Source organism: Mya arenaria, chromosome 4 (assembly GCF_026914265.1).
Source record: "Mya arenaria isolate MELC-2E11 chromosome 4, ASM2691426v1".
NCBI lineage: Eukaryota > Metazoa > Mollusca > Bivalvia > Myida > Myidae > Mya > Mya arenaria.
Genome location: NC_069125.1, coordinates 24,765,496 through 24,907,408, shown reverse-complemented (window position 1 = coordinate 24,907,408; position 141,913 = coordinate 24,765,496). Strand labels below are relative to the sequence as shown.

Below are 141,913 nucleotides of genomic sequence, written 5' to 3'. Positions count from 1 at the left end.
CTAAGTTTTATTGTACATGTATTATTGTTTAATGTGTCATATGAATTTGATATTGAGAAAATCACAGCGCTTGAATATAAACTGCTGCAATTACTTCGGTATGCAAGTAATGAGTTTATTAAGCTATTGATATAATATACATTTCTCTGAATTGTTTCAGCCGAATTTCTATTACGATTATCTCGTGACCCAGAAAGTTCTTATTGAAATTCATCAAACGATTTATAGTTGAAAATCTCTGATATTCTATTTAAAACTAAATTCTGAGAAGCGAAGTAATCTTGGTTATTCGCGATTACATCTTCGCGAGAAATCTTTTTTCAGGAATTTCATTCATTTTCTGAGTAGCCAAGACGAAATGCTGCCAAGAAAGTCAAAGTATTTTCGTTGCAAATTATGTTATTCATGTAGACGGTTTTCAATTCCAACAGACGGGAAACTGAAGAATGATTCCGAACATGCAACATTCGTGTGCAAAGTAGCAGCCTCATGTGCTGCTACGAGCACGTTATTTTATCATTCTGTGCCAAGAACGCGAGGAGGATACAACGTGTTGTGACGTGAAAATAAGTTTACAGTATACATACATGCTTTGCAACACGTAAAATTTCGTAAAAAGTACATAAAACATAACGATAAGAATTTTGAATAAACCATTCATTAAAACCTTTCATAATTCACTAATGTTGGCACATCTTTACACAACTTTACGCCTGAGGATTACTTCGTTTGACGTAAATTACCCAAAAGTAATCGTGATTTTGAAAACAGACGTGATGGGTATAACATCTCAGTGCATTTTCTTTCTCCATATTTAAAAGTACATTTCAATAACTCTCCGTTGGGGTCCATGTTTCTTACGTTCGCAAACATATATCTTTAGCAAAATGCTGAGATTTTTAAAAAAAAATCGTGCATTCGTACTTATGTATTTGATAAAATTGACTCAAAAACTTAATTAAGACATATTAAATAGAACCAAAAAGATGATTACTACGAAATAAAAGCGTTTGATATTGTCAAATTCATGCCGCAATATTTCATAATGTGGGGTCATATGGATACATCGCCTATACTGAACATATGTTACGATGTGAAATCAATGGTGTGTTGTCAGTCCATATATCCACTATTTCCATCAATGACATGTCCTTTCCAACTTGAAGATTGTGCTTGGTCAAACTCATTTGTTTTGTCTGCTTAAAATTATTGCTTTCAGGCCAAAGGTTGGATATTTTTCAATGATTGTATATTGCATAATAATTTGATTTACTTGAATGGGAGCGAAAATATTTTTTATGAGTCTTGTCACGCAAAATGAATACAGTATCGATATTAAATGTGCTTATTACACAATCCATAGTATTATAAAAACGACAGTGTAATACCCTAACCACCTTTCCAGTTGGCATCTTATTTAAGTGAATCAAATGCACTGTCAACCGTTAATATCAGAGAGAATATTTTCATAATAATGCAGGCATATAAATTTAACTATATAACGTTTGTCGCGTGCATGATAGCCTTGTGTGTATTTAACTGTTTCGTTGAAATGATTTCATCTCTGATAACCAACATAGTTCAAACAGGCTGTCCACGTTAGCATATCTGTATTCAAAATTAAAACATACATATCAAACATTTCCATAGCTTTGATTCCGTTGTGGTTAATAAAACTTAAATTGTGGTAATAACAGCGAAACTGTCCAACGCATTCACTTAAAATTTGAGACAGGTACATTTGCATGTTTGTATGCGAAAATAAAACATACAAAGTGTTTCCAAAGTTTTGGTTTGGTTGAAGTTCATAAAACCTAAAATGTGGAAAATTATATCGAAACTGTCCAATGCATTCACTCGAAGATGTTTGCAATGACAATATGTTCTCACGTTTGCTAGAGGTGCACGATAAACTCGGGGGAAAAGACGAACATTGGCACTCGGTTGGTGGCTCTTAATTAAAGTAACACGTTTTTCAACGTTTTTCAATGCCGGTGAATACATAGAGTGTGACGTGTTGCATTAAACAAAAGTACTCGTGTATTGTATAGTTCCTAGGATTGCATAATTTTACAGTCCGGACTCTGATGATTTAATGTTGGGCATAGAGCATAAGAAAGGCGCTGTTTATCTACGATTTCCGACTTCATAGCTTAGAGAGTTCATGGCGCCTATATCGAATCGAACCTTGTTAGTTTTGGGATGAAACGTCAGTCAAACTAGGAAAGCAATCTCATGAGCTCGCGTGATGTATTTGACCAACAAATGAAGAGTAGGCGAAGCAAAAATTTCATGGACGATGAACAACCAGAAATCCAAGATAGTGACATTCATGTTCTTTTTTCAAGAATTTTCGCGGATCGTTGTTTTGGAAAGAAATCGAAACGCATTCTATGAAATTATTCTGTATCAAAACCTTATATTTGATAGCGTTTTACTCATCTTGCCTTTCCCAATTTGAAAGACGGCTAGTGTTTTTCCATGCAAATATGTATGCACGACTGGTTGGTTTTTTGAAACGGATTTATACTTTAATTTGAACGGAAGCATATATTTATTGACATTCATAAAACTATGACCTACACAAGACCACAGCGGTATAGATTATTATGTGATTGATAATTATTTCAACCATTTGATTGCATGTGTTTTATCCTGAAAGTATGACACTGCTATTTTACATATAAATTGATTACAATATGTACGTCAAGAGATGTCATTCGGAACACCTCAGTCATTTTCCATCGACAACAACCTCGGATGTATATGGATGGTTTACAATGTTGGAAATACACTTTACTACACTGCAAGTAGATCGCGTAGTAATTTCAATTAAGCAGATAATTTTAATGACTTTACTCTTGGGAATCTGAACTATTCATGCAAGAATACACTTCACTGGCAATCAATTACAAATATATAAGTAATACAAATTACACGTTAAAACCAGTGCCGGAGCCAGACTTAAAAATAAACACCGAGGCAGAACGGTCTAGGGAGGTCCCCACCCCCGGAAAATATGTTTTGCAAGAAGCGATTTCCTGCATTCTGGATTATCTTTGGTGGAATATCTTTTGACATATTTTTAGAAAAAACAAATGTGCATTTAGAAAACAATTACTGACATAGTCATTTGATTGCCAATGCCATGCGATGGTGTCCTGTTTCGTCCCACAACTTAAGAATGTGTTTAGGGTTAACAGAAATGTTGTTCCTGTTGAAGTATGCAAGTGCCAAACCATTCTAAGTCGTGAGGCTGCCATTGATGTCCGACTTCAGGTCTTAAGCCGCCTCAGTGAACTGAAACTCCTTTGACAAGTGCAAGAACCAACAGGCAGACAAATAATTAATTTGAATATTCTTGAAATGTTGGGGAAAAAAGACTTCTTCACATGCAGCTGCACTTTCTTCCAGCGTCATAATTTTGGTACATTTTTTGTTTAGCAAGGTCCATCGCAATACTTCCTGTTTAAAATCTCCAGGATTCAGTTCTTTTTTCAAATATAGACATTCCGCCTCGATGGTTTCTGTTCATTGAGGCAAATGAAGGAAGTCGAAGAGCTATTTTAAGAGCTATAGAAATTGTTATATGCCCAAAAAACACCGAGGCAGCTGCCTCGGTGTGCCTCAGAGTAGCTACGGCACTGAAAACACTACAACTTATTAATGATTATTATTTTTACGAACTACTTCTACCGAAGAGGATGTTTTAGATGAAAATGGGTTAGGTGTTCCGAATGGAGTGGACACATAGATGTGGTGTTGATGCTTACTTTGTTGATTCAAACTGACAGTCATATGACCGATCAATGTCTCGATGAACTAATAGATGGCATGAACGAATAAACTTGTTGGGCAACATGTCTTTTGCGAACTGTTCCATGGTTTGTCTGTCATGATTCAACCACAATTTGGCATCATATTAATCGTGTGTCAAATAACTAAGCATATATATAAGCATAACTTCACTGTTACCGGTACAAGTGCGCGTTTTACCAGTAGTTTTCTGATTTAATGATACATTGATTTTGACAAACCAGTTGGATTTAAAATAAGTATAATTTATATTTATAATTTTAAGTAATAAGTAAATTTTCTTGCTGAATTTTAGAACACTACGAACGAATATACATTGCTTTGCATTTGGCAAAACTCGTTGGGATGATTCAGTGCAAAAAAAGTTGAGAGTCACTATAACGTTGTGCAATTAAATAATATTTTCTTCTCATTTGGTGCAAAGCGGATCTATTGAACCAAGCTTAATATAGTGTGTTGTACAATCAAATCAAATTTAAAAAATGGGCCGTAAGATTTCTTCAAAAGCATTTTAATTGCAGAATATAGATGGTCGCCTTTTATTCAAAGTTTTGCATTAGTTTTGATTTGACTTTCACGGGACAAGCCTAATTAGTTTTTGTTCAAACATGTGCTATCTGCAAAAACTTGGGGAGAAATCTTAAACGCTTAAATCATTATCGTAATAAGTTCTTTCATTTTGACCCCCGTCTTTGATATTATCCAAGTTTCCAATGACAGAAACATGCTCTGAAGGAGACCTTGGGATATTGAATGATGAAATAGATTATGTAAACAGCATTTAATTCATCCATGACATGTCCAGATATTAAAAATTCAAATCTAGCATATTTTTTTCATCATGACGTGATCATATAATTATGGTACTGTTATTTCTAAAATAAATAGCCTGAAGAAGTGTTCATATATGACATTAAGTCTTGAAATCATGTTTTTTAATTACTATTTACCTCGGCTTTTAACATCGTATACATAACATAACATAATATTTATTCAGCATTAAATTACATATCATCTATAGCCAAAATGCAAAACATATATGAAATAAATCATATGAAACAAATCATCGTGAAGAGCAAAGACATAGTCAATAACGAAGTATACTATATATCATATCAATTCTCAACATAATTGGGTTCTGATCGTAACAAAAATGCATGATATAGCTATTTACTAACACAGTGCATAGTTTTTCCGTTGTCTGAGGACAAAAGGGTAATAAATTTTTGTTTTGTTGACCAATGGCAAAAGTATGGTTTAAAGAATTGTTTTCGTAGATTGTGATATTTTGGACATACTAAAAGAAAATGATATTCATTTTCGATGGTATTCATATTACAAAAGGTACATATTCTATCTGTTTTTGGGATGTTATGATGTCTTCCCGTTTCGATTAATAGGTCATGTGAGGAAACTCGAAATTTTGTAAGGGCAATTCTATATTCATTTATGTGTATACTATCTAGATATTTTTCTTGCTTGAGTTCATTTTTATACCAGCGATATGTTTCTAGTCTGTTTGAATCATTAATATCTGTATTCCACGACTGTTTATAAATGTCAATCATTCTTTGTCGTATTATTTCGATCGAAATCGGTTGTATATCTTGATTTAACCATATTTCTGACATTCCAATTTCATCTAATATTTTCTTTATTTGATATGCCCAATTCATTCCACTGTATGTTTTATTGTTGTCAACGTCATTTTTTTTACATTCTATATGTATTTTTGATTAATGATGTATTATTAGATTTTAAAATTCGTATCCAACTCTTAAGCATTCTTATTTTTCGTTCAGTTATCATTGGGTGCCTGCCTAGTTCACCATATAAGGCGGTTAGATTCGTACTTTTCCTGACGTTTAAAACTTTTCTCATGAATTTGCAATGAATTAGTTCAATGTTTTTTGCTGGATGGAATCCAATGATTTCTGAACCATAATTAAGAATTGACCCAATGAGACTGTCAAAAAGATTAGTTTTTTCTTTGATGTTAATGTCTAGTTGATTATAAACGATAAATAAATTATGTAAGGCATAAAGGGAATGTTGTGCAAGGTGTTTCTGTGTCCTATTCCAGTTTCCATTCTTGAACAAGGTTATACCCAAGTATTTAAATGATTCAACAATTTCTAGATTTGTATTATTCATGTTAAAGATATATATACGTGTGGATCCATATAAGAGAAGAAAAACATTGAATCAAAGCATCAATTAAAAGGCGCCGTGAAATAGCTTGTTGTGCAACACGAAATAATATCTAAATATTATAAATTGAGTAATGAGTAAGAAACAAAAACAATAACAATTATTTTGAAGCAAACATGTTAAAGCAAAAATGCATAACAGTCATAATTTCGTTTTCATGCTTTTATACAAACAAAATAAAATTCCGAACAAATTGCGTGCCTTTTTTAAACTTTAATGGAAAGATGCTGTGAACATTAAAACGGTACTGATAGAATTGTTTAACGCTCTGTAAACTTTCATTTAAGGATACCCATTGATTGCCTGTTCAAAAAACAAACATAAACAACTAACATTAAGATGCCATTCACGAGATAGTTATCCATAGATAACTATGCAAGCCAAATAAGAGGCCATGATAGAGAGTAATCCATATATTGCCCTACAAATCCTACAGGTGGTCAAATAAGAGGCCATGATAGAAAGCAATCCATATATTACCCTACAAATTTTACAGGTGGTCAAATAAGAGGCCAATGCAGAACGTTATCCATTTACAACCCTTCACGTTCTACAGGTGGTTAAATAAGAGGCGATAACAGAAAACTATCCTTTTGCAACCCTGTTAGTTCTACTGGTGGATAAAATAAAAAAAGCCAATGAAGAAAGTTCACCATATACAACCCTACACGTTCTACATGCGGTTAAGTAAGAGACAAAGCAGAAAATTATCCATATGCAACCCTGTAAGTTCTGCAGGTAGACAGAATAAAAAGCCATCAAAGAAAGTTCGCCATATACAACCATGCATGTTCTAAAGGTGGACAAATAAGAGACCAAAGCAGAAAATTATCCATATGCAACCATGTAAGTTCTACAGGTAGACAGAATAAAAATCCATCAGAGAAAGTTGGACATATAAAACCATGCATGTTTTAAAGGTGGACAAATAAGAAGCCATAACATAATGTTGTCCATATACAACCATACAAGTTCTTGGTGGACAAAACGAGTGGCTTTACGGAAACGCTATTGTACACAAACCTTCAAGCCCGTTCATGGACATTATCCAGACTACAGTCTTTGAAACCAGTAGTCCGTATAAATATACTACAACCGACAACATATGTCAAATAAGGACTTTAAGACTTCTGTACGCCACTGATATCCCCAAATGTAGAGACGAATATGACAAGACTACTCTTGTTGGACATATTTCCATAGATGCTTCACAGATCGAGTGCTCATAAGCTTCTGATTTTATTAAGTTAGAAAGCCAACTACAAACAGAAACAGATCATTCAGATTCAGTTATAGGGAAAAACACAATGCTTAACAAAACCTTTACGTTTTAATGTCCTGAAGTTGAATCCTATAATGAATAACTCTGCTAAATTTTACTGTTTTGTTTGTATTGTTTAACCTGAATGTCTACTAAATAGTATGACCTTGCGCCCTGGAACATCTTATAAGTCCATTTTTGGAACGGCCTGGTATTCTGTTTAAAAACTTAATTCTGAGCAGTGACGTAATCTTGGTAATTCATGATTACGTCTTAGGGACAAGTTTGACAGATCGCACAATGAGAAGGAAGCTTTATGTCTGGAATTTCTTTCCATTTCTGGGCAGAATGCGAGGTAGAAGCCAAAGTTTATTTTCGTTACAATTTTTGTTTTACTCCTCGTCGGTTTTCACTTCGTAGAGGACGGATGCCCACGAATGATTTGGAACATGCAACATTCGTACAACGCACAGGTTTCCCATATAAAGATAACATTAACAAGAACGGATGAATAGTAAAATGCGTGGGTGGTTGAAAATGTTGCTTTACCTTTATGGCTGAAAAATAGATTCCATTTGTTCAATCAATGAATATATAAATATATAACTGATACCGAATGCCTTCCTTCCAGCAGGCTTGCCCTTAATTGAGAGAGATGACATTATAATCTACAAAAACTTTATGTTTCCCTTTTATAAGCCACATAATCAGGTTGTGTTAAGCTTCAGGGTGCAAAATATATGGCTTTTCTTAGTTGTTTGCCTCTTCATAAGTAATAGAAATTGCATACCTTGGCAGTTGTTAGTGTTCGTCCGTCTGTACATATTTATGTAGGTACGTATGTCAGAACATGCAAAAGTACGTATAGGAACAGATCGACAGTTATACATGTGGCAGTATGTATGAGAGGGAGGCATCCATGTCCTATGGACACTGTTATGTCTATGTGTACGTTGACTAAATAACGAAATGCAGTTTATATTACAGAACTATCTCCGATCCATTTCCGGTGTAGAAATCAATAGTGAGGTTCATTAAATGACACCTAGACCCCTAACCGTTCAGTCCTTTACCTAATCCAGTCCTCTACCTTTACATAATATGATATGTTTGTTGTGCAATTCGGGGATAGTGGTGTCAGTACCTTTGGTTGACCATACGTGTATTTAACAGAGCTCTGCTATTATCATACACAACATGTATAATGTTTCAAAATGATGAGAAATTCTGCAAAACATAAACAACAAAAACATCTTCAACAACAACAATATGTGTTCCATAGATGATTGCAATATAAAGCATAATAACACTGTACAGCATTACTCAGATTAAAAGTTTTTATTATTGCAAATATATACGGGTTAAATATTGTTTGGTGTGCAACAATAATCGGGTTAAAGTTGTTATGGGTTAAGGTTTTGATTGTACAACGAAAGTCGGGTTAAAGTCCAGGTATAAACTATTAAAAATGAACTATTCCAATCGCTTACGCTTTCATACACTATGAAACATTGAGAAGCAATATAATAGCTCGTGGAAAGAACACAAAGCATGAAATAGCACTGTAAATATAGATTTTGAATAAACCATGCATTTAAGATCTCGATCTCAAACATTCATAATTCACTGCAATGTTGGCACCTCTTGCACAAATTTTACGCAGAGGATTCATTTGTTTGACGTAAATTACCAATACGTAATAGTGTTTTTGAAATCTGAAGTGCTGGGTATTACATCTCAATGCGTCTTCTCTTGATCATAAAAACAAAACATTCAACTGCGTTCCTTGAAGTCAGTGTTTCTTACTTACGCATGAATATAACAAGTACCTAGATTTGAAAAATTATACATTCTTAAATACTTATAAGTTAGCATGTTTTTGATAGTATAGACGTAATATGAAAGAGACAAATATAAGATAGTAAGAATAAAATTAGTATTGATAAAAGATTAAAGATGGTGGTATTGTCAATTCCATATCGCAATAATTCATAATGTGGCGTCATTTCGATACATTGATATTTTGGCACATCCTTATTCAGGTTTCGGCGCGCTATCAGTGATGTGCTGTTCTGTTATTCATGAAACAATGTTTTGGGGACGGGCATCTTTCTGTTTATCAAAATCAAAGTGACATGCCTTACAATTGAGAGAGTGGGTGATTGGTCAAACTTACTTTGTCTGTGTAAGAGTACTGGTTGCTGACCAGAGGTTGCATATTTTCCAATCATGGTATATGTTGTAAGAATTTTATTTACTGAACGAGAATAAAGATTATGTTTCATTAGTCTTGCCATGCAAAATGAGAATCTATTTCAAATGTGCTTAGAAGAAAAATATAAAAAAACACATCATAAGCATCGAAAGCATAATATTCATCCTAATTCACCTAACCAGTTTTGCAACAGCACATCCAATATTCAACTTTTGATGAATCAATGTGCGACTGATAACCGTTAATTACATGGTATATTTTCATATACAATAAATCCACTTATTTTAAACTGACTGTACATAAGCATTTTTAATTCGAACATAAAACACACATGCACACATGCGAAGGATTATCTCCACAGCTTTGGTATCGTTGTCGGTGTTGTCGAATAACCAACTTAAATAATAAATGTTGGTAATTACAAAACTGTCCAATTCATTAATTTGAAACTTGGTTCAAATGTTAAAAATGATGTACTTGGCTATCATTACTAAGTCACTTGTGTTCCATGACTAACCTAGCTGGGGGAACGAATTTTGGCACCCAAGTGGACGCTCTTAATTAAAGTAACACGTGTTCGACTTCGGTGGAATGTTGCATTTGCCAAAAGTACTCGTGTATAGGACGGCTCTGATGGAAGTGTTTAATGATATAATACCGTACTGAACAAGGATAAAAATGTCGCTGTATATGAAATATTGGATCGATCTTCGTAGCTAGAAGGAATTCATGCAGTCTATATCGAACAGAACCTTGATCGAGTTTTAATGTAACGTCAAACGGGGAAGAAAGTTATTCCACAAATACCCGTGATTAATTTGACCAACGAATGAAAAGGAGGCGAAACAAAGATTTCAAGGTCAATGGGCAATCAGAAATCCAACACGTTATCATCACTTTCTTCTTGCACGTATTTGATATTTCGCGAATCGCTGTTTCGGAACGAAATCGAAATATATTCTACAGAATAATACTGCACGGTTTACTGGTATTTCACTCATTGCGCTTTTTCAACGACGATAAATTTACAGAACCGGTTGGAGAGATATAAAAATATTTATCTGAAATACGGTTGGAGAGATATAAAAAGATTTATCTGAAATAAAGCACAAGTGTATTGACATAAATAAACTGTGACCTACACAAAACCATAATGGTATATGTTATCAAAAGGTTAATAATCCTTTTTAACCTTTTTATTGCTTAAAAACATGACATTACTATTTTACCTACCCTGTACGTCAAGGGAGAACACTGCGCAGGAGATTTAATATATCTAGCAACAAAAATATACCGAGCGCCGGGATTTATTAATGTTGATAACAGAGTGATTCACCTTCCCGATATGTAAATATTTAAACATACATTTTCTTCCCAAACTATTCTTACCGCGTAAATTTAAAGTAAGTTTCAGATGTTCATTCAAGATATCGTTGAAATATAAGCTGATATGTATTGCTAATAATTCCATCAAAATTACAGCAATGTTAAAGATAGGAGTAACTCCGTAATTGATTACTTCCATGGTTTGTCAACAAAATTTGTATTCAGCTTAATGACCATGTTGGCTGATTTACGTGTGAAGAATGAAATTTATAAAGTCAATAACTGGGCATAAATATGAGCTTACAGTAACGTTGAACAACTCTGTTTGCACAGTTTCTTAAAACAAATCAACTTGTTCATCAAACCAATCGCTGTGTCGTACGCCATTTTGTGTCCTTGCCGACGACGTCCCGTGTTGAAACTCGGCTATTGCCAGCACGTGTGCGCAATTTACCGGAAACTGCCAGATTATGGAGTTTTCATTCGGAGCTTCTCGACTATTTTTATCGAAAACAACCTCGGGTGTATGCCGGTTCATCAGTTGAAGTAGTTCGTATTTTTTTAATTATATCATTTATTAAATGTAGTGTTTTAGAATTGTATTTATTGATCTGAGTTTTAAATTCATTGCCAGTGAAGTGTAGTATTGCAAACCTTATTAAGACTCACAAGAGTTAAATCATAAAGTTTAAATGCTAAATAAAATTACTACGCGATCTACTTACAGCGGACTTAAACGTATCACTTTTTGAGTATGTAAACCGTCCAAATACATCCGAGGTTGTTTTCGATAAAAATGGCCGAGGAGTTCCGATTGAGGAGTTTTGACACACCAGCTGTTGTGCCGATTGTATATATTTGGCAAATCCGGTATTATGGCAAAGAAATTGAGTCCGTATCAATTGATCGATCTTCAACGTAACCTGTAACTATATATGAGGATCAGTAAACTCAATTATTTCGCCAAAATAAGAACACTTGAAATATTAACGAGCACTCCTCCATTTTAAGGCTACATGCTACAGGCCTACATACATAAATACCGAAAATCAATATCAAATATTGTCAGATCTACTTTTCGACATGACATGTTAAAAGAATTTATACGCCGGGGCTACCAAATGGGACTTATGGTGTTATGCGGTTTAAAAATAGTGCGACTTAAAATACCATTTTATTTAAATACGTTTATAAGATTGCTGCGTTGATGTGACCTTCAAAGCAAGCCGAATGATATTTGATAAATCTTGGTGAGGAACTGATGGAAATAGATAAATATAGATAATAACGCAGACAATTTAAATATGTTGACTAAAAGACCCTGCTTAACCTTACTTACTACAAATAGTCAAAACGTCCTCAGCCCATAACGGGTCTCATTTAATTAACTTAACACTAGCAATACACTTGCGAGAAAAGTCTAGTGTATAAAAGTTTTGGATTCTACTTGTATTGCCTGTGAATTGTAAAAAAGTAAAATCACGCTTGTCGCGCCTACATGCTTTCAACGCTTTCAGCTTTCATTAAACAAATATATCAGTTTGCTTTTGGTAAAATTCGTTTAGTTGATTCAATGCCAAAACCCCTGGAGTCATTAGTGTTGTACAATCAAAACAAAATGTTCTCTTTTGGTGAAAAGCGGATCTAGTGAACCAATGCAAATAAAAATACATTTAAGGCGAACAATCAGGTCAAATAAAACAAAAGGGGGCGGTGAGATTCTTTCAAAAGGATTTTAATTGCAAAATATGGATGGTAGCCTTTTAGTCTTTACTGCTTAATTTTAGTTTTAAGTTTACTCGTACGGGACGAGCATAATTAGGTTAATACTTATCCAGATTTTATGTAAACATGCTCTATCAACAAAAACTTCAGCAGTAATCTTGAAGGCTTACATCATAATCGTAATAAATTCAACCTCTGTTTTGCCCCGGTCTTTGATATTTGCCAATTTTTCAGTGACAATAACCTGACATGAACACGTGAAATATATAATTATGGTATTGGTATGTCTTAAGTAAATTGCCTGATGAAATGTTCATACTTGGCATTGGATCCTGAAATCATGTTTTTAATCACTATTTACCTTGTTTTCTTTACATCGTATATACGGCTGGTTCCATATAAAATAGCCCATTTATTTTCCCATTTAAATCTGAAATGAGAACTGCGGAGAAAACATCACTAACTAAAAACAACTTTTGAACAATAAGCCCTGAGCATAGTGATACATTTAACACAACTGAAATTCCACAGGTGGACAAAAAAATAGGTCGTAACTTATAAGAGAATGCTATATGTATAAAACCTTGAGCAAGTTAAACAGATGGACAAAACAGGGGGCCATAAGAGAAAGTTATCCATATACAACGCTGCAATTCTACAGGTGGACACACTAAGAAGCCATACGTGAAAGTTACCCATATACAACCCTGCAATTCTACAGGTGGACAAAATAAGAGGCCATAAGTGAAAAGGTATCCATATACAACCCTGCAATTATACAGGTGGACAAAATAAGAGGCCATTGGTGAAAGTTATTCATGTTTAATCCTACATTTCTACGGGTAGAAATGCCGTGTTTTATGCTCATTTCTTTCGAATTAAACTCGGTATCCTTCATAAGAACCATAGTTTTTGACATTTATTCATCCTTTTGGAATATTTAAGCAATATTATTATTTGTGGTAAATCTTATTTTGGAGTAAGAATGCATCTTTAACAAAACGTATAAGTCTTTGGGTTCTTCTACTGAACTTCACTATTCCCCCTGCATTGTTTCACCCGAAAGACTAATAAACTAAACGCTCACGCCATCCATCAAACGATTTACTGTTGGAAACCTGGTTAAAACTAATTTCTGAACATTGGCGAATTCGTTGTACTAGTAATTCCTGATTACGTTGTCGGCAACAGTTTGACAGATCGCGCAACTAGTTAGAAACTTTTTGTGAGAACTTTCATTTAACTTCTGAGCGGCAGTCTAAATGGAGAACTAATGTGTATTTTTGTTGCAATTTCTGTTTAATAATGTGCGTACGGTTTTCCATACCAAGAGAACGGAATCCAGGGAGTGATTTAGAACATGCAACATTCGTGCATACAGCGAAAAACTCAATCCACCTTCATGGCGAAAATTTTTACAATTTAACATCAATGGATGTAAATGACATATTGTAAGGGTGGTGTAAAGGTTCAATATAAACTCTGTATAACTTTACTTGTATAATAGTGTTATGTCGCTACAACAGTGTGAGACATCTACACATGCTGTTGTCCGTCCGTCTGTATGTATTTTTTCCTGTATATAATATACATATGTAGGGCTCAAAACCAGGAGGGATGGGTGAGGGGAAATCTTAAGAACCAAAATAATATACAACGGTGTTTTACAACGACTGAACTTGACATCTTAAATTGTCATTGCACGAGTCGCAATACTTTATATGGTCTATGATAACATTATTATTTCTATGCAAACATGCATTTTATGTACTATTTCTAAACACGCCTTTATTGTGCGACTAAAGTCGGGTTAAAACTTTGTATTGTAAAACAATAGTCGGATATAGTTTTATCATTCAGCAACAGTTTGGTTAAAGCTTTAATTGTACGGTAGAAGTCGTGTTAAAGCTTGTATTGTAAAAAAATGGTCGGTTAAAGTTCTTATTGCTCAACAATAGTTGGGTAAAAGCATTTAATGAACAGCAGAAGTCGGATTGAAGTTTTTTATTGCTCAATATTAGTTTGGTTTAAGCTTTTAATTTACGGCAGTAGTTGGGTTAAAAATTTTATCGTATAACAATAGTTGGGTTAAATTTGTATTGTTCAACAATAGTTGGGTTAAAACATTTTGCTCGGCAGAAGTCGGGTTAATGCTCTCATTGTGCAACAATCGTCGAGTTAAAGTATTTATTGCTCAACAGTAGGTTAAAGCTTTCATACGACGGCAGAAGTCGGGTTAAAGCTTTTATTTTACAACAAAGGTCGGGTTATAGTTTTTATTGCTCAACAATAGTTAGGTTAAAGCTTTTATTGTACCTCAGTAGTCGGGTTCAAGCTTTTATTGTACCTCAGTAGTCGGGTTCAAGCTTTTATTGTACCTCAGTAGTCGGGTTCAAGCTTTTATTGTACCTCAGTAGTCGGGTTCAAGCTTTTATTGTACCTCAGTAGTCGGGTGAAAGCTTTTATTGCTTAATAATAGTTGGGTTAAAGCTTTCAGTGTACGGCAGGAGTCGAGTTTAAGTTTGTATTGCTCAAAATTAGTTGCGGTGAACCATACATTGTTCGACAGAAGTCGGTTAAAGTTTAATTGTCCATTAATTGTCGGGTTAAATGATACGTTTTATATGGTCAAACATGGAACAATTGAATATCGAGTGAAATGTAAACAAAATGCTTGTTTCAATGACAAAAACATTATCATAAGTTCATTAACTAGTATGGAATTCCGTAAGGGCCATCGTCCGTGCATGTGTTGATCTGAACGCGATATTCGATAGTACGATGATGAAAACGCGAAATCACTAAACTACGATAACGAAAAGGCGATGATACGACAGTACGATGATGATAATACGATATATTATCGTGATTTCGCCATCGCACTGTCACGTTCGACGTTGGATATCGAGCTGGCTCGACAAACGACGTTCGACATTGAATATCGAGATGGCTCGACAAACGACTTTCGACATTGAATATCGAGCTACTTGGAATATCGAGATGGCTCGACAAACGACGTTCGACATTGAATATCGAGCTGGCTCGACAAACGACGTTCGACATTGAATATCGAGCTGCTTGGAATATCGAGATGGCTCGACAGACGACGTCGACATTGGATATCGAGCTGGCTTGACAAACGACGTTCGACATTGAATATCGAGATGGCTCGACAAACGACGTTCGACTTGGAATATCGAGCTGCTGATGGCTCGACAAACGACGTCGACATTGGATATCGAGATGGCTCGACAAACAGCGTTCGACATTGGATATCGAGCTGCTTGGAATATCGAGATGGCTCGACAGACGACGTCGACATTTGAGATCGAGATGGCTCGACAAACGACGTTCGACATTGAATATCGAGCTGCTTGGAATATCGAGATGGCTCGGCGAACGACGTCGACATTGGATAACGAGCTGGCTCGACAAACGACGTTCGACATTGAATATCGAGCTGGCTCAACAAACGACGTTCGACTTGGAATGTCGAGCTGCTTGGAATATCGACATGGCTCGACAAACGACGTCGACGTTGGATATCGAGCTGGCTCGACAAACGACGTTCGACTTGGAATATCGAGCTGCTTGGAATATCGAGATGGCTCGACAAACGACGTCGACGTTGGATATCGAGATGGCTCGGCGAACGACGTCGACATTGGATAACGAGCTGGCTCGACAAACGACGTCGACGTTGGATATCGAGCTGGCTCGACAAACGACGTTCGACTTGGAATATCGAGCTGCTTGGAATATCGAGATGGCTCGACAAACGACGTCGACGTTGGATATCGAGCTGGCTCAACAAACGACGTTCGACTTGGAATGTCGAGCTGCTTGGAATATCGACATGGCTCGACAAACGACGTCGACATTGGATATCGAGCTGGCTCGACAAACGACGTTCGACTTGATATATCGAGATGGCTCGACAAACGACTTTCGACATTGAATATCGAGCTGGCTCGACAAACGACTTTCGACTTGGAATATCGAGATGGCTCGACAAACGACTTTCGACATTGAATATCGAGCTGGCTCGACAAACGACGTTCGACTTGGAATATCGAGCTGGCTCGACAAACGACGTTCGACTTGGAATATCGAGCTGCTTGGAATATCGAGATGGCTCGACAAACGACGTTCGACATTGGACATCGAGATTGCTCGACAAACGACGTTCGACATTGGATATAGATCTGGCTCAAAATTGATATTCGAAATTACGTTCGCCATACCTTTTTGCCAGATATTGAATGTCGAGCTGGCTTGACAAAGTTAACGGCATCCAGCATTGAAAATCCATCAGGCCCAACAAACCGCATTCTAACTTCAATAATTCTGAAAATTCACATTGCTTACATAGTTCATACATGTAGATTCTAAAACCTGGTGAAATAATGTAATTGCTCGTAGAAAGTACATAAAACATAAAAATAGCATGCTAATATAGAATGTTAAATAAATCATTGATTTGAAACTCAAACATTCATAATTCACTGCAATGCTGGCACCTCTTTCATACTCTTTACGCCTGATGATTGCTTCGTTTGACGTAAGTTACCCATAAGTAATCGTGTTTTTGAAAATAAAAGTGCTGGGTAGTACATCTCAGTGCGTTTTCTTTATCCATAAATAAAACTTGAAAGTATGTTTGAATAACATTCTCGTGAGAGTTTATGAAGGGTGTTCATCCATTGTCAATCTTGCTTCACCATAGTCCTCATTAGCGGATCGAGAGGGGGTTGGGGACGTACCCGGCGCGCGCTCTCCTTACATTCGTCCAAATTTACTCTTTATGTCAATATTGGAGAAAAAACACGCTAAAATGCACCATTTCGTACTATAAATTGTTAAAATTTTCATGAAGGGGTACCCCTAAACCCCCTGCCAACATTTTAAACCAAATAAATTCTGGTTCTGAGGGAGGGGCGCAAGTTAAAATGTTACGCACCCAAAATTACGCCCCCTCTAACGTCAAAACCTGGAGCCGCCCCTGGTCCTATTACCATGACTACCAAAGTCAAAGTCTTGAAAGTTGAGTCCGTTTTAACAGAATCAAGAATATGATAGCCCAGCAAACTATTTTTTTATTCTGTAATAATCTCTTTTCAAAGCGTATTTGATACTTTTGTAGAAAAAAATATCTAAAATAGTTTAATAAAATATTTGGTTTTCTTTGAAAAAAAATCAAGTTCAATTCAGTATTATGGCTACACTGATTAGAAACTTAAAGATGCACTCTTACTCCCAAATAAGATGTACCACGATGAAAACAATGGTTCTTATGAAGGATGTCGTATTTAATTTGAACGAAAGGTGCAGAAAACACAGTAGCTCTACCTTATGAGACAATAGTCGAGCACTGTAAATCTTTTAGGACCCGCCAGTCATTAATATATGTGCGATTTCGACTTTTAAATACACGGTCAAAATTTTGTTATCAGTTATTGATAATTTCCACAAATGCATTATTTAATGAGAAGTTAAAGTTTCATACACAATTTATGTTTGCTATACATTTGTATGTATTGATTTTAAATACGAGTGTCACTTTAAAGTTGCGCTCTCACAGATTTACCGGTTTGACAACTTTTTTTATTTTTGTCTTTGAATGAGCCAATTTTTTGAGCGAATATCTGCACACCAGTGATATATGACTGCTGACAAAAGATCAGATAGCAGATTTTCATATTTCCGTTCGAAATAATGTTTTGTGGCTAAAGGCGGTCCTAACGATTTAAGAAAAATGCATAAAACATCAATTTTTGATCATAAATATGAAAACCTGCGATCCGATATTTTGTCAGCAGTCTAATATCACTGGTTTCCAGTGGCTCGTTCCAAGACAAGAAATGAAAACAAAACTTGTCAAAACAGAAAATTTGTGAGAGTGCAGCTGTAAATGTTCACTCAAAATCTATGTCTGTTATTCATGTGTATGTATTGATTTTAAATACGAGTGTCACTTTAAGCAAGTTTTGCTTTAAAATATATTTGTTTTCGAGAAAAACTGTCAAGGTGTGTCAAACAATCATATATGATTGAGAACGGTTTTGTTTTCGGGTAAAACAACATGTTTATTATGATTATTATCAAACCATATTTGGCCAATTGCTCAGAAATGTGAACAAGTTAACAACGTAATCGTTGAGGTCGGCATGAATTGTTTGATGATGAATTCATATATAGAATAAATAAAACAGGTACCGCTGTTATATTTCTCGCAATTCTTGTTTAAAACTACAGATCACAAGCGTATCCAGTAGTAAAGATCTGACAGTTAACAATTGTTAACGTTGTTAACTATGACAGAGTTCTAAACAATCAGCCAAGCGGTAAATTGAAATGGTATATAATGTATGGATGGGAAAAACGAAACATGAATATCCATCATGGCCGCGAAATAGGTACTTGCTAGTTTTCGGTTGAAATATTATGGGGTCTTACATATTGGAAACGATCGCAGCTTTCGAGCGATACCAGAAGCACTTGTGGTTATCTGATGTCATTTTGTCCGATTTTATTATGGATGAAACACCTTAAAGTTTCTTAAGAACCAGACTTGCCTCTTCATGTTTGTCAGATCCGCAAAAAGCCTGTCACTTTCCATCGTATTTGCGTATTTACCTCGCGATATGTAATGAATATGACATCGCAGTGGCCCGTGAACTTTGTTTAAGAATTATCTATACAAAATCATGGGTCTTATGATAATCGTTAGGTTCATACTATATTGATTTCGTTCTAGAAATCAATCTTTAAATTTAAGATAACCTATCCCGGGCCTTTATTACTCTCAGCCGGCTTAAGACCCCGCCAGAGGTTGCCGGGAAGATAGGGCAAGCATAATTGATAAAGTTTGGTCTAATTTGTTAAATTAACAATGACTCAAATCAACCCAAGGTAAAACTTATCAAAAACGAAAAACGTAATATTTGCAAAGAGCTACCTCGCCTAAGCCTCTACGATAGAACAGTATTCCATCGTTTCTTTCAACATGTTGATAACATGTTTTCTCTGATTTTTAGCTCGATATAGATATATAAATATGACGACTTCATCGCTAATATATATGACATCAAAATTAGATTATGATTTTTATGAAAGAGACGATTACTATACGCACGTGTTGTCACGAATAGTCAGTAATCTTATTCATCAAATTCAATAAATGAAATTTCAATCTATGATTTGAAAAACTTGAAAAGGAGCTTTACTCAAAACATCAGCTCAAGCATATAAGAAAAATACAAAACTATACAAAATGAGAAAAGGCCATTCAGACGCTAAAGTTCAGGAAATAAAACAAGCACCAGTGCCACCCCGGGGCGGATAAAAGGACCATTATTCTTTGAATAAGCTAAAAACCTACAAATAAAATATGAGATAAAAGTTTTATTGCTGAGTTCGCCCATGTTCTTAGCGGGTTGCGTCCTTTTGAATGGACAAAATGTAATTAAATTCCCTTAATTCCTTCATGCACCGGAGAGCATCGCTACCGAATGAGTAGAGCTAACGGAAAAATGCTTTTAAAGATTAAACAAGATTTGACTTGACAAATCATTTCATTTTTAGTGTTATTTTAAATAACTTTATATTTTATGACTCGCCTCAAGATTGAACCCGTTAATAGTCTTAGAAACCATCAGACATGCCAGAAACATGTCAGCGTTAGCAGCAGCAGCAGCAACAGCAGCAGGAACAACACCGCCAATTGTGTAGTACAAAACATAAGTATACCATGCGATTAATTATGAATAGATTCCTTTCATAGAATTATACTAACATTGCTGAAATTTAAATTTGGAAGATCTTTTAATGGCTTGAATTCTGTATATTCTGACTATAACTAGGTGATTGTGTATTACACGATTTTAAGAAAGCGCGAAGCAAAACGTAATAGTTCGTTATATGCATTATCAAATATTATAAAATCGGATAGTATAATAGAATAGTTTTTTAGTGTTTTATGCATTTCACCATTTTGGAAATTGAATTTATGTTTAAGCACATTTTATTCGTGAAAATGAATTCCCCAGCTTTTGACAGACCAAATAACCCGATTTGGTGTTCGAAAGTGTTGGATAAGATAAGATAATTGGTCTTAAAAAGATTATTAATAATGCAATGGTTTGCGATTGAATTGGAGTTGTTCCCCTTTGATAAAGTTAACCCACATAAAAATGTGTTTAGTTGTGAAATATTATTCGGTTGAATTTTCTGTTTCAACTTATAAATCGGGGTGAAATAATTTTTGAGGAGTTTTCTTGCATACTGGTTGCAACAAAAGTTCAGAAAATGATAACTTGTATGGGAATTAAACTACAATAATACTCGAAGAAAAATGTTAAAGACTGAATGGAAATGTCATTATAAACATATAAATTAAATTTATCCGTTCTCAGCCGTGTTGCTTTAATAGATCAATAAGAAGCCAGTGTTTATATTACTATTTAGAAATACAAAAGAGCTATTAGACTCTTCTATTCAACAATGTTGCTATTTTTACTACTTCTTCTGAGAAGGCGGGGCTTCAGTACACTTTGTTTACGTATGTAAGAAAAGAGGCGTGATATTCGTATGCTAATTTATACATAAGATATCGTTAGATATGTTTATGTTCTCCGAATGACGTCAGAGGATACCGTTATCGGTTGCTTAGTAACTTTAACTCTGACCAATCGGAGCGAGGAAAGTGCTGTCAATCATACTACGTTCGCGCCTAAGCGGGACGCGCCAAGTGCCCACCCACGAAAACAGAAATAGATGGTTAATTTCTAGTAGTCTTACCCACGTGTGTTTAGATTTTCATTTGTGCTGTGTAGTTGTTAGGTTTAGTGTAGATTCTTAACATTATGAAGATGGAGTCTAATGGACCAAACTCACCTACGAACGGAACGGAGGAAATTCCCAACGATCCAGGGTAAGTCGCGTTTAATTGTCAACGAAATTAGTACTACTCATAGGTTAAATTGAAGATACTTTGATCGTGCCGACTTTGACATTTAGGTCACTGATTTTCGGTTCAAAATGGCTCTTTGTTTTCATGTATATTTTATATTACCGTTGCAGGAAGATGTTTATAGGAGGCTTAAGCTGGCAGACGACTGCAGGTAAAGTGTTACTTTGATTTGCACCTGCCTTACGCGATAATTGCCCGGTATACATGTATTGTTTACATGCGTTAATTAGAGAAAACGCCGCGAGAGTATTCGGATTGTTCGCTTGTTATCGTTGATTTTCTTTTGCCGTACAGTGCTATATGTTACTATTTGTAAGCGGTTAATAACTTTTGCCATCGGTAAATGTTTATAAAATGTTTTTTTTTCTTCTATTTTTCAGAAAAGCTAAAGGAGCATTTTGGAGACTATGGTGAAATTAAAGAAGCTATGGTTATGAAGGATCCTACTACAAAGCGCTCAAGGTGTGTGTTAAAATGCTCATAATATTGTGTGGTTATTATTTTGCAAAATTATGGGAAAATGCACAAAAATGAGGAATTGTGTATTTTTACTATTATGGATATAAGAGTATATTTGAGGGTCACGTAAGTTGTAGAAATAGCATCATAGACTAGATGAAATAGATAAATCAGATGAAGTAGATACTAGCAATGTTAATTGTATAGAAAAAATATAGTCAATTTAAATGTTTAACATGCATGAAATAGCATAGTTAACTATTAACATCATTTCGAATTGGTAGGATATAATGTCAATGCCAAACTAACTTATGAACAAAAAAAAATTTATGGCAATAAAATAATATGCTAATGATTATGAATTTATTCCCCATAAAATTTCTGTTTTCAAACTCCAGAGCTCTAACTCAACAACAAGCTAAAATCAATCCATTTAATGTCTCGGTTGTATGCCCAAGTCCTGTGTCATAAAACCACATTAATGATAGCCTTCATACCCCAATAAATATCCCCTCAATGACTATTTTATCTGACCAGAATGAAAGGCTGAAAAGGCAGTGTAGGACATGGCCAGAGTAACATTATAAAGCCCAGTTTACACATTGCTGTGAAAGGCATTGATTAGCTGCAGTGTAAAAGCAAGTGTTGCCCTCGGGGAATTTCCTCTCAAAAAAGTGTCCAATCTCCTAGCCATGAACTGATAAAATCCTACAATTTTCCCCTGACTTTCTTGCCTTTGCTTTTCTGGTATGTAATTTTGTGATCAATAAGTGTAGCAGGGCCACCAAAAAATGCTGATAACATCAAAAATCTGTCAAATTTGTATGTAAATAATGTAAGTCTGTTTTCACAAGCTTTTTATATAAAAACAGTTGATATTTGCGACTATAGATGCTGTAACCATGATTAAGGGGAATAATAATATAGGCTCCTATAAAAAGGTTTTATGTGAAATTGCTTGTCTAGGAAGTCAGTTGTTTTCCTGGAAGATTGTGCCAGAAATGAAATCTGTTTAAAGTACTGTCAGTTTTCCTGTGGTTTGTTTCATGAATGCCAAGGATTTTGAGTATGATTATCATACGTGCAAAGCTTGGCATTTTCCCCGACCTCTCAAATTTTTGCTGGCGCTAAATTACTATGATGGAGCAGTAAATTTATGTGCTCAGAACAAGCACTAAAGTAAAATACTATTTCAGACAGTATAAAATTACCTCCAAACGATTGTGCGTTTGTTTGTTTGTTTGTTTTAATGATGATGAGGTTCCCCAATTTCCAGTTGCAAAGAAATATATTACTATTCTCACTTTGAAATGAAGTAAAAAACAACACAAGGTATTTTAGTCTTTCACCTTAAAATGATGAAGAAATATCTAATGATGAATATCAGTTTTCACAAATCGATACTGTAATGTAAATTGTCATTACTGATATTGTTAGATGTAAAGCCTGTCCTTATAATTTGTTTTTCTGATCGTGTAAAGACAAAAGCTCACTGTTATAAAAATCAACGATTGTCAGGCACTTTGCATGCTAGCCATGATCACGATCAAAATCGGCTTGATGAAGTCATGAGAAAACATCCATAATAAATGAACTAGGCATATTTACAGTCGTCACCGATACTTTGATGTTTGTTTGTAGGATTTGGCTCACCGGTCACGAAACAAGAAATTTAAATAAGCCCCTGTGAGTTGCACTGTATCGGTTCGATGGCCATTAATGCTGGTCTGCTTGGTACTATTGTGCCTTTAATTGGAGTCGAGACTGATTTACTTGGGGTTTAAGACGAAAATGTTGGGTATTCAGTTACAGATTTTGTACGATTTTATTAGCGGGTATGATGAGTCAGTCCCCTGTATATATATATATTTTGTGCGAAATTTGTTGAAGTGTCAAGGTCATTTAAGGCGCTTAATTAATTTCTTAAGATTATGCAAGAAAAAAGTAATTGCAGAAACAGCGTTTGTAACACACAGTTAACATTGATGATTAAGTGCTGCGTGGCACCAGTTTTATGTTCATGTACCTGGCGGTTTACATTCGTCAGTTATAACTTCTACGAGTTTTTATTCAATTTCATGAAACTTTGCTGCAATGTAAAATTGTGCATTTCTCTATTTATGTGCAAGTGCACTGCTGACTGAAGTAAAGACTTAAACAAGGGCGTACCATCACGAATGTCACTTGAACAGATTTCATCAATCACTTATCAAAAATTGTTTAATGTATGTCTCGAGTGCATATCAATAAGAAAATAATTTTTTTTGCAAAATCTTGATATTTTCTTACAATGAGGAATTGTCACCTCTGATTTATAGCATTTTGCCTGCAAGTGAAATCAAGGTGCAAGGTGTTTTTACCAAAGCATGGCAGATCGCTCCAAATTAAAGAATTGAAGAAAAGACTTTAATTTCAAGTGGAGACGATGTTTGCTTAGTGAGTAAGCTATAACACTAGCACTTGAACATTCCGTCATCACTAGCAAAAAGCCTACCTTACTTTGTGTTTCATGGGTAATCTTATCTGGCAAACCATACCTTTGGAGTCCTTGGCAAATCTTTAATGCTTTTGCTTTCCTTTATCTGATATTTTTTTGGGTATGAAAACAGATCTGATAATTGGATCATGATTATTCACTCAAATCTCACAAACTTTTAAAATGTTGCCATTAATTTTTGTCCTTTCGTGTCAGGCCTTCCGTTGAACCACCCATGTTTATTTCATGAGAATCCGAACAAAAGTACATTGTTATGCTTTAAGAGGTAAAATACCTCTGTATCATGACAGAAAAAGGCAATATACATTCAGTTGGTTTTTATATGAAATTGAAACATATTACTCTTGTTTTATTACGAAATTATAAATATTCAGCATAATTCTTTCAATTGTTGGTATTATTATATGATATCTTTTTGATGGGCCCAGGATCAATTCACATAGTTTGGACTGAATATCGCAACAAACACTTTTTGGGAGGGGGGAAGGTCGGGTTAGGGTATCCTTGAGCTAGTATTCCTAGGTTTGAACATATTCGAAAAACACTTTTAAACAAATCATATTCTTTGGCATAAGTGACTTGATTTTCTATGATAAGAATATGTTTTGCTTCTTGCCATACATGTACATGTATGTCTGGGGTTTGCATGCAATATGGTGGTAATGTTAACGTCCTATAAATATACAGAAGGAACACCCTAAATATTCAAAAGGAATGCTCTAAATATACAGAAGGAATGCCTTAAATATGCAGAAGGAATGCCCTGAATATACATAAGTAACGCCCTAAATATACAGAAGTAACGCCCTAAATATACAGAAGTAACGCCCTAAATATACATAAACGCTCTGAATATACAGACAGAATGCCCTAAATATACAGGAATAACATCAGTCTTTGGAACAACCCTCAAACTGCGCTTTAGGTTTAACTAAGGCCAATTGTTCATCACAGCAATCATGGAAATAGCTTCCACTGTACAAATGTATCATCATGCTCAGTATGTATGTTGAATGTTACATTCATGTTAACAAGTTTCTTTTATGAGAGTCATGTATTAGTTTTCCAAGGCCTTTCATACAGATTGTTCTCTGGTTGAAATGTTTTGTTACTCCCGATCTGGCCAGACACTAATGCTTTTTACTTGCAAGTTCCATGCTTCTCTGACACATACTATAAGTTCATTAGACATTTTGCAGCAGTTATTTTGAGCCTATCAGATATTCCAGGAATGTCTCAAGATGAACCCTGTTTAATATAACATAAAAATTATGAAAACAACAACAACAGCAACAAAAACAATAAATAAAAACATGCAACATCTTTAACTCTTGAGCATGTTACAACAAGTAGCATCTGATTTTCTCATTGCAGAAATAAATAAAAAAAAATTATTTAACAATGTAAGTTCAAAATGTTTCATAAAGCTGCACTTAGGCAGTTTACTGAACAATTGAGATCTGTTATATTGTGAGTTGTCTTATATGATGGAATTTAAGGCACTGATGCCACCATGGGCTGAATCCGAGACCAAAAAAATTAAAGGGTAAAAACTTTCAATTAGTGAGCGTGCAGCTTTAAGCCATAATGGGGGGGGGGGACATACCAAAGAACAAGGCACATTGTATATACATTGTTAAATGGTTGTTTTTATCAGTGTTTTTTTAGCTGTTGAGAATTAAGTGCAGATTGATGTGAATTTTTGCATTCACAAACTAACTGCACAAGAATGCATTTGTTGGGCGATATCGACTATGACGTTTTTCAATTATTTATCAAACGACTAGCTTTTAATGTATTAAAGCCCACTTACTTTGTAGTAATACTTTCGATCATGTCCTTGTTTTAAATTAACCTTTGCCAAGCAACATTGAAGAGTAATGCCCCTTCCTCTTCTGATTTCAAAGCTGAAAATTGATCTTATCATTAGGAAATGTACACAGTCGATCTCGAACGAAACGGTAAATTTCACTCTTAATACGTTGAACAAACAATGTCCATTCTAATTAAAAGCGTGTAAATAGCGATGATAAGATAAAAATATTGAGGGTAGAAAAACGTGTATAATAAATGATTGCGTACATTAAACATTTCATGACAGATTGCTTTGAAAGCATTCAATTTTAGCACCAAATAATGTTATAGAAATTCATGTCTTTATTGATGATTTTAATTGGCATGATTGAATTGTAGGCCTTATTGAAGCAGGCTTCTTTAATGTCATAAATTTAAATACCTTTATGATTGACAAGTCAGCTGTTTGAAAAGTACCGTTTTTACTCTAATAATCTAAAATTTCTTGTAATAATAACAAGATGGAACTAAGTAAAAATTGTAAAAATTTAAACAATTTTTGAAGGTTTTAAAGCTGAGAGAATAATAACACAATTTTTCATATAAAATGCAGAAAGAAGTCAAGTCAGACTTTCCCACCCCCTTGAAACTCCCACACCCCTTTCTCTCTTATTCCAGGCTTTCTGTGGGTTTCATTGCAAATCTTTCAATAGTCCTTTTTTATGTTTTTGAAGCTGTACTTTATTAATTACTGCTGATATCCATCCTTTATAGTAGCAATAGCTCCCAATATCCACCCAGAAAAGTACCAATTACTGCCAATATCCATCCTGAAAATTATTGATTCCTGCCGATATACATCCAGTTGCTGCCGATATCTATCCTGAAAATCATCGATTGCTGCCGATATCTATCCTGAAAATTATTGATTACTGCCAATATCCATCCTGAAAATTATTGATTCCTGCCGATATACATCCAGTTGCTGCCGATATCTATCCTGAAAATCATCGATTGCTGCCGATATCCATCCTGAAAAGTATCGATTGCTGCCAACATCCATCTTTAAAAGCATCAATTGCTGCTGATATCCATTCTTAAAAGTGTGGCTATCTTTTTTTACTTAAATGGTATGGTTCACAAGTCCTGCTGGCATTTAGTACTTTATATTGAAATTTTGCAATGGTTACATATGTATTTTAGAAGCTACATGTAACCATGACCTGGTATTTGGACATATCCTTAAATTGTTCATAATCGGTGATCAGAAATAGCACAAGCCCGAACGTACCACGGGCATGTTAAACTTTTTTCGGTTTTGTTACATGTTTATATATTCAGACTTGTTCAAGAAAATCTTACTATTGTTATGAACATACAGTCATCAGGATTGGCCAATTTTGGTCACTCGCAGCATAATGTCATGAATATTGAATAAGATCATGAAGGATATTCTAAAAATGAACGTATGACACGGAACTTGGTTGAAAGTATACTTCAGAGAATTTTCTTGGTCTTTTAAACCAAGTATGGTAATTGTAAAAGAATGGGCCATAATAGTCCTTACATAAATGATATCAAAGAATGTAAATAATTTTTGAATTCCTTGGTAGAAAGGAGATTCAATAGAGTTGTTTTGCCATTCTTTGTATATACAATATATATGAAAGAATACCTTACTTACAAATATTTGTTTTGGCAAAGGTGATCATAGATTTTTATAGGCGTGCTTTGGAGTTTAAATTAATTCATTTAGCCAGTGACACACATTTCGAACTTTTTTTAAAATGTATTGATGCACTGTTTGCGCAAGAGAAATCCTCAGACAAAAATAACTGGATTTTTTCCGTTTAGTCAGTACTTATCATTTAACAAAGATGCCTATTCAGAAAGTTTGTATTTAAAGAGTGTTAAATTGAATGCCCTTTGAATGCATATGTAAAATTGAATACCCTGTGTATGCATATGTAAAATTGAATGCCCTGTGAATGCATATGTAAAATTGAATGCCCCAGTGTATGCATATGTTACTTTTGTTTATTTTCAGGGGGTTTGGTTTTGTAACCTACAAAGATCCTGTTAGTGTAGACAAATGTTTAGAAAACGGACCTCATATATTGGATGGGAAACAGGTATATATTCAAATCAACTAATCTTTATTAGCTGTGCAGTATGGCGACGCTTTCTAGTGGTATAGGTGTCTGCCTCTAGTGTTATAGGGTTTGGGGGTTTGAACCCCATTAGAGATTCGTTTTCTCGGCCTCTCTGATTAAACACCAGTTCTTGTTTCTACTGAGGAAGCCAATAGATCATAAAAATCTTCTTATATATTGCCTTTGAATTGATCTTATATCATTTAGTACATTGTATTAACTAAACTGTACAAGAAATTAAAATATTATCATCAAATTTGGTAATAAGGGTTGACACATCTTCCTGAAAGTTGCAAGGTTCCAGTCATAAATCTGTACCATGGAATTTATGGTACAGCATGAACTGTAAAATATGTAATTTAAAATGAAATACAATTGCAGTCACTGATTATAATTGTTCTGCTTAAACTAGAAATAGACTGGTTTTATTGGGTTATGATTCATATGGTAAATTTCAGGAAGATTGTTAGACTGAGTAATTGCATATAACAATGTTTTATTTGATTTTGATGTCTGATTGTAACAGCATAATGATATATTTCAGACTATTCACATTTCTACTTCCAAGAAAATGCAAACAATTTCATGCCAGGAGTATGTAACTTTAAGGAAATCTGGACATGTAGAAAATTCTAGTGTTTCATTGTCCAGATGGTTTAAAGATGTTTGTTTGTATTTTGTGGGAAAGTGGGTTGTTGATATTTTATTTCACAGGAATAGTCACTCACTTCCTATTTTTTGGTCTAAATAGGTCCTTAACCCTGTTTTTATGACCCATAGTACTTTAAACCCCAGTAATAATACCAACCAATGTAAATATGTAAATATGCACATGTCGAATGTGATAGGTGATTGTGTACCCTCGACATTTTTACGATGTTTATGGTCATGATAAGACGATCTCTATTCTGTCCTTGATTATCAATAACTGACCTCTAACTTCAGTTATGTATATGAAGCACGAGTTTTTAGCACATAACTGTCAAATATTAGACTTTTCATTGCAGAATTTCATGCTGGTTTCCAGTGGTTTTTGACAGTTTTCAATGTTTATTGCCCCTTTCTATCCAAATATGAACACCCTAGTTTATTAGTTGGGAAGAAGGTCAAACAAGCAATGTATTTGCTGTTGTAAATTACTTATTCTAACTGTTTGTTAGGTTTTTGTTTGGTGAAGTTTGTTTATTGTAATTGATTATGGGTAAAAGTACACACAATTTTTACACCTGTGCAATAGTCTCGAAATATCCATTGAACCAATGCGGATGAAAGGAGTTTGTCCATTATTAACTTTCCAGTTTTCAAATACGCACAGGAAGGGGGGCTAAAGTTTTCTCAAACACCTCATGTTTACTTATTTATTCAATAATATGAAATAACAGTTACATCACAAAGGGTGAAGTTCGATTTTGTATTTACCGATGTTTGCTGACTTCTAAGGGTTAGCGAATACGAAAAGAGGGCGGCACAATCTTTTGTTCTCGTCACCATTCAAGCTTCCATCTACAAACTAAAATATAGAGGCTGCTTTCTAAAAATGTGTCAGTCAATGGCGTGCTAATATTTGCGAGGTATTTAGCATAAAAGCTCTCCCTGTCCATACCAGTTCATGATTCAAACTCGAAAACTTGTTTCTCAAGTTTTTTTCATAAGGCCGTTTGCAATCAGAGTGACAGCTAATGTCATAAAGGAATAAGTAATCACTGGAGTGCAAATATTTTATGCAGCTGACCCATCGTTTTGAGACCTGTAAATCTTGTATTGTACATTGCTATAAGTGATAGATTTCTTACTGCGCTATACGGTATTCTATCACTAATTAGGACTAGTTTTGACGTGGTGAAAGTTTTTCGTTCAAGTTACTGGATTTATTTTGTTTGAACAGGCAGCTTTTCTGAACGGACAAATTGTTTGCATTTTCTTGTTTGGCGAGTTCAGAGTTAGGGTTTAATTGAATTTTATTGAATTTTGTGCTCAGTTTCATAAAATTATCGAAGCATAATGGAAAACTTGTACTACGTTTATCCTCAGGTGGACCCCAAAGTTGCGTTTCCCAGGAAAGCACAGCCAAAGGTAAGTGTTTTCTTCCGTATTATTTTCTATATGTTTAGATATTTTATCACAAAATCATATCTTTTATTGAAACCTTTAAGGTGAAACATTTACATGTACGATTTTTGATGTTTAACATCTGTGTTTATCAATGTTTATATGAACTGTATAATAATATGGTAATGATGATATTATAATACTGGCATTCGCCTTGTACAAAGATTTTATGCTGAAATGCCTTAGGTACAGGTCTTTAAGATCACTACACAAAAGCCTTAAGACTTGTTTATGGCTAATTAATAGAATTGGATATAGACATTACAACCCTTTATTGCATAATAACAGACAACGATGATGGTAAAATTGTATATTTATACATAAATTAATGTATACTCAACTTTACGGTAAGGTGAACTTCAAAAGAAGTCGAATGAATCAGTGCACGTTTTTACATTGAATATTTCTTATGCTTTTCATCCTTTGACAAAAAACATCAGCTCAGCCAAAATGTACATGACTGTGTCAACAGTTTAATGTTTATATTTCTTAAGTCTAAGTCGTTATATTCATGATTTCTTATTTAATCAAGCGAAAATGAGTGTAGACCATCTATTTTCTCACCAAACAAATTGGATACACGATGCGTCACAGTTAAGTTTTTCTATTGTGATGTTAAAGATTTATGATGATATTGAGGTTTTACCAAAAAATATTTTATTTATTTATCTCTTAAATTTTTTTTAATTCTTGGACAGAAGTTTTTTTAAGTTTCAGATCTTATACATTATACATTGCAAATGTTAACAATCGGTTTATTTTGAAGTTCAGAGAATTCATCTTTTTGACATAATCATTTGTAAATGTCTATAATACCTCCAAACTCTTAATGACCAAATATTGAAAGGAATTTTAAGCTTAACAAGAGTAAAAATTTGAGCAATTATGAAAATATTGCATAATGTTGGCTGTAAACATACATGTATGTGTGAGAGTTTCCATTGAGAACAAATAGAGTTTTTATGTTGTAATGTTCCCTTTATGAAAGTTACCATTCATTAAGTTTGTTTTTGTTTCTGCTTAACTTAGTGTTCTGTAACCTCCTATTGTCCTGAGTGACCCTTTGCAAACAGATTAGTTCAGCAGTAAATAATATTTGTGTAGTGGGATTATTTTAAATGCTTTTTGAATAGACATCTAAAATTTAGATGGAAAACACTATTAGTAAAAAGTTTCATCCACATGTAATATTGTTCTTTTAGTCAACATGCCATTTTTAATCCTTTGGACACAAATGTCAAGGTTCTGATGTCAAGGCCGTAAAACATTTTTCCTTTTTGTAAACTTATATATTCTCTTTCATGAAAAGTTTCATGTTTAAAATAATGAGGTTAAAATACTTTTGAAAAAGAATTGAAACAAGTACATTGTGTCAAAAAGTAGAAAACCACCATCACTACATCAACATGCCATAGTTTTCCTTAAACTTAAGCAAAATAATTGTATTACATGTAAATTATATCCTAAAATAGAAATGGTTCTTTCCGAAGCATCATGTGAACTAAGAAATGATGAATGTTCATGGGACTTTCCATGTGATGAATGCTTATAGATGCTAATGCATCATATGGGGTATACGTTTCTGCATTTCCTTGGGGAACGTGCTGTATCGTACATGGCAATCTTTAACTAAAATGTATGATGTTGTTATGTAAAAAAAGCTTTTAATTGCTCCTGCCTTTAAAAGATAATTTTTGCAGAAATTTGATGTCTGATGCTTAATCCCAATTTCATGTTTCTAAGGTGACTTTAAATTAATTGCTAGATTTTCATCCCCAATTTCATTTCATCTGCCCCTTTTAATTTTATTGACTCAAATAAAAATGTTGGACTGAGGTCTGTATTTGAGTTTATTCATACCTGCGGTGTCAATGCATAACATTCTCATGTAAAAAAGGAGAATAATTATGAGCAGCTAGTTATCATGGTTTTTCTAGAAACACATGTATATGGTCGATCCTTTATGCAATTAAAAAATCATGAACACATATTCAATGGCCTTATGCATAGCAAGGGCTCAGAGGATAAAACAGATCCAACAACATATACAAAGTACAAGTGATATACATCTGTATTGCATTATAAGATCTCGAATAAGATATAATTCAAGATTCTTGACAATACTTTGCAGTTGTATGAGAATTGTTAAGATACCTCAGGTGACCTATTCCAGGCAGAGGGAATTCAGTTCCTACAGATCTGAGTGATTCTAAACAAAAGTCAACGTCAGAAAATGCAGGTGCCTCAGGGGATATGAAATGGCTGTGAGGCCACTGTTCGTTATACAATTTTATTGCTACGCACGTCTATATTTTTCTGAAGACGGTACTCTCCGGGAAGAGACACTGGATTTTTATTCCGGACATGACTGCTTTTCCAATATCGTCTCTTGTTTTTCACCCCCGAAAACTCATCTAATGCGGAATTGATTTTTGTCTTCGTGGAAGCTAGGTTCGTAACAAGATGTGACGTTTATAGAATCGAGACTAACATGAATAGAGCCAGCATACTTTCCGCTTTGTGTTCGTATGTTAGAATCCCATTTGTCAAGATTAATTAAATCTTATGGGTTTGCACAGCTAAATTAAATATCATTTTATCAATTTTCCTATAACCAGTCATGGCCTGAATCTCGTGAGCGCAGTGTTTGCTAGTTTTTAGGCTTTAAGGCTTTTGGCTCAGTTTGGGCAATCACGTTATCTCGTGAATTGTGTGACCAAAGGCAGAAATTCCTCCAGAGTTTGGAAGATAGCGGGAAAACAACGGATGTCTTGTATACACAGCTTAAGTGGACACGTTTAATTATAGAGTATGGATTTCGGAGAGATCAATTTCGTTGACATGTGCCTATGTTTGGGGTCAGTCTGAAACCGGCTTAACATCGAACCAAGTGAAATCAGATGCCCCATTATTTGATAGATTATAGTACGTTTGAATCTTGTTTGACAATTTTTCACGCAGTGGAGACTTCGACAACTTTGTTAAATGTACTGCTAGGGTTTTTTGACATTTAGATGATGAATAGATATATAAATAAACAGTTGTTTGATTAAACACAAAAACAGGTTTATGAAAAGAAGTATACAATATAGAATGATGTTAATGACTTTTCTTAGTTCAGTTATGATATGAATGTTGTTTTAAGGATGTTATACACTTCATTTTTTAGGGTATACCTGTCATTTCATTTCGGTCACAATGTATATAAAACAGATGATGTTTATTTTCGTATTAACCTGTACTGGAAATTGACATGATGTGGGTTTATACTGCACGCGATGACAATTGACTCCATCCTTAACAATGCATTGATGAGTCAGTATAATAAAAATTAGATGATGTAATTATGTAAGTTGGATAATGTTTTTGTTCATCAAATATTATTATTTGTCTTTGTAAATTGGCAATGGAATTAAATAAACTTTTTTTGGATGAATTTTTCCTTTGTTGCCTAATGCAAGAACTCACTAACTGCCTTTATTTCTATATGCAGTTATTGAGTTGTTGCACTAGAGTGACAACATATATTTTTATTTTTTTTATCTCCTCATGATCTGATAAAATAACTGTATGGAAAGAGTCTTCATCCTGATTTGAACCCAAAGAAATTGGAAATGGATGTTAAATCTCTCTTTCAAATTTACGAATTTATCAGGCTTAAATTTTCATCTCAACAGCCAAAGCAATTCCTTAAGTGTGTGATAAAGTCCCATCATTGGGATGTTTTTTCTGCGTAAAAATTGGAACAATACTTCACAAAATACGATTAACGATGGTGCAGTGTCTTTCTAAATTTGATTTTCAGCTGCCTTCAATTTTGGAACAAGAAAATGGGGTATTGATTTCTATCTCAGAGACTTTCAGGAGATGTTAAGGAACTATTGAGGGCACATAGAATTTAATCTGATAGACATGTAAGGGCAATAAAATATCTTTGCTATTTGGAGGACCAGTAGGTTTTTTAAGGAAATCTTTTCACACTGATTTGGAGGTCCGTTGGGAATTTCTTTTTCGCCCAGACTTGGGAGATCCATTATTGTTCTCAGACTAAATAATCCAACTGTAATATGTGGGTCCTTTACCGAAAGACTGGTTCCACTACTTTGACCTTATGCATGCAGCTACTGGTGTGAGCTGCAAGTGTTTTCAGACAATTGGATATGCTGGTAAAGACTCCAACTTCCGAATGGGCTAGACCAGGCTTTACAAATCCACTTTAAATTATAACTGATGTGCTCATATATTTTGATCGCTTTCTATGCCCTCCCCAGTTTAATATGACTTCTTCCTGGGCAAAAAAATGAATATAATTAACCTTTTTATTTTGAAAACCTTGGAGGAAAAATTCGGAAAATCAGGTGGGGTGGGGGCTTTTGGTTATGACAAAAGGGTATGGGGGCAATTGATAGTTTTATGATAATGTTAACATAATAATATTAACATGTAGTTCTTTGCATTTTTTATTTTTCATTTTCTCATATTACAGATTTGCAACACAATTTCTATAAGCTCGCTGATACGGTCATATACATTTGAACATGAAAGGATTCAGATACCAAATGCTTAAATTCAACGTATTTGGGTAGTTTACGGTTGATGCTCAGTCTAGTAGGAGCTAACTTGTTCAAAAAGTGACTCGATTATTTAATTTTAAGAGCTTGTTATAACGTGTTTCCATGGCAATGGGCCAAATTGATTTGAGAAAGTTTGTCAATGTTTGTTTGTTTTTGCCGACAGTAAATATGGTAGAAATCGTGTTCAAATATATGAAGCATTGTGGTATATCTAAGTCATATACGTCCAATATTTACTCAAGCTTCCACCATAGTAGGTCTTTAGAATTCATTGTCGATTTTGTATGACTTTGAACTTTATTATTTACACTAGGGGAATTTTTGTTTACTTCTGAAGTAAACCCGGTGCCTTTGATATAAAAATTCTTTATATTACCTTCATAATAGCTCCGTATTTTTATCATAAATTCTTTCAAAAACTGACCTTTTCCTACAAGGGCTGGTTATGAAGTAGTCAAATTGTGCTAATGCTATTACATGTTTTTTTAAAAGGCTTATTTTTACACTTCATAAAATATTTCCACAACACAATAGCATATTAGGTGTCGTTATTTTAAGTGTTTCTTTAAGTTTAAGTGATTGGCCATTCAATGTTGTTTAAAGTACCGAGACAATGTCTTACACATAATTCTTCAAGTCTGTTTGATGCAAGTTCTTAAAATTTACCTTTAAGAAATATTTATCACCTTTTTTAAAATTGTCACCTATGAAACAATTTAAGGCGTTAATTACGTAATATTTTTATGTTATCTTATTATTGATAATTTAATGATAATAATCTTTTATCAACAACATAGATGTTTATATTAAATCTTAATGATACTTATAATTATTATATAACAGGGGAAAATGACAGAATAAACAAAACAATTTCATTCTTTAATTTAAATGCCCATCCATCTATGACAAATTACACCATTTATAAATTTTACTTTTTAAAAGTAGAAAACCGATTTACCCAATGTGCCTATGGGAAAAAGTATACATGGAGCTCACTGAATTAGTTGAAAAATAATAGCTGTTTGCCTGATGTACTGTCAAAATTGCGGAATGCCCGCAAACTGCCATTGTTGTGCAAGGTCAAAGATGGTTTGAAATTAGTCTAAAGTGGTATAATTATATGTTTGTTAAGTTTTGGAAAGTAATTGGCGGTATAGTGTAGACTTGAGATAGCTGGGTGATTCACCGAAAATTATCCTTGTTATGAGAGAAAATTCTTTTTTTGCATTGTTTTCTTTGTTTTTTGACACATAAGAGACAATGCAATAATGGCATTGCTTTTACTAAATTCTTCGCTAATTAACAAAGATTATATATGATTCTTTTTGGTATTTCATTATAAGAGAGACATTTTTCCTGTCTTGTAGTCAGTTCTTATACACAGACGGATTCAAACGGTTTCAATGTGTAGAGAATTCAGGTTTTAGATTTTTATTGTTAGGATTATTTTACAAGAAATATTGAAAAAAAAATGTATCCGTCTCCAAATATGAGTTTTTCATCTCCTTATTCAACAGAGACCATAACGACAACAAAGGTATGGTTTTGTTTTGTTATTTTTAGAAACAAAAACAACTGTCTATTAAATTGATACATGTTAAGAGATAATTTTCATATTTCTCGAATATAATGTGCTTAAAGTTTTACTGAGTGGAACATTTTTATTAAACAAGTAAGTTGAACTTAAAGAACAAACATGTTTGTATTGATTAAAATCTTCTTTTAAATCAGTTTTAAGGCATGGTTATAACACAATCACCTCAGAAAAGCTGCTGATTCTAAAATGCAGATTTATTGTTTTGATAGTGGGGGAAAAGATGGCAGCATCGAGAATTCCATTAATCTCTGGTAGTCTGCTGGAAGTATCTGTGAATGTAATAATATTCCATCTCCAATGTATGATTAATGAAACCTCCATGTTTTTGCCTCGGTGTTTCCGATTCCAGATTTTTGTGGGAGTGTAGGTAACTATCATAAATGTACCGTAATTATAATACTTGATATAGGGTTCTTGCGTGAAATTGAGGGAACATATCCCTTACGATATCCTATCTAAGCACCATGGTGCTTTCAATTTGGGGAAACCAGTACACTTGTACTGTCAATATATAAGCCCTGGAGTTGTTATTTTAGCATCACCTGTCAGATATAGATGGCTCCAAGATATAACAGATGAATGTTGCACATGATTTCTTTGTCTTGAAAAATCTGAGGTTTTTTAGTTTAAATGACGCATCTTTCCCAGTTAGAGAGGTCCCAGCCCCATTCCCTAAACTGTGAGAAAAAAACCCACTGCTATAAAATGATTGATGGTGTGTCAGGTATTGTCACATTATGTACTTACTTAACTAAAGTAATTGAAATGAGATATTTTAGATCCCGCATTTAGTCGATTGACAACCACATTATAAATTCAGAAGCCCTTCATTTATTAAAAATTTATATTATTGTTGGAAGATAAATTACAAGTTTAAAGCATGAGTTATCGAAATTCTGGCCATAAATTACAAGTTTAAAGCATGAGTTATCGAAATTCTGGCCGTATGATTTGTTTTGTATCATTAGTACTGTTGCAATGCATCCTTTGAAATTATAAATAACTTTTTAATACAGTATTAGTTGAGCAGGAAACAATTCTGGACAGAATTAATGAGTTTTCATGAAAAACAACTGAAACAGAAAATTAGTCAAGAATGCCTGGATAACTTTGGAGTGCTTTGCCAGGACTGGTGCTGGAAATTGCGCGATCTTTTACACAGTTTGAGATGAAATGCAGAACAACACAAATCACTGAAAATACCTAAAAACGAAAATGGATGTATCACTTCTGCCATTCTATCTCATTGCTTATAATCAAGGGGACATAAATCTTCAGAGACATACCAGACAGCTGGTGCATGTCCTAGTTGAAGGCTGGCTGATAAGCCATTAGGCTGATAGCCTTCTGTGGCTTGTCTTACAAGATAGTGTCATTGTTGGGCTATGTTCTTAGCTACTGTGCTTCTGCTTCTTATTGTGTCTGCCTGCTTATAATGATTACCTGGCAACTGCTTTCACCATGTATGGTTCTAAAAAGACTGCCAGTTGTCCTGTCAGGTTGCTTTTCATTTCGGTAGATTGTTACTTTGTGTGCTGGGTCTTGTCTTAGCTTCTGTGTGTTAGCCTGAGATTGAACACCTGACAACTGCAGTTTCACTTTTTATGGTTGTCCAAAAAATTCAGTTGTCTTTTCCGGTTGCTTCTGTTTCAGAGGCATTGTTTGCTGCTCTGCAGGATTGGTCTTGTCTTAGATACTGTGTGTAAGCCTGAGATTGAACACCTGGCAACTGGTTTCACCTTGTATGGTTATCCAAAAGTTGTCCGCTTTCATCTGCTGCTTCTGTTTCATTGTCCATGTGCTGATGAGTTTTGCCTTAGATTGGATGTTACTTGTACATTTCAACTATGCATACATATCCTTATTATCATTGAGAAGTTGCTTAGTTCTGTTCTGCTATGTTTTTAGTGTTGTCTTGTGCTTCCTTCCTTCTTGCTGGTTCTCTTCATAATGTCCTTGTTGGCTGTGTCTTGTCTTTAAGCTTAGCTATTTTATTCTTTCTTTGTTTGTACTCGGTATGCTTGACAGCTGTAGTAATTAGTATATATTTCTCTGTCATTTAGTACTCGATCATATCAATAAATATTTCAATACAAACAACAATCTTAGAAGGTGTTACTAAGTGCAGTTCATTATCACTAAATGCATCTTCTGTCACTGCATTGGCATAAACAAGATATATGCTTTCATTAGTATAGGTTGCACTTTCGATCCTTAGATAATCCTTATAGTTTAATTATTAGGACAGCAAGCTAAAAGGTTCTGAGTTCTTCTATATTCAAGGTGTAATAAGAACATTTTCGATTTCAGCCCTCGTTATTTTAATTGCAACTTTTCTTGATCAGCCTTTATCATGTTTACACTGTCATGAAATGGTTTTCCAATGATTTCCTTGAATAGGTTATGAGGATCGCTCTAAAGAAGAAAACAACAACAGCAATGAACAGTTTATAGACTCAAAGAATTCTGGAGTGTCATTTTTATGGGAAACTTGTAAATTTGTAACAGCAAACCTTATCTTAATTTCATTTAACTGTCTGCACTCTGTGCTCCTTGCTGTCAGATTCACAACAGTTTTCTATGCTAAAGGAAAAATTACTTTCAAGGCTTCTGAAATTCGCAGGATTCCAAGACTGGTTGTTTGTTAATTGTAGCCTAACGCTTTCTGCTTAGCAGCTGTCAGAGTTATTGCAACTGCTTTGGAGGATAATTTTTATGACTACACACCATAAACAACAGATGATAATATGTAAATAACTTAATGAACCTGACCCCCAATTTTTTTTCTTTTCTTGACTTCTAATACTGCTAGGTTCCTTGTTTCTTAGCATCTTTTACATGAATAATGTGTGTTTGAATGAAATATCTGAGGTTTGTTTTTATTTAAGTGAATATCTAACTTCTTCGATCGATTGCCTTGTTTCGTATCATAGATGAGAGAACTCGTTACTATGTTGATGTTTTGATTCTAGGAATTCATTTTATTTCTAAGGAATGTTCGTAATTGTAGCACCTGCTAATGAATCACCTGTTATGTCCTTCTGAAGTTCCAAGCAATGTTTGACCTTGTCTTCATTATCAATGAAAACTATTGATCAGCATAGATGTGTAATTGGACTCATTTCTCATCTCAGAGAAGCTTCCAGTAATGACCATACCATTTCTTAGTAATTTCAAACTAATAATGACATTCCAGGAAGAAGGCTCTTTCAGAAGAATGAATATTAAAAAGCAGATGATCTTTTTAAATTTCTAGCGTCTGATCAAATACATAATGAAATATACGTTGTGATTTTTTTTTTATGAATTCATATACGTTGAAACAAAACAGCAGTCTGAGTTAACACTTTTGATGCCCTAATATATAAAATCGGAATTTAAAGAATGTTTGACATACAAAAGGGTACACTGGTGGTAGAAGGAAATCACCAGAAGTCAACAAATCGCTACTGTGTCTTGGCAGGCAACAATGTTGTTATCGATGATTTTATCTTTTCCTTGAACGCTCATTTCCTTATATTAAAGTCGATCAAATATTAACTGATGCTGAGAAGTGCTTTGGAAGTACTGAGCATTATAAGGAAACTGTTGTTGATTTTCTGATAAGAGCTCATTTGCGGTAGATTCAAGGGTTTGTTTTTATTACCATTAAGAATATATTGCACTGTACTTTGGTGTGTTTTTTAGACACTAGGTTTTTCCTCCTTGATGATCAGGATTGGAAGCCAATTTAGCCGTTTATCAGATATTCTGCCTAAGAGATAAGATAAAATTTCATGAAAATCTGATAAAAAAATTACAGCTAGCTTATCACTACCTATCCTTTGCAATTTCTTCCAAGATTGTAAGGATTCTTTGGCACCTGACTGTCCTGATGTGGAGCAACATAAAGTTCATGAGTTTATGCAGTTTGTAAATACAGATGCAGAGGATTGCAGCCAGATGTATATTGCAAAGAAATAAACGAGCTATCAAAGATACAGAGAAGTCCTTTACAATGAGTGAAAGTGAAAACGTTCCAAGTGACATTAAACAAAGAAGCCGACAAAACATCTTCGCTTTCTTCCAACATTTAGAGCAACGTAGATAAAGAAGAAAAGTATTGCAACAGAAGAAAGGGATGGCTTTACTTGTTTGGAAGAGCATTATAACATCCATGGGGATAGTATATACAAAATGGTGTTGTGGTCTCGGGTATTCTCTTGTTGCAAAAAATGAGGTTTCCATATGAAATACATGAACCCTGAAGTCTGTTTATTCCATTATGTGATTAGAAGAAATAACCTGGGAAGCCATCTTTTTTGCAGATATTGAAAGAAATTTGGCTAGGTCAAATTTCAAGAATGTTGCGTTATTCTAGGGCCAAAAAAATAAAATGGTTTGGTTAGGGTTACATCTTATTCAAATACTGGTTGTGTTGGTTATAGGCTTTTTTAAAGCTTTATATAAGTATGTAATAGTCATCATTGATGAAGTGTCAAAGTAATACTCTGTATAAAGCTTTAAAGGTTTTGAACAACAAATTAAAACACACACTTATAAAAATTGTAGGTAGGGTCAGTCAACCCGAACCAAATGAATTTTTTTCTTAGGCCTAGTAAACAGTTTTATATTCGTATAAGTTCTCAACTTTTACCAAATCATTCGGGTATTGCCTTTTCTTTCTCTTACAATATAGTAAAGCTTTATAGACTCAGACCATAAGGCTCTGCATGCAGAGTTCTAGAGAAGATAGTCTTGCTGAAATAAAAAATTCTCATGAATTCAATTTAAATTCTATTTCTTCAGTGTATAATAATAATTTTCAAAACTCTTTAAAGAATAATTTAGCTTTGTTGTGAACTTGATAGTTCAAAACAGGTGTATTCAGAACGTCTTCTTGGAGTCAAAACCACCTTTGTTCTAAAGCAAACAGTCTTTTACTTTGAAATTGCGGATTTTGTTTGACAAATGTTCTGGTCTGAATAGATAATTATTGATACTGGTTCTAGTTTCTAATTTGTTGAATTTTTGTGTCAAAATGAATGCCGCCTTTGTAACTTTCTTCCCACCGTTTCATATCTGAAGTCTAAACAGAAAAGTAAACATGCTTTTGTGCTACGTAGATTGTCCATTGTGTTTCGACATGTTACTTTACAGGGTATGAAAACTGGACCGGTTGCTTTTGACAAATTATCTGTAATCATTAGCGAGTTTTTAGAGGCAAACAGTCATACATTATTTAACAATTGGGGTCGCCTTTGACATAAACTTTCTATGGTAATGTTGTAGTTATGGTACCTTTTAAAATGGTGGACTGAAATCTAGCTTCAAACTTTGAAATTGCCAAGTGATATTGATATAAGACTAGATTACATTGACATCTTAGGTTGAGCAATATTAATTTGAAGGCTATATATTGTCATTATTAGGAAAGCATTAATGTAATATGGATTGAGCTGAAGAATTATACAGTAACTGGATATGCCATCAAGGTTTTTTCTCAGATTTTCAGGGTTATAGGATGGAGCCCTTTAAGCTCATTGCACCCAGTCCTTCCTACCAAAAATACCCCATTTTACTCCTGGATACTTGAAGCCTCATATTAAGACACAAATCTTTATGGGAAAATAATACTATGATTTAGGCATTCACTAGGGGTTACTGACGATCATGTGGTTTCTCTTTGAAGAAAAGGAGCCCTGCAATCTTGCAAGGAGATTGAAATTTCTACAGGTAACTTTAAAACTGAGGAAAGACTAATAAATTAATTGAATGAAAATATTTGTTTAGAGGGAAAATAATCTATATCTTACAGTCTTGTCTGCCATAAAATCCTCAGCCAATTGCACTTCCTTGCAGATGGGCCATAAAAATCTTTTGCCTATGTTTTAAATGTTAAAAAAAAATGTTTGTGTAAATTGAATAAGGATGATTGATTGTTTGTAATTAATAGGGTCTTGGTCTGAACAAATCAAATGTTGATCTGTAAATAGAACGCTGAATTTGATATGACAACATATGCCTGCAAAATTGTCATCCGTTCAATCCGCTGAATAGAATCCTTTTAGAATTCCTGTATTTTTAGTGTCATTTCAGCCAAGTTTGTATTTATCTGTTAGCTTTTTCAAGTATTAAATGTAGCAACTCGATAAAACAACGTTGCATTAGTTATTTAAGAACTTTACACCCACAAATGTAATGTCTTTATGATTATATCACAGCGTAATCGGTATGGAATTTTCATGGATTACTTAATGGTCTGGAATAATTTAATTAAAATCTTAAATTTCAAGTACAAGATAGATAATAAGCAAGGGTTAATTCCCTTGCAAAATTTCACACAGCTTATTTTTTTAAAACTGAGGTCAACTAAAGGGAAGTAATTCTTAAAGTTAATTCCTTTGAAACATTTCACACACCTTTATTTTTTCAAACTGGCTTAAGTCAATTAAAGGGAAGTAATTCTTAAAGAGTTGCCTTAACAATATGGCTCCACATCTATTTGTTCAGGATGTTAGGTGGGGTTTGATATAAGATCATTATTACTTGTACAGAGTTCATTATTCATTGATTACAAACGGTTAACATGCGGTTTACATGCGGAAACCCATCTTACGGCCATCTCATTTGTAATAAACCAATTGATTTTACGCCATTTTGCCCTTTTTTACAGTTCTTAGATTGATCAACCGGTAAGGCAGGTTTTCACAAGAGATGTTTTGTTCTGTATGTTTTTGTTTTCTTGCAACAGCTGTTGGCTGCTGCGTTTACTGCTGGATTTGTTTTGTCTTCCGTTTTTGTTTTAGTTTTGCGTTCTTTAAAAGCAGCATCCACAGATGTTGCTGGGAGTTAATTGTTTTATATTGAAATCAAACATCTGATTACGTTTACTACCTAAACATATGGTTATTCAAATGCTTGATGATCATATATGATAATGAAAGCGATTGAAATGTGTTGACGTAGGAGCATAGTAAATGATTTTGACAGCAATTCATCATTTTTATAAGGAAAATTGCTCTGTTGAGCAAATATTAAAATATTGAAAATGAACAGCAACTTGTTGATTTTCGCATAATTTCAGGTTTATGTGTGAAAACATTTATAGCGCATATTCAAACTCAATACTGTAACCTGATCGAGCCAATTTATGAGTTGATGATCATTTTCGCCCTAACAGTGAAAATGCGGACAGTTTTCCTTGACAAATTGATTGGACGCATTAAGCACTGATTTTGTTCTTTAATATTGATAAGCTTGACGTCTAAACTTGGTTTTCATAGTGTAGTGAATGGTTTGGAAAAAAAATTGTGATTGAACCTTTTTTTAGGGCGATGATACTATCAGTATAGTTCAAGGTCATTTGTAATTTGTACAAACAATAGATATGTCAATAGAGAACGGTTTTAGATTTTCGGTGTTTGATTTTGGTCTTTGACACCTTCAAAGAAGTAATAGATCGGTAATTGTAAATTAATTGACAATTAAATACTACAAGCGCGTTACAAATTCAAATACAATATACAATAATTGATCTTGAATACCTTAAATGGAGAACAATCAACTTTCGCTTTTTATCTACAAAATATCTCAAAAGCCATTAGTAATATATTTAAAGGCGTTTTTTCCCCACATATTGGTTATAGATTACCAAACATTTGGAAATAATTTTAACTTTGTACGATTTGTTTACAGGATTTGGTGAGGAGTCAAGTGCTGCTACAAAATAAATTAACAGACCTCGGTCCGTTGTGTTTCTCACAATTTTTTTTTGAGCTACCATTTTTTCGTTTTTGATCGAATCAACGTTTCATCACTTACAACTCAAGAGTCTTGTTTGGAGTTAAAATTCCGAAGTTCGTCAGAGTTTGGCCCTTAATGTTGTCCAGAAGTTAAGGAATAGCGATGGCTCTATCTTGTTTCCATCATCAAAACTCTTCAGCATTTATCTCAATGGGTATCTGACTCTTGAAAAAATATTTAAGCCCATTTAATCTTAACATTTTGATAATTTTTAGAATCTTTTAAAAATTGGAAAGTTAAGGGTAGATTTCTCAGTGCATTCCCATTTGTATATTTTAATAACAATATTTTGTCTATTTCACCTTGGTTTCAATGTCAATTTTTCTTTTGATTTATTAACATTTTTTACGTTAAATGAAAGATCAAGCTTTTCCTTGACTTCAGTAACTATAAACACTGTAATTAAAATGCAAATGGTTTACACTGTGAGCCTGATTTAGAACGAGTTTAACCCTGACTAAATTTAACTTCATTGATAATTTACATGCATGACAAGCATTGTTATACAACATTTAGGAAACGTGAAATTTCAAATGTTTTACTCAAAATGATGATGCCCGGAAGTAATGAAGCGCATTTAGAGAAAATACGAAATGTTGGCACGAGTTTCAATTAAATATAATATATTATTAATTAAACATCTTGCCATACTCCAAGAATGATCCTGAGGCATTTCAGCATATTTTTCTTTCTTTTTATGAATCAAATTCACATTTTGATGATATTGGGTTCAACTCAAACTTTACTATTATATAATTCTGTTCCATGTCAGATAATACATAAGTTAATAAACACATGATTTCTTTTTCCAGATGGTCACGAAAACCAAAAAGATATTTGTTGGTGGGTTGTCCGCACAGACAACGGTCGAAGACGTGAAAAAGTACTTCTCAACGTTCGGAAAGGTAAGTCAACTCATGAAGTAAGCCATTGGTAGATTTCAGTCATAAGCTTTTAATGTAAGTCATTATTAAAGCCTAAGATGTAAACCATTTTGTTACAGTTATAAGATAAAGATGCAAGTCTTCAAGCTTATACAGTCACACCCCGTTGACTCAAATTCCTCGTTTGCTCAAACTAGATCATCAGTAAAGGACCAATATCTTAATACTGAGGGTAAACAATACCACTTGGCTCAATTTTTCTGAGGCTCGAGGTATTTTTGCCGGTCCCTGGGAGTAAAAGGCAACAGGGTTCGACTGAATTGAAACTTTATAACCCTATTTTAACAGCAAATTTCATTCATTTAAAGAGGAACGTAGCATAGCTCAAACATATATTAAGTGGCTCCCGTTGTACATGTCACAGTGCAGGAAGCAAAAACTTGTCCTTCTCAATATCCTCAAATTCTTGTCATGGTTTATTGATTCCCTCGGAGATACTTTCACTGCTCAGCAAGGAACGAGCAAGTTATGTGACAACAATCCTGCTCTTTCTTAGATGCAACGTTGATTGGCATGTAATCTAATAAGGAAACAATAGATCGCCCAGTTCCGAGCTGAAAATTTAGGCCTGCGGTCACTCACTGTCAGCTTTTGTCGAGAAAATGCTAGCTAGGTGCCATGTATTTTATTAATTTGTGGTGAAATTTACCAAGTCGTGGGTTTGGTCGCCACCATTTCGGCAGGAAAAAAATGCTGAATAATGCCCATAGGAATGTAGGTAACTTTAATCATTCAACTCTTAAAAAAGTGTTGTTTTTGTTCCAGCTTTACTAGTTATTACCATAAAGAACACACACACTTTCATCTTTTAAAATTTCTGGACATATCTAAAATTAAGTTTGTCATAAAAGTCGTTGGGATTTCAAATTTTTGTAAAAATTAGACGTTCAGTTACTTTAATTTGATATCTGTCTATTGAGAAATTCTAATCAATTTTTTGAGTGATAAGCTGTCCTGTCACCATTTACTTTCAAAAATTGATCTTCAATATTTAACATGTTTACTTCAGTAATTTTAAACTTGAGAGAGTTTTTTATGGCAATTTCAAATCACATTTTCCTTCTGCATCTAGGCAAGTTTTCACACGCTCGAGAATAAAACACAAATCCGCTGTAAATAAACCATAACAGGATTTAAAATTTAAATGTATGCATGATATCTTAATAAAAAGAAATATTGCCTCGTTTCATTTTCTGTGTTCGTATTTACACTTCAAGACTTGAATAGTTTCAATCCATCGTTGAGTCTGAAAGGATTTTTAATATTGATTTCTCCATATAAAATTATCCTCAATGAATATTATGATAAATAGATGTCAAAATTTGAAAGTTCAGAAGTCATAACGTGTCTCAAACAGTTTGAAAAATATGATTATCATATGATACGCTTTATAGCTAATTCGGATTCAATACGTTTCTATTACGTATGAGTACCTGATGAATTATAGGTGTATGAGTGAATTGCGCTTTCAATGCAGACTTCATATTTTGTTCATTATAAACCCCTCAAAACCCGCTATATGATTAAATGACAGGATACTCTCATAAAGTTTTGAATTAAATAAAACGCAAGTGACAAGATAACTAGTTGACGGGTCGAAATTCTTTACTGATAAAACTAACGATTTCTGTAAGTTGCCAGTGTGAATGAAAGCAAGTATTGTCCAAATGACATCTGAGCAAAGTGAAGTTCAGTGTATGCTTGTGTCATAAATTTGTTGAGAACATGACTTCTTGGGCAAGTTCCTCTTATTTGTCCCAATTAATACAAATTTATTGCTCGTTGGGCCAAGCCACATGATAAGTCCGTATTTAACAAATTCTTTGTCAGTTAATAATCATATTTAGATACACTGCTTTAACTGTAAGGTTATACAAATGTATAGCACAAGTTAAATACTTGTTTCCAATTTTGTTGTCATAGCCTTCTCAGTTTGGGTGACAAAAATTAGGTCATCTGACGAAAAATACAGAAAAGCTGGCATAGTGCTATAACCTTTACATTATGATTATACTGAAGATATTGAACAATAAAAGCACTATTGTGTAGTATAGCACTTTTGCGAAATCACGTTTAATTTAGTTTTATCTGAATGTTATTAATGCCCTCTTGATCCAAAATTAGTTCAATACCCTCTATTTAAGTGGAATTGCAATGGAAAACTAATTTATTGGAAACCGGTTACGGGCAAAACCAAATGAGGCAGAAATGGAATATATATTTTCAATTACGATTGAGAGTCGTGTCAATACGAAGCATGGTGTAACCTAGGAGATAACGGTGTCTGACCAATCATGCGCGACACATGAAAACGCAATAACATGTTCGCTACCGATGGACTCAGCGTGTGAAAAATGTGTAATTGCACATTTAAGTGGTATCTTTAGAGTAATGACTGTTTCAATATAGATCCCATTAAAAGTGATTTCTAGTTGTACAGGCAATAAAAAACTTTGTTAACATTGATTTCCAATAATGAGTATTTTATAATCGCGAAAGATATAGACATTCTTCGAGGCGACTTTGGCACCTCCATGGGAATAAATTGGAAATGACAAAAGATGTATCGAAGCTTTGAATATTTTTACTTGAATTTTTCTCTCTCTATTTGGCTCCGCGCTTGTACTAAAGCCCACTCATTGAACATAAAACATGTTTTTTCTTGGTCTAACGATTGCAATTCTCTGTATATTTGGTAGTAGACTTCTTTCTGCTGTTATTCCAGACAAATTTTAGTTTCTTCACATATTCAATCGTATATTTTCTGGCTCTGAGACAGAATTATTTAATTAAAGAATAAATTGCAAAGGAATATACCAAATTATCTTGAGAAATCGTTAGATTTAAACAATTCTATGTAAATTTAGGCTATGTTATCTGACATAAGATTGACAAGGACGACTTTTCCGAAAACAAATAAAGCACAAGTTTTACAAAAAAATCTTATTACTGCAAGCAGCAAGGTGTTTGTAAATTAAATCCTTCCCAAAATTACGTTGAATTATTCTGAAGTGCCTGTGGCCATATCAATTCGTAACTGAAGGCTATTTGCCATTTTTGCTGGTAACAAAATCAATCTGTCCAATTATGTACATTTAATTCAAAATTGACAAATAATTGGCCTCGTAAAATGAAACTGTTCTTCAATTCTTTTCTAACTGTTGTTATAAGCATTGGTTTTTCTCCGAAATTCTGTATAATATCAGTTTTATGTAGAAAGTTGTTTTATTCAATTGTCTGGTACCTTGGAAAATTTCTCTCTGTAAGCAGTTTTAGAACTTTAAGTAAAATAACAAAAAAACAAGATTCACCTTAAGTTACACCCTTCCAGAAACACACTCCCATTATTAAAACCCATTGTATATTGTTGTGATATTTCTGGCTATCAACATATTAATCACTCCTTCACATAATTACTCAGAAACGTTTACACCAGCAAAAAATGTAGGTGTTATTTCAAATGCTGTTTTGCAATACTCTAAGCATTTCCATGGCTATTCACACTTTAAAATCCTAGAATATCAGTGCCTAATGGGCAAAAATACTGGGCAAAGATTGTTCTCCTAATCAGGGCAAAATATCAGCAAAGCAAAACAATAATTGATGGGTTTAATTTCAGCCCTAGACCCCTAGATTCCTTTCCAATCGGCTATCTATACAGTTAGGATGATTTTTCACAGAAGATCAATGGAGCGTTCCTTATTGGAGATTGCGGAGTCTAGGATTCTTCCATACATTTCTCAGTAATCAATTTTTACTGAGAAATTTATCAATATAATAATGATTGACTGTTGAAACTCCTGGAGATGTGACACATAATAAATTTTCCCAACGATCAATGAGATAATTTTTTAATTTGCATACATGTCAACACGATTCAACAATTTTGGTAAAAATATGATATTTAAAGTCCTATGGGTATTGTTAATCAAATATGCTTTCAAGAACAGTATCGCAATAATTGATGCATTTAACTTTTCTTGGTAATAAACATAGCAATTAATGTTTTATTAGTTTCACTCCCATGAACATTCATTCATAGTCATAATTCTGGAATCAAAATTTTTATTCTGCCTTAAACAAAACTTTCAACTCGAAATTTTGTTTGACAAAAAGTTCAAGTTTATTTTAATGTTAAAGGCCTGTGAAAATTCAAATAATTTACATGAACCTTACAGCTTCTCGCGTTTTCCTAAAATGTTGAAATTCCATAAACAAAGTTAAGCCATAATTCTATCATGCAAATCCCGTATTGTCAAGCTTATTATATTTTCCGAGAAAAGAATCCCCCATGGGTATATTTCAAACAAGAACAATTATTTGTTCTTTCTGGCAAAATTCCGTATTAAGATGTGAACTCGAAGAAGGAACTTGATTAATTTCAGTTTTAATGTTGATTAGATTGTAAGTAATGTTGTATAACTGGCAGCTTCATTAAGTCTATTGCAGTTTTGTTTTTAAATGAGTCTTGGTTGATTTCATTTGTTTTCTTAAAACACAGACAAGCCTAAGTAAAATCGAAGCCAAACAAGACATTTAAAATTGTCTGTTCTTTGAGGAAACAAAGTTTTTATCAAAGCCTTGGTTTTGTTGTAGGCGTTTAAAAACTTTATCCTTAAGCCATAACTCAATAACTGTTTGAAGATATTCTGAAGAAGCTTTATAAATGTATTGCCCCTTTTTCTGACTAAAACATAACAATAACAACAACAACAACAGCAACAACAGATGATCACTTGAGTGGCAAGTGTTTCAAGAGAGTTACCCTCTGGAATAATGCTACTCCATAAAAAATAATAAAGAGTTTTGATACTTTTGCAATACTAAAATTAAAATTCCGTCTGGATTTTCGTCTTAAATAAGACATTTTGATGACCAATAAAATTTCCAAGGGCCAATTTAAGCCACATTCATTCTAACGTTATTGTTTGTTATGTAGTTATGATATCAAAATAATTTTGTGCATAGTAGTCTAGTTTTATTGCGCTGCTCAATGAAAATATATTGTTTGAGTCATATAACTTAAAATTAATTGAAGTTTTATTGCGGGTTTTCATGTCCATTTGTAATAAATCCGGTACAACTTTTTTATGGGCGATGTTCCATGCATTATGTTGTAAGAAACGAGGAGGTTGACATGCAAACATTGCATTATGAGCCGTATTGTTATTTGTGATACAAGACTATGCTTGAAGTTTAATTTAAGTAAATTATATGTTTGGCTTCATCCGATCAACGAATATTTACGACAATCTTAACATTTTTGCATCAATTTGATTTTAACTCACTTAGTCAAAAAACAGTACAGATTTTTTTTTACGAAACTTACTGATTAATCATTATGAAATACAGCGAAAATGTCTAAAAACTTTTTTTATTCTGTCTTACATAAAATTTCAAGGTTTAAACAGTGTATAAGGAAAATCAACATAAAATGTCAAGCTTAAAACCGTGTGTAAGGAAAATCGTTGCTCGTCTGTTTCTTAACAAATTAAGGCAGCAAGGATCCTTACGATAATTAAGTCATCTGTTACAGTGTCCATTCCTCGTTACAAGAATGCCAGAAAAGCTTGCTGTTATGGTAATTGGGGAATAGATCACCTATTCTTGCCTCAGATTGTGTTTCTAGGAAAAATATCAATACGCGTAGGTTTCATTAAGGAAGAATAGCAATAAAATGACGATTCTTCTCCTTTTTTGTCTGAAATTTTATATAATTTAAGTCTGCTCTTAGGAGAAAATAGGAGCATTTTTTTGGGGAATAAGCAGATAATCTGTATGTATGATTTGTATGGTCATAGATAGACTTAAGCTTATGAATAATTCTTTAAAACAAGCAAATCATAGTTATTGAAAGAATTGATTAAACACTGAACTCGTTTGCAAAAACTCTGGTGAAATTTAGTAAAACAGAATGATCAAGTTTTCCTATGAAAATCAACTGCTAGCGCATGGCTTTAAAAAGCAACAAACACGAAGTCTCGGATGTCGTTCAACCATTCAATTGACCATTAAAGGATTTATATTTCGTCAATAAATATATAACAAATCATGGTTCTATTATGAAATGGATTACTTTGACCACCTCCAACAAACAAACATCTTCTGATCAGCATACTGGTGACCAATTTACCCATCAGTGTCTAGAACCTATATATTTCAAAATGTGTTGAAATTATCTTGGGATGACCTGGAAATTCCTGAAAACAGCAACTTAATTAAATGCAATAGAACAGCATCTTGAGAGTTTGCACCTGTAATTTTCACTTTTCAGCCAGAAACAATTTGTATAAATCTAAAAGTTACCATGTACAGCTTCTGCACATAGTAGATCATAGCTGCATTCCAGTGATTTTTGACTGACGTTTCAGCGTCCTATGATTGCCAACTAATTTTATCACTTTCTCAGCACTATGTTTTACCCGAAACACTTACTCACTTTCATTTGCCCTGCATGCCAGTCTGAAGTATACTGTTTGTTATTGTTCTTCAGTAAGAATAACCTTTTTTGAAAGAATAGAAGCAATGTCAGAACCATTTCTACCTTTTTAGAGCAAACATTTTCAAATATGTTGAAAGTGTCCATAAATGAGAGAAACACCACAAGTTGAGTTAGATTGTAGACACAAACATATTCAAGACACTTCTGATAGTTGAAGGTAATCTCTTTGTAAGAGGTCTTTGAATTACTTTCCATAAAATGTCAAGGATGCAAGATGTCTCACTTTCCATTAGTAATAAGAAATAAGACAGTGAGGAAAAACTAAGTGGGATATAAATTGCGAAAGGCAAGGGAGAATGTCCAGAATGTCTTTTTCAGAATTGAGAAAGTTTAGAGCAATTGATAATCTCATTTGTGGATATCCAGTTTGCACCTGAAAGCAACCATTTTACTAGTGATATAGTGTCAAATAGGAATAATTCTGTCAAAATGATCAGGTAATTAAGACAAACAAACAAGAGCAATAAATGACATTCCAATACATCAACTGTTGTTTCAATACACAATACCAATGATGTACCTGCAGTAACTCCAGTTAATTACCCAATTAGTTCATCATACAGTGTTACCTAATGGTGACATGTGATCTTGTTGTCCACTAATTGACCAGTCCATAACTATGTTAATGACCCACTAGAGAAGCAGGTGTCCAGTAATGATTGACATATCTCTCTTGGATACCACTTTCCTGTTTTGGTGAAAGCGGAAAGGTTCTACCAGTAAGAGGCAGCTAGAACCTTTCCACATTCACACTTCCAAGGATACGGGTGTTCTGCGCTGCATATGATATGCAAGGATAGCCAGCCCACCATTGCTTCTAATGTCTGCACATTCCACAGCAAATGCATAAAAGAGGCTAAAGTGTCATGTCATCAGTTACACAATGCCATCCAAGGTGTCTGACAGTGCTGCAACCCGCTCTGGTATTCACCTCTTGCCAAGTAGAATGTCAGCAATTGTAGAATACCAATGGCTGGTTTAGAAAACGGAAGTCTTGAACAGTCAGTTTTCCAGCATAGGGGCAGATTTCGAAGGGAAGACGCTTTAATTACGTAAAATAAATCGGGATGAGATTGGGAGTTTTGTCTCGAAAGAAGAATAATACCAAATATATACAAACTGTTCCTGAAGTGATACATTTGATACATTTGAAACAGTATACAATGTTATGTTGCCTTTGGGAAAACACATGGAGACATACTAAAGAAACTACATGATCAATAGTCTGAATCGCTCAGCATTGCATCAATTGCGGGCATGATTTTGTAGCACTGATACTCTTTTCTCAGCTTTTTCTTTTTAACAGAAGCAATTGGCAGTTGTTTTATGTAGTATAAGTACTAATTAATTGCTCCTGCACAAAGGTATGCTAAAGAGAAAAAGGAAAAAGCCTTTGTCAAAGAAATTAGGATAATTGCTGCTATGCAAACGTGCAAGCTGCCCTACCACAAACTGCTCCAGTTCACTACTGGATGGCATCTCAAAAGAGGATTTATGGTGAGAACAATCTCTATAATGTTTCCCCAAGTACTGGCACACAACTGTTTATGAATGCTGATACATGTCAGAACCAGTTTGGTTGGGGAGTTCGAAGAGGATTCAAAAAGTCAGTGGATTTGGGGATGGCTGTCACCCAGAAAATGGATTAATCTGACCTCTTATGCCACTTTATCTACCAAACTTTCCCCTCCTAATTGAAAAGTGCAGAAAGCACAAACTAACTGGATCTCCAAACTTGAAGAGTATTTAATGATGCATTTACCACAAAACCCAGGAAATACTGTTTTCAGCCGACAGAGGTCATAGTTTATTGTTTTCCCAGAGAGAAATATATTCTAAGATGCATTTCTTCCAAAGGTTAAGCCTGGCTGAACCAAGAAGTTTCCACAAAAACAGCAAAAACACTTAACTAAACACAAGGTTCATGTGGCAGACTTGTCACACTAAAATATACATGAACACACTTAAACATAGATGTCAGCGCAGCCATTTCATTCCCTGAGCCCTAAGGTGAGGTCACATGTGTTATGTACAAACTGTTGATGCATAGTGTATTGACAACAACCTGTCACAGATGATCAGGCAAGATAACCGAAATCAGCCAGATATCACTGATAATGTCACCGGGACAAACTAGCTACTTACTGACCACCGCTATTTAGTGACCAGTGGTGATAGCCATCAGATAAGATGGTCCTGACCTTATCTAGTTCATTAACTAACCCTGATAAGTCTTGTTATCCTTTCAGATTACAAATAACTATGGCACATTTAAAGACTTGCCAACTGCAACTTTTAATCTATGCCATATTTAAGTAGACTTTATGGTCAGTAAATCTCTTTGACAGTTATTGTCAACTGCCATTATCATATAGATTGGTAAACTGGAATGGTTCACCTGAAGATTAGACTGCCAGTGCCAGAACATACTCACCTTCTGGGCATACAAACAAATGTGCCTCACATGGTGTTTACATATAACTTGGTTTAGATTCAGATCTGTTTAATTAAGCTTGTTTATTTCTCTGGCCAGATGTAGGATTCTGTTTACATTTTATTCAGGAAAAGTGAAATTCATCAGCTTGCTGATGAAATACATGTATCCTCAATTAATTATGAATTAATTAGACCCGAGGTTTGCACGATTCCATGGATTTTCCATTCATAGACAGCAGACACCCATTATCTCTAATGCATGTTACACAAACTCAGATTGAAGTATCATGTACTTTGGTTCCGGTTTACCCTTTCATGCTAGACAAAGAGTCACTTGGCTGTTTCTTACATATGAGCAAGTTGTTATCTTTACTTCTACATAGGTCTTAAAAATCACCAAGGGTTGAATACCCTGCTCTATGTTCTGCTAAGGATCTTGGTTTCTAATCTCATTGACTTTTCATTAACAATTTACAGGATTGTTGAAATCCTGTGGGTCCCCCTGGAGCTAGATTGCTCCCTGACCTCAGATTTTCTCTGAAATACTTGCCTGGTTTTAATGTTAACACTGGCTTCTTGGAGTTTTCTGCCTTTTTAATTCAGGCTTCCAGCGAGGTAGCAAAGTCTGTTTTAAGCCTCTAGATGTGTTTTACTCATATTGCCAAACCATTAAGTACACAAGGCTAATATTTCATACATATTGAGCCAAAAAAACTGAAAGAAATATGTTTTGGCAACAGCACTACATATGATAAAAGCAAAGAATGCTTCCTACACAAAAGTGTCACTTATTAAGATTTGTTGTCCTGATAAAAGAAATTAATGTTGTCCAGTATAGTTCACTTCACCCAGCAGGATAAAGGGATCTAAAGGGAGCACCCTGGGATGTTTATGCTCAACCAATTAATCTGAGACACAAATCATAACAGTGTCAACAGGAAGATATACCCAGGAGATTGGAATCAGGAACTGCCATTGATTTTATGATATTGATGCACACAAGAAAATTACATCATCTACAATGCACACAAACTTTTTGGGAGATGTTTGGCAGGTGACTTTAATATTGATGTGCATTGAAAAAAAATTGAACCTCTGTATTAGTACATTGCTAAGCATTAGTCAGCTGTTTGTGTTGTATAAAAGTTACATTTCTTTATCAAAATTGTGTCATTCTTTGTTAAGATTTTCAGAGATATCTGGCCAATTTATATCTGGAGGTCAAACCTTAAATCCCATTTTAAGAACATTAGAAACAGTTTATATTGAATGTCTCTATCCACTGATAACATTCTGACATTTGATATAAATCTATTTAAGCTGTAGATAGACTTTGTTTGTTATTCTTGATAAATGACCATGGTTTGATAAAGATAACATTTCAGCCATTTTGACCAGGTCTCTTGTAAATAAGGGAGAAAACTTCACATTCATGAAGTGGTCAGTAACTGGTCAGTTACCAATCTTTCTTGACAACTTTGAAATGCAGCTGGCTGGTCTGTTCAGTGCTTCACCTCCTTTGACAGCCATACTAAAATGGGGGTCAAAAGTGTCCCCAGAACCCATAGTAGGAATGATAAATTTGCAGCCCATCAGCTGCCTCAATCACATCCCTGAAAATATAATGCCATTATAGATGGCTCCAAAAGTAGAGGCCATTTTGGCACCACAAGCTTAGGACAAAATAAGATTTTCCTTAGATATTAGATATTATATCTCACAAAATACTTAGTCAAATCCCGAAACACTTTGGAATAAAGAGAGGAGAAGAATAAGTGCTTGAATCAATGCAGTTTGAAGTGGCGTATGATTGCTGTGCACTTCCACTCCGATTAAAGGAAAGGGAGTCGTAATGACGGGAAATAATTACTGTAATGACCGATCTTTTCTCTAGTAATACAGACTATATGTTAATACAATCGCTACTACAAAAATTAATGCTACTGTGTTGCCAGAGACAGGAATTCCATGTATTACATGTATGAAATTGCGTGTTATGTGTAATACGCTTCCATTTCTTAAATGTAAATATGCATTATGCAAGAGGATGAATTTCATTGGATGTTTCGTATATAATGTCTAGAATAAAACAATGCATCCTATAACTCTTAATTGGATGATATTTGTTCAAGAAAGAGGAAGAGTAGAGATTGAGAGACGAGACGTCTCGGGTTAGCAGAAGATTTATGAAAGCCTGATTTCTATTATAGAAATGGCCATTTCTTCGATCAACGCTTGTCTCGCCTGTTTTTTCAGAGACATTGTGATACAGATTAATCTTGAAGAACCACAACTGCTATTTATCGAAGTTAATCCAATTTTCCTGCATTGTCTTAAATCAACCCACAGTTTTCCACGTGTTCTATGGGGATGTATGCGAAATTTATTGATGACTTTCTGTAATAAATAGAAATGTATGTGGGTCCCCTGAATGCAAAATCGTAATCAAAATTTCTGTATAGTCTTTATGTATGCATTCAATAAGGCAACGAAACTGCATAATAGAGTTTATGGATTTTCGGATGAGTTATTTGAATGTAAAGAAGCATTCAATCCATACTGAAGATGTTATTGGGTTTAGGAATTAATCTTGGCTCTCGGAATTAATATCCATAAATGGAGCGCGTTGTTACCTTAAATATATGATATTAACGTGTGTAAATGCTAATCTTTGTGGCATAAAAAATGTATCAGCTTCGTCACTTAGGGTAGACAAGTATCATAAGACTCATAAACAAAAATCTTAATTAACGCCTATCATTCGTGAAAGTTGTGAAATTCCCTAAATGGTGGTATTGATGCCTTTTATAGGGAGGAAAATGGTACCGGTGGCGGCAATGCATGAAATATCACTGTGGTGCTAACACCATGAAATATTGATGAGAAGTCATCATGGGTTTAGAAGGTTCTGTAATGAAACTGTTCATCATTTATTCAGGCATGTTGGCATTCTCTTATAACTATATGGGATTTGTTGGGACACCACATAGCCTGCATCATGCCATACTGTGTTTACTTACAGAATAAACAGCACTGCTTCGGAGTTTTTTGTCTGACTTTATTGTGTTGCTTTGCTATGAAACTCAAAGTCTTAAACTTACACACATTGGAAACCTCAGTGACCCCTTTTTGACCCTTTACCTGGGAACCCTTTTGAAAAGCTTAATTGCACTATTGTTATTGCTGATCAAAGCTTTGAAAAATGTTTAAGTGTCTGAAAAGGCCATGAACTCACCTCAAAAAGTATGTTCAGTTGCCATAGTTACCTGAGTGTTAATATTATTTTGATATTGAATATTACAAATCCCTGATTTCCCATGTTTGTATTAACAGGCTAAATATTTGTTGTTGGATCAAAAGGGCCCTTTCCTCTCAGTTGCACCCTGGTGATGTTAGATTGGCATAAAATGACCCCCATTCTTTTGGGTTGGACCTGTTACTTAAGATTGGCATAAAATGGCCCCATTCCTTTGTGATGACCTATTTGTTTGGGTAGGATCCATTTCTTTGGGGTTGGACCCATTTCTTAGGGTGGGATCCATTCCTTTGTTAGGACCCTTGCGTTCGCCTTGTTCCTTTGGGTTTGGAAGCATTACCTTGGGTTATTCATTAAGCATATTAGGTTACAACATCATCCTCCTGTCCATATTTTGTAATTGCAACATTAAGTGACTAAAAAATCACTCATTTTTGGGTCATAACAAGTTTCAAAAACTTAATTAAAGCGTCAATGATTCTGTCATTGACGAAATAGAAAATTAGTGGCCTGTCAAGCAGTGAAGTACACATGAACTTGGACTGTCATCTTCAAAAGGTTCTAGCACAGGTTAATAATCCTTTTATTAGCTAGCTGAACTTGTTATTTGAAAAATGGATTTTTTATTGGCACTTGTAAATTTTTGGAAAAAAATAACGGCTCATTTTGGCGAATGCAATTGATGCAATCAAGAAATTGCAGCTGCTTATTTATTTTTGCTTATGAAAAGTCTTGCTGGTGCTATTTAAAGAACACACAGAATTAAATTAATTTAAGGACAATTATGTTGATCAAATAGTCCCCTTGTACATTTTTTATAAATGTTAATACAGTAAATGATATAAATCAAATAAAAAAAATGATCAATTATATTTCAGAAATAAATATTAATTAAGGCATCGATGGAATAGCATAGCTTCTTTGAGAGTTTTTCGTCCCGGTATTCAGCAATTAATATGCATAAAAGAGAGAGTTCTCCTAATAAAAATGACACCCAATTTATTATATTCACCAGTTTGCCTGTCATAATTACAAAAGCAATAGTTACATTCCGTATTGATTTCAATAGTTGACTGCTCACCCATGCTGTTCGATTTAATTGGTGCGAATATTGCGTCAATCTTTCTGTATCGACAGAGCAGAATCTAAAGTGCTATGTTTAGATGTGGTGCAGTTTTTAACGCCATATTAAATATGCATGACAAAGAGTACGTTTGCCTAGCCTAAAAACAGCATCATTTACACCGTTATCAGTCATTAACTATTTACTAGTTACACGGTTTTAACGGCAACGATTTTGTTCTTACTCTATAAAGGATGATTCCAGCCTCTCTTTAAGATCATTAGTTATGACTTGTCTCTAAAGATCGCTGACCGGGAATGATATAATAAAAAATTCATCAATAAATTTCCCAAACTCATTCTTCGAGATGATGAACATGACATATTCATAGTACTGGTGTCACTTTGAATAAGGATGACATTAAATAAAGTAAATTATGAAAACATATTTCTTATTCATAGTCAACATCAAAGGCTATATATATATACGCAGTTGAAGCCCTCATTAGGAGTGGACATTAAAACTAAATGTTCATTTTTCATGACATTGCTTGCGTGTTTATTTTTAGGCGTGTTGACGTTGTTGAGTCGTTCAGATTTCAAAATATCTTGCTTCCATTAGTGATTTTAATATTTAAAATAAATAAAACTTAAAGTAGTTAACACAATTTATTTTTTTTAGCGTGCTTTCTGATTTATAGTACTTGAGAATGGTCTTAAATATATTTAATATACTTATAAAAATATTTATATGCACAATTAAACGCAAAGAAGGGAGTTTAGATAACAGTTTTTTTGGTTAACGTTTTGATTCAAATAATGATATGCACTCCTCGTAATGTTTTTAACGACAAGCCTCGAAAGTAAAAGCCTTTCTGGATAGCACAGCAGGTATTCTCAATCTCCTATTGATTGAATTGCAGATATTGAAGTGCTGTAGATAAAAATTGATGGGTCAAAGTATTTGTGGACTCATTCGGTGTCACCAATTATCAACCTGGTGTGAAAATCATTATCATGCTTGTCACTAAAGCTGGCATATACCCTTGACAGCTGTAAATTTAATGATAAATCTGTGAATAAAAACATGTTTTCTAAGAAATTGTGTGCGTTATCTGGAAGACAGTTTACGTGTTTAATCAAGGTGTATTGGGATAGAACCAACCTTATGAGGTGTGATTTGATTACGTTTTGGCTGTAAAACCAACAAGGAAAATGTTTCTTGTGAAGATCAAACATTCAATGTACGGCCCTGCAAAAAGATGTTTAAAAATAATATCAAAGTATGAAATATCTCCATAATGTATTTCTCCTGAAGACATAATTATATCATTATCTTTAAAGCTTTTATTCAACTAATCAGTAATGTATACATCTGTATTACTATCAATCATGTTGTATTTTTCTGCACATGTTTATATACCTAAAAAACTATGCCTAACTGTATGTTGGGCAGAGGCTTTTATAATCTGTAAAACACATTACGCTTCTGTAACTGTCACAACACATCTTTCTTGGAGGCAAAATAGCGTGTAAATGCTACCCATGTGACTGGAAGTATTTTATCTGTCTGACGTTTTATCAGACAATGTGTTTATTGCAAAACACGTTTCCAGATCATTTACATAATTTGATCATACTATTTACTATCATATTTAGCTTGTATATTTTTTAGAAAAAAACACAACAACAACAAAACCATTCATGTAATTACGGAATTATAATCACATCAGAATATAAAAAAGTAAGAATTTGTTTTCTGATAGAGAGAGGACTGAATTATAGGTTACAACTTGTCATAACTATTATTTATTATTTATTTAAGACACGCGATTTTTGTTTGATATAAAAAAAATGTTTTCATTTTAGGACAACTGTACTCGGCTGAAAAAATCAAAACAATGCGATCCTGTCTTATATTATGATCTAGAAGTCTGCATGTAGGCTTGTCAGTTTTTCAGCAAATTTTGACATCTGACGAGCATTTTTCTTTTCGGGTCGCTGCCTAACAATTGAGGAATTGTAAAAATGTTTACACAGTTTACTATTTTCAAAAGCTCATTGTTTTAGTTTTGTTAAGTTTGACTAGAGCATGTCTGAACGCAGAGTAACATTTTTTTATTCGTCAATTTAATAAACATCAACACACAGACATTGCATGATACGGATAGATCAGAGCTAATGCACAGGTCAAAGACTATTCATTGTACGCTTATGAGTCGGGTATTGAGGTAATCAAGTACATCAGCTAGGCTTCGGCAGTCGCATAATACTGCACATTTTGACAGTCTTGAAATTATTTACAGTTCGAAAGAAGATATCAGATATATTCATCTCCTGATAGTCAACTGTAGTTAATTATAATTTGATAATTTTTTGTGTTGATGATTTTAAAAAATGCACCAAACATGCACAAACCAAGCTAAGTTAACTTAATTTTTTGCATAAATTTACATATTTTTCCAAGTTTTTTTATTATTGGCAAAGTAGATTTATAAAGAGGATAAAAAATCTTGTTTAACAATGTCATTAATATTTTTATTATTTTACTAAAGCCAATTTAATCACTAAAATTAGAAATAAATATCTTAAACCTCTGATTATAATAAGGAAACAAAATACAATTTTCCTGTTTGATAGGAGGATTCATAAATTTCTATAAGAAATTTCATTTCATTGTGTTGAGTCTATAATTAATACCTTTGAACTGGAATCGACTAACGTTACAATATTTCGTTACCAGTTTGTAACAGGAAAGTGACAATGCCTTAGTGTTATTATGTATCATGTTTCTATCGCCATGTCATTAGTATAATGTTTAATACGCATAACAGGATTTTTGGGGGAGCAAAATTACGTTATTTAAAAATAATTACTTAAATTATACAATTGAAATAATGCCACCATTTTTAAGCTAATCTGTTATAGGGAAAAACTTTAAGGAACGTCAAAGTGAAATTGGTGTTGTCTGCGCCATCACTGTGGAGAAACTTAAACCTTGGTCATAACTCAAGCAGTAAAAGATATTCATATAAAACTTGGTACTGATGTTGCCGAAAACCTGATGCACGAATGTGTAGCAAGGGGCATAACTCTAGTTTTACAAATACTTAGTTATGTCCCTTGTTTAAAAAACAACAACAACACGAACATGATATACAACGTTTTCGTTCGCTTGGTAGCGCTCATGTTTAAAAAGTTTTGTGGTTTAAATGCTGGACAAGTTTTGTCAATATATATTCAAATATTTTATCTTCATTAGATTCATGCTGATCAAGATTCAAGATGCTTCAATGTTGAAGGTTGTTGTTATTGTTCATTTTCCTCAAGTAGATTTTCCTTAACAGCAAAATGGGGGTCAATGTTAATATGGCATCTAATCTAGAGTTTGATGTATATTGGACATTAATAAAGAGATGGTATACCGAAATGACATAGAATTACCCAAAACTGGATTCATGTCTTAGATCAACTCAAAAAAATGCTGTCATGTCTGACAGACACAAATCAGATTTACAGCTATTCTCTGATTGGTCAGTTTTGATTTTCCTCAATTTTCATAAAAGATGTCAATTTTGTAAGAAATCTTGTAACTTCAAATGCAATTCCTGACATTCATATTGGTTCCACCTTTGCCCCAGAATATTTGTTTGCAGTATCCCAGCCAAAATGAATTTTATGAACAGAGGTTTTTTTGCAATAGAAATTTGACTGTCAGGTAGCCATTAAAATATGTGTTGGAAGACTGGGGGCATTATAAATGACATTACTGTTGGGTAAAATAAAAGTTCAAAATTTTAAACATCATGTATGTCAGAATGTCAATATTTAAGTAATTTTAATACCATAATTTATACAAAACAAAAAGTGATGAATTTCATTAAGCAAATTAATGTTTATTTATTTTATGTCTTTCTTATATGTAAAATAATTTTTAGCCATGACGGATAAAAGTATTGAAGTCAAAGGAGCTTAATAATTGATAGCATTGTCATTCAGTTTATTGAATTATCCTATAATTAACATATATAAATCATTAAAGTGTGTGCATTCACCATATATTATATTCATGAATTCAAGGCTGGGTCAAAAATCTATGGCGCTTATTATTCAAATGAAAGTCTGTTCAGGCAAAAAATTAATTGAAAACATTTATTTTTAAGTCTTTAAATAATGGTAAAACTGTATTATTAAACAAGCCATTAAGATTTATACACCCCCGAGCCAATAGCATGACTAATGTCATTTAAATTAGAATTTAAACTGATTTAATTGCAAAATTCTCGGCAAAACATGAACAAAAGTGTAGGAATTAGCATATTTTGATCAAGGAAAGGTTAAAAGCATTAATAAAATACAATTTTAAAGAATTTATTTGTTTGTTTATTTTTCATGTTAAAGAGAAAAAACCGTGTTAGGAGTACAATTTTAACAGAAAAACTCAGACCATTAGATTTGCCATTACATTTATTAAGAAGATAAAATGTGGTTTGAATACATTGCCAGTCGTCTGAGACAAGTTGTTTTATACATGAAAGGAATGAATAATTAATAAGTATCATTTTCAAACCAAAACACAGATGTCCCGTAAGTGCTGTGGTTAACAAACTTGCATCTCATCAAGTAGTCACAGGTTCGATTTCCGGCCTGTGCATATGCGAGTCTGGTTTGTGGTCAGCCGAGCCATACATTATAAGTGGGTCAAGTTCTCCAGGTACTCTGGTTTCTCCCCTCATCACAATATCACACGATTGCGCAATATATTGCCAATGAGGTTCAGACTAAGCATAAGTTTATGTAACGATCTTCAAAAGCATCAGAATATATAATTTTTAATTTTAACACAATCACTTGAGCAAAAAACAAATAAAAAAGAACGGTAGGAAAAAAAAACAATGTCAAAATAAATGAACAAAGTTGAGACTTGCTTGGCATTCAGTTGACATGTTAGTTAGAAGGTTGACGGAAAAGAAATGATACAATCATGGTTATGTCTTAACATCTTTTGTTCTCTTGGCATTAAGAGATTTGTCTCTGATAACTCTGTCCACCCTGCCTTATTACGAATAATGACAAATAATGTCGTAAAGCGATGGGGTTAAGATTCTTTAATCAAATTGCAATCTCATCTAAATGTGTAATCGTTATTTGTCAGCGAGCTTTGTTGTAATGTTATGCTATAAAACAATGAAAAGAAATAAAGAAAAGACCACGCATAAGTAATAGAAGATGATCATTTGAGTGTCAAGCTTGTGTTTTATGGGTTAAATTGATGTAAGACATTCAACGTTGAGCAGAAACTAATGTTATGTTAAGATTTTACATGATACATATACTTTGAAGATCGCACTGATGCAGTTGTATCATACCAATGCTATGTCCCTCTCGATTTTACATGGTCATGTTCGTACGTTGGAGATCGCATTGACATTCAAGTAGTTATTTTATAGCTATGCTATGTCCCTCTGTGATGTAAAAATCCTGCAAGCCTAAACAATGGTTATTCTTTGTATTTTGTATATTCTTTGAATGTTTTTATCTGAAATAATATGTATATTTCATTATATCTTTCAGATTGAGGATGCCATGTTGATGTTCGACAAAACTACAAACCGGCACAGAGGTATATTACATATAGACACGAACATAGTATGTAATTTGTCGGGTTAAAATGCCTAAAGGTTCCAAGCTATATTAAACCAAAGAAAGTTTTGGTACTTTCTGGCATTTTTAAACCCCACGAATTACCATCAAGGTCAATGATTAGTTATAAAACTGTATAGGGTTATAATTAGACTGACACTGAGTCTTCAGACATCATAAAGGTCATGAAATATGAGAGTACCAGGTTTTACTTAGCTGAAAAATTATTTAAGGACAGTTTTAAGACATCATTTAGAATAAATGATTAGTTGTGAAACTATCAGATTGTATATAGTGTTAAATGTGCATCAGGGGGTGTTAAATGTGCATCAGGGGGTGTTAAATGTGCATCAGGGGGTGTTAAATGTGCATCAGGGGGTGTTAAAGTATTTCTCTATAATCTTTTAAGTCTGCTAATGGCACATCATCTAGATACTACCAGTATCAGGACTGCCACTCCACCCTTAATTTAAGGCTTATATATTGATAGTTGGAGAAACTATCATAAGCGTCATTCATTATATCTTAATGCATTACTTGAAAATTTCTTTTGAGGTTTAAAGCGCAGAATGAAAAATTTATTAATAGTTCAATCAAACTTGGTATTAAAAACCGGGAATTATTTTGATCTGAACAAAATATCGATCATTTAAAGTTGTATAAAGATAAAAATAAAAAAAAAGATGTAATAACGTTTTTAAAGCTCATTAGTCTGCTGCCAAGTTAAACAAAACATCTCACTAAATTATTCCCTTTATCAAATCCTGGAATGACTTTGCCATTGTAAACTATTCAGGTGAAAATTTATGATATATTTGCAGGAAAAATGATTGAGATTTAATTATTTATGATTTATGCATTTGCTGTTTTTTATGAATTTATATTTATTTGATTTTGAACTGTTTTATTTCTTTATGAATATGATATGTTTGTGTATTATTTATACAGTAGCAAATGACTTCGGTACAGCTAGATTTCTACCAAACACGGACTGCTGCTGATGATGTTAGAATTTATTTTTTTTCAAAAGACTACATTAAAAAGACTACGTTTACGAGGACACGTTAAGAAATAATAATATACTGTTCTGTGTAAGAAAATTGACAGCAAGCAACTACTAATTAAATCTTAGATATTAATGTACCATTTCATACTTGTCAGATCTTACTTCATTTAAGTGTATCCTCTATCAAATTGCCTTTTTACTTAATGACGTTGTAATGTCAGACAGGACTATCTTGAATTATAACACAAGAGTCTCGTACAGATTTCAAGAAGTGACATTTTGGTGTAAAGTTGTAAATATTCACTTCAAGATTTTTGTGATGTATTATTTCAGGGGAAAATGATGTTGAGCAAAAAGTGTTTAATGATGTCATTATAGCTAAATAAATTATGTCATAGCATTATAAACAAATCTTGTTAGGGTGAACTACTGTTTGAAATCAAAGTAAGTTAATTAACACTCTTTACAAAGTTAATGGTTCGAAATGATGAAAGAAATAGTAAAAAATTGCTTGATTTTTATCAGAAAATTAACAACAAACATTTATTTATCTTATTTCAGTTATGAAAATAATTGCTTACGAAACCCAGGCTGATATATGAGTTTTAACGCTATTTGAGTCATTTCTACATTCAAGGAATATAACACTATAATAAAATAGCGAGGAAACTTGAATATATTTGTGGACGATGACTGAAAAGTTAATTTGTGTGAGAAATGCTCATATCAGCCATATAATATCTGATTGAAAGGATGGAGACAAGATGGGAGTTTATATATATAACTATAAACCAAATTTTTCATCATCTTCATTTTCAGCAAAATATATTCTTTCGAAAGTTCTTAACATATAAATTGCTACCAGCACAAATCTTTCTTCCGAAAACTGTATTAGCAAGTTGCGAAAATCTAATTCCCGGGCTCATGTCAAAACATATCTGTCAGAAAAGTCCGTAGTAAAGAATAGGGAAACTCTGCGATTGATTTTGGCTTGATGAATTAAAATGTTCCGTATAGAATAGGGACGGAATTTCTCAGCTTTGCCTTGAAAAGAAGTTCCTGTGCATATGAAATTGTTAGCGCTCTAAATCAATTCTGTCTGAAAATTCTGCATCTTAAGATAGATTGATCTCATTTAGGTTTTCTTGTCTATATTCTAGAGAGATAGAAAGGACGGCAGGAGTTGTTTTTTCTTCCCCAGATTTATTACAACGTTTGATTGAAATCAGTGGGCATTGAGCCCAAACCTTTGATTTTTGGTTATTTATCAAACTGCTGGAATAGGTTGAGCTATTTTTAGATTGTCTGTTTTTCAAAGAAAGAAAAAATAGCCAACTGTTTTCATTGCTACAGCAGACTGGCTGTCTTGCCTAAACATACTCATATATCTTAGGTGATAACTAAAGAGTTTTAGCTCAAAGACCAAGAGCAGCTTTTTTGATAGCATCCTAAAGCTAATTCTGCCCTCATGGAGAGCTGCAAGTCTTCCCTTCTGCCTTCATAGATTCAAATGCTTCAGAGAATCAAATATTTCTCTTGCTTTGATTTAAACTTATAATGTATGATTATTTAATATATACAAAGTTTAAGCATATGGACAGTTGATCCTTATAAGTATTACTTTAAATTAACACAATTTCTAATATTTCCTGTCAAATACGTAATGTTCATTCTAAGCAGCCTGTTACAATGTGTCATTTTCAACCTTAGAACTCTTTCCCTCCTGCAACACCCAATCAGTCTAAAACCCTTTTTATGTATTACAAGACCCTTAACTCTGGATCAAATTTTATTGAGTTTTGTGCCTTGATTAACTGAGAGAATTAACAATAACAAACAAACATTGGCACCTACTTCAACATTCTTCTTTTAAGAAGTTTTCTATGCTTTGTTTCATTGACTTTTGTTGTCCGTTTCTTGCATTTAAATGAAAAAAATACATTCATAATAAAAATGCTTTCCTGAGTTGATGGATGGCTCAAGCTGCCAATGTTTCTCAAAATTATGTTCCTTGAAATTAAAATCATTGCATTATGTCAGGAGTAAAACTGATCAGCTGACTGCTAAATTGTGGCTTTAAAAAAGATATTACTTGTTTGGGATTTTTTTGGAGCCATAAAACGTTCAGACTCAACTTTTTCTAAGACATCAAAGATGTCAGTTTGCGGGTTTCTGTAATGTGATTTTCTATGTACACAATAATAAAAGCCGACATGAGACCATGTCTGTAACTACATTTAAGGGCTTCCTTATTAGTAAATGTGTTTATGCTACAGACCAAATTTCGTTTTCCTAAAATCATGGAGATTCTTTGGAAAAATGTAACATGATTAAGGCATACATACTCTTAAGCATCAAAGTCACTGGTAGAATTCTGTTTGGTTCCATTGATGAAATGACAGTTCAATTTAATAAACGATCCTGTTTAAACTGGTTTTGTTTAAAAAAAAAATGTTGAAATACTTGTAATCATATGAAGCACGTAATCTTGCCTTACTTTTAAAGTATCAATTAAAGGACTTACCAGGTTCTTTAAAATTTTAGAGTTGATTGGAAAATATTATTCTGTTAATTTTTTGCCTTTCTTTTAGTGTTGAAGAGTCACCTAATACCAAAAAATGTGTGGTTGTGTGGGATTTGAAATCGGTTTTTTTGTAAAACCAGGTCTGATCCTCTTGAACAAACTTCCCCTTCCCCTTAGAATTAATTGGTATTTTAGGATTCCGTTAATTGCCATGGATCTTAAAATCTTTCCTTCTCTGGCCTTTCCTTTCTCTCGTTTTTAAGGAAGGGTTTTTGAAAAGAAGCTGGTTTGCACATCTGCGGTTACATAAACTCGAGTTAAGATGGAATTCTTTTTTTGGCAAACATTAAAAGGACCCTCAATACCACTTTGACGTTATCTTGTAACAGCTTACTTTAAATAGTATTACATTAATGGACAATGTTTCTGGCAGTAATGTGATAGAATATCATTATGTTGTACTGTACGTTACTATAAATTAACGTACATTGCAAACTTCTAGTTCTGATTTCAGTTGTTTTGTTCATTAAGTTACTGACAAATTAATTAATTAAACTTGACATTGGTTCCTTCGATATTTCTATAACTTTTCATAAAGGCCCAGTTAAAGCAGTCTTGGAGGTTTTATTATAGAAAGGAATGGCCCTGAGGTTATAAACGAATACACTGCTAGGAAACGCACCCCTTCTTTGACGCCAGTGCAATTAGCAGGAGATGCACATCAGGGGATTGTCATGCCAAACATCTTTAAACTTAGGCCTGAAAAAAGTCAAAACAAACAGTTTGATTTTTCGTTAAAATGTTATTGTCTTGAAGGTCACATACAGCTTTGTCATCAGTATGAGGGGATGTTTTCTTGGCAGACCTCTTGTTGTTAATATAAGAGATGTGGTTTGATCGCTTATCTGACATCAACACTGACTTAGATCTCTTGGAAAAACAGGCTCCCGTTATCCCGCTGTCATCATAAAGGCAGATGAGCACTTTTTATGATGAGATGGTTAAAAAAAGCTGTTAAATGTTACACCTGGTTCAGTCATATAATCATAAAGTGCCACAAATAATGGGCAAGGTGCATTGACCTTTCTTGAACTTGTGCTGCACTTGGTTGGTAAGAAACAATTTATTGAGATATTATTAAAATCTGTTTTAAAATTTCCCATAACCTCTTGTTCTTGTTGTGTTGATGTGGATGAAACAAGTTGGTGAATTTTTTTACCATCCCATTCTAAACTGAATAAACCCAAAGAAAGAAAAAGCCACAAGAAAATTAATAGCCTCTAAGCATGCATTACTTAGGAAATGCAGCTTTTAGGTAGGGACAGGCAGATTTCAAGATCCATGGCAGTAATTGTTGTCTCTGAAGAAATCCACAGAATCGGAAAGAAACTGTATATTTTGCTTTCCTGGTGGAATCGTGACAGGTCCCATCTAGGTCTCGATTTGTTCTGGCTTAAGGAAATTTTATGGAAACTGATGTGATTGTTCCTCATTTATAACAATAAATAAAAAATCTGTATGACAGAAATATTGTTTACCTACTATTATGTATTTGAAATTGCGGCGGATAATGGGAATTGCTATGACGTTGTCAGTTGAATCTCGCGTGCTGCGTAGCATTGTAAAAATTAGGTGGTTGGATTGGATACAGACAAGAATCATGTTTGCCACTTTATAGGAATTTCAATCAGCCTGGGTGTCTAATATTATCTGACAGAAAATCAATGGATTCTTTGATAGCTGTTACAAATCTAACATCTTCAGAAAAAGTTCCTATGGATTACATACAATCAAGTTTTTGGTTGCCATGGTAACATAAATTTGGAGAAGGAAGTGAAATCTGTCTTATCGGCATCGATTTGGGCCAAAAATCACAGAAAGTCTGACAGGCATTAGAAATGAAAGAAAGTGATTTTCATGAAATATGCAGCATAATCAACTATTATTTTTGGCTCTGGCATTTATTCAATGGGATTTTTTTTATTGTGGTATTTTTTAACCTTGTTACATTGAGGAAATTGAATGCTCTAGTTTGATTCGTGTGTAAAATAATTTTAAACGAGGCCTTAATTGTAATGAATGGCATTGATTAAAATGAGATGAACACCTAAAATACATAAATTTACTTTGCATCAATGTGCTACATATACAGATCCGCATTGTATTTATGTTACTTTATAACTTAATTCATTGAAAAATCATGTTTATTGAGCTTTTTCTTGTTAGGAATTATGTAAATGCATTTAAATATATAATTTGGTTTCAGATGACGGTTTGCAAACAAGAAATATATTTATGAGTCTTGATATGTTTCGTCAATCAGTCTGTAAAACTGTGTGACAGAAAATATTCATAACAGTTCAGAATTGTAATTGCCATCTCTTTTATATGCGAGCAAAATGTGGAAAATACGAATTCGCCAGATATGGTAGGGTATTACTGAAAAGAATTGCCACTTATGGGAAACAATTGTTTAATTTCGACTCGAGTGCCGAGTATTAATAGAGAAAATCAATTGTGCTTGAGTTATAACTCTTCAGTTCTACTTCAGATCCGTGCGAAATCGCTTCATGTGACAGAGCGTCTCTTTATAGACCAAAACTGAACAATTCCTGTCCTGATGATAGATTGATGGGTCTTATGCACCCTTGCTTTTGAGACAAAAATCAACATATTGATTCATAATTTATGTCACATTCCCAGTTTTATTATGACAGGCAAAAATTAAATTTACATCGCCAGATAATAAGTTTTAATCATTTTGATGAAGTGCATGACATTGAAACATTCTGAGAGTAAGAAAAAAGAAGATGGCATCATGGCGTTGTTGATTCTAAATCTTTAGTAACGATATGGCTAATTTAGGTAGGAATCTCATTAAATGTCAATTTTGACAGCGTAATGATGGAACTTGATGGAGTTTTAGAGTTGATAATGGCTTTTATGTTGTATGTTTGGCTTGCATGCTTCTCCGACCTTTCTGTAGTAACTGGTTAAACATGTGTGCCTCGATTTCCAATCAAATCGTTGTACCTTGTATTTCCATCATTTAACATTTAACTTATTATATACTACGATATTTTCATGTTTCCTTAATGCATTGTTAATGATGTTGTTATCGTCATGCGAAATCTTTCAACCATAACTTGTAAACAAACTATATGAAAGGTATAAAATCATAACTTGCTTTTCGTTATCACCATGACAATGACGAAGCAAATGTATAAAAAGTCCCATAACTCTGGTAAAACAATTGTTGAGTTATGCCCTTCTAAATTAACTCAGAAAAATGGATATGCATGATGTCACCTTCTTACAGCGCTCATGTTGCTTAATAATAATGACATTAAGGTATTCCATGAACAATAATCCCTGATGTGAAATGTTCATGCCTGATGCCCATGTTGCTTTAATAACAACATTAAGGTATCCCACGAACAATAATATGAAATATTAATGCCTGCGCATGGTGTCCTTGTTGCCACATGTTTTTGTCTGTTTTGTTTTGTCGGTCATATATTTTAGATGTTTAAGTAATCAGTAAGCAACTGATCACTTTTCGACTGATACCAAATCAAAATTTTACATTACGGTCAGTGGCATATCAAAAGGAAAAACTTACTGAACAATGGGAACCTTAATATTGGCAGTCGATCAGTTTGATACAATGCACTTATTGTCTGCATATGGGTAAATATCTTGTTTCATTCTAATTACTATTATTATGCAATTCTTTTACTATTAACCTATTTACAAAATGTTCCACCTATTGATCTGCCAAATTGTTTCACTTTAATAGTGAAATATTCCAAATGGCAAAGGATTTTTTTGGTCGTTCATCTAGGATGATTTTCAAGAATGTTAAAACAATTAATATCGAAGTTTGGGAAATTGTTGAGTTCTGAGAATTTTCGGATTTTTTCCTGTACTTTTCTGTAAGACTCCCCTGAAGATTTCCTGTTGTTTTTTCAATTAATTGTAAAACTTCAAGACTTCTGCTCCGTCTTAATGTTCCAGGGATATCTTATCTTGCTTGAATAAGCGAATGTACCGAGATCTTTTTCCACTGTCTGCGCTTCAGCTGTAAGTTTGGCAATCCCATATGCTTGCTTGACAAATGATTTGGCACTTCTTGTTCCCTTCCAGAAAACAAAGGTTTGCAAAGATATAGAAATTTTTAGACATTATACTTTCAAGTTATTTCTGCTTCTATAGCTGTTGAAGCTGATACAAATCAGGGTTGAGTCCATTTTGTGAGAAGAAACGGAGGAAGGCTTAGGCCTTAAAAAAATATATTTGGTTGGGTTTTTTTACCTGTTTTTGAAAAGGATGTAACCTTAACCATTTTATTTTTTTATATTATTTTTTTGACCTAAGAACAAATTCATACCTAGTTGAAATTTAAGAATTTTTGATAAAATGGTACCTTTTGAGGTGTTTAAAAAAACAACTCCTGGTCGCACTGGCTTGAATTCATCACCTTTTGGTTGTAAGCCGATATATAATCACTGTTGAGTCCATTTATCAGATAGGAACTAGAAGTTAACTGAGGGCCGAGTGTTTTTATCAAGAATGTTGAAACTTAGAAGCAAATTTATACACCTAGTTGAAAATACCAGAACCTCCAATGTATATATATTTTGACTGTTGGTCAGTCTAAAAGAACCACTCCTTCTGGTCGAAGGCTTGAACCAATAACCTCTTGGGTGAGGGGCGGACACTTAATGCCTGGACCACACTTACCTGCAGATTTATATCTGTCTTCTTTAAAACATTTCATATCAACTGATGCAATTAATGTTATCTGTTAAATGTTATTCCTAATGCTGAACGCATATGCCTATAATTTTTGTGAAAGATCATGCAGTAGATCATTTTTTATAGCATTTTTTGAGCTCACGTTTTTCAGTAGCTCTTTACATTTTCAGGAATTGTGGAAACACAACACTCATTAGAAGGTGTGCATATTTTATGGCATAGGTTGACGCCCTTCCTAGTAGTGGAAGCTATTTTGGACGGCAATGAAATTAAGGCTACACACACCCATCTGATCGAGAAAAGGTGTTTAACATTTTCCAACTGTGTCTGAGATCATGGGAATGCCATATGGCTTATCAGAGATTTTTGAAGTAGAAATGTAAACATTAATAATTAATATACTGTTCACAGTAGTTGCATTATGGGAGCAAGTGAGGTAATGGTTGGTGCTTTATAATTACTATATATATATATATTTGTTTGTTCACCCGTTTTCGAACGAAAAGGTTTTTCGTAGCCCTAAGGTGTCCATATGGCTAGCGGTGTTCCGTTTAAACTTAAACAGGGCCATAACTCGAAAAACCATTCAAATTATTTAAATGAAACTTTTTACACACATTGGCAGCTCCAATTTCATGTTTATATCAAGGCCCATAACTCTAGCTTTGATAAATTATGAAGAAAAACCAAGAGAATGTACCCCTATGGCGATTTAAAGGGGCTCGACACAGAGAAAACATATACGAGTCTACGCCCATGCCTCTGCCAATGGGATTAATGGCAGGATTCGTTTTGAACCATTTAAGGTATCTCACGAAAACAACTGCCATATTTCAATTTAGTCATTAATTAATTTATTAAGTGTGCGCATATGATTTAGAAGCTAAATGCACATGCACACTGGCTATAGTATAGAGGCACTTTGTTCTAAACACTAAGAAAGCTTGAATTTCTTTTGGTTTTCTAAACAATATGTCGGTCAACTTCTTTGTGTAGAATACCAAATATAATTCCTAATTATTACTTAGTGAAAACATGCCCTTGTCGGTTGAAAACCAGAGAGAAGCACACATAATGGAATCAAGAAAATACGTAACCAGCTAAGTCTGCATGCGTAAATGACAGGGAATATAACATATAACAATTTTGCTAGAATGCAAAATACGAAAATAATTGTCATTGTATAATTGGGTGCATTTAGAGATGTTTGTGGTTCTGACAAAAAACGAAGCAAGATCTGTAGACGAATGTCTTTGAGTATTGTGTAATGATGCCATAAAGTGAGCATTTCGATCATTGTTAGTATTCTCTTTTAAACATATCAAGGCTTTGATGTTGTAGGATTTTCATAGAATTGTTTGTTGCTGAATGTTCCATTAAGATTGAGTTACATGGTCTGAGCTATCATGTCTAATAATAAAGTCTTTGAATTCATTTTGATATATGAGTGTTATAAAGTATAATTCAACCAATGCTTGAATGTAAATTGCATATCAAATAATACATTTCCCTTATAAAGCTATTTCCAAATGTGAAATTCTTTCATCAAAACATATAATTGTTTTGCCTTCTTGTGTTCAATTATGGACGAGAAACCTAATTATGAAATCGAGAAGGAAAACTTTTAATTTGGATTGGGGAAGAATGAGAACTTGAGCATCCTGTGGAAAGCTTTGTCAGGTGCAATACTGCAAAACATTGAACCTGGGAGTTTCTTGTAATTGGCGAAAATGAAGCATATTGATGTGTTATAAGCAGGTGCTTACATTTTACTCTCTGATGTCTTGAATTATGGCTGTTTTAAGTTGAAAAAGGATGCGGAGGCTGATTTACCTCTTTCTGGAATGAAATATTAATGCTTATCACTTCGAATGTTTAAAATATGGAGAACTGCACGATGCCTGGCCCAATTGCCAGACGCCCACAGTAAAAGAATTCTGTAATAGCAAGGAAAAATATACGCGCGTGAGCACAAAAACAAAGCTGCATAAAGTTATGAGTTGGTCGGAGAATTTTATGATTCATTGTCTCTGATGCTAATATTAATATGCTATGATTAATGTCATGGGGAGAAAATAATAACAAAAGTGTACAGTTCATTGTAACAATTGTACCTGATCAGGAAAGAGGTCCATGAAACTTGTGCAGAACGTTGAATAACAAAGCTTAGAATTAACGCAAACAGCTGTGTTTTTTCAATGGAGTGTATTCATACACCTAGATAAAAAAATAAGTACAACATAAGCCATCGCTCATCAGGGATTTCTAGATTTATAATTGCCATAGAAACAGCACAGTTCATAATCCGGGAAATCAATTTTTTTTATCTGTGCACTGATATACAGCAGTTCTCCATGGCACAATTAAGGGTCGTTTTCATCGTTTTTTATCAGCTTCCAGTGCAATAATCTTAGGTAGTTTCCAGATCGTCCATAAACTGTCAGGCTACCTACTGGCTTGTGTAGCTTCCGATTTCTTGCAAAAAAAACCCGGAGAAATATATTGGGAAAGATGATAAATGGCTTGTTAGATACCAAACCATATATTTTCAGACCTACAGGACCAGTTTCAAGTTATCCTTGATGAAGATTTTGATTCATTAGCACATGGTTATGCTTGATTTGTAAGAAATGACCAATGATTAAGCCGATGTGGTGTTGACAATAATTTGAGGGAGACAAGTTAATAGCTTGATACTGCGGAGTTATTCCACGCTTTATGGGCTAGTTTGGCCCTTCTCCGCTAGTTACGCTTGTTAGGCAGTAATTTCCTGATGAGAATTTACACCTAAACACTATTTCTGTCAATCAGGTAGGATGTATAAACTTTTTAATGAGAAAACAGGCCAAGGAATTGACATCATCTCATTTCCGCAGGCACGCTTTTGAAGCTCCACGTTGACAGGAATGCTGCACAATGGAGTGACTATTGATTCCGCGGCTCCCTAATATTCATTTCATTTTGCTAGAAGTCTCGTCCAACTCAATTATTTGTTGTTACTGAAGCAGATCAGATTTTTTTATGAAAGATGTTATATCTAGTTTCGAAACGAAAATGAGCTATTGACTTTTGATCAAGGCATCAGAAAAATGTGATTTTCATATAGAGGTCAATGAGAAATGGTCCTGTATGGCACCATCAAAATTGAGAGATATCGATGTTCCTCTATTTCCAAGATTTGTTATTGCTAAAAATGGGAGACTAGCATTTTATTGCATGATTATAATACGGCTATCAAAACAAATAAATCACATTCAGATTTCTCTCTGATGCACAGCGTGATTTTCATATATAAAGGTCAATGAGAAATGGTCCTATTTGGCTCCAGGAACTCGGGAGATATCGATAAAGTAAATTGTTCCTTTTCCCCCTGTCAAACTAATTATAAAATGGAAACATTGCCAAATTTAAGTTCCTAGTTCTTAATCTCTAACACTGTCGTCAACAAAGTCGATAATTAACACTGGAAGAAATAATTTGGTTTTGAAATTAACATTAGCATCTTCAGTTTAAAAAATAAAGGGCGAACGATATTGATGTGGTACAAGAAATTGGGCAGAAGACAATAACAAACACATTACCAATTCCATTATTAAGTTACTACACATCTTAACGGTGTTCTGGCGACATTAGAAATTAAATTATTGCCAATTTCAACATCTTATACGCGGTAACGTTCAATTTTCAAGAAAGAACAATTCTCTTTGCCAAAATGGCGCATGATTTAGCACAGAGGAGGCAGAAATCGATGGGTCAAAATATATTTGTTTTCTTTTGGGGAAATAAACAAATGTCTTGTGTAGTGAACCAAAAAAATAAAAAATAAATGAAGGATTGTAATGCCTCAGTGAGAAATGAGCAAGGTATATCACTCAGGTTAAAACTGTTGTTAAGTTAAATCCCCTTGGTCAAATTGGAAATCAGACATTCGTTTGCATTGAACTGCTTGCACTGCTCCACTTGCATGTCCTTTTGTTATGAGCGAAGGGTGGACTAAATATAACCGCAAGGCACTTTCTAATCAGTCTTCGGAATTGATTTCGGTTTTAATGGTGGGATATTTCTGCAAATTTGTCGTTATAAACTGCAAGTGCAGTAGTGCCTGGAAAATCAATGATTTGTTTAGGACGTTTAATGTTTTATTGGGGTTATCTACGCACTGATTGTACCAATTAGCAATTAAATTGGAAAGGCATTTGGTTCAGCCAATTCCATTACTGGCTTCAAATGCATTGAAGATCTGCCTGATATGATGATATTTAAGGCCTCTTCAAAAAATTGGTTTGTTTAGCGTCATCCTTTCCAAAAACAGTAAGGTTAGGTTGGCTTTTTTATTGATTTTTTACAAGGCACCTATTTGGTAGGTAGGGTTAGGTAACCCGAACCAAATGTAGTTTATTTTTAGGCCTAAAGGGAAAACAAAACAAAACAAAAACAAAATATTAATGGGTGGGCAGTTAAAAGATGATGAAAGTGATATTCAATGAAATATGACTAGCGGTGGTGGGTTGATATGAAAATGAATTATAGGTGTTTAATCATGGGTGAAAGACCTTGGCCTTTATAATCACAGCAATAACCTTTTTGTGTTGTTAATGTTGTCTAAAAAGGTTTTTGATTAATTCTGTGATGTCATTATCTCAATAATTGTTCAGTAAACATATAATTATCATTGAAAGTTATATATGGTATAAAAATGAATTTATGTGTCGATAATAAATAAAATACTTTATAGACATGTAAATTTGAATTGAAAAAGTGTTTTCAATTTATGACAAGTATTTTGTAAACCTGAAGAGCTGGGTTTGATTTTCACACCCCATTACCTTGAGGTCTGACTCACAAAGCTATTACAGTGTGTTCTCACCCGTTCTTACATAAAATATTAGACTATGGGTTTTAAGCTTTTAGGAATATATTAATATAAATTTATTCCGAAAATTATTTTGATATTGAAATTGATCATCTTTGAACAGTTTTAAATGAACTAGGGGCATTAACTTGTGAATCGTATTGGTTAACAATTAACAGTAAAAAAGGTTCTAATTTGTTGGTAAATAATCTGGGGGAAAAAGAAATCAACATTAAGAGAATTTCCAGGTATTCTGTAGTTTTGTTTTGTGTTTTTGGTGGGATTTCAGACACTGTCTGTTTGAGTAAGCAGTGAGTTGTAAATTATATGGCCAATTTCCAAGCACTCAGAGTAATCTGTTTAATGAATAAGCCATAATAAGCTTCACATATACCTTCCACATAGTAAGGCAGCATATAGCAGCCATTTTAATCTTCTTCAGCGGCATACTTTCTGAGAGGAGGGCATACTTTCTGAGAGGACATTTCACTGTCTTGGGTGATGATTTCCATATGAAAAAACATTGTTTTTTTTCTGGTTATTTGAAGAAGCTATCATGACACAGCAATAAATGAGAATTAACTCTGAGTTAATACTTACTGATGTTTTGGTACTGATAGCGCAAAACTAGCAAGGTGATGTAATTTGTGCAGAAAGACAAGTGAAATTATTACATCATGACTGTGTTATTGTTAAATTATAAAACAGAAAAGTACTGTATTATAAAACAAAAAAGTGTGAAAAAATTGAAACAAACAACACTTCAAAACATTCTCAAAACAAACATATTCAGTATTTTTTGTGTGTTTTGGTGGTATTTGAATCAGTGTCTGTTTGAGCCACAGTGAGTTGTGGATTATATGGCCAATTTCCTAGCACTTAAAAAAATGTTTTTGCAGAATAAGCCATAATTAACTGCAAATTCACTATTCTTTCCTCATAGTTGGGCGGCACATAGCAGCCATTTCATTATTCTTCTGGCATAGTTTCTGTGAGGAAGTTACACTCACTATCTCTGATGTTGATTCTCGTGTAAAAAAACAACCTTGTTTGTTTTTCTCAGGTTGACTGTGAAGTAGATATCATGACGCAGTAATTATTAAGGATAATTATCTAGGAGCGAAATAGGTACTCCTGTTCGTACTTTATGGCGCAAAACTAGCAAGGCAACGTCATCTGTGAATTAAGCTGTAAATTCCAGAATGTCTAAAAATAGATTCCAGTAATTGGCATTGAAATATAGAAGGTAAAATGTTGTGAAATATTTCAGGAATAGTAAAGTAGTATTAAGTAGAATTGAATGGTGGGATTAGGAAGCGAAATTACTGGGAAAAGATTATGAAAAGTCTTTATATTATGTTCAAGGTAAACTATTATGTCTGAGGTTGAGGTATGGGTTGGATCTGCTTATGCTTGCATGAGTATCTTCAGCTCTCGAAATCTTTGGCTCTTGGAATTCCCGGGTTTCTTTAAATGAAGTCCTGTTTCGTTAATGCTCTACCTGGGGGCTTGACCATTTCGTCCTAGTTATTGGTCCAGAACTAGTTGTCAATTTGTGTGGAAATTACATCTTTTTATGCCTCTCTTGCAGTCCTGAGGCGAACGCTTCCAAAGCAATGTTCCATTTATATTCATAGATGCTAGCTTCCATCACAAAACTAGCTGAATATTAAACATTTGTTGTCAGACTGAATGGATGGTCATGTTTTTGTTCAATTCCTTGATGCAAATTACTTTTGTCACCTCTTCTCTTGGAAAAGATAATTAAAAGCTGGGAAGTGTGAAAATTCGTTAGCAAAATAAAGTTCTGGCAAAGTCACGATCTGACAATTGTTTACTTTGTTTGTTAGTTTACTTTATGTTGAATATTAAAGCTGAATTCCTGAATAATCCATGCGTATTCCTTCATGTGTCGCACCTAAGTAAAATTGTTCTACGAGATTTTATAGTAATTAATGACAATCGTTGTTCGAGTAGCGAAATTGTATTTGTCCCCGTCTCAAAGGACATTTTTTCACTGCTTATCATATTTCAAATACACTCTCCTACCTGAAGTGACATGGTTTTGATTTACACGATTTGTCAACTGTGTATCAGGTTTGTCAAACAAAAACTCAAGTTGCCCAATTAGTGCAACGCTTTTACATGGGTCAAATGTTAATTTATATCAGTGTAGAGCGAAATGACAACGTATTGCAATTAATTGTTCTTTTAAGATCTACTACTTCTAATATATACATGGCTTGAGTTGGCAGCACCTCCCATGATATATATTTATATACATGACTATAGGAGCCGGCACCTCCCATTGTAAATGATAGACATTCACAAATTTGAATACAGTATGCAAATTTCGCATTCGTACAGTAAAAGGATTACATTAGTTTAAGTAAACATTCTCTATCTAAGTGTAAGCTGTTTGTAATATATTGTGTCATTAAATTACAGGCAATAAATTGAAATGACTCTGTCTTATGTAATAAAGAAATTTTATCATGATATCAATTGACCTTCATTACAAAATACGAAATATTTTGTTCTTGCAAGGGAGGTTACTACAAAAATCTTTGGATACGGAATGTATTGGCAGTGAGCTCCCTTAGAAGTACATTAAAATATGTATAAAGTTGCTGATGGGAAGCTTGATTGTGGAAAGATTGACTATTTTCTAATTTAAGCTTTTTCTGATTCGTTTTCAGGGTGCCTTACATAGAAGTCCAGATAAAAAATATATTCAATGGTAAAACTAGGGGTTCCATAGTTAGGAATTGAATATAGTGTAGATGCGTCTTAGAATTGTTGATGTTCAGTCAAGGTGCAGACTTTCTGCTTATGTGTGTATAAACATACAACCTTTCTGGCGATTGTACCGTGTATAGGACCATGACCTGTTGTAGCTTTTAAAAACTGTTATGTTCATTTAATATCACTTTCATTAGGATTGGTGAGCATGAGCGTAAAGTCTGTGAAAATAACCCAAATAAAACAAAAAGGAAAAAGTAAAAAACATTAGCTTGAAAATAATAATAACTAAATAAATGATGAAAAATATTTTCCTAGCACAAAAGGAGTTCTTTCGAGTAGCTACGCATTCGTTTATCTACGTAAATCTGTATTTTCGTCCAAGAAAATTTGGCATTATTCTTAAATTGATATGTCTGTTGCAAGACAATATTGTTCACCATCGCTTTTTATTTGTGGGGAGGGAAGTTGTACACAATCATATAACGCCACCAATCCTTATGCATATTTTGTACAGTTCTTATCAAATCTGGTGAGGGTTTAAGTGTTACAATGATAGCTGTGTATTCGATATAATAACTCCACAATAGTTGACAATAATTAATCTGCGCTGTCTAAAGCACCAATATTACTCAATCATGTGTTTAGGCCCTGAACGCATGTGATCTGTAGAGTCTAGCATGTATACGTACTTGGACGAGGTCGCCATTACAAAATAGAGCCCATTTGTATATTGTAGCTTCCATTTCACTGATTTACTATATTCACTCTAAACTATGCATATTCGATTTTGTAAGAAGGAAATATTTGAAACCTGTACATTCTGACGACGCGACTTTTATTCTTTGGTGTAATTGCTTATACGATTTTTGTGGCATTATGTTTTAATATGCCAGATTCAGTTGCCTGTCGGCTTCCATAGACGTTAGTTTTTGTTTCACTGTTTGACGCAGACCTGTAATAAAAGTTGTTATTTTCTATACAGTTGATGAATGCAAAATTGCATTTGCCATAGTTGCCTGTAGCGCAAACTGGTCAACACAAGAGTTAGCCACCTTGAAAGGGATTTTGCACGCTGTTTGTAGAACTTAAGTAGGAATTCTTGGGAATATTTAAAAGTAAATAAAAAATCTCTTTCTAGCTCTTGTGTTAATGCCAGTTATCTAGAAGGCTTTTTGGATGGTTTTGTGCACAAAAAACGTGGATGTAGTTTAGTCCATAATTTTTACTTCGTTAAAAGTCAAGGTCAAGTGCATCTGTTTCAGGCTTAAAAACTCTTCCCTAGCTAACCATAAAATCCACATAAAATTCAATGATGGGGGAAAAACGTAAAAGAATTTCAATTCTCACCTCTTAAAATAAATCACTATCTAAGAAATAATTGAGGAAGACCGAGATCTCCAGATAAACATTTCTTGGGAGAAATCGTAGATTTTGTCCTGGAATCTGTTTCATGTTATTAATATGAATTGAGGTTCCAAACACATTTACAAAAGAAAATTGTAATCGATATCTGTTAATTAGTGCAAAAATCTGTCCAATGTATACTTATTTCTCCCAATTGTTGATAATTATTCTGCTTTTGAAGTCCCCTAATTCTTGTTATGACTAGACTTCCTGGATTATATATACCTAGCATCTCACGTTTTATTTTAGATCTACGGAAACCTAAAAAAGAAAATTGTAATCGATATCTGTTAATTAGTGCAAAAATCTGTCCAATGTATACTTATTTCTCCCAATTATTGATAATTATTCTGCTTTTGAAGTCCCCTGATTCTTGTTACGACTAGACTTCCTGGATTATATATACCTAGCATCTCACGTTTTATTTTAGATCTACGGAAACCTAGCAAACACTAGAAATTATTGGGTCGGGTAGCATATACTTAAGTGTTGTAACTTAACAATTAGAGCAGATGTATAAATTAAGAAAAAAATGCCACAATTTAGAGCTAGTCAGAACAAATTAAGAAAAACAAATATTTGAAACAAGACCAGTTTTTGTAAGGAAGTATGGAGTGGCATTGTAAAATCGTATGATGTTTATTTATTACAATATCTGGCATAAATTCTTGATTTCTTACAGAAACAGGCTATATATCTTTATTACCAAAGTTATAAACGTATTAAAAAAAACAGAAACCCTATACCTGGTTGATTTGAAATTATGAATCATTAGTTTTCAGGAGTTTATAATCACTTGGCAGCAGACATGATGGCTTTGCTAACAAACAACAGAATTCCATGAAAAAGCTTCCAATCAAGTTTAAAGGGGCATAATCGATCATACTGCGTTCTCCATGCTTTTCAATGTAGTATAGTTTTGTATTTGATGCCCTGACTGAGTATCTCATTGATTTGAATTTTTTCCAGACATATGGTAAAAAAGAAAGAAATTTGGTAAAAAAAATGATGTGTATACAAAATGATGGACAGATACCGCCCTTTATAAAAATGATGCTGGAGCTGCACATATTTTCATCATAAATTTAGTTATTTAAGATTATGCCCTTTTAAAAAAAAGTCCTGAATCTTGGAAAAAAATGTTGTTTATTTAAAAAGTGTCAACTTTCAACTTATTTTTGGACCTTATCTATTTGCAGGTTTTGGTTTTGTCACATTCGAAGATGAAGAGACAGTGGAGCGAGTTTGTGAACTACATTTCCATGAGATCAACAAGAAAATGGTTTGATATTTGTTTAGCTAAACTCATTCTTTTTTAGGGAAAAAACTATGTATTGTTATAGCCTTGGTGTTTTTGGCATCATCAGGGTCCTCAGCAAGCACCAATGCAAACCTGGCTGTAACTTCTGATGGGTTTTCATTTTCAATGTATTGATACACATGTTGCCTGAGACAATACACACATTTTAATCAAAGCCCATAATACTCGAGTTATGCTTCCTGTTCAGCTGAAAACAACAACAATAATAAGTGAGTTTCAAAAATGAAATGTAATAATGTATCAAATTTCTTGCAAAGATACTAACAAGAGTTGCTTCACTTAATCCCTTTCTGTTTCCTGGTACCAAGTTGTGTCCTTTCTACTTCCAGCTTAAGTTGGATAATAAATGCTTCAATTGGTCTTCTGTTTAAATAAGTTGTTGTCTATGTCGGACAATCCTTGACAATACTTGCTACCAATTTTCTTATAGTATTGGGGCTAATGTCCCTACACTAGCAATTGTGTGTGCATGAAATGTATTATTATTCAATAAATAAAATCAAGTGATTGGAAAACAAAAATTTGTCCTGCGCTCCATTTGGTGGATGTGAGTGCTAACACTGTAATAATAAATCTTATTGGTCTCCCTCAGGTTGAGTGTAAGAAAGCACAGCCCAAAGAAGTGATGTTGCCGCAGCAGCTAGCCCGTGGTCGTGGCATCGCACGAGGTAAGTCAGCTCCAAAAGTAGTTGGACGGGAAAGAAATAGTTCCTAGATGTGTACAGTTTATGATTATTGTAGCATTTCTTTCATTTATATGCACACATAATGAGGCATGGAAGATGGCTAAGAAATATACCTTTATAAGACAATTATGTTGAATTCCAGTATCCAGAATTTTAAAATTTTGAACCATGCTGAATCAGCATTACTTTGTCGAATATTGGCACAGAATTCGAAGATGCTAAAAATCACCATGCCTCGTTGTATCGTTGCCATATTAAAGCTGTAATCCAATGCATTTGACCTTTTGCAATTCTGTTGCTAGGATACTGCATGTGACTTTAGGGTGAATAGGTCACTTAGAACTCTATGGAAACCAGAGAATTTTTGCACTTTCTGCCTTTGTTCGATTTCAGACGGCCAGAAACTGCTGCTAATTTTTTATGCCTTTGTATAAGAAGACATTCATTAGTCACATTTTATGTATCTATCATTGATATGCATGATAGAAGTGACCTTCATTTTGACTTGGTTTATTGTTAAAGTTAGCAATAAAACCCACGGTGGTGTAGAAACATACTTGAAAATTACTGATAAAAAACATCGATTTTATTTGTTGGATGTTTAAAAATAATTGATAAAAAACATCGGTTTTCTTATTGTGGGAAATAATAACTTAAAAATATTGATTTTTTTATGTTTAAATGTAATTGTTTAAAAAAAATAGAATTTTCTTCGTCAGAAAAGCAAGAGGTCATATCAAATGGGATACTTTTTTGTAGCGTTTTAAATGTTTTATATGTAAAACTAGATGGACGTGTTGCTGTCACTAGCTTTGGTGTCTTTTACACAGAATATAATACCAGTATGTCTAGATAATCATCATATCGTCGACACCCTTGGTACTTGCTCACGCTCTGCAACATTATATAGCGTGGGATGCTTTCATAGTATATTTAACTGGCAAAATTTTGCTTTGTATGCTAAGTAAAAGGATGTGTCTAGAAACTGGGAGTTGGTAGCACTTGTTTCTGTTAGACTACATATTATGTGGAGTAGTAAGTTACAATCCAACCAAAAAATCCTATTCACTCCATAATTTATACTTTATTAAATAATTATTCTTTAAAAAGAAACTTAGCCATTCAAAAAAGTAGCCATTCAATAAACGGTAATTGTGTGATGTTAAAAGTAAGTGTTCTTTGGGTGACGATGATGAGATTTTCTGTACGGTCACAAGTTTTGACGTGTATTATATATATTTATTCAAAAACCATGGGATCAAACAGGTTTGACTCGTATTTTCTTCCATACTATTGTCCTCAACCTAGATGTAATTTATGTATTTAGAGACATGGTTATTTTGATTTTCATTCTTTCTGGATAAACCTTTTGTCTAGGATTGAGACAGATTTAATAAGAAAAAGATGCAAACAAATCCAGAAGGAATAAAAATCAATGGTCATTGTGAAATGGGGAAACACCACAAAAGTAGCTTATGGGAAAAAAAGACAATTTACCCACTGTGGGTCATTTTTGTAAAACTTACTGACTTGTTGTGTATAGGAATGGTAGTGAAAAATTATGCCTGAAAGTTCACTTAGATGTTAGTTGGAATATACAGCATAATCGGAACTGATCGATTGTAGATCAGCGCTGCTTTCTCCAATTATTAGTCTTTTTTAAATGAAATTCAATGTGTTTTTCGGCCATTGTTTCATAAAAAATCATTTTCTGAATATTTAAAATAGCTAACAGATTTTGGCATCATTTTAATTAGAAATTCTTCTTTTGACTTCTTTTTTGTTCTTCATTAAGTAGTAACATTTTAGCAGAATAAAACTGCTGATTTTGCAGAAATTGGAGAGAGTGGTTTTGTGTGTGTTTCCCCACAAAGTGTTTATGACATGAGAAATAATGCTTCACATCAATTTGGACCAACAATGCATCACTATTTAGGACAAACTGTATATGTGAAAAACTTTTCCTTTTATTTAATGATTCCATGCCCATTTCAACAAGCGACCTAAATCTCCTGGTCAAACGGGAATACTTTGAAAGCTTTGCTAGAAGTCTCGTAATATCAGAAATCGGCAGCAATTCAAGCTGTAAATCTAACTTGGCATTATTTCTCATGTAACAACTTGTGTGAGCTTATTATTCTGCGCCACTAAACATATTTTTTCCCTTTTTCTAATCTCCGTAGTTACCGAAGAAGGTGAAATTATCTGGGAACCTCTCCCAAACGACATGGTTATGCCTGAACTATGTAAGTGCACCAGCTCATCTTTTCTACATGCGACGGTTTTCCACCAACTTTTCCCGTATTTTTTCGTATAGCATATTATATTTAGGCGTTTACTTTTTCCTTATCTTTTTGCTTATAGAGTATATTGTATTTCAACTCACCATGTCGAAAAAGTTTTTTGCCTTAAATTTTTATTCAAATTATAACTCTTTTTTTACTTTTAACAATAAATAATGAAATCTTAATAAAAATGGAACATTTATTACATTTCCTATAGATTTATATTTAATTTTTTTAAATCTCTCGTTCTGTTCTTTATTTAGCTGTAGAGCATAATAGATTAGATCCCAACCTCCTTCTAGCAACTGTAGTTCTATATCAGAAATGAATGTCTACATCTATTCATAATATGTTATTCAATGGATATGTAATAAAAATGATATTTTTAGTGTTTTCTGAATGTTGGAATTGTTATTGCCCACAGACCTTAAAATTTAAGGCCCATAAAATCGTCAAAAGTTTATTATTACATATTCCAATCAGTGGCATCAATATTTTTCTGATGTAAATTGTTGTCTGAGGAGTCATAAAAAACTCATATTCTCCATGAAAATAGCTTCAATCAGATTAGGAATAATAAAACTCTCAACAAAATGAATAAATTTGAGAGATTGTTGAGATTTTTTGCTGTGCCATGGCCTGTTGTGTTTTTTTTTCAAAATGCATAAAGATACTTTTTGACACACGCTTATCTACAAAGAAATTTTGATTTCCAACTTCTGATAAAAAGCACATCATTTCCATGTTCTATATTAGGTTTGAAGTAGAAAAAATGGTCCTCGAGTTTATTTACCTGGACTTCCTAAGCAAATATTTTATAAATAGGCCTTAATTTCAATTGAAATTGAATGCACTTTACAAATATATAAGTGCATATGTGCATTTGCAATAAATCTTGGTGAACGGCTGTCGCTGATACCTGTACACGTGTTTAATGGACCTAATCATTAAACTTTCTTTAAAGCTAGCTAATGTTCATAATTATCACCTGTAGGTGCCATGCTTAATGTTTATTTTTCAATCATTTTGCGTCTGATTTTAATTTTTTTATGATTTTGATGTTCACTTCTTTTAAATACTGCAAACGAGCTGTTTTTAAAGCATGGCAGGTTTTATGGGAGTCATTCAAATGTATGTGATTTCAGTGGAAGATGCGTCATTACCATCTGATATGTTTTATCATTAAATAATTATCTCCCCTTATCACTCTTTCCTTCCATCTATGAACATCACTTCTTGCCTCCCTCTGAGCGAGTCTTACATTAAACACCTATCACGAAATCTCTGGAATGTTTTATATGTTTTAAATAGTTCTACCACAATCTTATTTTACTTATTCTGTTGCCAAACTTTGGAAATTTTCTGTGATAACAGGAAACATGATGTACATATCATAAAGATTATTGGTTTGTAAAAAAACCTCGTGTGTTTCATACAACTTATTGAAATAAGCCCATCAATATGTTAAAAACCATACTCTCTGTCCAGGTATTTTTTCTTGGCAGATTTAATCTACAATTTTAACAGTATGTAATTCGACAATCATCGGTTTCCAAAGTGGCAAATCATAAAACAGATATAAGTACTGAAATAATTGCCTTAAAATATGCTTCATATCTGTAATAACTATCAACCGTTATCAGAACACTGTTGTGATGATAAATTGTCTTTTGAACTGTACTGGGAACGAAGTCAGTAACCAGAAAATTGCCGCTGTGTCAGATGCTGAATGTTTGTTTTAAAGTTTATTACTGATATTTTGTGTGCTAAGTTAATAGGCACTTTGAAAATTGCTCATCTATTTATCATTTCGTTTAACTGATAGGATATTTTCCCTGCGGAGTTCAAGAGTATAATATGCATACTTGGCATCAAATGCACTTGTTAGCAACCAAGCAAAGAAATAAAATTGCAGAATTTAGAATCTGTATTTGTGTTCCTGCTGTTAACATACGTATGTACCACTTCTGCATGATGGTTGCGCACTTAATTGGAGTCGTTTGATTATTTACTTTTCACAGCTGGTGTTGACGTACAGAAAATGATCTTTTAATGTTTTTTCCGGAAAGAAAAATAATTTACCTGCTTCTTTCTCCCCCCCCTTCACGTTATAATAATAACTGCCAAAATTATCTTATACAGTCGTATCAAAACACACTAAGATGAGTTTACTATAGATCTGATTTTGCCAAAAACAACTGTGATTGAAGCTATTTTGGAGGATAATGAAAAAGACATTAGAATAAAGTCTATCAGTAACTTCAAATGATTCTCTACGATCCTGACATTCAAAAAACTTTAATATTGAGCAATAAATAAAAGATGTATGCTGCTATAAATGTTCTATAAAAAGAAAAAAAAATTAAGATTCTACCTGACTAAATGTTATGTTAAAAGAAGCTTTGTTTGTAAAGAACATGTTGAGGAAGAGCCAGCCTAAAATGTTATTAAAATGATAATGGTCTTCATGTTGGCATCCAATTTAAGAAGCAGAGTTCATACCATTATGTATATTGCAGGCTTGGTGCCAACTCCCATGCCACAATATCAGCATGCTTACGGTCGAGGACTGCAGCCAGCCTTCGCCCCTGCCGGCTACTACTACCCAGGTATGGAAATCTTAGATCTTGGTCAGTGGTACCCATTTTAAATCCATGCTTCACTCCACACAGCCAGACAACAAGGTCACACCTGGTGAACACCTGACAGGAAGTGGGTGGAGCCTAGAATGATGGAGTCATGTGACACCAGTGACACTTGATTGACAGCTGACAAGAGTCCATTAATGGGCACATTTTGACAGTGGGCGTGACTTTGTGTGACTTTACTGTCCAATAGAAATTTGGGCAGTTTGAATCCTAATTAATTTTGATGATATTCTGTGATTTAAGGGTAAAATGCAGTGGTTATGAAGACAAATTGTGTTCAGTGCTAAGTAATGTAACTGGTACTTCTTACCATTGTGAAAGTTGAATATGTGTGACATTTTTCTCGAACATACACACTTTGTTAATCACCATATTTGTTTTTAATAACGAAACATCTTTGTGGACAGTGTTCCTAAAATTTGCATTAAAACATTTTTTTTAAAGACATGAAATGCCATAATTTCATGAATATATTAAGCATTTGCTTAAAGACAAATCTGAAGTTTAAAGCTTACAAATTACCGCATGCATTGTCATTCTTCAAATATTTCTTTTCTATTTTGGAATTGGAAAGATACTGTTAACAATTGCCAAAAAATACTCAGGGTTAGAGCTTCAGTAAATTTTTGGAGCATTTTTGCAATGATATGCCCACAGATGATTAAAATGGCTTTTGATGTTAACTTAAACAAAAACAATAACAAATCATATCTAGAGGAAGACTTTGTTATCAATGAATGTACATGTATGTGTCTGCAGAAAGATATGGATGATAATTGTTGGAACCCTGTAAATATTGATATGTAATTTATTTATTATTATTTATTTCCAAATTTTCTTTACTCTTGATATTTATTTGTGACATTTTTGTTTGAAATTTAAGTTTGCTGTCATTTTTCCCTGTTTGAGTGTGACTGACGGAATCTATATTTATTATCATTTGTACATTTTGTGATGATCATGTTTGTTTTTATTCAATTTAAAGTTAATACATTTCTTTACTTAGGTTGAATATTTCTTAATATGTTATGTGGTTGCTATAAGAAAATATACATTTTACATTTAAGCCAGTTATTTTCAGATAATGATTTAAATCCAAAAAGGGAAGTAGGAATTCAAATGATGACATGACTATTTATGTTTGATATTTGCTTCATCAAATTTAGCTGATACAAAATGAATGATCTCATAAAATTCGGATTCTTCAAGGTTAAAGGCAGAAAAATCTTCTGTTAAAAAAATCTGCTAGAAAATTACATTTAAATACAATTAAAGGAATATTTTATGTAAATTTTGAAATTAAAGTTAAATTCAGCTGTTTAAGTGTTTAAACTTTGTAAAAAGCAATAAACAGTTAATTTCAGCAGTAAAATGTTCAATTTGCTAAGAAGTACAAATTTGAATAAAATATATTCTTAATATGTTCTCTTGTAAGCGTCAGAAGTCCCTTTCAAACATTGTAAATATTCATACAATATCCATAAAAACATAAAAATATGCAATGTGTTTTTGTATTGTTCATTTGATGTTGTCGTGTTGAAATTTGGCCAGAGTAAACATTGCAAAAAATTATATATAATGTTATTTTCACATCAGCATTAATATGTCTTATGCAAACTTACGACGTAATTATTTGGAAGTGAAATAACTTAATTACAAAGATTAAGATGAAAAGCATTTGTACTTTAGTCTTAAATGTTTTCAATAAGAACAATTTTTGTAAGAAAATATCACGCAAAAGTATAAAATATTTGGCAATATAATATTTTGAGTTTTGGAATCTTTTATATCGCGACTTGATTTTTTTTAGACTGTCAATCAAGGCTTATCATTAGCTATGCAGTATTTTAATATAAACACATTTTTATACATTTATTGATAAGCTAATCAATGATGGCATTTAAATTGTTGTATTGTTATGGTATATATGGGTTGTTTTACCCCAAGAGTTTGTTAATTAAATATTGTATTATGACTATGTAAGAATCTTACCAATGTATCACATATGTTGAATATTTTCAGTATTGTAATGCCATTCATGTTAAAACGGGCATCTCATTTACAATAAAATTATTGATTTGATATTTTTTGTTCAATTTTAGTGCGTCTACAGTGATATGATTAATATATGATTTATCAAATCTTGCAATTAAAAGAAGAAAGTAAAAAAGTATTTGGAAAAAGTTGGCAGGCAATCTAGACTGTTATATTAACATTTAAGCAAATTCTTAGTGTAGCTTTATGTATTAAGACACCAATTAGCAGAAGATTTACCTGAAACATGTTTCCATTTTTAAACGCATTTATTTAGCAGCATTAAATTGTTTGCGATTGAGTTTTGGTTTTGTATTAAATGCATTCTTTTCCAAATAGACTGTATGTATGTAGAAAAATTGTGCATAATTTTGTTAATTTATTTTTGGTTTGATTTTTGTGTGTCAAAGTTACTGATATTAAAATTGCCTGCATTTTGTATGTTTGATGTGAGATGCTTCAATGATGGTTGGCTTTACCATTCAGAAAACAATTAATATTCTAGAGGGTAGATATTTTTTACACACATATAACTGTAGCATATGTACGTTTTATGTTTTCGAACATTGGACATTAGAAATGTATATATAATCCAAGCCAGAAAACTTACACCAATAACATTTTGTTTACTGTCTAATTTATATTGTATGATTTCGTTCCTTATCTTAATTTCTTACAACTAAATACTTTATATACATCAAACACAAGATTTTAGGGATCTGTAATATTTCTCACAGCTACTCAAAATTGTTAAACACTAGGGGTCTATTCCCTGATTAACCAGGAGAAATTTTATACCTTTTCATAGGAGATTTTCAACAATTGTGCTACACTGTTGAAATCTCATCTACATATAGGTATGAAATAAGTCGTAGAAGTCTTACTCGAATCGCTCGCCCCTAGTTCTGGTTTTACCCCATCCAGCAGACTCGGACAAGATTCAAATGACAGTTCAAACCTGTCTTTAAAATCAAGCGTTATATAGAGTTAACTTCTGTGTTATTGGTGAAAGTATGAATGGCTAGAAAGCTTGTAGTGTGTTCTGTTGCAATTATTTACAAACTCTTGAATGTTTTAATGGCAGAAAAAAGTAGTTTGTCCCCCCACAAAACTAATCATGATTACTAATTTACTGGAAGATCGGCTTTCCACCCTGTTTAACTGTTTATTTTGTTTGTTTATAGATAGCAATATCAATTAGGTTCTATGTTATTATTCCTTGGCAGACTTTTGGCAGACTTTTCATAAGACAGATTTTCATAGTTTACACAAAGTGGATACACTTTTGACCTAAAGCAACAAGTTTCTTGTAATTCGGTTAACGGTTGAACATGTATTTTGAAGTACAACAATTTTATGGCTAAATGATTACATTAACCATACTTAAAAAAAAAAGAATAAACTTAGAATGGAAAAAAATTATGAAGTCGCGTGCATATTGCCAAAACGTAATTGAGTATTTATGAATAAGAAATATACGTCATAGTTGCTTTGTTCAAAGTTAATGAAAGATTACCTAGACATGATGTTTTAGGTTGTACTGACGTACGTAATCTTTACACGAGATCTGACACAGTTCTCTATTTCTCTCTATTAGCTGGCCTGGGTTCGGCAACTGCGTCAATCAGTCTAAGCCCTGTTCAAAATGCAGCCCTGGCCCTGGGCTCGCGGGCAACAGCTCTGTCACGCATGCCGGGTAAGCGCTGGTGACTCTTGTATCCATGTGTTGACGTGGTCTGTGTGAAAACTTTGTCTAAATTGGTGCTTTCCCGTCTGACCTTTATTCAATATCTTCAATCACAGTGATTTTTTTTCTTGCTTGAAGACTATTTTTAAATAGATTGTTTGAATTTATGTGATTCATTCAAAATTGCAAAAATTATGCCTGCAAAATAATTGAATCAAGGCTGCTAAATATGCATTGTGCAAGAGTACATGTGTAAATTGGTAGTTTTTTTTATATATATATTTAAAAGTCCTGACGATTACAAAAACAATAATTTGATCAGTTGCTTTAACAATCCTTGTCATCGGATTTAGACTAACTTACTCATTGCAATACGAGAGCATTTAGAAAATTTAGCAAACCCAAGATGGGAGGGAGGTTCAAAATGCTGCCATCACTTTTCTGGCCGTGTTTTCTCTTGTAATACATCAAATCGTAGATGTGACACTTGTTTCTCAATCTGTCTGGCTTTCACTACTTATAGAAATAATACTCAATTACTTTTCTCCGCAGTGGTTGCTTTTTCGAAGCTGTTGTTTGAAAATAGGCACATGACTTAACATTTTGGGGGGTGAAATTGAGGAAGTTTGAAGTGATTTCAGAAATATACAGACATAGATCATTGATATTTTCATTCCTTATAATGTACTGTAACAGTCAGGGTTAATGTTTGATTTATTTTTAGAAGTATTTTATATTGTACTACATGTATCCATATAGATGAATATTCACTGCTTTACACGTATATTTAGCTGATGAACATGTATTTTTATTGTTTTGTATGTACCATTTTAGATTGTGTTACAACTTGTAGAGATTTTACCAATGCCACAACATACTAAAATTATTTTGTGCTATGAATGATTGGCTATTGTTTGTGGCATTAATTTCATCATGTTCTATAACCTGATGATTCAGCGCATGTTTTTCTGTTATTGCTGTGAACTGGTCAGTATTACAATGAATGAATGATGTCCGAAAGAAAAAATGGAATTAATTATCTAAATTTAAAAAACAGCAACATGCTATTCAAAAAATGTGATTTAAAATGCTTATAATTGAAACAATATGGTCAACACGTGCCAAAAATAGAACAATATGGTTCACATATTCTATAAAAAGAACGATATGGTTCACCTATTCTATAAATAGAACAATATGGTTAACTTATTCTTTAAATAGAACAATATGGATAACATATGCTATAAATATAACAATATGGTTTACAAATTTGCTATAAATAGTATGATATGGTTAACATTTGCTATAAAAATGGTAAATGGCTACAGTTATTGCTCTGCATGTCTTGGGTAGAAAAATCGCACACTTGTTCCGACTTGTTGGCTTGTAGTTATGTAGTTTGCCATGACATGTTAGTTATTCATTTTTTTATGCATGTCTTGTTCAATTGTGTTCTCTAATTTTTCTTTAGTGAAATGAAACATGGAGAATTCATCCACTGAAACTTTTTTTTTTACATTTTTTTTTAAATAGTCAATTTTGTGCTAAATTTACCTTCAAAAAGTAGTGTGTAGATTATAGATCACTAGTATCTAGTTATTTACTATACAGAAGCTAGCTTTGCTTGTCTGCCAACAAATCTTGTTCCTAACTACTTTGATAGTTACCTAAAACTTAAAAAAAAAAATAACGGTTAAGTTCTCTCAAGAGCCAAATTTAGTGGGAGAAAAACAAAAGACAGTCTGTTCAAACCAAAGAAACATAAGATAATAGGTGTGTGCGCTATCCTCCGACATCAGAGCAATAACTAGGGAAGCCATTCTGCAGTAAATAATCTAAATATAGATTCAAGTTCACAGAAAATTTGGAAAAGTTCTGTTAGTATTACGATGCTAACGAATCGAAATATTGTGTCTCGCAGGCTTCCCTGGTTACGGCTTGATTCCTAATGAAAGACATCAGTCCCCAACTGCTCTGTATAACTTTGCCGATGTGACCACTGGCGTTCCCACTATCGCCAGAAGCGAGCCGTCCCCAATGCCGGTGACTAGCTCTCCGCTACAACGATGCAATGACACCCAGGCACTGCTAACGGCCCAATCCCAGGCCCATGCTCTTGTTAACGCGCAAAGATCAGGTATGTTATGTAAAGCGATTCAAAGTGTTCTCAGTCCAGGGCGAGTTATCAAGGATAGTTTAGTTCATTAAATAATTTCACTTAAATAACTATTTACGTTTTGCTCAAGTTGGAGATTTAAAAAAAAAAAATCATTTAATTTCAGTTTAAGGTACAGTTAATGTTCATATACAAATACATGTATTGTTTATGTAACAGGGTTTACTATTTTGCATTGTATGATAATTTCATTCACTTTGACCAGTTTTAGACTTCATGTCTTTTGACCATGTCTATTGGGCATAGGGTTTTCCCCCCAATTTTGGTCACGTGATCAATCAGCTGTTCGGAACAACTACTTTTATAAGGCATTCCCTGTCCTTAGTATTTTTTATTATGTTATGAATCTCCCATTCTCCCATGATTTCGATGACAAAAAATGCTTTTGAACATTTCATTATTTGTATCACCAAGTCTCCATTTCTCCTCTGCAGTGAAAACTAATCAAATTTAGCCTTACAAAATAATAAATCTATGTATAGATTTGTATTCACTCATTCAGTGCAGAATTTGCTTAGAAGTAGCAGAAATGTTTGTCTTGAGATTTGTTTACGAGAAAAATAACTTTTCGTCCCAAAACAACAACTTCAAATATCTTTAAACAGATAGACTTTGAATTTAAATCGATGAACAGATAGTCTTTGAATTTATTTTTAGAAAATGAGCTACATGTCGCATTCATGTATGAAGACAAACATTTCTCGAATAAAACACTAGTTTTTACATGCTATTTAGTATTAGCTTGAAAATGGTAGAGCCAATCAGACTTGTATTTTTTTAGGCACTCGTCACAGATTTCAAAGAACATGACATTTATATAGAAAAATGGCTGAGTTTCTATTCAGCCAGAAGCTGCAGACCTACATGATATTCCTTTTAAGCTGATCCATTTTACAAAGTCACGATGATGGGGGCCATCCAGAATAATTTCACAGCTACCTTCTATATTATCTTGTATTTTTTACTTGACAAATCATCACAACAATATTCTACCCCCTTAACTTGCAAACTGACATAATCCTTATTTCCTTGCAGCCATGACGCTGGCCTCGCTCCAGCAAGCTCCGCAAGCTACCTCCCCGATCCAGAGCCGCCAGATGATGGGCGCGAGCAGCCCCGGACCCCTGGATCAGCTGATGTCCATGCAGGATCATCTCTCGTACCTGCAAGCTACGAGCCCGCAGCCCGCAGGCTTCTCTGGACTAAACTTCGGCAGGGTAGGCAATAAATTACTGTATGGGTAGGGTTCTCCATGTGTCCATCATTTATGATTATGAGTTGTTGGGCTTTTACTCACCATGGGTATGTTTGTTTTTAATATTTTGGGGCATAAAAAATGACAACATTCTATATGGGTTGGCTGACAAAAAAATGTGTGGAACATAATTTAAACATTTATTATATTATATTAGTAGAAATGAACTAAATTTGTTGTCTATTTGTTAAGAGAACTTTCAACTCTTTAATTTGAAAAGACAATAATACAAAAATGCAGCAAAAAAATTCCATTTAAGTGCTCTCTTGTCAGACATTTTTGTCAAGCAATTTTTTGTAATTATCTTAAGCATGTTCCATCTTCCCACACATAAACCACAGTGGCTGTGAATGAGAATGTCCTGTATCTAATTACTTGTGAAATAACATTTCAGTGTGAATATCATCCTGGTATTTTGACAATGCTTTGTTTCTTTGAACTCTGACAAAATTGAATTATATAATATTGAGAAAAGTTTTTTTAACTGTTTTTTGCCAATTACCTGACACAAATAGTGAGCCTAACATAAATCAAATACTAAAAATGCCCCAACTTCTAAATTAATGGCATATTACTTTTCTTCTTCAGCCAACGCAGCTGGTGAGCTTCCAGAACGGATACCACTAGAGGAAGCACTGCATTTAGACAGGTATGTATATCATGGCAGTGCTTGATGATGTATTATCATGAGGGGTCTTTATGTTGGGTCACGTTATATCCTGATATCTTGTATGTCGGGCGTCATTCTATCCTGATATGCTTAATGCTGGGTGCCATTCTATCCTGATATGCTTAATGCTGGGTGCCATTCTATCCTGATATGCTTAATGCTGGGTGCCATTCTATCCTGATATGCTTAATGCTGGGTGCCATTCTATCCTGATATGCTTAATGCTGGGTGCCATTCTATCCTGATATGCTTAATGCTGGGTGCCATTCTATCCTGATATCTTTCAATGTTTGGGGCCATTCTATCCTGATATGCTTAATGCTGGGTGCCATTTTATCCTGATATCTTTAATGTTTGGGGTCATTCTATCCTGATATTCTAAATGGTGGGCGCCATTTTATCCTGATATCTTTAATGTTTGGGGTCATTCTATCCTGATATCCTTAAGGTAGGATGCCATTCTAACCTGATATCCTTAATGTTGGGTGACATTATAACCATCTTTTTTGCCCTATTTAATTGACAAGTATGTCCAAATTGCTTTTCCAGATATGTATATTGATTGTGTTTTATTTTTAGGCTGCACACTGTACCAGAGGGTAGAGAAGGGAATACGACTTGCTTACATCGTGTCCCCAATGCCAGAAAATGGAAAATACATGGTGATCTCCCCTATACCAGAAAATAGAACAGCCTGATCTTAGATTGGAAAGTAGATGGAAAGTTACCATGTTTACACATGATGTGTATACAATTAATTGAGTGTACTACATGACTTGACCAATGAGTCTCATTATTGAACGTTATGTGTACTGTATCATATTATTATTCAGCCACCATTTTGTGGTGATTTGTTATTGACTTATTGCATATAACTTGACTCTTGTTCTTTAGTATGGTTTGTTTCCAAAAAGTTGTACTAAATATAGTCGACAGAGAAAGTGTGATTTCTTGGTTGTGAATGTTTTGAAGGGAGGGTTTTGAAGGTTTTAGTATGAATGCTGTTTTTGATTAATGGTAATTACCCTGGTGATATGTGTTTAACGGCATGAACTATATTACCACATGACATGAACATGACAGGAAATGACTTGTTGAAATATTTTTGTTTGTGATTTTTATCAATTTTATTTTTTAACTGGTATGATACTTATATTTTTGACCACTTTTTCTCAAGTATTGTTATATTTTTGAAACTTTAAAAGCTTTTATGTAGCATAAGTAGGTTTATTTTCCATCTCAAAGTTCATTCAAGTGATTGTAAACTGATACAAATGGCTTCCCTCAGGACGAAAATGTACTTCCAATTTTGGTTACGTTGTCAGAAATTTTTTCGACAACAGTGAAAGTTTAAAGCAATAACTTTGTATATACATGTATCTAAACCACATGTATACTTATAAACTGCTGACTCACTTGATGAACTTTGTGATGAATATTTTCTTTTATTTTAGCTGTATATAGATAGTCATGTAGGACCAATTTCGTTTTTTTTCTTATATTTTATCAAAGAAAGGGCTGTACTTTTTTGGAAATATATTTTATGTTTTATTCAACCATTATGCAAGCTTTTTTATTTTAGACGCTATGTGATACAGTCCCTTATGCCATTGTCATGTTACCTCCTTTTTTCGGATGAGTCCCAGGAAAGATATTTTGAAATGTGTAACTGTTGAGTGCTTCCCCTTGGAATGTTAAAAGGGAGGTAACTTCACTGATAAATCATACTTCCATATATCATGATGTACCGTGCATCTTTTTTCCCCATTAAGATTGACTGTGTATTTTTCCATTTCATATATTTTTCATCCATCTTCATCATTGGTATATATACTTTTTAAACTAGTGTTCCTACAATATGTTCATAGCCGACGGAAATGGTTCCAAAATGATAGTAAATGGAAAAAATATATGTTAAATATTTGGGCATTCTTTCAATGTTTTAGAAATGGTTGTATCTAAATGTGATTATTTTATAATCTGTAAGTGTTTCTGGGGGGAAATGGAATCATTTCATGGTTTGGCATTCAAAAGCCTAGTCTTTGGAGAGAGCATTTATTCTTCTGAACTCATCACAGACTTTCGATAGTGCTGCGTAAACATCTAACTGTTGTAAAACAAGAGGTGCTAAAAAACACATTGTGCAAAAATTTAGAATTAGAAACATACAGTCTTGATGTATTGATGTGGTGTTTTAACAGTTAAGGAGTGGAAACGAGAAGGTTCTAACTGCTTTGTTTTGTAATAACACTTAAAACCTTTTCGCTTTTATGCCCTTGCAATGTATTCACTCACAAGTTTTATAGAATAGGTTAACACGATCTTTCTAAATGGCATTTGTTTATGTTTAGAGTAGGATCATTTTTCGTTAAAAAATGAAAGGAGTGCTAATCTGATCCAACTACGCATCACTTTATGAGACATCTATTTTTCAATAATTTTAAATCAAATTACGGCACATTTTTGATACGCAATTATGTAATTAACTGTTGTAGCTACCACTTTACAATACAATTACCATAATTCTTAAAATAAATTTATGCATCCATTATGAATATAAATTTGATACTTGAATTTATTTCTGTGAAAGGCCATATGATCAAATATATAAATTGATATTTCTATGTTGACCATTATTTGGGTGTTAGTAGCTCTTGTCTTTATTTAAATACATATGAAGATTATGTTTCCAGCTGAACAGTGTTGAATTCTTATGGAAAATGATTGGACAATGAATCTAAATTTATCGTTTATAGAATGTGTGTTTTCAATGATAAAATTTCCTGAATGGTTTTTTATCACAACGTGTTAGTTTGTTTGTTAGTGCACACTCGCTCTGGTTTAATATAAGACCTTTACAGATATTGCCAATTTTAATGAAATTATTGGTCGAGTTATATCCATTAAAACTTGTTTATGAAGCAACTAAAAACAAAATTTTGTGCGTTTTGGATGAACTGCTGTATATGACTTTGAGGTAAACATGGTATATTAAAATAACCTGTCTTGACATCATTCTATATTTTCCATGTCATTTGATCAATTTTCATTCGCCAACTATTTATTGATATGCATGTATTCCTTAAACCATTTTCTCATTTTCATGATATTTTTTTTTTAGATTTTTAAACTTATTTATTTGTGCGTTTTTAAGGAGATGAAATCGGGTATTTTAATGTTAATATATCAGCAATAACCATATAGTGTATAATTAGACCCTTGTTATATAGACACATTATTTAGTTTTAGTGGATCAGAACGTGTTGCTGGAATTTACCCCACCCACTTAAAACGATGTGTTCAAATTTAGTGAAAATAGGAAAAGTTGTTAAATTCAAATGTGTTCTCTTATGATATTTGTTTGTTATTTGGGAGAAACTCTGTGTTTAATAGTATAAGCAGAATATCGTATATGTAGTCTCTTGCTGAATATCTACGTTATCCAGTAAATGAGTAGCAGAAATTTTAACCATTATTCATTATTAGTTTCTAAAACAGTCCTAATTGGTCATTTATTTAGCCTGTGTTTTTGGAAAGTAAATTAATATTTAGTGTTTGGTACATTTGTGCAGAAATCATCATTTCGGCCTTTTTGTTTTGATTTGTGTGGTTTTGCTTTTACAACATAGTTTTGGGTCCATATTCAATACATACTGAGATTTAACTTAAATTTAAGACCAGAATCTAAGTGTTTTGATTGGACAGTAAAAAAGTCAACAAATAGACTCAATATAATCCCTGAGCCATGTCTACAAATAAAGATAAGAATAATATTGAATATGGACCCTGGGGTGGTATTCAATGTTCAACTTAAGTTAATCTTATGGTCATACATCATTGACTTCTTTCACTCTATTGCTCAGATATTAATAAGTAATCCGATTAGCTACATCGTTCTTAGATCCAATTAAGACAAATATTGAATACCAGCCCTGGACTTAAAAAGAAATCGAAAAAGAAAAGAAAAATGTGGAAAAGAAAAGAAAAATAATTATTGTCTTGATCTGTGAGGATGTACCTTCAAATTAATGTTTTGTGAAAAGCAATAAAATAGTGTTCAAACTATTTGTTCTAACATTTGGGCTAGATTTTAATATAGGTTGTTTGCCTAACAAAACTTGTGGGTGGGGTAAGTTTACTCCAACATGTTAATAGGGTAGCATACAGCTGAATTCACCAAAAAAATAACTTTACACCGTCTTTGCTTTTGTGTTATATTTGTTAATAGTTGTTATCAATATTCTGTTACCTTTATAAAATAACTAGGACAAATTCAAATGCGATGCATCATTGTATATTGAATGTTCAATTTAATATTCTAATGTTTTAAGTGTGAGTAAAGACTTATCAATGGTAGAAGACAATATATTGTTATAAAGTTGAAAAAATTATGACTGTTATTATGTGGACATAAAATTTAATGTAATAGGGTCTATGGTGAAAATTTCTATTAAATGGCATGTTAAAGTTTATGCACTTTAATTATACTGTTGAATGCTGGCGGATCACTCTCTTCATTACATCTGGCATGTAAATAAAGATTTACAGCTCTATCTGGTAAATGGACGTATTCTCTGTTCTTGTTATTTTATAACATTATTTTTGAATGTTTAAACTTGAAGTCAGGAAAGAAGGGGTACGATAAAAGTTACGAAAAAAGTTGTTAAAAAAATAGAATCTTTTTCTTTCTTTTTTAACTTACATAATTAAAAAAATGTTTTTTATAAAACTGAAACAAAAAGCTAATATTTTTCATTATTGCCCTCTTTCCTGTTTTGAAGGAAATTTACATATATAAATGATCTGAGACATTGATATTTTGTTGATGTTACTTATGTGATGTGATTATTGTGTAGAGTGTTTCATGGTTAACCTCCATTAAAGATTTTAATGGGATGGCTCCTATGTATTTGGATAAAAACTTGCGTACAAATTTGATATTTGTACATGTTTAGATGTTTGGCTTTTTTCGAAAAAGGGAAGAAAAACAACGTTTGATTCCAAAGTCTGGTTGGTGTATATAGTTTGTTTTGTGTTTTTGAATCACTCTTACATTTCCCAAAGCAACTTACCAAATATGGAGTGCTAATTGTTGATAAACACTTACTTTTAAAAAGACTGTTATTACACTAATTTACAATTCATTTGTTCGCAATTTCAGCATGTGCTTTTGCATATTTTTTACGCAAATATATAACGAAAATACACTTCAGCAAGCTTTATAATTTACATGTATTTTTATCCACCCCACCCTCTTAAATTACTGACACCATTGTATTTTTAATATGTATATTAACATTTTCGTTTTAAAGTAAATGTCTCATTGCTGTAAATTACGAGATAATTGTATAATTGTTCATTCGTATTTTTTTTTTTGTAAGGTGAACATATCAATGTGTATTCTCGCCACAGGTTTCCAAGAATGTTATGTACTTGTAGTTTAGCATAGCAAATTAAGAGCAACTTTAAATATTAAAAAAAGAGTCTTTTTTTTGTATCACTGACTTAGGGTAAAACACGACAGTGTTTGTTGGTTGTACAACAAATTAGTGTAGAGAGCACTGTTCTTGTTTTTACTGTTATGGTTAAACTTGTCAATAAAAAGGAACATATTTGGAATTGATTTTTACTAACAGAAATCAAAACAGATTCAAATTTCCATGTGACATTTACAAACAAACAAAAAATCCAAAATTAGATCAGTCCTTAATGATTTAAAGGGGCAAATGCAAATCATAAAAAACATCTTTAATTTTAATGCATTATTATGCAAATCCATTATTTAAGAAGCAAAAAAATGATAAGCGATATTTTGGCGATTTTTTAACTGCGAAATTTTTGGCCAAGTAACCATTAATTAAAAAAACACATTCATAATAACTTAAAATATATTTTAACTCCACACTTATCATATGCTTTTGGGGGTTTAAGTCAAGTGAGTTAAACATAACAATGCATTAAAATAAATAAATATATTTGCATCACCTATATTGTGCCCGGCTGTTATATCTTGAATGTTGTTCCTAATTTGCCTTCTGTGTTTGTGAGCTATCTACTTAGTATTAATTAACATCAGCTATTCCATAGAGCTTATCAAATTATATCCAAATTATTCGTAGATTTATAGTTATTAATGCATTTAGATCTAGAGCTTACTTATCGAATGCAAGATTTGTAAATAATTCTAAAGTCTAAATTATTTTTGTAAATAATTTATTTATTTAAATTGTTTTTTATATCCACATTTGAATTTATTATCGGTTATTTCTTGGAAACTTGTGGCTATCATCTCATTTTATATAGATAATTGTAAATGTTATATAAAATTACCAGAAATGCAGTTGTTTTAATACTTCAAAGGTGATAACTTATTGTTTTAGACTAGCAATAATAAGTTTCCACATGCTATATATATACATACATATATATCGTAGCATGCATATGCAAAAACCAGTATGTTATTTTTTTAGTAGACTAGGATAAGAAATGGTGTAAATTGGAACACAGCAAATCTTTTAAACGATACCTTGGACTATTAGTCCTGGAAGACGAGCATTGTCAGGCATTTACAGTAGTAGAGAGAAAATGGCGGTCAGCTAGTTCCTATTTTCACCAATTCTTTTTATGTTAAGACGCCATGGATAGTAACATTTTCTCATGTGCCAAAGTGTCCATGGTGATATATATACGTGTATTGCATTGATCACGTGATATCCAAAATCACGTGGTCATGTAGTCATGTGATAATTCAGGTAAGAACAAATTAACCAATAGCTGACGTTCTGTGTTTGAAATCGTTGTATAGCATTTTATAAGAATTCGTCAGTATATAGCTGATCTCATTAGAGATAACATATTGCTTCTGTGTGCAGTGTAATTGCGCACTATTTCAAACTTAACGTTCTATCAAAGAAACGAAATTTGTGTATCAGTGTTATACAAAGCTTGTACGTTTACACTTTACAGGAATACTTGTCTCAACGTATAGAAACCGTAATTTGTTAACTGGGTTACATGTTATTGTACATTTTCAATAATTTTACTCTGAATAAAACGTTTGAACTGGTCGATGAGTTTTGGTTATACTGATGATTTATTTTAGCTCGCATGTGAAATTTCCTGAGCTTGAACCAGTGCTGGTTCTTTTTAGAGGCCATATGAAAGTACTGAACCCTCAACTGCTTGGGTGAGAGGCAGTTACCAAATACCATTAGATTACTCTTACTTCTGTAAGTAATTTGCTATTCGTTAAAATATGTCTTCTTGAAACATTGGATGTATTACGGGAGCACTCTCGATGGACGGTTTGATGGTGAGCATGAAGTTGGCTGAAAGAAGAATTGACCAACAAATCGAACCACATGTTTAGCAGTTTACCTCCTGAAGAAGTCTGTCCGTCTCCGGGACTGTCCTTCTTGTGCATTAATTATAATCATAATAATAATAATAACAAGAAATGTTGTTTTACAAAATGCCTCCTTCGAAAACTGATGTCTGCTTAGTTAAAGAGCGATAATACTGATGGAGAGTGTAATAACTTTTCATCACTACCTAGCTTTGTTCCAAGTTTCTTGCAAGGTTCACATCATCACAGCGCTATATGTTTCAAGCTCAAATCAAATTATTCAAGAAGTGTCTGGCCAAAGTTTGAATTATAAAAAGAAATGAACAAGGGAAGAAAATTTTGATAAATTTCTTTAAGTAGGTTTTGAACAAGTGTCATGGCAAATGCTTAATAAAGAAAATGAACAAGGGGAGATAACTGCAATAATGTGCCCCAGAATTATAAATCTTTGTTGCCCAGCTTCACATTATCACCTATCTATGTTCCATTTTCAATTTTTATGCTTTTTTTTATGTATATTGCTTTGCACATGTCGGTCAGTCGGTCGGTAGGTCGGTCCGTTGGTAGACCAAAGCTTGTCCCAGTGATAACTCAACAATTCCTGGACCTATGGTCATCAAACTTGACATGAAGTTTGGGACTGACCAGTAAATGACCCCTATTGATTTTAGGGTCAAAGGTCGAGGTCACAGTGACCCTAAATGCCAAATGGTCCGAGTGATAACTTGACAATGCCTGCACCCATGGCCCTCAAACTTGACTTGGAGGTTGGGCCTGACCAGTGGACGACCCTTTTAGATTTAAGGGGTCATTAGGTCAAAGGTCATGGTCACAGTGACCTAAAATGCTAAAAGGTTATCCTAGTGATAACTCGACAATTGCCTGCACACATGGCCCTCAGACTTGACTTGGAGGTTGGGCCTGAGCAGTAGATGACCCCTATCGATTTTAGAGGACCTTGGTTCATAGGTCAAGGTCACAGTGACCTTGAATGCAAACTCGACAGTTCCTGGACCTTTGGTCATCAAGTTTGACATGAAGTTTTGGGCTGACCAATTAATGACCATTATTGATTTAAGGTGTCATCGGGTTAAAGCTCAAGGTCACAGTTTCAACCAATTGCTGCTTGTAGTGTTTGGGTAAGACCTTGTACAAAGTTTGCATTATAAAAATGAACAAGGGGCGATAACTTTGCAATAAAATGCCCCATACTTAAATTGATTGCAAGGTGCACAAATTCACATCGGTTGACCAATACATTATGCCTACCTTTCAGTCGAAGGGGAGACATAATAATGACAAACACAGTTTACCTTCCAAGCAAGGCCCGATATGACAAAACATTGGAGTCATTTCTCAGTTTCAATCTTTACTCATTTTACAATAGAACTGCATAACATGATTCAACATTTTATACGTTTTTTAAAGAACATAGATTATACTGATAAAAAAATCAATATATTATATAAAAAAATCTTCAGCAAAAATTGTACTTTCAAGAGTCAATTTTAACATAATTTTTGCTCTTGAAAATAGTTTCGTTAGACTACTGAGCCATGATGTTCATCAATATTATTCACAAGAGAATTCGCTTTTAAAAATAGTCAACCATCATGTCGTTATGTAGAGTGAAACATATTCATGAGTAGAAGTTATTTTTTGGGCCGGGACCGGTATTGGTCATAGGCATGCTTTAAAGAAATATATATATATAAGAAAGGACATGACTTAACTTGCTTTATAAATATACCAGGCCTCTTGTTAGAGATAAGTATTATTTAAGCAAATTGGCAAACATTGCGATGAGATGAAACATTTGATTTTAAATGTTATTCAAAGTATATATACAGAGAAATTACATGTATAATCTATAATTTTTCTTCATTTTCTGGAAGTAACAGATTGCCGATTAATGAATAATTACAGTTACATGTGCGTTCCTTAGGCGCAACTGACATCAATATTATATCGACCGCCATGATTTCTACAACATACGTATATCTGACGCCGGCTTGTCTTGCGCATGCGCCATAACTATGTGGAGCCTCTGGTTTCAATCGTAACAACTCGGCCATCTCCGGTAAGCTTCGCAATTCCTGTTGGATACTGGCCGAGGTGTTCCGTTTGCTCTGGTTTGCAACTTCGATTGATGCTCGGTCACCAGGTATCAGTTCACCACGGTATTCAAAAACATTGGGCATTGTGGGCGTTAAATGCACTTCATTTATTGTAGCGTTCAGATTGGTGCAGTCTCCATGGCTGCTTTAAAGAGGATTCATGTAGATCAAATCCAGGGCTCGTCGAATTAAAATAATGGCATAGTGCGACAGGGTTGCGGGGGTAGCGCTTTGAGCAGGTCAAAGACGTACTGGTGTTTTTCAGTAAACGAAATAACTGTGTAAGGTTAAGGATATTATGTCTGGTTTTGACCAGGTTTTAGAGTTTAAAAACAGCTTATGTCCAAGTTTGTTTGGTCCCAGATGCTCCCGCGCAAAGTTTAGAGGTTCTCACCAACTGTTGAGGCAATTTTGTAAAAGGGAATTACCATGCTACCAAAAAGGACCTGCGAATTGATTCCCCCCCCCCCCCCACCCCTCGGTAACTCTGCAAATCTTGGTATACCGGCTAATCACGTTTCCTGGGATTGGACTTTCGTATGCGGTCAGGTATTATTGTTATTATTCCGTTCAAACTATAAATACTGGAGAGCGTTATAGTTTACCAGGGGTATCCGACGATGGGATAAATACCGACGTACTGATGTCACCACGGATCAAGGTAAGTATCGTTTGCATTTTATTTCGAAAGGGGGATGCGGGCGGGGGGGGGAGTTAACAATAAATGTATGATTCGAGGAATATAATATATCAGCATCTGTGAGTTACGCGGTACATACCAAGATCTGCGTAAAAAAACGTAACACCAAGCTATTTGATGTTCTTGTTGATGATGTTGTTGAGCTGTAATACTATATATATGATCTTGAGTAGATTATTTGCTAATAATCACTGTACGGTCGCTCTTGTTAGTGAACTGTATTGTGGTGTATCCGTGCAGCAACGCAGAGCATACAGTGCAAGCGGGAACAAAATTGCATACAGTTAGCATGCTGATGGGTAAAAATAGACCATTGTCTGAATTTCTTTAAGTCTTTATTTCGAGTTTCAAATACAAGTTCCAGCAAATCAAAAAATATAAGCAAAGATATTTAAAATAATACAATTCCTGTTTGAACAATAATATTGCATTAAAGGTTTATGCCAAAAGGTACACATATAATAGAATTATATATTTGTTGTTGTTATTGTTGTTGTTGTTGTTGTAGTTAATGTTGTTTTTGTTTCGTGAATATTCATATGTGCTGTTTATTTTAAAGAAAGGAAATCAAGGTAGGATCAAATACAGGCAAACAAAAGAAAAGTAAAAGTTCAATTGCACTTGATGACACCTGAAGACTTTGTCCTTGCCGCAATCAATCTGATCCGCCCACACACGTGCCTTAAATAGAGAAAGATACCGTTAATAAAATCGCTGCCAACCATTATGGTGGCATACTTCTGCCACCAGATAACCATTTAACTAACTAGTTAATTAAGAGGTTAACTAGTTACGTACCATAGACTTTTAAGACGATAATTATTAATTGATTACCTCAAAGTTATAGCACTTGAACTGACAACAATGTATATACTATAGTGCGATTACAAGTATAAGACGATGTTTTCTTGCAATTCTGTTGCTTTTAGTTCCAATGTTAAGCAGTTATCTGCGTCTAGAAAGGTGATTTTTATATTTTGTATTTATACTATCAATATCTATTACAATGTTTTGACAATGCGATATTTGTCTGCGTTTATTGCTTGTACATAATTGTGGAAGGATCAAAATCTTTCTTAAAGCTAGACCTAAGTGGGTCATGTGTGAGTTTTTTCACCAATCATAACAAAGAACAATCATTTCGTACATGAAACGTATGCTTACTTTTCCCATAGTTGAAATTGAAAAACCATTGAAACCGGTCGTCCCCGAACTCAACATCCGCAGCCTCAAGGTCTTCCAATACCATGCTCCATTTCAGTTTGTCAAGTGTTTGCGGTACGGACAGTCCTATCTCCGTATCTTCTGGCTTGCACTTTTGTGGTACTGGTAGGCCATCATTATTATAACATCGTAGCACCAATGTGTAGCTATCTACGTCTGACGACCAGTAGATAACTGTTCGAGCTGTAACAACAAAATTATCATTATACTTTATGTTACGCAAAGTATCGTGCACCTTATCAACTAGCGTTTCGTGTGCTTTATCAACTAGCGTATCATGCGCCTTATCAACTAGCGTATCGTGCATCTTTTTAACTAGCGTATCATGCGTCCTATCAACTAGCGTATCATGCGCCTTATCAACTAGCGTATCGTGCATCCTATCAACTAGCGTATCATGCGCCTTATCAACTTGCGTATCGTGCGCCTTATCAACTAGCGTATCGTGTGCCTTACCAACTAGCGTATCATGCGCCTTATCAACTAGCGTATCGTGCACCTTATCAACTAGCGTATCATGCGCCTTATCAACTAGCGTATCGTGCGCCTTATCAACTAGTGTATCGTGTACCTTATCAACTAGCGTATCGTGCACCTAATCAACTAGCGTATCGTGCGCCTTATCAACTAGCGTATCGTGCGCTCTATCAACTAGCGTACCATGTGCTCTATCAACTAGCGTATCGTGCGCCTTATCAACTAGCGTATCGTGCGCCTTATCAACTAGCGTACCATGTGCTATATCAACTAGCGTATCATGCGCCTTATCAACTAGCGTATCGTGCGCCTTATCAACTAGCGTATCGCGTGCTTTATCAACTAGCGTATCGTGTGCCTAATCAACTAGCGTATCATGTGCCTTATCAACTAGCATATAATGTGCTCTATCAACTAGGGTATCGTGCGCCTTATCAACTCGCGTATCGTGCGCCTTATCAACTAGCGTAGCATGTGCTCTATCAACTAGCGTATCGTGCACCTTATCAACTAGCGTATCTTGCGCCTTATCAACTAGCGTAGCATGTGCTCTATCAAATAGCGTATCGTGCGCCTTATCGACTAGCGTACCATGTGCTCTATCAACTAGCGTATCGTGCGCCTTATCGACTAGCGTACCATGTGCTTTATCAACTAGCGTATCGTGCGCCTTATCAACTAGCGTACCATGTGCTCTATCAAATAGCGTATCGTGCGCCTTATCGACTAGCGTACCATTCGCTCTATCAACTAGCGTATCGTGCGCCTTATCAACTAGCGTAGCATGTGCTCTATCAAATAGCGTATCGTGCGCCTTATCGACTAGCGTACCATTCGCTCTATCAACTAGCGTATCGTGCGCCTTATCAACTAGCGTACCATGTGCTCTATCAAATAGCGTATCGTGCGCCTTATCAACTAGCGTACCATGTGCTCTATCAACTAGCGTATCGTGCGCCTTATCAACTAGCGTATCGTGCGCCTTATCAACTAGCGTATCGTGCGCCTTATCAAATAGCGTATCGTGCGCCTTATCAACTGGCATTTCGAGTACCGCAACATATGATTTGTGTACAGATAAAAAAAATAACCTTTTAAATTGGATTTTCAATAAGTTACTAGGTGGCAACAAATTCCCAAGTTAAAAAGTGCCAAAATATCGCTATTTTTTAAATCTGGAAACGTTTATCAAGTGCAACCTGAATTATGCCCCTTTAACAGTGTTGTTCTGGGTTTTTTTATTGACAATTGACATCAATCGTCGGTGCGAAATTGTTCATTAATGTACAATCGGCTTAAGCGGTATTCACTATTATACGAATAACAGTTGTACCTCCCCACCCCCCGTAATACAAAGATATAGGTATAATCCGAGCCTGCCGGAATAGGTCGAGTAGGTACGATTGATCCAACGATATGGAACATATTTACAGTGGAAAAAAGTCCACTTACTTCCATTAATCAAATTGAGCACGGTTGAACCATCGTCTACAATATTTGTGAAGTAGTTAGTGATTGTGAGACACTTTCGTAGTGCGACCGAATCTCTGAAATGTAATACATATACAGCGAACATTTTATTATCCGATTCAACAAAAACAATCACAGTGTGTGTATACCACGTGATCAATTGCGTCTTGAATGCTACGTAGAAAGGTAACATTTTGCTTCGAATGAAGACTTTAAACAAAGATAACTTCACTATTTCTTGACCATTTTAAATGAAACATAGCGCAATCTACGCCGCCTACGTACGGAGCCTCAGTCGTCTGTACGGCCGTCTGACGGAGCACTGTCAAAACATTATTTTGGAAACAGGTTTGTCGAAGTGTTTGATGAAACTAATGACCTTGTCAAACTACGGTAATAAAACGAAGGCGTGACTCTTTAAGCGGCATACACTGTCCTTTGTTTCATTTAAAATGATGTAGTTAAAGAAAAGTTATCTTTGTTTTAAGTCTTCATTTTTTCAGCAAAATGTTGCCTTCCGACGTAGCATATATATGACGTAAATTAACACGTGGTATACACACACTGAATCATATTTTCGAAATCTCATAGAGAAGCTCTTGAAGCATATGTTACATGAGCGATATATGTCTAGGACAAAAAATGGAGCCAACAGTTGTGGTCGACTGGCTACGGTAAAACCCTCTTTTCGGAGAAAACTCGGAAAATTCCACCCACTTTCAGCAAGAATTACAGGACCTGTATCACCACTTGATTTCGGGCCTTATCTCCTACAGCTCCCTAACAACGATGTTTAAAAATGATATCAATTAATTTGATTAATTACTATCGACCTTTATATTTGTAAAATCTATCGTTATGTTCTTCGAAGACAGGTGAACATATTTATTTATTGTATAATTCATAACATAAACTTACACAATAAAGCACACTTTCACCATAAACATTTAATTGTACATTTTAAAAATCAATTGAATCGTCGTGAATGTATCGGTTTCCCAAAGCTGAATGCCCTTTCAAATCTGATGTGCACGAATCATTTCTGCGTATAAACGCCACTTAGCTATTATATATATATATTACATACTAATCAAGGATAAGTGTTGTTGTTTTTTATTCCAATTCGTTTTACTCAAACCTAGATCAATTATATTAGTTTGGTATATTTGAAGTTAATCATAGGCTTTTAAAATATAATTGCAAATCAGTACTATACATACGTTCTCATCATAAATATGCTTTTCCTAAACTTAACCAACACTCCAAATTTCGTCAAAAGCCAGGCACTGTTCTCTTTGACAATAAAAAGTAAGGTTTAGAAGATATAAAATAAGATATAAAATAAGGTAAAAAATAATATAAGATAAGATATAAAATAAGAACGTGCCCATACTTTTGTATCAATCCGCGTACTTACACATTCGCGACATCGAAAATCGCGGTTTTCTTGTAGTTGTTTGGGACTCCCAGTTGTTGCAACTTGAACTGGTAGCCTAGAGCAGACGCATAGATTGGCGCACCATTTATGACAGGTACTGCCAAGTAGACTTGACGTTGGTATTTCCCAACAACCTGAAATATTGGTATGAAATATAAAAAAAAGGGTCTGGATCACGTAAACACACGATACGGCCATTACTGGACATTAAATGTTTTGAGATTAAAATTACCAAATAGTGTTTAATTCAGCATCTACCTATGTTTTATTTACATAATTTTAAGTAAGCAAAAAAACCTTTGCGAAAATAAAGTATGTGTATATTATTTACTTTTTGTTATAACAAGGAATATCGTCATCCGTCCAGGCACCCACGGCAAAACGAAAATATGAAATTAGCATTAACCACTCATTACAGTTTTCAAATGTTCCGATCCTAAAACTTGACATTGTTTTCAAATTAAAAGCACTAGCTGAGCTATTTAAACAGATAAAAGAAGTCAATATATTCAAAGCCGATTCTGACGTACATAAAATACTGTTTTAGACTAACCTTGCTGTTGAAGTCAGCGATTGGCATGCCCCCTGGGATATTAATCAGCTTTCCAAAGCATACAAGAGGACAACAGAGCATCAACACACACACACACACAACTACAGCTCTCATTTTGATAACAGAAACAACCGCGAAACAGTGACACGATGATTGTCAATGGAGTCCAAGTAAACTTATACTTATTATCGCCAATGTTATGCACATATGTTGCAACGTGGTTATCATAATTACGGTATCAGACATCTGATGGCAACATAATGTTAAAAGCAATGTACCGATTAACTCCTACCTAAAACTGAAATGTTATGCAAATATTAGAATAACTGCGCAAAGTATGCAAACAGCACATTGGCACAAATGCCATAACAGTTCACACGAGATTTGTACGAGATTCCAGGGTAAAGTGACCAGTTTGAACATTTAACTGGACATCTATATTCACAGCCTCGAATAAAACGTAATGCTCATTGTAGTAGCACAAACTATAAGAGCGATGATATCTAGCAATTTTATTACATTTATATATTGTTTTTATATACACTTTACTGTAGCTGAGAACACACAAAAGATTACTTACTTTTGAAAGAAAAATTGGAACAAAGTTAATTATGAAATTAGTCTTTAGAATAATAGCATTGGGAAGTACTTAAGTGCAATTAAACAATTCCATCATAGCATGAGAACATGTGGACGTGCAAATAAATCATCGTAAAGCATATTCTTAAAGCTGCACTCTCACACAGGGGCCAGAAACATTTGTTTTATTATTTAAGACTATATGTATATATATAGTATATATATATAAGAAAATAATTTGTTCCTGCCCCCTGTGGCACTCTCACAGATTTACCATTTTTACAACTTTTTTATTTTTTGTCTTGGAAATATCAAACTGTTGCGTAAATATCTGCAAACCAATGATATAAGATTGCTGACAAAAAATCAGATCCTGTATTTTCAAATTTTGTTCGAAAATTTGTTTTATGGCTTAAACCGTTACTAACGGTTTAATAAAAATGCATAAAACATCAATTTTTGAACTTAAATATAAAAAACTGCGATCTATTTTTTTCCCAGTCTTATATAACTAGTTTCCATGACTTTTCGCAAAAATTGGCTTGTTCCAAGACAACAAGTAAAAATGTTGTCAAAACCTTCAATCTGTGAGAGTGGAGCTTTAAAATGAGTAAGATATTCATGTTTAGTGCTAAACATTAATCACAAAATAATTGAGAAGTATGCATTTATTATATGTATGCATTGTTTTAATTGAAGAAAGATTTAAAATATATATCTTACTGCTGATCTGCTTAACACGTCATATATTACAATACAGCTGCTCACTATAAACGTACCACTATAATGCATGTACGTATATTAGGTGGGGTTAAATATTATAATGTTCTATCTGTTGCCCACACAACAGCCGTTGCTAAATGTAGTTATTCATAATTATATAAGTGAAGGATGAACATGCAGTCGTCCATATTAAGTATACCCCTTCAAGATGACCTTTCGATGCAGCATTTATTTACTTTGTAAACAAACTCATTACATGTATTGGTACATATTAGGAATAGTACTGTTTAATTAAGTATATGTTTTTCAGTGATTACAGATATTTGTCAGTGATAAAAATGATACTTTAGTTTTTCAAAATAAGATTGTTTACTATTGTGAAATGTCAGCCCGCTCTAACTGCCAAATCAACGACGCCAACGCGTACAGGGCTAGGGCACATCTTCAACTACTGAATACAACGACAGTTTATTCTTTTTTTTATCCCTTTATGGCAAGTAATACACAGTGAAAGTTTTTTTCCCGTGTATATATCGCAAATTTGCAATATAATACACCTCGTGAGCACCAAAAGTAAACTTTAGCTGGAGTTTGTGAACATTGTAGTAATAATAATTTGGATTGCATTAAAATGTACTAGTATACTCACAAAGATGAAATGTGATACACGCACATTAATTCAAAGCAACACATAAACTGATATATATTATTAAGAAGAAATAAAAAATAACTGTATAAGTACTTTACCCTCTTACAAAATGGCTAAGACACCCCGGCTTCTTCCCCCCCCCCCCGCCTTCTGTGCGGTAAGTCCCGGGGTTAACCTCCAACAGCGACATACCGCAGGACGTTGAAAATCTTAGACCGACCACTTCAAAGAACGAAAGGATCTTATTGAAAAGAGCTAGGATAATGCGCCCTGGTTCGCTTGTGTCTCATTCTGTTTCTTCAACAGCTATTATCAGGATTGATTGGAAATTGCGGTCAATTTGAACTCATGTATCTTTTGGCATTTAAATTCACTGTTAGTTGTGATGGCACACGGGTCAAGTCATAAAGCAACCTGACCTGTCATAGTAAACCCTATAAATACAACCAAACAATCTCTGTCTGGTTTCTTTCCGCCATTAAAAATCGAAAAGAAGATAAATCGGGAACGGGACAGGTTTGAGATACAGATGTTGTACGACCACCGAACAAGAATGAACGGAACATATTAAAATAAATAGTGTTCAGCATTCCGTACGAACTATATGACAAGTAGGAATCTTAACTGGTGGTATGTAACCCACTGTTGAAACAAACGTTTATCGTATACGGTTACTTCCCTTACTTTTGAATAACGTATTTTTTTCCGTTCGGAGCTCCTCGGCCATTTTTATCGAAAACAACCTCGGATGTATGCCGGTACATCAGTTGAAGTAGTTCGTAATTTTTTGAATTATATCATTTATTAAATATAGTGTTTTAGAGTTTTATTTAATGCTCTAAGTTTAAATTGATTGCCAGTGAGGTGTATTATTGCAAACATTATTAAGATTCCCAAGAGTTAAGGCGTTAAGTTTAACTGCTAAATAAAATTACGCGATCTACTTGCAGCGGACTTAAACGTACCGCTTTTGAGTATGTAAACCGTCCAAATACATCCGAGGTTGTTTTCGATAAAAATGGCCGAGGAGTTCCGAATGGTATTTTTTCATTTCGCCAAACATCTAAATCACACAGGAAACCTGAATTGAATGTTCATGTAGTTGTAGAATGCACATTGTTGATTTAGATAGTGCTCTTAGCTTGCTTGGTTGTCAACACTCTCTCTCCAAAATTAAATTAAATGTTTTCTCACAACAAAGTATATTCAGTGTGGGCAAACCACGTGGTTTTTGACGTCACATTTTGTTATAACGTGAAGCAAAATACCGCTCAAGTCTGAAATGATTATCTCTGTAAGTTTGTTATTTCCATATCAATTTTTATAAAACCTAGCGGAGGCTAAGCGGAAAAATGTACACTATACTCGGTTATTGAGCGATATGTTGAGCATTTTTTAGTTTTTTCAAAAATCGTGGGCAAATGCTGATAATGTACAAAATATTGTTTGTAACAGCGAAAAGCAAATTACATTTCTGGTCCAAAAAGTTGATTATATATATATATTCACCATGTTTGCCTTAAAACGGAAGTCTCGAAATGCATATTCTATCCCTAGGATATATTCATACCTACAAATGAGGCACACCCTACATAGAAATATTAAATGTTTTTATTTTGTTATGACGTTTTATAATGTTATTTTAAACTTGTGGACCAGCCCAATTGTATATCAATACAATATTATATGTTGCAATATAAGCACATCTTGTGCATATACAATAAAATATGAGTTATCTAAAGTCAAGTGTGTGACTTGCTGTTTTTAAGTCTCTGAAAGTTGTGAATATAGCGCTATGCATGTGACTGTTTTATTCAGTCTGTAACGTTTGTGAATTTAGCCCCATGTAAGTGACTTGCTGTTTTATTCAGTCTGTAACGTTTGTGAATATAGCCCCATGTAATTGACTTGCTGTTTTATTCAGTCTCTAACGTTTGTGAATATAGCCCCATGTAATTGACTTGCTGTTTTATTCAGCCTGTAACGTTTGTGAATATAGCCCCATGTAATTGACTTGCTGTTTTATTCAGTCTGTAACGTTTGTGAATATAGCCCCATGTAATTGACTTGCTGTTTTATTCAGTCTCTAACGTTTGTGAATTTAGCCCCATGTAATTGACTTGCTGTTTTATTCAGTCTGTAACGTTTGTGAATATAGCCCGATGTAATTGACTTGCTGTTTTATTCAGTCTGTAACGTTTGTGAATATAGCCCCATGTAATTGACTTGCTGTTTTATTCAGTCTCTAACGTTTGTGAATTTAGCCCCATGTAATTGACTTGCTGTTTTATTCAGTCTCTAACGTTTGTGAATATAGCCCCATGTAAGTGACTTGCTGTTTTATTCAGTCTCTAACGTTTGTGAATATAGCCCCATGTAATTGACTTGCTGTTTTATTCAGCCTGTAACGCTTGTAAATATAGCCCGATGTAAGTGACTTGCTGTTTTATTCAGTCTGTAACGTTTGTGAATATAGCCCCGTGTAAGTGACTTGCTGTTTTATTCAGTCTCTAACGTTTGTGAATTTAGCCCCATGTAAGTGACTTGCTGTTTTATTGAGTCTCTTACTTTTGTGAATATAGCCCCATGTAATTGACTTGCTGTTTTATTCAGTCTCTAACGTTTGTGAATATAGCCCCATGTAATTGACTTGCTGTTTTATTCAGTCTGTAACGTTTGTGAATATAGCCCCATGTAATTGACTTGCTGTTTTATTCAGTCTGTAACGTTTGTGAATATAGCCCCATGTAATTGACTTGCTGTTTTATTCAGTCTCTAACGTTTGTGAATATAGCCTCATGTAATTGACTTGCTGTTTTATTCAGTCTGTAACGTTTGTGAATATAGCCCGATGTAATTGACTTGCTGTTTTATTCAGTCTGTAACGTTTGTGAATATAGCCCGATGTAATTGACTTGCTGTTTTATTCAGTCTCTAACGTTTGTGAATTTAGCCCCATGTAATTGACTTGCTGTTTTATTCAGTCTGTAACGTTTGTGAATATAGCCCCATGTAATTGACTTGCTGTTTTATTCAGTCTCTAACGTTTGTGAATATAGCCCCATGTAATTGACTTGCTGTTTTATTCAGCCTGTAACGCTTGTAAATATAGCCCGATGTAAGTGACTTGCTGTTTTATTCAGTCTCTTACGTTTGTGAATATAGCCCCATGTAATTGATTTGCTGTTTTATTCAGTCTGTAACGTTTGTGAATATAGCCCCATGTGATTGATTTGCTGTTTTATTCAGTCTCTTACTTTTGTGAATATAGCCCCATGTAATTGACTTGCTGTTTTATTCAGTCTGTAACGTTTGTGAATTTAGCCCCATGTAATTGACTTGCTGTTTTATTCAGTCTCTAACGTTTGTGAATATAGCTCCATGTAAGTGACTTGCTGTTTAATTCAGTCTCTAAAATTTGTGAATATAGTCCTATGCATGTGATTTGCTGCGTTAAACGCTAAACAAAACAACAAAGGGTAAACTTCCACCATTTATTCCAAGGCATATTTTCAACTAACAATATCGCTGAAAATGAAAAACAATAATTGAAGGTCCAATTTCTAATTGGTTTATTCCCGTTTATGAATGAATATTTTGATTTTGGTTACGATTTCCACCACTCCAGCAGTTACCGTTGGAATATCATTCGAAATCCACTTAAAAGCTTGCAGCAAAACTCCTGTAAATGACGTATAACCATCTCCCCAATAAGATGCATCAGCTGGTGCATAAATACGCACCCATACTGAGTTCCCCGGCTGAAGCTCTGTGACTACGGTGATAGACGATTGGGCATGCATCTCATTGTCACCAAGTCCATATGTTTTACCTATCGGTGAGCCATCCTTGACAAGTTCTGTAGATATTTGCACGTTTCTATTTTTGTCAGTTAAGATGGTAATTGAAAAAAGATTCCCTGATTCGAGTTGTAGCCTCCTCCCAGATTTGTCAGGACATTCTCAAAATGGATACGTTGTTGAACGCTAACATGGTTGTGCTCGTAGCCGTTACTTAAGGCGTGGAAGGCGACTACCTCGTTATCCAACACCAATCTCGACATCTTTGTCTTGTGTAGTGGTTTCGATATTCCATCTACAAGCAGATGCATTTCATTTGAAATTAAACCAGAAAACAACAACACAAAATTAGACATACAAAAACCGTGATTTAAAATCTAATTTTCAATTGTGACTTCTTTTTCAGATAATGTTAAATTTCTGCACGGCCTGTTTATCAAATTGTCTTTTCGAAAAAGAGCGGGCGAACGCGAAACCATTGTTCCAATACTAAAAACGCTTATAATAATTATCCTGAACAATTCACCATTCTAAGGATCGATTTAATATACGTGATACAGTCTTTCGAAAGTTCCTACCGACGTTATATAAACATTGTTTGACAATAAAAAGTTGTTTTTGTTTTTTAACGATTTCCTCTTTGCGAATGGATTGTTCGCTAAAAAAATATTTTGATATCACATTGTTTTGTTTTTTAAATATGTGTGGTTAATATGAAGAACGAAATACACATTTAATGTGGCCTAGTGTTACTTGCTCCACATAAAAGTTCTTACCTTTATTGTCGATCAGATCGTCTTCTGCAGATTGTTCTCCCATGTTTTCTACCAACGTTTGCAGTACTGTGGTCTCGTCTACATGTAAAAGTAAAGTCACATTTACACCAGATCCTGCGACTTTTCAGGACTGCGTTCGTAGTTGTAGATTACAAATCATGTGATTTAAAGGCCTGTCACACGACCAAAAATACGGGTAAGATATTGTGTAAGTGAGGCTAGCAGAAAAGTGAATTTTGTAACAAAATATTATCCTGTCTTTGATAATATACTATTATGGTTTGAGTTATATATGGGACGGTAAAACGAAGGAGGTCATGGATTTATTCATGAGCTATGCGTTTAAAATAAAAGCATTCATTTCTTTGTTTTACAATAAACGACTCATGTGTATGCTTTCTTTGAACATTATTGTATTGCGGAATATTATCTATTGTTATCAATAAGGAGTTTTCGTATTGGCCAAGTCATTTGTCCGATGTCAGCAGTATAAGTATATATTCTTATAAATCGTAAAACATAGCGATATTTTGGCGCAATTTAACAGAGGTATTTGTACCCACTTAGCTATTAACTGAAAACCTCATGTATAAAGGGTAATATATTTTAACTGTTCACAAATCAAATGCTTTTTCTTTTGATCATTAATGTCAAATGAGTAAAACATGACAATTCATTAAATTAATGCCGTTTTCATGAGCATCTATCAAGTAAAACCTTTATTGTGACCCTATAATAGGGCAGAGTTATTTGGCCTTTATCCGCAGTATTGACCTTCGCCCTCCAACACTTACTTGGGCCGAGACCAATACTGCTGATCACTTACAAATAAATCTGGCAATATAAAACCAGCTTATAAATAGCAAAGTATTGTATTTTTCAAGTGTATGCCTTCTGGGAGAACTTATACCTTTGCAGCGTTGTTCAGCATTGTTTAGTCTGTCTGTAAGCTCGGATATGTCCCTTTTTTGCCTGTATATTTTATTGGCTTGTTGGAGTATCAAATTGCCCTGTTGTTCTACGGTGTCTCGTAGGATGGAATAAAGTGTCTCGTGTTCACGATCTGCAGATGAACGGAAAAAGTGGGCAGTGTGTCAAACCGCGATTGCTCTTTTTATATTTTTCTTTTTAACGCATATGTTTAGTCAGTATTTTTAACATTCGGTCATTACACTTTACAGGAGTATTAAAAAAATCTCATTAATTTATTGAAAATTATTAACTGTGTGTCTATTTCGGGATAAAATGAACACTTTTTAAAATTGTTAATTCACTTTAATAATGGAGAACATATTGAATTTCACACCCGTATACCTTTTGAACGTTGAAAGGATGGAAACACGAGTTTGTACCTTTTTCTTTTAGAGTTTCGATTTCAATCACAAGCCGTCGTATAATGTCAGTATCGTCGGCCAAAGCATTTGTTAAAACAAATGTTAGTAATATTACAACTAAACACTGGGTCTCCATCTTTGACTCTCTGAGGACGTGGCGGTCACAACAAATCAGAATGTGGGTCACACATACATATTGTGTCGCCCAGGGTCGTAACTAGACCAAATGGAAATTGGGGGCGGAGGGTTAGAGTTTTAAGGTATCGCTGTGCTTCTTGGCTGCATTATCTCTTGACCACACTGCAGTATATAGTCTAAACCCCCGAGAGTGGTTGTGTAACAACGATGACTGACATCAAAACGTTACACAACCGAGAGAAGATGAGAAATAGGCGTCAGCCCAAATTAACGAAGCGGCTGTGGGCGACCGGCCTCTGTTCGCGCGTCACCTCGGTTCGGTTGCAATGAATCGCCCCCCCCCTCCCAAAGAAAGGCTAAGAGCCTCTTTAAGGGGTAAGGGAGCGTACCCCCAATACCATGCTAACTTTCATTAAAGGATAAGATGGAAGAAATTTGCGGCACATCTAAGACATAAGATCATATGTCTTTTAACATAATGTAAAGGACCCGGCCAACATTTAGCTACGCCAGTGGTTTACACAGTTTCTTATCGAACCAAAAGTGAACCCAAGACTATAGGTCATTCATCACAAATATCTGAGTTATCATTCTTTCAAATAAGGTCAGGCATACCAAATTGGTTTATATCGCCATGATCTATTTCAAAGCCTACCTTACAGGCAGGGAAAAAAGACCGAACGTTGATTATATAAAAGAAGCACATTTTCTTTGAGATACATACAACAGGCAGAAAGCCTTCCGGGGTAATACACAGTATGACTCGCATAGTATTATGACAGTGGGTCGTTTTTCTATATTGACAAATAGCCCCAAGTATAGGAAGAAGCCACCACTCATAGAAAAATTTCCCCATGTTTAGAATACTGGCCAAATCGAGTTTCCACCAGCCGCTTATAGTTCTACATAAATTATGACCTTTCATGAAAAAACATTAATATTTAGACAAAAAAAATAAGACCAATGATCACACACGTAAAAAACAAACTGAATCTATAAAATATAATTTGCATGTTAGTATTAGCTTACTGAATATAAAAAATAAACATAGTTATTATATAAATACATGTAAGACAATTAAATGTGTTGTATATGAAACAACATATTCCACAAAATAGGTATTAAAGGAAAAGTATAATACAAATGAAAGCAGTTGGCGAGCTGTGAATAATTGACAACTGTTTTACAAGTTTAAGTATGTATATTATCAAAAAATTAGTCAAAAATAGTAAATACTAATTATTTAATTAAGAAAAGCATCGATAACCTCTCCTTATTACTACTTACTGGCCCGGTTGTTCAAAACTCTCGTTAAATTACTTACGCTTACGCTGACATGTTAGCGTTAACCGTTAGCGTTAACGTTAACTAACGCCATCAGCGTTATCCTGTTGTTCAAAAATCTATAGGCGTAAGCGTTAGCTAACACTGATGTAACGCTTATGTGTTGGCGTTAACACCAGCGTTAAGCTCACTTCCTGTTTGTATTTCCATAATCCTTTACAATTTCTGTGGTCTGATGCGGCGAAATTACAATTAAACTTACCCCGTCCACTTGATGGGTAAATCCACTTAAAATGTTAAACTTGTATAACTAAGTCACAGGCAGTGGTGTATTTCATTATTCATTTCATCACTTTGCTATTTTTTAGTCAATGTTAAATGAATAATGATATAAAAATTAAGGATGTATAACATGATATATATACACTGGTATATCTATATATATTACCAAAATTCTACAACTGCTTCTAAAAATCCGTTGTTGTTTTTTTCATGAATGTCAAGGCCATGTTTTAACCACAACAAAAACAAATGCGGAAAAAATGATTTGAGGTTACATTACACTAAATGAAATATTCATGTTGACTGAACTACTTGCCCTTAACTAGGATATCAGTTGAGCTTTTTTAATACCGTCCTATTATTGATTTTTTTATAATACTAGTATAAGAATCTAGTTAACTTTGCATTGACTTATCAAATGTAAAGTGGATTAATGCTTTAATTTAATCTGCGTGATAAGTATAAACACTTAAATGGTGTTCGATTAAATAGACCAAACAGGGGATATACGTACAGTGCTTTAAGACCAAACTTGTGCACCTATGTGCAATATTTATACCATAAAGGGCAGCTTAAAAAACTTAATTTGTAAAATATGTCAACATTGGAGCAAAAACATGCTTTACATATATAAACAGAACATGATATAAAAATGGGGATCACAACAGAAATGGAACATATTAGGCTTTATTAAGCAGGTATGGGGAGTTTTAACTGGAACCTCCTCAAATATAATTTTGCAATACTTTCATGTTGCATTTTCACAATTATGTTGTTCAAAACTGGTGATTCTAATGCAATATTCATGCTTATTTGTATTTTGATAAGATAAACAGTTAACCTGTTAATTGAAGTGAAACAGGTTGATCCATAAAAGGGGCGATTTATTAGTGGGGTGAAGCGTCCGACCGTTTCTAATTTACCGACTTATCTGTGTCGTAATTTCAAGCGTTCGGATGATGTAAACAGTGGAAGAAAATATTTTTTAATTAGATAAATTGGATTTAAAACTGTACTTGTAGTGGCTTCCTCTATGGAAATAGGAAAGTGAGTGGTCTACCACACTTGTCACATTGACAGTGCATTTGTGGAAGCCCAATCTGTCATCATGGAGATATTTCACCTCAGGGTCATTTATGCAGGTAAATATTCTGCAATTATTTGGTAACCATAATCATTTCATAGCCTGTTTACAATTGCTGATTCAGTTTGGTTCTGTAAATAAATGTGTAAGTAACATAGTAACAGGTACTTAAAAACACTGCGCTTATTGTATCAAATGTGCGACAGGTGGTTGGTGATTTAACTTGCAGTGACCAGTCAGAGGAAAGTATCAAATGTCAGGGACAGTATGGTCGACATATCTAATCAATTCACCACCTCAGAGCCACACTTGCTCGCTCCCGTGCTGACACCGCTCTGACCGTTAAGTCTTGCGTTGAAAGTCTTCGGCAAGCAGCTGGCAGATTTCACAAAAAAGGCAATTATTTGGCCCATTTGCTTTCATTTATTGTTATTGCATGTCAACGTCATATATACAGCAATTGCCTTTCCCAACCCAATAAGAACACCTAATAGAAGTGATTTGTATTAAAATAATGAAAATATTGTGTTAAATAAGGTAAAAAAATGTAAAAATATGCCGATATTTAGGACAAAAAAGACAGAAAATCTTCCCGGTACCAATATACCACTTTTTTGAGGATGCTTTTCAGTAACATCTGGTAAGTATTTTATTCTTGTCTGTTGAATAATGTTTGCAAGAAATGTTAATTAAAACAATACTATATCTAAAATGATTGCATTTCGTTCGTAATATACTTAAATTTTCGGTAATTGCGCATGGTGATAACGTTACGGTAATCTGTCCTCGAATTGTTGTGTAACATTAGCAGACATGATCCACTGCTAACTGTTTTAAGCCTAAACACACCTTTATTAAATCACTGAAAACAAAGACTACGTGTCGGATAAAAACAGTATTGCATGTAACAAGAAATTGGTCATTCCCGATCATAAAGTTTTTTAGGTCTAAAAATGTGATAATGTTACTCAAAATCGATTCTGTCCCATTTTAGCATGACGATAGCACCTTTTCTATTCATGAATAATTTACACCGACTGAGGGTTAACATCCGGGTAGCGATTACTTTTATATTGGACTGGTTCACAGTTGACATTGAAATGATAAAAATAGTGGTGAATACCGTTGATAAAAACTTAATCCAAGTTTGGCTCATTCTGTCCTTCGATGTAACGTTAACATTATGTCACGCTAGCATTAAGACAAGCGCTTAATAAAGCAAGAAAATCGTTGAAATTTGATGATTTTCCCAGAGTCAATTATTCGAACATAACAATGTCGTCTGTAAACTATCGTTTGTAAGTATTCATTCATTAGGTACGTAGTTTATATTGAATTCATACCGCTTTTGTGTTTGATATCGTTATTTATTGGACAGAATTAAGAATTTTTGTGATTATCAATTGACCATGTTTATCAATCATTAATATAGTTTGTTTTATACTGTATCAAGCTCAAACAGTCTGTGGTAGGTCTGTATTTTAATTTGTTGTGAAACATTCTGTCCAACTGCTAATGTGACATACTGCTAATGTTACTCATTCTGTTTTGTGGTAACACTAGCACATACTCGCAATTAGCAATTTATAATATATATGTTTAATATCAAAGGTAATGATAATTGCACCATACTAGAGACATTTATATTACCACAACAAAACATTTATGTTTATAGCTTATCTGATCTGATATAAAAAGAAAACCTATGTTTGCAGAAAACATTTTCTGTCTTGTTGTCCAATTAGGGTTTTTTTCATTAAATTTAGTTGAGAAAAACGAAACAATCTTTATTTTTTGTCTGTACAATCTGTTTTATAGATAAATGAACCATTTAGTGCAAGACAAAATACTTCTTTGGATCAAAATATTAAAAAAAACAAGTTTTTACCGGCAATATTGTAACACTAGCACAAATGGTATGGTGATACAAAATTCTTTTTTTTATAAAAATGCATGAATAAATCATTGCAAATGTTCTAAAATATGATAGATAAGAAATTGCTGTAAAAGATTATGTTGAAATCACAAATCTGCAATAAATTTTAAAAATCAATATTCGCCGGGAACTTTTTGGTCACCAAAACGTGAAATCTGCCAGCTGTACAATTGATTCATTGATATCAAAACAGTAGCGGCATCGCATTTCTAAGTCAACACTTTTCATGTGGATCGAAAGAAATGATTTAATCCTCTCTTTTCTTCTGTTGTTGAGAAAAGCACCAACTGTGTCAGCCATTTTTAACGTCGACTGACTATTTAACGTTGACTCTAACGTTGGTCTAGACCAACGTTAGAAGAGTCGTTAAGTTAACGCCTATTTCATCACCGTCAGGGTAAGTGTTAAGTTTGAACAACTCATTTTTGTCAACGTTAAAGTTGACGTTCATTTTAACGTTGACAGCGTAATATTTAACGATGATAGTTAACGTTAAATCCTTAACGAGAGTTTTGAACAACCGGGCCTCTATGTCCTAATTACGACTAACTATCCCCTAATTACGACTTACTATCTCCTAATTACGGCTTTCTTTCTACTAATTACGACTTTCTAGCTCCTAATTACGACTTACTATCTCCTAATTACGGCTTTCTATCTCCGAATTACGACTTACTATCTCCTAATTACGACTTACTATCTCCTAATTACGACTTACTATCTCCTAATTACGGCTTTCTATCTCCTAATTACGACTTACTATCTCCGAATAAGGAAATATTACCTCCTAATTACGACTTTCTCTCTCTTAATAACGAAATACTTACTCATAATTATGACTTAGCTAATCGTTATAAAGTAAATAGATTAAGTCAACCACAAACAAGTGCAAGTGTGAACTGAACACTCCGATTTTTACAATGGAAGAAGCCATACGCATTTGTTTTTATCTAGGAAGAACTTGATAAAGATCGTCAACTCTGAAACTGTCATCGCATAAGACCTGCTCGCAAAAACATCAGTCCAAGTGGCCGCCCGGTTACAATGAACACGTGTCACGACTTATACGACGCTCAAGATTACCTGTTCGCCGTACCTCGAGCTCAAGTTCACTCATGTTTTGAAGAGTGTGTGCTTTAAAGCAACATTACTTGTGACGCAACCGTTGTTGAAAATTGCACTCTGATTATGGACGACCATGATCTCCAGAGGCCGGACTAAGGTGATTCGGTAGTTATTCTCTACCAAGCACTCCGACGAGAAATTCTCAGTGAACTCAGTCGCACATGAAAAGGATGTTTTCCAATTACAGACCATGTTGAAATTTAGAAAATTTAACTTTTTTGTAGTATATGTTATTTAAATGATTGGTCAGAATATATTTTATAAATTTATCATATATTTATTTCATGTAAGTTGTATTTGTTCTACAAAATCATGTCTGTTTGATATATGCAAGATGTACATGTATTTTTATTAGGTACACATGCATGATGGATCACGCCATTTGCAATAAATATGTGGTTGCTTTATATTTTCAAGGTTTAATGTAAGACCATAAATTAGCACTGAACAATAAAATAAATGCAAAATTGCCTTTCTTTATTCAATAAATCGATTTTCATTTATTTTGAACGTGTAGTTCCCAGCCCAATCTATTTCATATATTCAATAACTGTTGATGGTTTAAATGTCTTATTTTGCATCCTGGACCCGTCTTCACTTACGTTTCAAGTCTGAGTTTAAGACTTAGACTTTAAACTTTTACTCCTCCATAGTGCAAAACATAGAATTTAAATATCTCAAAATGTGCATTTAAATCAGTTCAATAGTTCTTCTGCATGCAGTCATACCTATAAATTTGACCTTTGAAGCTTATCTGTCAACTTAAAAGCTTAAGTCTGTAACTGAAATTTGAGATTTAAATCTGAAAGTTTACTGATGATTTATGAATATTCCTTGAATAATTTAGTAGATTTGAAGCAGACATAAAACTTAATTGGCCTGGAACTTTGACCTCAACCTTTAGGAACCGATTTTGTCACCTATAGCTAAAGACACAATGCACAGTTGTAGACGGTTTCGTGAACAAAATATCTACCAATTAAGACGGCCATTGGATCGCACTTAATAGCATTCACGACTGTTCATCTGGCCTCAATTTCTCGAAACTTTTTGAGCTTAACAGGCTTAAGTCGCTTATTTCAATTAGCCAAAATACAAAGTGAAAATGGATTTTGATAAATGAAAATGGGTTATTCTGATAAATATACAGATTATTCCTAAATAATTTCTAAAAATTCTTGTAAAAGTAAATATAACACATTTTATAGAACAACAAACATAGTGAGATTAGCTTAATCCTGTTATAATGGACCTAAGAAGTTTCGAGAAAATTGGACCTGAAGATCGTGGGTCCAAACCCCAGCCCAGTCCGGCAATAGTCACAGTGATATTATGACTTTTATTTTTGAATATCATTCACCTCGGACCTCTGATTCATGAGAGAACAGTGTCATTCTTCATTGATATGTGTAGAGAAAACATGGTTATGCCTGCAATCAAACAAACCTCTGTATTGGGGAAATACATGGATGCATTGCTTGATGTGGATATGCGACGCGGCATTTAATACACTTGGACAAAAACACTCATATTGTATGTCCTATTTTTTTTTTAAACATACAGTAGGAAGTACGTAAGTAATTAGTATTTACTCTGCTTGTTGGACTTTCCATTATTTATGAAATGGGCGGCAATAAAGAGGCTTTTAAATGAAGAAATGTTCATGTTCTGCTTGTATTTTGGATCATAATGTGAACTTAAATCAGCTGTATTAAAGTTATGTGAGATGGCAGTAGAGCTTTTCCAGCATAGAGCCCACATGTGACTTAAACAGACAGTTTTTTAATACACATTTTTGTGTTATGAAAAGAGAGGTTTAAATAGCGAAAAACATGCACCTTTAACGGGTTATTAATTTGTATCATTTTCGAATGATGAGTTCGTAACACATTGATGTATTATTGCAAATTAGCGTCCTTATTTATACAAACTGTCAATATTACAGTTACAAATGCACTACCATTTATGTAAGCACCATCTATGTTGATGTTTGTTGTTCTTGTGGTTTTTATTTGTTCCCAACATCAATTACATTATTTTTATCATCGAAAATTATCTCCGCCGAGGTTCTTACTCTCGCTGTAAAATACGCTTCGTACATTGTAATGAATAGTAAAAATCTCTAGAAGTCAATGCAAGAAGATAATAGATTCCTCTTTCTGTTTGTCTGTTTGCTAAACCATTTTATTTGCCTTCTGTTTTTACTACTTTTGGATTTATGGTCTTTTAAAACAACTTCATATGTATACCGACATGAATATATCAGCGGATGTCGGCATGAGTTCGTTTTATTGGTATTGCTTGTACTAGGTTCATGTGGGTAATGTACATTCAAAAAAACAACAACAATGGTTTTCGGCTACGCGTTTTAACGTGTTAGAATATGTCAATTTTGGTTTTATGTAAATGCAAAATTCGTTGATATGGGTACTAGCTTGTTGTTTTCATAAGCCATGTGTCAAACAGTGTTTACAGGGATCGATATATTATCTCTGACTGGTTCAATTACGATACTACAATATAAACTGGTCAATAAAACTTGGAATCAATATTTTTGGGCATTCTATTTTAAGCGTTCGATAACGAACCGTGGTGCGTACATTTACGATAATGGCAGATCGTAAAATCTGTCTGCACCCTAGATCGCTTTAAAAAGAACTGGCATTTAAATTGCTAAAAAAAAACACAGACTTCCCTTGTCCGCTCTGTGTTAATTTCACCCAAGTCTGTACCGACTTTGATTTTAATGTTATGTGCATAATTCTTCATTGTCTTGTAACGCGTATGATCGCTTCGTAACGTCTTCTGTTATAGCTCTTGAATTGTCATGTTTTGAATCGACTTTTCTTGTTTGATATGTAAGCTGACTATAGAGATGCATGAAGCTTTTGTGTGTGATGCCCTGTTTCAATGTAGTAAGAAACTTCCATGAAAATATATATATTTTAATAAAACCAATTTTTAAGACAGTTTTTTTTTACCTCATCAATTGTTTGATTACAGTTACATGAAGTGCTTTGAATGTCTTATGTTGGTGAATATGGCCCCATCAATTTGACAGTTCCAACATTAACTCATGATTGACAATTTTATTTCAAGGCTCATTTTCAACTCACAAAACATAACGCATTGAAACCATGAAAAATAAACTTGCATGATATTATTGCAAGGCTCATTTTTCAACTAACAAAGCATTACAAATTGAAACCATGAAATATAAGTTTGCATTATTTTATTTTAAGGTCGATTTGCAACTAGCAAGACATAATAACATTAACCCATGAAGTATTAGCTTGCATACTTTTATTTCAAGGTCCATTTGCAACTAACAAAACAAAAGAACATTACTTCAAACGGATACTTTGATGACTCCATTTAAAATTGATTCATTCCTGTCAATGTTTGTTGATTTTGAATATGTGTTTAACATTATACCACTCCCACAATTATTAAATGGAAAATTGCCATTTGCCATATCTTTTTAAAACCACTAAAACGCCTGTAGCAATACTCCCGTGAACGACGTGTAACCACCTCCCCAATAAGAAGCATCAGCTGGGTAATATACTCGTACCCATATTTCATTGCCTTCTTGCAGTTCTGTTACTACAGTTAGGGACGACTGGGCGTGATCATTGACACCTCCATTGCTATAGGTTCTACCCAAAACTGCTCCGTCCTTCACCATTTCAGTGGTTATTTTCGGATGTCCATTTTTACTACTTAAAATTGTATACGAAAATAGGTAAAGTCCATGTATTGGAGCAATAAATGTTCCATGATTTGCACGAAAGACCCCGCCTAAATTTGTCAGAACATTCTCAAACAAAATAGCTTGATGTATGCCAGCATGAGAGTGCTCTGAGCCGTTACTTAAGGCGTGGAATGCGACAGGTCCGTTTGACATCAATTTTCGGGATACCCTTGCCTTTTGCGATTGGTTAGAGACTTTATCTGCAAAAAAAGTAAACATTTTAGTCAAATGCAATTGTAAAGGTATTCGTGATAGTTATTGTAACCTGAGTACATGTGTAAGGATGAGCTTGGATTGTTGATTATTCAGAACCAATTCCTTACTATTGTGAATGTGTGTGTACACAAAGGTGACATGTGAAGAACAAGCATACACTTGAGAAAAATTGAAGAAAACATGGTACTCCAAACGATTTCTAGGAAAGAATAGCACTTGGAACTATTTTGATGTTTTTCTTCAATGTCTTGTCCTTATAGATTCAAGGATTGGATTATTGGATAATTGGATTTGTTAGCAATGCATAACATTTCTCGTAATATTAAAAAAAGTAAACATAGTATACTTATACCGTACTTGTGCTGTTAAGAAATTCCAAAAACACAACTTAGTAACATAAGTGAATGATGTACATATTTTGAAACCCTTTTTCAAGTCTGTCTTAGTTTTAAATAAGCTCTTCATTAATGCCAGTGTCTGCTGCTACAATCCACGTGGTGAAAAACGATAGAAATACGACAACACAAATGTTGCACTCCATCTTTGTTCTCCTTTAAGAGTACGTGTTTAAACCGTTAATAATACACAGTGTGGGTCGCGCATTTATCTTATCTCGTACTAGTGTCCGAATAATATGGTACAAGTAATTTATAGATTGTGATCATATTAAGCTTTATTAACTTCAAACACTGTTTCAAAATCATTGTATTATAACAGCAATCAGTTATATGCCAGACATATGAAGTTAATTTAACGGATTTACCATTTACTGCATCTATACTTTCAGAAAATACAAAAAGTAAATTTGCGACCGCTCCAATTTCCACCCAAAAAGTCGAAACTATGCAAAAACAACAAGCTTTTTCGTGAAGTAAAGACACGCATAATAAATGTATGTGAGCATTTCCGTGTTGCATCTGTGCTTTTCGTTTATGTGTACAAACGTGAATATGACGTATATTTTACCTGATTGTTTTATAAAACGGACATATTTCTAAAATCGTAGAATTGTTAACAATGTGCGAACACCTTTTTTACATGTCGGATACGTTTTCGAATTGTGCAAACTATGAAGCCAGAAGACTTTCTGTCGATATGGACTTGTGCATAGTTTGATATGTATTAGCATGTTAATCACACTTTGCTGTTTTGGCACATCGTCGGACAATCTAACGCATGCAGATAAAAATGTTAAAAGTACTTACGCAGGTACACATCCGAGCTTACAAGCTTTTCATTCTTTTTGCACACATCAATAAAAGTGGTTGCCGCTGTTGCTAAATTGATGGTGCTGTGGGGTAGCGGTGAAGCCTTTGGGTAGTGATGGCGCTGTATGGTAGTGATAGTGTTGTGGGATAGTGACGGTGGGATAGCGATGGTCCTGTGTGGTAGTGATGTGCTGTGGGATAGTGACGGTGGGATAGCGATGGTCCTGTATGGTAGTGATAGTGCTGCGGGATAGTGACGATGGGATAGCGATGGTCCTGTGTGGTAGTGATATTGCTGTGGGATAGTGACGGTTGGATAGCGATGGTCGTGTGTGGTAGTGATAGCGCTGTGGGATAGTGACGACGATCTGTTATAGTGATAGTGCTGTGGGGTTCTGATGGCGGTGTGGCGTAGTGATAGTGCTGTGGGGTTGTGATGACGGTGTGGCGTAGTGATAGTGCTGTGGGGTTGTGATGGCGGTGTGGCGTAGTGATAGTGCTGTGGGGTTGTGATGGCGGTGTCGCGTAGTGATAGTGCTGTGGGGTTGTGATGGCGCTGTCGCGTAGTGATAGTGCTGTGGGGTTGTGATGGCGGTGTGGCGTAGTGATAGTGCTGTGGGGTTGTGATGGCGGTGTGGCGTAGTGATAGTGCTGTGGGGTTGTGATGGCGGTGTGGCGTAGTGATAGTGCTGTGGGGTTGTGATGGCGGTGTGGCGTAGTGATAGTGCTGTGGGGTTGTGATGGCGGTGTGTCGTAGTGATAGTGCTGTGGGGTTGTAATGGCGGTGTGGCGTAGTGATAGTGCTGTGGGGTTGTGATGGCGGTGTGGCGTAGTGATAGTGCTGTAGGGTAGTGATGGCGCTGTGGGGTAGTAATGGTGCTGTTGGATAGTGATGGCGCTGTGGGGATGTGATGGCGCTGTGGGCTAGTGATCGTGCTGTGGGGTAGTGATGGCGCTGTGGGGTAGTGATGGTGCTGTTGGATAGTGATGGTGCTGTGGGGTTGTGATGGCGCTGTGGGGTAGTGATGGTGCTGTGGGGTAGTGATGGCGCTGTGGGGTAGTGATGGTGCTGTTGGATAGTGATGGCGCTGTGGGGATGTGATGGCGCTGTGGGGTAGTGATGGTGCTGTGGGGAAGTGATGGCGCGGTGGGGTAGTGATGGTGCTGTTGGATAGTGATGGTGCTGTGGGGTTGTGATGGCGCTGTGGGGTAGTTATGGTGCTGTGGGGTTGTGATGGCGGTGTGGCGTAGTGATAGTGCTGTGGGGTAGTGATAGTGCTGTGGGGTTGTGATGGCGGTGTGGCGTAGTGATAGTGCTGTGGGGTTGTGATGGCGGTGTGGCGTAGTGATAGTGCTGTGGGGTTGTGATGGCGGTGTGTCGTAGTGATAGTGCTGTGGGGTTGTGATGGCGGTGTGACGTAGTGATAGTGCTGTGGGGTTGTGATGGCGGTGTGGGGTAGTGATAGTGCTTTGGGGTAGTGATGGCGCTGTGGGATAGTGATGGTGCTGTTGGACAGTGATGGCGCTGTGGAATAGTGATAATGCTGTGGGGTTGTGATGGCGGTGTGGCGTAGTGATAGTGCTGTGGGGTAGTGATGGCGGTATGGCGTAGTGATAGTGCTGTGGGGTCGTGATAGCGCTGTGGGATAGTGATAGTGCTGTGGGGTAGTGATGGCGGTATGGCGTAGTGATAGTGCTGTGGGGTCGTGATAGCGCTGTGGGATAGTGATAGTGCTGTGGGGTAGTGATGGCGGTATGGCGTAGTGATAGTGCTGTGGGGTCGTGATAGCGCTGTGGGATAGTGATGGTGCTGTGGGGTTGTGATGGCGGTGTGGCGTAGTGATAGTGCTGTGGGGTAGTGATGGCGGTGTGGCGTAGTGATATTGCTGTTGGATAGTGGTGGCGGTGTGGCGTAGTCGGCAAGTCTTGGTAAACCGACTTAATCACGTGCCTTCGGGTCGGACATTTCTTTGCGGACACATATTAATAAATAATAACTATTCCATACAAACTATTCTTCATTCTTGTTGAATCAGAGTGCGTTATAGTTTACCGGGGGATTTCCGGCGATGGGATATGATGTTGTGATGGCGGTGTGGCGTAGTGATAGTGCCGTGGGGATATTTACCGACGAACGGATGTCACCACAGATCAAGGTATGTATCTATTGAATTTTGTTTCGAGAGGAGGTGATTGGTGTATGTGTGCTGGAGGTGGGGCACGGGGTGAGGGGATAAACATTTATTTAATGATTTGGGGAGTAGAATATATCACCAAATATGAGAGTAACGTGGTACATACTCAGCTTCTCTTGCAAACGTAACATCAACCTTTTTGATTTTTTTTTCTGTTGATGGATTATTATTAATTTTAATACATATAATCTTTTGTAGATTATGTGCTCGGCACTGTATGTAGAACAGCCCAGTTCAGTTACCGCTTACAGTCTCTCACGTTGGCAAACTGTTTAGTGTGTTTCCCTGTATCATCGCAGAGCATAATCTACAATGGTGGGTACCTATAGTTAGACTGCTGGTAGGTAGACAAAAACCATTGGATTTATTTATGTCTAGCGATTATTTATTTCAAATATAAGGTCTACCACAGAAGATAACATATGCAAACCTATTTTATCGAATACAATTCTCGGTTTTACAATACGATTGCATTAAAAGTTTCTGTATTTCTGTATTAAAGGTAACACTTACGATAACATGATATATTTGTCGTTGTTGTTGTTGTTGTTGTTGTTATTGTTGTTATTGTCGTTGTTTTTGTTTCGTAAATATTCATAAGTGTTGTTTATTTCAAAAAGAGGACATCAAGGTATGCTCAAATAAAGGCAAGCATAAACGGAAAGAAAAAGTTCAATTGTAGTTGATTGACACTTGTCTAGTCGGAAGACTTTGTCCTTGCCGCAATCAATCTGAACCGCCCACATACATGCCTTAAATAGAGAAAGATACCGTTAATAAAATCGCTGCCAACCACAGATATTAAAGACGATAATTTATACCTCAAAGTTTTGGCATTTGAACTGAAACAGATACATAATTAAGAGTGCCTGATATCTAGCATTGGCAAATAGTTGCTAGACATCATCGAACTTGGTCACAATGACTATGGGCAAACTATCTCGAATCAAATGTTGTGGCCCTTGCATTAGTAGTATTTTATACATTATATATTTAACAACGATTGTGAAGGAAGTTATGATAGCTTATACTTAGTCACTCTCGTTGGCACGATGTTGCACGAGAGTGTGATCTTGTGTTGTGGGGAAAACCGGAATACTCGGAGAAAACACACTTGTCCGGCTTGGTGACCTCTTACCAAACTCACATGCGTCCAGGCCGGGAATCAAACCCGGGTCGCCTTGGTGAGAAGCGAGTGCGCTAACCACTGCGCTAACCGGACAACCTAACATTGTGACAGCTTTTTTTTAAATTTTGTTCATGTCACCCTACGATTATGACCTTTAATAACAAAAATAAACAATGACATGTGTCCATTCTCTTACTTTTGCTAAACATGGTCACAATGTTAATGGTCAAAATATATCAGCCTACTTCAATCATAAGCCGAAAGGTCCCAATCACTCTAGAGCTATGGCCCTTTAATTCACAAACATAATCAATGCTGTTGTCTGCTTTTTCACCTTTGTAATTGTTATTATTAATCAACTATTACGTATTTGACGAGATACAGAGATAATTGCTGTACCAACACCAGACAATAGAAGACAATATATGCCAGAACTCGCTCAATATCGACCAAACTCGGCCAATATCAACCAAACTCGTCTAATATGAGTTTCCTCCGTTTTGATTGGCTACAAAACTCGCCTAATATAGGATTTGAGAAATGGGCCATTTTCATTGGCTGTCGAAACTCGCCTAATATGAGAAATATGCTGGAAATTATTTTTAACGGTGGCCATTTTGTTTTCCGTTTTCCGACTGTTTTGAAATTGTTGTGCTTCGTATAACTCTATTTGGAATACTTGAACCTATTGAATGATTGAACCACTGTGTACGGTTTGATAAAACAGTTGTATTTAATCCGTTGGTGGATTTTACGACTATTATGATTTTGTACACCGACAAAATGGACGACAAAGGTGAAACATTTGTCGTTTTAGCAAATGATTTACAAAATTAAGACGAAAAGACATGCTTCCTTATAATGTACAGTGTTTTTTCATAAGTATGTGCAATGTCACTTTAAGGATTCATGTCGAAATCAGCAAAATCAAGTCTAGAAAAGCAGACACCATGAATGAATAAAGGATATTAAAATACGTCTTCAATGTAAACAAAAGGTAAGTGATGAGAATGTGTTTAACCAAAATGGTAATAGTTAATTAATAACATAGTTATTAATTAGGTGATTTCATATTGGTCCAGTTATTTGTCCTCGGTCAGCTGTATTTGCATTCGCCCTTTTGGGCTCAGGCAAATACAGCTAACCTCGGATAAATAACTAGGCCAATATGAAATCACCTAATTAATAACATTATAATCTATCATCACGAAACTGTGCAAGGCGCTGCTTTCACTCAAAATTGTTGCTTTCAATTACACATGTTACGCAGTTCTCGGCGTCTACAAAAGAGTTGATAGCGGCCCATTTGTACTCATACTATCAAAATTCATTATAAATTCTTGAAATCGTGGTTTTTGTCAGGGTTTATGGCCTGTACATAATTGTGGAATGAACGAAGACTTTCTAAAAGCTAGACCTGAGTGGTTAATTCGTGTGTGTTTTCTTCAACCAAAAAAACCCCAAAAAGATAACAACAGCAAGACCAATAATTTCGTTGATAAAACGTAAACTTACCTTTCCCGTAGTTGAAATTGAAAAACCATTGAAATTGGTCGCCCCCGATCTCGACATCGGCATCCTCAAGGTCCTCCAATACCATGTTCCAATTCAGATTGTCAAGTGTGTGTGGTACGAACAGTCCTATCTCCGTATCTTCCGGCTTGCACTTTTGTGGTACTGGTAGGTCTTCCTGATTATAACATCGTAGCATCCATGTGTAGTGATCTACGTCTGACGACCAGTAGACAACTGTTCGGATGATATCTGTAACAAAAAAGACTATCATTATACTTTATATATGTAAACAATCTTTTAAATCGGTTTTAAAAACATACTTATATGATTTGTCTTGAATTCTGGTAAAGCTAAGATAGAAACAGGCATATTTCTTATAACCGCCATAAGCTTTCAATGTAAAATACCATTTTAGGCTTAGAAGTGTTGGTTAGGGTACAAACTAGCGTATCGTGCACCTTATCAACTAGCGTATCGTGCGACTTATAAACTAGCGTATCGTGCACCTTATCAACTAGCGTATCGTGCACCTTATAAACTAGCGTATCGTGCACCTTATAAACTAGCGTATCGTGCAACTTATCAACTAGCATATCGTGCACCTTATAAACTAGCGTATCGTGCAACTTATCAACTAGAGTATCGTGCACCTAATCAACTAGCATATCGTGCACCTTATCAACTAGCATATCGTGCACCTTATCAACTAACGCATCGGGCAGCTTATCAACTAGCATATCGTGCACCTTATCAACTAGCGTATTGTGCGCCTTATCAACTAGCGTATCGTGCACCTTATCAAGTATTGAATCGTGCACCTTATCAAGTAGCGTAGCGTGCGCCTTATCAATTAGCGTATCGTGCACCTTATCAAGTAACGAATCGTGCACCTTATCAACTAGCGTATCGTGATCTTATCAACTAGCGTATCGTGCACCTTATCAACTAGCGTATTGTGCGCCTTATTAATTAGCGTATCTTGCATATTATCAAGTAGCGTATCGTTCACCTTATCAACTAGCGTATTGTGCGCCTTATCAACTAGCGTATCGTACACTTTATCAAGTAGCGTATCGTGCGCCCTATCAACTAGGGTATTGTGCGCATTATCAACTAGCATATCGTGCGCCTTATCAACTAGCGTATTGTGCACTTTATCAATTAGCGTATTGTGTGCCTTATCAACTAGCGTATAGTGTACCTTATCAAGTACCGTATCGTTCACCTTATCAACTAGCGTATTGTGCGCCTTATCAACTAGCGTATCGTACGCTTTATCAAGTAGCGTATCGTGCGCCCTATCAACTAGAGTAGTGTGCGCCTTATCAACTAGCATATCGTGCGCCTTATCAACTAGCGTATTGTGCACCTTATCAATTAGCGTATTGTGTGCCTTAGCAACTAGCGTATAGTGTACCTTATCAACTAGAGTATCGTGCACCTTATCAACTAGCATATCTTGCGTCTTATCATCAAGCGTATTGTGCGCCTTATCAACTAGCGAATGGTACGTCTTATCAAGTAGCGTATCGTGCACCTTATCAATTAGCGTATCTTGCGCCTTATCAACTAGCGAATGTGCACCTGATCAACTAGAGTATCTTGCACCTTATCAACTAGCATATCTTGCGTCTTATCAACAAGCGTATTTTGCGCCTTATCAACTAGCATATCGTGTGTCTTATCAAGTAGCGTATCGTGCACCTTATCAACTAGCGTATCGTGCACCTTATCAATTAGCGTATAGTGCGCATTATCAACTAGCATATCGTGCGTCTTATCAACTAGCATATCTTGCACCTTATCAACTAGCGTATCGTGCACCTTATCAACTAGCGTATCTTGCGCCTCATCAATTAGCGTATCGTGCACCTAATCAAGTAGCGTATCGTGCACCTTATCAAGTAACTTATCGTGCGACGCATCAACTAGCATACCGTGCGTCTTGTCAACTAGCGTATGGTGCGTCTTACCAACTAGCGTATCGTGCGTTATTTCAACTATCTTATCGTGCACCTTATCAACTAGCATATCATGCACCTTATCAACTAGCGTATCGTATAAGTTATCAACTACCGTTTAATTTGCGCTTTATTAATGTGCGTATCGTGCCACTTATCAACTAGCGTATCGTGCACCTCATCAATTAGTGTACAGTGCACCTGATCACATAGCGTTTCGCGTGCCTAATTAACTAGGGAAATGTGCAACTTATCAGCTAGCGTATAATGTGCCTTATCAACTATCGTATCGTGCACCTTTTCAACTAGCGTATCATGCACCTTATCAATAAGGGTATCGTGCACCTTATCAACTAGCGTATCGTGCGCCTGATCAACTAGAGTATCCTGCACCTTATCAACTAGATAACGTGCACCTTATCAACTAGGTATCATGCGCTTTATCATCAAGCGTATCGTGCGCCTTATCAACTAGCATATCGTGCGCCTTATCAACTAGCGTAATGTGCACCTGATCAACTAGCGTATCGTGCGCCTTATCAACTAGTGTATCGTGCGCTTTATCATCTAGCGTATCGTGCGCCTTATCAACTTGCATATCGTGCGCATTATAAACTAGCGTAATGTGCACCTGATCAACTAGAACATCATACACCTTATCAACTAGCGTATCGTGCGCTTTATCATCTAGCGTATCGTGCGCCTTATCAACTAGCATATCGTGCGCCTTATCAATTAGCGTAATGTGCACCTGATCAACTAGAGTATCGTACACCTTATCGACTAGCGTAATGTGCACCTGATCAACTAGAGTATCGTGCGCCTTATCAACTAGCGTAATGTGCACTTGATCAACTAGAGTATCGTACACCTTATCGACTAGCGTAATGTGAACTTGATCAACTAGAGTATCGTACACCTTATCGACCAGCGTAATATGCACCTGATTAACTAGAGTATCGTGCGGCTTATCAATTAGCGTATCGTGTTCTCTATCAACTAGCGTATCGTGCGCCTTATCGACTAGCATATCGTGCGCCTTATCAACTAGCGTAATGTGCACTTGATCAACTAGAGTATCGTACACCTTATCGACCAGCGTAATGTGCACCTGATTAACTAGAGTATCGTACACCTTATCGACCAGCGTAATGTGCACCTGATTAACTAGAGTATCGTACACCTTATCGACCAGCGTAATGTGCACCTGATTAACTAGAGTATCGTGCGCCTTATCAATTAGCGTATCGTGTGCTCAATCAACTAGCCTACCGTGTGCTCTATCAACAAGCGTATCATGTTCTCTATCAACTAGAGTATCGTACACCTTATCGACTAGCGTAGTGTGCACCTTATCAAATAGCATATTGTACACCTTATCAACTAACGTATCGGACACCTTATCAACTAGCGTATCGTGCAACTTATCAACTAGCGTATCGTGCACCCTATCAACTAGCGTATCGTGCACCTTATCAACTAGCGCACCGTAGTATTCAGCAGTCTTATATAACTGATTTTCGCAAAAAAATGACTCGTTTCAAGACAAAAAATAAAAAAGTTGTCAAAACGTTCAATCTGTGAGAGTTTTAAAAGTTAAATTGAAATTACTACGCGATCTAATTGCAGCGTAGTTACGTGTATCGAATTATGATATAGTAAATTGTCCATATCCATGTGAGGTTAGGCTTAGGGAAAATGACCGTGGTGCTCCAATTTGTGGCAATATGCATTATCGGGAAGCACAGCTTACACATAATCTAATAAAACGGCACAACATAGGTTCAAACTTGATACATGTACAAATGAAACATATTATTTGTATGCATTATTTTGTTTTACTTACTTGACATTAATGATCACATCAAAACAAAAGCATATGAGTTATGTATAGATAAAAAGATATTAGCCTTTATAAATTGGGGGTTTAATTAGTAGCTACAAGGCCACAAACTTCCCAGTTTAAAAAAAAAGCCAAATATCGCTACCATTCTTTTATCTGAACACATCTTTGAATTGTAAACCTATACTATGCACCTTTAAAAATGCGGTTCGGGTTTGATTTTGAAAGAGGCATCAACACCATCGGCTGAAGCGTTATGATATTTTCAAATTCAAATGACATTGGGAAACTCTTATGACGTTATAATTGATCAAATGACCCAGATCATATACATTGTACCGTGAAAAAAATGCCTCACTTACCTCCATTAACTTCACTGAGCACGGTTGTACCATCAATCGCAACATTTCTAAAGTCGCGAGAGCTTTGCCAACACTTTTGCCCTCCGACCGAATCTCTGAATGTAATACAGTGAAACTATTACAATCGCGGAATACCAGCATATACTAGAAGCCTTTTCTAGAAACCAAAAAAAAAACCAATAGCATTTTAAAATACTAATTTTTAAAATCGTAAAGAGACGCACCTAGAAACCAAACAAAAACAAAAACAGCATGATCGTGCAATATGTGAAACGAGTATCAAATTATAAACAATGAAAGTTTTATTTTTTCTTATGCGTAAAATACTTATAATTGTTTGGAATATTTAAGGGTAATCACAGGATTTTTAGGATAAATGAACATTCCTATATTTCTGTATCAATCTCCGTACTTACCCATCCGCGGCTACGCCAATCGCGGTTCTCAGGTAAAAGTTGTCTTCTAGTTGATGAAATTTGAGCTGGTAGCCAAGATTAGCCACATACGCTGTTGAATCATTTATTAAAGGTAGTGCAAAGTAGACCTGCCGTTGGAATTTCTCCGCAAACTGAAATATTAGTTTTCAATGTGAAAGGGGACTCGTCCTAACAGACACAATTAATTGCAGTTAACATGTGAAGGAAATACTTGATTCAATAACAAATCATAATCACGCGTTCAATTTTTATTGTAAACATACATGTTTATTGAAAAAAGCTCCATTTTGCAGAAACGCTTGTTAAGATTAAAACGTTTTTGTTGTGCATTGCAATGAATCATTGTGAACATATTATTTAATTTATTGTTTCATTCATACACATTTCTGTCGTCTTCTTATCTTAGAAATATCTCGTTTACTTAGAAAGTCTAATATCGTCTTTTGTGTCACGTTTGGTTTTGTGTCTCCCATTGCAAGCCAAGGGTTGTCATCACATTGTAGCAGGGCTGACTTGTTGAATCAGTGTTCGCAGATTTATTCACTATAGGCTAATTTATTTTGTAGACAGCTGTAATATGCTTTCAATAGAAACCATATTTTCCTGTATTGAAACCATTTTTGATGACATTTTGAAAGAGCTTGCCCTAAACTTAACCCCTACGTTAATCGTCCATGACATACGCTGTAAAACGAAAATTTGAAACTTGCATAACTAGTACACAACTGTTTGAACTGTTTTGATCAAACACCTGTGCCTCGTTTCAAAATTTAAAGCAATTAAAATCAGCTTATTAAACGGAATTAAAAGTCTAAAAAAGCTGATACTGCTGTACATATAGATACTGTTTAAGACTAACCTTGGTGTTGAAGTCAACTATTGGCATGCCGTTTGGAATGTTAACCAGCTTCCCAAAGCAAACCAGGGGACAACAAATTATAACCACTCACACAAACAGACGCGAAACAGTGATTCAATACATGGCAAGGAAGGCCTAAAACATTTATACAGGGTACGCAGATCATTGCATCATTATCGTGATTTCAGCCATCTGCCGTCAAATAAAAGGGAATATGATAATAAACTCCTACCTTATAATGTACTATTATTCAACTATTAGAATAATTGCTCAATATATATATAGCCATCTGTCGTCAAATAAAAGGGAATATGATAATAAACTCCTACCTATTATTCAACTATTAGAATAATTGCTCAATATATATATAGCCATCTGTCGTCAAATAAAAGGGAATATGATAATAAACTCCTACCTATTATTCAACTATTAGAATAATTGCTCAATATATATATATATATAGCCATCTGCCGTCAAAAAAAGGGAATATGATAATAAACTCCTACCTTATAATATATATATATATATATATATATATATATATATATATATATATATATATATATATATATATATATATATAAGAATACATTCAAAAGGGATCACACAAAATTAGATTCAAGACAAAATTGACCAACTTGAACAATTAACTGGACATCCACATTCACAGTCTCTTAACATAACGTTTAGCTCAAAGTAGTAGCACAGGATATGAGTACGATTACTTTTAGCTCTTTTATTACAAAAAAAGTCCTTTGTAAAAAATCGATGGAAACCAGTTATATAAGACTGCGGACAAAAAAAAAACAGATCGCAGATTTTTACATTTAAGTTAAAAAAAATATGTTTTATGCATTTTTCTTAAATGTCAGTAACGGTTTAAGCCATAAAACATTAATTTTCGAACGGAAATAGGAAAATCTACGATCTGTTTTTTGTCAGCAATCTTATATCATTGGTTTGAAGATATTTACGCAAAAACTTGCCCTTTCAAAGACAAAAAATTAAAAAGT

General features: G+C 34.3%; 3 protein-coding genes across 9 annotated transcripts; 1 reads left to right on the top strand and 2 right to left on the bottom strand.

The window, feature by feature from the left end:
- Positions 1–21,329: 21,329 nt before the first annotated feature.
- On the top strand, positions 21,330–103,454 carry LOC128229981 (RNA-binding protein Musashi homolog 2-like). Of its 7 annotated transcripts, XM_052941928.1 has the most exons (16): positions 21,330–21,486; positions 21,636–21,676; positions 21,906–21,987; positions 28,323–28,407; positions 30,460–30,501; positions 45,306–45,398; positions 64,268–64,316; positions 82,825–82,907; positions 83,539–83,614; positions 85,816–85,878; positions 88,437–88,526; positions 92,197–92,295; positions 94,208–94,423; positions 95,498–95,679; positions 96,306–96,366; positions 96,967–103,454. In XM_052941928.1, exons 1-15 carry the CDS (start codon positions 21,419–21,421, stop codon positions 96,342–96,344), a joined length of 1,308 nt encoding a protein of 435 aa, XP_052797888.1. In that variant the 5' UTR covers positions 21,330–21,418; the 3' UTR covers positions 96,345–96,366; positions 96,967–103,454. The 7 variants fall into 7 exon arrangements, with proteins under 7 accessions (XP_052797888.1, XP_052797889.1, XP_052797890.1 ...); XM_052941929.1 differs by lacking the exon at positions 85,816–85,878; XM_052941930.1 differs by lacking the exon at positions 92,197–92,295.
- Positions 103,455–106,870: 3,416 nt separating this feature from the next.
- On the bottom strand, positions 106,871–111,885 carry LOC128232183 (uncharacterized). The gene is made up of 5 exons (XM_052945591.1): positions 111,712–111,885; positions 111,138–111,292; positions 109,703–109,797; positions 107,714–107,956; positions 106,871–107,230 (listed from the first exon to the last, which is right to left on the bottom strand). The coding sequence occupies exons 1-5, from the start codon at positions 111,823–111,825 to the stop codon at positions 107,205–107,207; spliced, it is 633 nt and encodes a 210-aa protein (XP_052801551.1). The 5' UTR covers positions 111,826–111,885; the 3' UTR covers positions 106,871–107,204.
- A 19,085-nt stretch (positions 111,886–130,970) lies between these two features.
- LOC128230708 (uncharacterized) lies at positions 130,971–135,523 on the bottom strand. Its single transcript, XM_052943153.1, has 2 exons — positions 135,439–135,523; positions 130,971–132,409 (listed from the first exon to the last, which is right to left on the bottom strand). The coding sequence occupies exons 1-2, from the start codon at positions 135,521–135,523 to the stop codon at positions 130,971–130,973; spliced, it is 1,524 nt and encodes a 507-aa protein (XP_052799113.1).
- Positions 135,524–141,913: the final 6,390 nt, after the last annotated feature.

Coding starts and splice junctions, on each gene's coding strand:
- LOC128229981 (XM_052941928.1), top strand. CDS start 21,419: ATGAAGATGGAGTCTAATGGACCAAACTCACCTACGAACGGAACGGAG. Junction 21,988..28,322: donor CCTACTACAAAGCGCTCAAG/GTGTGTGTTAAA, acceptor GTTTATTTTCAG/GGGGTTTGGTTTTGTAACCT. Junction 28,408..30,459: donor ATATATTGGATGGGAAACAG/GTATATATTCAA, acceptor GTTTATCCTCAG/GTGGACCCCAAAGTTGCGTT.
- LOC128232183 (XM_052945591.1), bottom strand. CDS start 111,825: ATGAGAGCTGTAGTTGTGTGTGTGTGTGTGTTGATGCTCTGTTGTCCT. Junction 111,293..111,711: donor TCGCTGACTTCAACAGCAAG/GTTAGTCTAAAA, acceptor CCAATATTTCAG/GTTGTTGGGAAATACCAACG. Junction 109,798..111,137: donor ATTTTCGATGTCGCGAATGT/GTAAGTACGCGG, acceptor ATTACATTTCAG/AGATTCGGTCGCACTACGAA.
- LOC128230708 (XM_052943153.1), bottom strand. CDS start 135,523: ATGGTATTGGAGGACCTTGAGGATGCCGATGTCGAGATCGGGGGCGAC. Junction 132,410..135,438: donor CAATTTCAACTACGGGAAAG/GTAAGTTTACGT, acceptor ACAACCCCACAG/CACCATCACTATCCCACAGC.